At 41.9% G+C, this 119,544-nt stretch overlaps 3 protein-coding genes across 5 annotated transcripts; 1 reads left to right on the top strand and 2 right to left on the bottom strand.

Moving 5' to 3' along the window:
• Positions 1–8,200: 8,200 nt before the first annotated feature.
• KDM7A (lysine demethylase 7A) lies at positions 8,201–64,473 on the bottom strand. Of its 2 annotated transcripts, none has more exons than XM_014869944.2 (20): positions 64,310–64,473; positions 38,784–38,869; positions 32,950–33,067; positions 31,983–32,143; positions 30,167–30,308; positions 29,722–29,908; positions 28,686–28,848; positions 25,881–25,968; positions 25,032–25,138; positions 22,347–22,438; positions 19,328–19,417; positions 18,260–18,469; positions 17,550–17,674; positions 16,888–17,045; positions 13,664–13,761; positions 11,256–11,404; positions 10,908–11,116; positions 10,479–10,564; positions 9,122–9,398; positions 8,201–8,502 (listed from the first exon to the last, which is right to left on the bottom strand). In XM_014869944.2, exons 1-20 carry the CDS (start codon positions 64,423–64,425, stop codon positions 8,408–8,410), a joined length of 2,757 nt encoding a protein of 918 aa, XP_014725430.1. In that variant the 5' UTR covers positions 64,426–64,473; the 3' UTR covers positions 8,201–8,407. The 2 variants fall into 2 exon arrangements, with proteins under 2 accessions (XP_014725430.1, XP_014725431.1); XM_014869945.2 differs by having other exon boundaries at positions 8,237–8,502; positions 11,256–11,401; positions 64,310–64,472.
• Positions 64,474–91,444: 26,971 nt separating this feature from the next.
• Positions 91,445–113,706, bottom strand: SLC37A3 (solute carrier family 37 member 3). 2 transcript variants are annotated; one of them, XM_088164680.1, is made up of 15 exons: positions 113,652–113,706; positions 110,216–110,390; positions 109,995–110,109; positions 107,882–107,974; positions 107,356–107,439; positions 106,053–106,198; positions 105,325–105,421; positions 104,208–104,292; positions 102,967–103,151; positions 100,520–100,661; positions 99,225–99,326; positions 97,591–97,638; positions 96,600–96,751; positions 94,855–94,920; positions 91,445–94,037 (listed from the first exon to the last, which is right to left on the bottom strand). In XM_088164680.1, the coding sequence occupies exons 2-15, from the start codon at positions 110,314–110,316 to the stop codon at positions 93,945–93,947; spliced, it is 1,509 nt and encodes a 502-aa protein (XP_088020806.1). In that variant the 5' UTR covers positions 110,317–110,390; positions 113,652–113,706; the 3' UTR covers positions 91,445–93,944. The 2 variants fall into 2 exon arrangements, with proteins under 2 accessions (XP_088020806.1, XP_088020807.1); XM_088164681.1 differs by lacking the exon at positions 113,652–113,706 and adding an exon at positions 113,314–113,433.
• Positions 113,707–113,830: 124 nt separating this feature from the next.
• Positions 113,831–119,032, top strand: RAB19 (RAB19, member RAS oncogene family). Its single transcript, XM_014869967.2, has 3 exons — positions 113,831–114,173; positions 115,012–115,195; positions 117,261–119,032. Exons 1-3 carry the CDS (start codon positions 113,979–113,981, stop codon positions 117,524–117,526), a joined length of 645 nt encoding a protein of 214 aa, XP_014725453.1. The 5' UTR covers positions 113,831–113,978; the 3' UTR covers positions 117,527–119,032.
• Positions 119,033–119,544: the final 512 nt, after the last annotated feature.

The raw sequence follows: 119,544 nt of genomic DNA, 5'->3' as shown, positions 1-119,544 counted from the left end.
TCCCAAGGCTACAGTTCAGCATCACTTGTGGTGCCTAACGACAGGCACAGCTGTCCAGTCTTTGCCACACCATCAACTCAATTTGCAGTAGTGCACTGCACAGCTCACAGATTTTTTCTTCTCCCCACTCCCAGCAGATCTGGGCTGAATATGAACAGACTTGGAAGCAAAACGGTTCCTCTCAAGGAGGAACCTCATCTGAACAATCAGTTCTGACACCACTTTTAGGATGTGGCAAATACACTTTGACTGCTCTCCTTCAAGAGGTGCAATGCTTTAACACATGAGAACAGCTCTGTTCAGTAACCATATCATGAGGGAATTTAAAACCCTTTCTACAAGGGCTGGTTGAGCACAGGAAAATTTTTACTGGGCCAGAACTGCAAGAGAGCAATTCAAAGACCTTTTGTAAAAAAGTAAAAACAATCCTCTGTAACTAGAAGTCAACTTATCAATGAAGCACAAGACTTAGTATCTTCTTCAAATTAATACTCGGCTGAAAGTGCTGCCAAATTAAACCAAAACCTCCACAGCCCACATCCTTCTTGAGGAGACCAGAGGAGCAGTTCCTAAAGTCCTGCTGGCTTTTAGCTTAACCAGAACAAAAAGCCAACTTTTATGTTTATGACTTACCACCAAAGTATATGATTTATGGGCAAATGTTTCTTCCAGAGAGCTATCACATGCTCCAAGTATGGACAGGAACTTTACTCACACTCATCGCAGCAAAAATTTCTTACAAGGAATAAACTTTGGGGCAAAGCATCACAAACAAGCAGACTCTTTGTACACTGTTTTTTTTTTTTAGTTGACTTATATGTTCCAAAGTAGAGTATTTTTTCCAAGACCAAAGCAAATACAGCAGAAAGCAGTACAGATAAGTAGATCTATTAAGCCAAACACAATTCTTTGAAAATTTGCAGTAGTTATTCTAAAGAGTGGATATAATTGGATTTTGAGAAATCAGACCTTAGTCTAGACAAAGCAAACTGTGCTATTAGCCAGCTGTTAGGTGGAATACTATGAGCTCTGGCAATGACAGATTTTATTCACTGTCTTGATCACCAGCTGTTTTTTCTGCAGGTAAAAATTTCAGTCACTACCACTGTAGAAACCAAGGTGTTTAACAATCCTGGCTGTATCAGGAGAAACAGTAACATTCTGCTTTTACAGTTTCAGTCTTCATTAACTTTTGGCTTGAGACAGCTAACATTACTTACCAGCACTAAAAGTGTCATTTCAAGGGCTCCCAGGACAAATATTTCTGTACAAAGAAAAAAACTAAGTTTCTGTAGAAACGAGCACTCAGCATGATTGACTTCACCATGTTCATGCTATTAGTCAAGTTTCCATCATCAATACAAAGTTCCACCTAAACAAAACGAACTAGAAAAGGTTTGGTTGAACGTGTTAACTAATGAGCTGCCACCACAAAAGCTTCACAACTTAAGCAGGTCAGGACAAACCCTCTGGAGAGAGCTGAACTTCACTAAACTTACAGCAATTAAAAGCTGGTCTGTAGGCACTTTGCAAGTGGGTACTTTACCTCAAACACAGCAGAATACTGTTGATTAAAAACCAAAATCAGTAACTTTAGTCTTCAGGTACCAATAAAGGTATCATGTTCATTCCCTGACTTTAGAAATTCAAATATTTTGCTGGATTTGGTAGCCTTGAAATCTTTAAAATCCATCTGTCCCTTAGGAAAGAACAATCCGGGTAAGTATTTCTCCATCCTCTGCAAATAGAACAGCAGAAGACCAGAAACTCTGACTTTTAATGAAAATATGGCTCCAGCTGCAGAAGGCTATCCAGTAGCATTTAAAGCAGCACTTGAGATATGTCACGTTTTCCACTGTATTATCTTGTTATCCACTAAATAGATGAGACAAAAAAAATCTCTGAAGTGTAACTGGCAAAAAAAAAAAAAAAAAAAAAAAGCAAATACTGAAGTTGCTTATGTAGGTTTTTATACGGGTATGAAACTGGTATTTGTGGCTCACTGAGGAGCTCTCTTAAGTCAATCATTATAAGACCAAAACATTACTATGAGCAGTGAGTTGAGTGTGACAAATCCAGATGAGTGTTTGATGGAAATGCATAGGTTGTAGCATTGCTCTTCAATCACAGTGATTAAGACCTTTTCAAAATATGTAGTTTGCTCTGACAGACAAACTGCTCTTTCAGATCTTTGGCAAATCTTGGGCTAATCAAATTGAAAATCAGCTTTAACACATTAATTGAAAAGATGTAAAGGCATGTCATAATACCAAAGGAACAGATATCTGGACATGGAAATATTTCATCAACCCCTGTATTTGACTCATGATTTTTCCCTCCACTCAAATGACATTTGTTTTTGAAACAGCCTAGAAGTTTCTGCCTCCTAAATCTGCAACACTATCATGTTTTAAACTTTAGGCTACAAAACTTCCCAGTTGTCAAGGGTTTTTAACTGTTCCATTAAACAGGACATGGTTTGATGAGGTCAGCATTGCTGTTTTTTTCTGTAAAGCACCTGGACAATGAAGTCAATGACCAGATCTCCTCATCATTACAGTCAACCAGAAATTTTCTGTAAACCAGAAGCCAGGCTTAGAAGCAAACCCGAGCAGCTGAGCAGGGTGCTGGTATCAAACCCTTTGTGCCACCTGATTGTTCCAGTGCCACTGGTGCAGCGTGGATCTGAGGCTGCCAGGAATGACCCTGGGCACCTGCAGCAGGTCAGGGGGCACAGGAGGTTTCACACCAAGCTGCAGCGGGGACAGCCAGGCTGCCATCACCCCCAGCAAAGCACCCACATGCAAACACTGCACTGCCACAGCAGACAAAACAGCCAGCACTGGCAGCTGCAAAACAGATGATGATGATGATGATGATGTCTGGAGGGAAAAATCAGCAGGAAATCCTCCAGGACAAAAGCAAATATGGCTAAGCATATGTAAGTGTGAAAGGGAAAGCTCTTCTTCCAGAAACTGCACACGCTTCAAGGAAAAAGAAAAAAAAAACAAAACAAGCAATAAATCAAGAGCTGAGTCAGGCATCAGCAACATGAGACAAACCTGAACAAAAATCAAGAGCAAGAATACAAAAATACCATTTGACAGCCTTCTTACAGATCTACATCTGATAATATGATGAATCACAAACACTTCCATCTCCTTTTTATATTAGGATTCAAAAAGAATATACACATCTTCACAAAATGCATTTAGTTGCCATATAATATACTTGGATTGAAATGAAATTTGCACTTGAAAAAAAATTTAAAAAGAAGTATGAGAATATTCCCTCACATTTCTCCACAAAATTTCTTCTTTAAAATGTAACAAAGGGCACAGAGACTGGACCTAGAAAAACATTTTTCTCCTGAAGATATTCTGTACATTTTACTGTATTTACACTGAAGCAAACGAGCAGAAGTCTGAAGAAATTAAACGCTTTCGAGTGCTAAAATCAAAACATAAGCATACAATTTTTTAATTTCAGTATTTTGAAGTACAGAAAGTGGAAACTATGAATATCAAATACAAATTTAAACAAAGCCACTTGTCCTCCCCTAGAATAATCAATGTGAACTACTTATAGAAACTTACAAATTTAAAGTAAAATCAAAACAAAATAAATACTGTACATACACTTTCCCTGCCTGCAGGCAAAAGAGGATGGGAAATACTGTTATGAATTGAAAAAAATGCTCTTAAAGCTGCAGCATCCCATTTCCCAGCCAAATACTTAACACAGTAGTGCGTTTCTGTAAAAAGGAAGACACACATACACCGACCCCCTACTGAGCAGACAAGCTAATATTTTCAGAAACATTAAGAAGGAAAGATAGAAATTAGACTATGAGAGTAGAAAAAGGAGAAAAAGACAAATGGGCCAGCAAAACATTACTACAAAACTAGTAAATATAGCCAAGAACTAGCCCTGTTTTTTTTTCTTTTTCAAATTCCATGTTTGTTTTTTTTAAAAAAAAAAAAAAAAAAGATTCACCAAAGCATTGGCAGCAATAGACATTTCCCAGCAGAAGTGACAATACATATCAATATAATCTCTTAAAGTGATCCCTTTCATTCCCTTCCCACAGCATGAAACTCTTATGGCTTAATTTATATTAAAAGTAGAAAAAGTCCTTTTTTTCCAAACAGAAATGCAGCCTATGAAGAACATGCATCTCCTTATCAGTGCTACTTTCATTTCCCATCCACTGCATGACTATCATTCATACTCTCCCACAAAGAGGGTTACCAGGGTGGGTTGTTTTTTTTTTTTTTTTTGTTGGGTTAATTTTTTTGGAAAAATGGATGTTGCAGCTTTTCATCTTGTTTAACAATAAACAGTAAGGCCCTTGGTTCCATTTGTATTTCTTCTGTCAAAGAGTAGCACTGGGCTCACTGAGCCCCAGAACTACCAACAGCTTTTAATGGTCTGGAAGTTATGATGTGAATGACACTGTGGAAAGGCTTGGGGGGTGGTGGCAGTGTGAAGGGACAGGTGGGCATGTGGAGCCCAAAGAGGGCACACTAGTCACTGGGTCATCCTACTTTCAGTTCTGCTTAGTCTCCACAGCTACCAAAAAGGGGGTAGAGGCAAGATTCTCACCAGCTCTGGCTTTCAAATCCTGCAAAAATTTTCAACACTTGCAACTTTATGGTCTTGTGAGTGAAGGTAGCTTAAGCCTTAGAGCAAAGCCCAGGGAAAGCTGAAGCTGAAAATGTGGTCATGACACTGTGCTCTCTTACATCTCTACCAAAGGTAACACAAGCACTTCAACCACCAAAAGTTTTTAAAAAATAAAATCAAAACCCCCAAACCCCCCGTGTGATCAGAAAACAACAATTTTAACTCTCAACATCTAACCCTTCCCAAATTCTATTTAAGAATGAATTCATGTAGAATATTATAGGTTGCATAGGTAATCTACCTCAGAGGTCAACAAAGGCTACCCTGTAGCCAGGGTTTATTAGCAAGTACAGTAGGAGAAGAAAAGGGAAAGTTGCTGGAAGAGTCTTTGATATAGTTTCTAGGTGGTCTTTCCATTTTCATGTTTGTTTCTTATTTTTGCAATTGTAGGAACGTGAGAACTTGAGAGTGGGAAAACCCCTACAATATTTCATTTCCTATTGTTCTGCCTACAAAAAAAAATTTTTTAAAAATGAGTTTTATGCCAAATGCGAGTTCTCTGACTTTTCAGAAAAGATTATCCTTGAAAACAAGTTACCATAGCAGGCATAATTCGCTGTTATCCAGCCAGTGTTCCCTACTCTCTCCCTCTTCCACCCCAAGTGAGACAGCAAGGAAAAAAATTGGGCTTTTTCTCTCCACTACAACAACACAAGGTTCAGTCCATCTACAGAAAGATTGGTGCAGAAGTGATTTCAGCTAGAACACAACAAATATATCTCTACATACAAGTACACAAAACAAGTGAGGTCACCACATCCTCTTCATGAGCAACCAGGAGTTTTCTTTTTTCCACTTTGTTGTTTTTCTTTTTTTTTTTTTTTTAATACTGCTCAACATGGCAATTTCTTTTGAATTACTTGTTCTGAGTTGGAACATCAAATTTCTAACTTCTGCTGGAAGCATGGTTTTTTGAAGAAAATGGGAATGAACCTCTGCCTGTTGACAGCCTGTGAGGAGACTATTACATAAATTCATGACAGTGGAGAGCCACTTGGGAAAAAAGGTAGAAAATTAGAGTAAAAGAAAGGATAAAACCAAGAAGAAATAATATATATGGGTCCAGCCACATCTATGTTTCAACAGTAAGATACAGATAAATAGCATGGATGAAAAGAGACTTTGTATAAACCAATCACATGTACAAGAAAGCATACTCTGTATTTTAAAATTCCTTACTCCAGATTCTATTCTGGCATACTTTTACTTCAGACAAAAATCTGTCTTTAAGGAGAGAGACTCATTCTTTATTCTGCTCTGAATCTGACTGCTGCCCTAAACTGGAATTTTCTATCATTAGAAATTTTACAGCCAGCAGGAAGGAAACAGTTTGGTTCAATATGCTAAAGCTAAAACAGCTTCCAAAGCCTGGCAGGCATTAAAACATTTGCTCAAGTTTAAACGAAGAGAAAAATGTATATGGGTATATAATTTTAACTACTATTGACAACATAGTTTATTTCTTTCACTTACTTTGGTGAGAACATATTAGAACATAGTTAAAATATTCTCTTTTAACTATTTCCATCTAGAAAACATAGCACCTGAGAACAGCAAGTCCTTATAATTATTTTCAGCACCTGTAGAATACTTCTTAGCTTATCTTCTGCTTTTTAGAAATCCTTGACTACCTCCATTCCCAATATTCTAAAAGTTGATAACCCATGTTAAATTAAAAAAAACTTAAGAAGACTAAAACTTGGTTTCATGAAACGTTAATTAGCAAACAACAACAAAAAATATTTTAAAAATTGGCCCATACAAGACACAGAACAAGTTAAGTCATCATAATTTAAAAGTGGGGCTGCAAAAATAATTCCTAAACTGTAATTTTCAAGTTCTAGATAAAGTAAAGCTATGAAAGCTACCCGACTTTTCTGCAGTGGCATTAGATTTTGATGTTTCTCCATTTAGAAACAGGATAACATAGTGCTAACTGGTTCTGACTCTGCAGCAATTAAGAACATCAGAACTATTTCCACAAACTTCTAAAGGCATTCATAATCTAGCCTAAATAAAATTAACTCTGCACAAATATTCTAGAAAATAAAACTGACTTTGTTTTTAAACCATAAGCGAAAATTATTCCAGTATAGGATATGGAGGAAGGAAAAATTGGTGTCGAAAATTGAAATCAATTTGATGACTTGGACAGCTATGCAGGAGTATTCTACTCTTACCCATCAAAAAAAACCCCAAAACCCCAACCAACCAATAATATTGTTGTCACTAGCATATTAATGTTTACATTTTGGCTGGACCCTGCAAAATGCCCTTTTTCCAGAATCAAGTAAAAGTATTCCCCTTTCCGCCTTCATCCCCGTCCCTCTAAAGTTAAATATTTAATTTTATATTACAGAAAAATACAAATTTTAAATCAAAATTATTTACAATAATTCAGAATTGGCATTTGCTATCAGCTCTGTATGAAGCTTGACACAAATGATCATTCTGATACCAGTAAGCTACTTAAATGTTTATAATATATGGACCAGTTAAGACTTTTCATTTGCTGTCTCGCCCAGCTCTGAAAGCAGCTCACGTTCTCCTGCTTCCATGACTCTTCAGTAAAATGTGTTTAACATACAATAACAACACTTTAATGCTTCTTCCATGCTACATTAAGTAAAATGCCAAATCTTATGACTGCAATGTGTATCTTATGAGTTATTTGAGAGTAACTCTTCTGAAGAAATATTTATCTTAACTGATGTCCTCGTTCCTCCAAAAGATCTATTGGGTCTTCCTCCTTTGTACCCACTCTTGACTAACTTGTGGAAATACAATTTCAGGGAGTCTTTTTACAGAAGAAAATCAACACAGACAGATCATCAGGAGGAAAATATGTACTCAGATTTGGAGGAAAGAGGTGCAGTTTGAAACAAGTTAGCTACTGGACTGACATAAGAAAATTCTTCTGTCTTAAGGAGTCTCTTCTAGTCCATTAAATAAATAAATCTGATATTAAAAAGGACAGGTCAAAAAATAATCAAGCTGGCAGAGAATATGCAACTTGCAAGTCAACAGAAGCCCAGCCAATAGCTTACAAAAAGCAGGAAAAAAAAATAAGATTCCTTATGCCTTAATTTAAAAAATAATTAATAATGCATCTCACCCCTATTAAGACTATAACCTGAATATCAAATTTAGGAGTCCAGACTAATCACAATAAATGTGGCTCTCCACTGCACCAAACACACATTATCAAAACAATTTAAAACTTTCACATTATTAAATCTAAATTAATAACCCCCCCACAGAAAAAGTCTTCCAAATAAATAGTTTCTTAAATGAATTTTAAAGTTGTGAAAAATCTATCAGAAATAAATTATTGATAAACCACCTTCATCATCTTCCCCTCATTAATTTAGGTCAGAAACTACCAGCAACAAATGATATTCAAGCCCTGATGAGAGACTATTTCTCACAGTCCTTGTCTCTCTGAAGATTTCCCCGTTCCCATATGGTTATTGCTGAGCAGGTGTGGCACAGTGAAAATGCAGCATTGGGTTGGTTTTTTTTGTGTGTTTTTGCTTTTTTTTTTTCCTTTCTTTTGCTTTTTTTTTTTTTCTTTTTCTTTCTTTCTTTTGTTCATCAGGCAGTGTTTTCTATGGTACATGCAAGTCTGCTTCAAGCAGAGGAATAACAGCAGCTCCAGGCTCTGTTGCCCTCAATACTGGTCTGTGTAGGAAAGACAGCAGTAGTAGAAGTAGCAGCTACATTAAACAAAGAAGCGTGCATGGCCATTCCGGTTCAGCTTCAGGATCTTCCCAAGGCGCTGTTTTGCAGTTGCCATTCCTTTCTTTGGACGTTTGCCTGAAAAACACAAGCAAGGACTTCAGGCAGGAATTTCAGAATGAATTTTCATCATTGTAGAACAATGGTGAAACCTGGCTTTCAAGCAGAAGCAGGCAAAAGTTTTCACCGGAATCAAAAAAGTTTTCACTGTTTGTAAAACAAATAGGGAACCAGAGTAGTTTAAAAAACACACCCAGGAACTCTCTTCCCTAAACTCTAATTAGAATTATCATAAATAAAATAAGTATATTATTTATAAGTACTTCCAGTCTAAGAAGGGTAGTGGGTGTAGTAGGGAGAACTTGAACTAAGCTTCTTGAATTTTACTGAAGTTATTCCCTTGAGTAAATTACAGAAAATAAACCAGAAATTAAAACCTACATAGTATGCTCATCAGACTATTTCTGAAGTGCTGGAGTTTCTAAACCTTCATTTCAATACGCAAATCTGATTCAGGCCAGTTAGATCTCTCTTAATTCCACCTCCCCATATTCTGTGCCAAAATCTGAGTGCCCACAGCACGCTCACTTGGGATTTTTCCTCAAGGTCTAATCCTGTCCTTCACTCAGTTTCTGCATTGAGTGTTTTCCTCCCCTCCCCTGGCGTGCTTTGGCAAGGGGATGGAGGTAAGCATTACCTTTTGTTGCCTGGTTGCTGATAGGGGGTGGATTGGATGCTGGCCTCTTTGTGGGGTGCAGTGGTACAGACAGGGATGTTTCACCGTAGGGCCTGTCAGGGCTGAGGCTGCCATCACTCAGCTGACATTCTGCTTGCATCAGGCTGGAGTCTCGTGTGTATTTGCCATGCTGAAAACTCAAGCTGTTGCTGTGGACTATGCTTCTGTTTTCCTGAACCTTAAGACTGGCTTCTGATGCACCCTCCTTCTTGATATATTTTTGAGTTTTATTTGCATCCTAGTATGGAAATGAGAAGAAAAGATGTACAAGTTAGTAGCTTCTGACTACAGGTTCACTCCAATTTTTCCAATTATACTGCTGTATACAAGTATTTCAGTTCCACCAGTATCTGGCCATTTTATGAGTCCATCATTTCTTTTAGATTAGATACCTCTTAAAGATAACATACAACTTAGTCTCTGTGCAAGCTTTTCCATATGCACTTCAGGGCAATGCTATAGTTCAAGTACACATACTAATGTACTCAATTCTTCTACACAATTGTTCTTGATTAAACCAGCCACTGTAACAAGCCATACCATCATCACTGACTACTTTACTAGGTAATTTGTTTTCAATATTCAGCTGATGAAAGAATAAATGCTAAATTGGGAATCACAAACTAAAGGAGTACCATTGGTCAGATATTCTTAGAAAGCAAACACTATAAATCATGCAGTTATAAACAGTGCTACTTAGTAGCTAGAATTTTTGCAACTTTAGTTGTTCTAGCAATTTTTCTAATACAGACAAGTTTGGAAATACTAAAGAAGTATAGTATCACAGTAAAGTATAATTTTCACAGTATAGAAAAGCTCAGAGTATAAGACACAAAAGTTTTCATTCCTTGCTGGAGTCCATCTGGACATCAGAAAACAAAAATCTTCCTACCTGCTAGGCATTGAAAGCTATCAGTTAAGCAGTACCAATTTCCTAAGCAAGTATCTTTACTATATATACTATCAACATATTCCACTGTTCTGATGTTCTGGTTGGGAATAACAATGAATAAACAACAAAGGCTTCCTCAAATAGAATGGGGGATTAGAATTTTTAATGCAGCACTTTTTATTTTTCAAGATATTGACCTGAAAATCTTAACATTAGGCACTATGAGAAAAAAGAATTTGAAAGGAAAAAACCCAAAACAACAGCAGTGAAAAAAATGCATGACAAAACCAACCCAGTTACCAGAATCAGAAGTATCTGTCAGATACACAGTGTGTAAAGACCTGTTCACCATGCCTTCTGTACTTAAAATTTCATGATCTCTCCTCCTATTAAAGTGTGTTTAATGTGTTCTAAGTATTGCTTTACCTGAGGGGCAATCCTCGAAGCTTCATTCAGGTGTCTAGTCCATGCTGAAGTTCCCAAGTCTCCTTCCTCCTCCTTCACAGACCTACCTGAAGAGAAGTTCAACAAGTTTAAATTTTAATACTTTCAATCTAGCCACAACTTTCCCATTCTTTGTAAGAATGCCACAAAACTTTTAGATGGAAATATTCAGAAAGAGTATTCTAATGACAATCTAAATTTGCCCCAGTTTTCAGAAGCAATATTTACTTCTTATAGGAAAAAAACCAACAGCAAAACAAAACCACAGAATACACCTTTTTAAATGTCAGTCTGATTTATTTAAAAGCTACTAACCTAATAACTACAAATCTAAAAATGTGACTTGAAGTGACTATTCTGACACTGTGTCCAAAGGCAGGGAGCAGCAGTGTCCTTAGCTCAGGTACCTACCACATTCTATGGTTCTGTGGCTCTGAGATGGCTGTCTGTCTTTATGCCGACTCCTGGGGTAGCTTCTGTGTTCCTGAAGAGAGGTTCTTTTATTTGTGCAGTCTGTGCTTTGAGTATGACCTGGTAAACATGTAGTATAGTGCAATCCTGCCATAGAAAGCATGCCCTGAATAGCTTCTTCTTCTGTACTTGTCGAGGTAGGACATTCCCTAGGAAAATCAAGAGAGTAGTAAGCAGTTGAGAACAGAACACTTTGAAGGACTGATTTTTACATTGCTATAAAGTAGAACCCTAAATACATGCTAGAAGGTCTAACAGTTTATAAGAAAATGTCCAGAATGTGCTTACTTTTTACTGGGAGTTTCATTTCTGGATGGCTTCTGGGTATTTTGACAAAGGTCTCTTGTGACCTTAGATTCCTCTTTGAAATTTGATGTTACTTCCTGCTTCTCTTCATCACCTGAGCTTTCTGACTCCTCTGTGGAGGAATCCTTCTGCTGAAACAAGAGGACACAGAATGCAGAATGGTCACCAGACTTGCTAAGTGGAGACTCTAACTTAATTTATGCTAAGTGAAGAATTCAAAAGCTTTAAAGTCCAACCTTTTTTATACATATAGTATTCAGAATGCAGTTAATCTGAGTATAGCAGCTGAGATGCTCTACATTCAAATTTTGTAATACTGATAAGTACACATTCCACAATACAGAAAGCATTTCCAAAATCCATTTTTTACAAAGCATCACACATATTACACCATACCCATATCACTGCATCCTCTTTAATGAGAGCATTCATTATTCTTAACTTCAATATTCAAAGTACAGGGAAAAAATACACAAGTATGGTTTCAAGCAGCAGACAGAAATGATGCCTATTATATATAACAGGACACATTCTGCCCCAGAAAACTGCTTCTGGTTCTTGCTCTCACAAAACACAACTTTCAACAGCACCATCTCTGATGAATGACAGATGCTCTCAGGTAAATCCAGAAGACAGCAGGAACAGAGACACAGCAGCTGTTGCCTCTCTTACAGAGGCACAGTCTCATTTCATGAATGAAAGAGCTTTTCAGCTCCTGCTGAGAGTACAGCTTGCATGGGCAGGAGCTTCTCAAAGGTGGAGCAACCATATGTGACTCAATATGCCTTTACAGGAAGCAAGGGCTACAGCACATATGTTCCATCTTGGTAATTCAGACTAATCTATTTTCAACAAGTACAGAGAACATCACAATTATTTTTTTTCAAGACAAGGAATATATGTGACACTCAGCAAAGGTTTTGAAAACAGCAGATCAGAACATGGAGGAGTCAAAGACTGACACCATTATTCCCACCATCAAAAACACAACTGAAAGGAATGAAGTGCATTTGAACACCAAGAGGTATTTTTATACAGTAGTTTCATTCACATGAGCGGCTTCATAATCTTTGGCCCTTAGAAAGTGACACAACTGGACAAGATTCAGTGTTAGTAATAAAGGTATTATTTTGTTAAGATCCTCTTCAGTACAATATAAAAGCATTTAAAGGATTTACAGGTGCTAGTGAGACAGTTAATTTTGGATATGTCATTGCAAAAGACAAATTTCAACCTGCAGAAAAGTTATTCCATTAGATTCTATTAGAAATTAAAAAGCAGGAGAATATGTAAAGAACTAAGAAAGTAAGTACAGCATAAATATAAAACATTCACTCATTTACAAAGTCATACAAAACTGTCTATATTCTCCTGTGAAGATCAAATATATCACTTCTGAGCAACTACTGATTCTGTGTCTTAGGAAAGGAAACCTTCTGAGCCAAAGCTGCTGGCAGTGCAGTTTAGGAAACCAGAAGAAACCACACCATGAAGGTTCCTATTCATTTACTCCAACATCTAGATTAGGTAATGATGAAAGACAAAGTATAAAAAAAAAAAAAAATCCTGACCACCATGGAGAAAGTAGGAATTTAAAGACTGCTTGTAAAGTCATGTAATAGGCTGACAGCTGAAAGGAAGACCAAGGCATCAGCCTTCCAGAAGCATGAAACAAAAGTGTGAGGTAATCACTTCACCTTACTGCTAACCAATAAAAATTTAAATTACTAGGTACAAACTCAATTTGCAAACGAAAAAAACAGTTGAAGTATTTAAAGATGCATACACACATTTCTAAATTCTAGAAGTTGTCTTAAAAATATGTTTTTAAATATTTATACATATGTGTGCATTCATACTTCATTTAATTCTGAAGAAAACACAACAACCAAGACCCTCAAATGGAGGATGCCCACCTATTTCCAATAGTCTAAAATCTCTGAATAGGATTTAGCCATTTCAGGTTGTTTATAAAACTGAGTATCTGTAAGATTGTTTCCTATTAATCATGCTCTAAAATGAAACTGTGTGCTAGACAGTCATAATTCAAATCATGACATTTAGACTTGTTATTAAAGAAATAAATAAAGCAACTAGGATCTGACTTTTCTCAGACTTTGCTTGCTACAGAGCAGGGCTCATCCTCTGCCAGCCCCACCTCAGTGACAAAGAAGATAAAATTTGGCAAGATAGCATATCTTATCTTTTTTCTCAACACTAGAATAAATGAAGAATGAAGCAGCACATTGTTAGAGATATTAATCTAGACAAGAATGGAATACTTTGTCATTGCTGCTTTAACACAAACTTTGACCAGATAAATCTGAAGTATGTGAGCAAAATTATATTTAATTGCTTCATTAATTTCTGAGATTTTTTTCTAGCTGTACCTGTGTAGTGCAATCAGGCTCAGATTCTTCTGAATCAGAAATATCAGAGTACTCTGAGGATCCATTCCTGAGTTCTGATTTCACACTTTCGAAGAACACTGCAGAGAGAAGAATTGAAATGTAAGACACAACATTTACTACCTTAATACTTAATTATTTTTGAAGCAAAACCCAAGAAACTCACATTTTGTTTTTAACAGTCTGTAAACAAAGGCAAATGCACACACTGCTCTGGTTCAAAGTTTGCTTAGGACAACACTGAGCTGTCTACTGCTGACCAAGAGACCCCTCAAGTAATTGAGAGAAATCAGGGGCAGCAGGAGTTTGTACTTCTTCCTTCCCACAGAGCACCCACTCCAGAGATGGCACCTTGGGCAGTTTCTGCTTTTTTGTACAGGCTGGAGTCAGAGCAGTTCTCACCCTTAAAAGACTGCATTTGTCCCAGAGAACCACAAGCAGGAAACACATTTCTAAGTGTTTGGATTCCAAGGCTCAAGGTCTGAGCTGTAGGTAGATTTGTGTCAAGGCTACTGGCAAAAACCTTGATTAAGTATAAATTCGTTAAAGATGAGGATGTGAAGTTCAGGTAGCACACGTTTTTTAGAGAAAATCAAAATAGGGTAAAAAAATTATGACTGTGTGTCAAGAAAATAGGGTCTAAAGAAAGAAACATCACTTTAAAAGTATTTAGTTTCATGCAAAACAATGCTGAAAGCAAAGCTGCACAGATCAGAAATTATCTCTCGAATGAAGACAAGTAAAACTGAAATGCTGGTTTGTTTTCAGCAGAGTTTTATATGAAACCACATAAAAGAACACAATTCTTCCTAACTATAACTATGCAAGAATAAAGGATGTACCTGTAATTATGTATACACTGCAATTCTAGTTGAGGTTTGCTCCTACTGAGGACTGTGGCAACGATCACAATTAGACATCAAATATATTTCAAGGGATATTTTTGTTTTCTAAACACTGCACAGTGACAATTACTTTTAGAGTCAGAAAAAAGCTGACATGAGACTTATCACCAGAAAGTGAGTAAATTGAACAGCTGGGACCAAAAGCTAGAGAAGACTAACTAAACTTAAGATAGTATTAGAAAGAACCACAAGGAATATCCAAGCACACTAAACGAGCAACACCACTGCTTAGGAAATTAAGTTACATAAAGTAATGTTCAACATATAACAATAAAATTAAAATTTTTAATTAGTGCAGCTCAAAACAACCCAAGGGATTTCTGACAATAACTCATGTCTTTGGCTCATTTCAAACAAGCAAATAAGATTCTAGGATAAGCAACAGTATGAACAATACAGAAAACAACCTTAGAGATGAAAAGAATTTTCCTTTAGACTACTATCTTTTCCAAGAAAATATATGGCTCTGTATGCCTCCAGAGACAAGGAGAAATATTCCCAAAATAGAGTGAATGATATTGGTCATTATCTGTGAGAGCAGGCTAAGACACTGTGAATTAAGAAAAATTTCAAACCACCTTCCCTTCATCCACATAAAGCATCTTGCAAAATTAAGGACAGCACTTGATCTTTGTGCCTCTGCCAACACTGGGTCACCATTTAAAACCAGGATCTTGGCATGACACACAAAGCTAGATGGAGCTTGATGTGTTTAAAGGCATCTGGGGCATCTGTGGGCATCCCTCTTGGCCTCAGTCCCAGGGAGCACAATGGAAGTTGGCAGCTGGTCTAGGAACAGGTAGTCCCTCTTCTGGAATTCTCTGTGGACAATGCCTTCCCCTCTCTCTCTAGAGCCTCAGTTAAGGTAAAATAATCACACATTGGTAACAGGGAAGTCTGAAGACACTCAACATTCAATTAAAAATACCAGCACTAGTCCTGAGCACTCCATTTTTGGAACAATCTCAACATTCACTTCTAAGTACATTTAATACATTGAGATAGTCACTGTCATATTCATTCTGTATCAAATAAGAACAGTAATTTTGAAGAAAAGTTACAGCTTCTCTGTATTCAAGTACAAAATTTAATTTACTTAGTTTAATTTTGGAAGTGGAAAACCACTACAGTAAGCCTTCCCTCAATAAGGTGTTTGCCCTGTTTCAAGAATACCCAAGAGAGACTTTCTTTCATGTGCAGGTTTTTTAATATTGTCCTCTGTGACATCTGGAAGCACAGTCAACAGGGATTATAGTTTGCTTTGTTAATGAAAATAATTAAATATTTTATTCAGGCTGACAGCAGAGTCAAATGCTATGGACTGTTGTGCAGCAAACTCAGGGAACTGTAAGTCTCCAAAGAAGTCTTTTCATCTTTTAAGTGCTGACTTCAGTTTCCTAGGACACACCTCCTGAGCTCTTTTAAGCTTACTGTGAAAGGATGTGACAGAATTAATCAGACAGCTCAACAGCTCTATCAAGGATCAATTCTATCTGCACACAGATAGTGCTATTAAAACTAGGCATTGGCAACAGGCATTCAATATTGATACTTTACTAACACTGTGTGATCATCACTGCTGAACACTGGGCAGGAGGGCTTGAGGCTACCAAAGGTCCAAAAAAGATTAGCTCCTGGTGAAGGGTGGTTTAAAGCATTATAAAGTGGAGTTAAGGTGTTTTACAGATTACCTAGGTTCTTTCCTTACCTGGAAGATTACAAAGGTTGAATATGTAAGATTTTATTAAAGTTAAATTATGTCTTATCATTTGTATGGAATAAAGCAATTAATTAGTAAAATGTACAAAACTGCATGATCAACTATGAAATTGCCAAATTGAACAGGAAAAATAAAATAGAAGACAGGCTTAAAATTAGCTATGTATTAAAATCTTTCATTCTCTACAGTGAAATGATGTGATGAACTTTTCACAGCGAGGTATATTCTGGCTTTAAAAACAAAATCAAATCAGCATTCTTACATTATGAAGCAGACCTAGAGTAATAAATACTCATCAAGAACATAAATTAAATCTCCACTGTGAAAAATGCTGTCCATAGCATTCAAGACAGCACTAATATAAAAAGGTGAGTTTTACTTTTCATCTCTATCCTGTTAGCTTCTTCAGCACACAGATAATATTTAAGAAATGCTTTGTTTAAATTCCAATACTGCTCCTCTGATTTATTTCTTTATCCTCTTTCTACTTCGTTAGTCTGAATGAAATATTACAAACAGTAGTTAGACCCTAATTGAGACAATCAAAATGTTCAATTGATAGGATTTGGAGACAATCTTACTGTTCAGTGGTTTCTGGGCATCTGCATTCCCTTCTCCTTCAAATCCTGAGGGCTGGTCTTCTACCTTAACAGCTGTCTTTTTCGACCTTGTCCTGTCATCTTCATCTTCACTGTCTGCTGTGTAAAGACTTCGATCTGTAAATGGACGTCTCTCATCTCTTCTCAAAAGAAAAAAAATAAAACAAGTCAGTTTCTACTCTTAAAAACCTGAAGCAACTGTTTTCCTTTTGTTATTCACAACCCACTCCCAAGATATAACATTAATATTCTCTTATACTCATCTCTTCATTCTGAATTGTAGGTATTTATACAACTGTCATTTCCATAAAGATATGAAGTTTAACACCAGAGTACTTTTAATGAGAAGCACTCTTACAGAGGGATACAAACCAACTTTTTCTACTTTGAAGCATTCCCATCAGCACAGACCCCACTGAGCAAGTGAATGAAAGGCTGTAACAAAGAACATGCAAAGAATCCCTTCCTCTTCACTCCCGAACTGTGGCTCCACTAGGGGACAGCAGACACAGACATTCCTTCTGTATTCCTAACCTGACTCTTACTGGGAAGAACTTAAGAGCTCTACAAATAGAAATATTAGCAATTAGCATACTCCAGACCATAATGACCAGGAAAAGGTATCCACAAGCAATCTTTTATACCTAATTATTCTTCCATTTGACAGCAGAAGGCGAAGATCATTGTCTTTTGTTCTCCATTCAGGTACTGTAGAAGAGGGCTGAAAGGGCTTGTTAAACCTCCCGTTCAATTTTGAGCTTGTGATATCCTAAAGAAGCAAAAACAGTTTTGCTTATTATTTATTCCTACGAATTCAATTGGTTTTTATGCACTCCATAAAAGATGAAATTCACTACTAGGATGGTTACCACCTGAATAACCAACTGAAAAAAGCTCAGACAAAACATGTTTGGATGTAAAGTTCAGGAGACAACTGCGCTTTTTCCTTCCTTGAATCATCTATATTCTCCTCAAGCACCTGAAATAAACACAACTTTCCTATAACACTCCTTTTATATTTCCTTTGGAAAAATACCAATAGACTCAGGCAAGCCATAAGCTGGGCTTGGAACTGCTACAACAACTCCTGGATTTGGTATTATTATTCTGATATTAGTATCTCAGAATTGATTTAAAGGACAGCAAAACATCAATAATGGAAAATAACCTGCCTTAAGAAGAACTTCCTTAGCTTAAAGCAATTTATATTTGACATATACTCTGAAACAACCTATCCATATCTCATATGACAAAGAGTTCTAGTCTGTATTCTTATGCATCTTAAAACCATTTTCTTTTCAACAGATATTAGAAAACTACTCTGGCTTTTTTTTGCACATAGCTTAATACTTACCTCTTCCCATGGTGACATCTCCAGCCTTTTCAGTACCTCCCTAGTGTGGAGTTCCAGGATGTCCAGGTTAGAAGGAGTTTTGGTTGCATGGTCTCGCAGCTTCCTCACCCTTCTTCTGGAGTGGTGAGGGGAAGCTGTTTCATGTGAAGATCGTGAAGTTGGAGACACACCAAGAATTCCCTGAGTTTTAACTAATTTGCTGTTTTCCTCCTGTAATTAAAAGCACTTTTCAGAATACTCTCAGAGGAATAAATCCACGTATTTAAGTGCTGCTTCTTACTCATCTAATTAAATGTAAATTATGTACAGAAAATTGTTAAGACTTTTAAGAGAAATAACTACATGTTTCATATGGATCTGATGTACAAAGTTGAGTTCTACTGCACCTATTCCTCATTTAAGGCTTTTATGCTATTCCACAAGAGTAGTGCTGCATGGTTTTATTCAGGAAGGCAGCACAGGGTAGACATGTATTGTACACAACAGATCACATCCCCTCAGATCCATTCTCTTCACATAGAAATGTGAGAATTTTTCAAGAATCAATAATCACTGAAGAATAAACGAGCAAAACACTGGTATGGAAAGCAAAAATAACAAAAAAATAACAAAACAAAAAAAAATCCCCTCCCCTACTGACTATATAACACACAGCCACAAAATAGAAGAGTGAGCAAAAGAGATGACAACTGGACCAGAACTAACAAGTAGATAGGAGAATGGAATATGTGCAGAATACCAAATTAAAGTCTTTAACAACACATTAACAATAATTATTTTAAGTAGTTATAATTAACTACAGTTCAGAAATACTAACCTACAAATAATTTCACCATTAAAATCTAAAAATTAACAAAAAATACATAAAGCACTCACTATCCATTTTCTTTATCTGAAATACCCATAGCTTAGTATTCCAAACAGTTTTTCTCTTGATGTTCTATTATTAAATGAATGGTAAATAAATAAAAAGGTGAATATGGTCAATCAGAAGCATAACTTCGATGGAGTTCCCTGATGTAAAGATTTATTTTCTGAATGTTTACACAGGGTTGCCTCTGTTCTTACCTCTACAGAACGAATCACTTTAGAGAGCTCTTTGATGAGATGCCCAGGCCTAATGTTGTCTGGAATTTCAAAGGCATGTTCTGTTACAAGCTGTGTGCAAAGGGAAAAGAAAAGATACTTAGTTCTTTTTTTTTTTCCAGATAAAAGCATAAATAATATGAAATAAACAAAACTACAAGGGAAAAAAATAAAAGAAAAACCAGTTTAATGTCTGTAATAAAGACCACAAACTGCCAGGACTGATACACAAACAGGAGCTTCTGTCTAAGTTTTAGCAGTCAGTAGATATCCCTCAATGTCTCCAAGAATCCAAAGCAGAAATAACACAAAGTCATACTGACAACCACTTTATTTCTTTTAACCCTCAGTACAGTAATCATCTTTTTCCCTTTACCATGGCCAGTATAAAGCAATACTTCCAACATTCATTAAAGTCATGACTTTAAAAACACCTTAAGACTAAGAGAATTTCACCCTGACAAAAATTTAATCTCAAGAGCAAATCAAGAATAATCATGAGTAACCAAGATGCAGATTTTTAGACATCTTCCTCACATCCAATTCTTAAAAATTACCTTCTTAGCTTATTTAAAAACTAGCAGGTTGGAAAATACAATTCAGAAAAAAAACCCTATTCCTTAAAAAAAATATGCAGAAAGTCATAAAAGTTTATGTTCACTTTAATCCTCTGAAACCGTATCAGAGACAGATTTCATATATAAACACACAACAGAAGTCCAAACTCTACAGTTAGACCTTGCAAAAAATATTTTGTATGTAGCTTAAATGCCCCCCAGAACCCTTTTAGTTAGAATTAAACAGATAAAACATCACTTAACACACAGGCTAGAATGACTGACATGAATTCCTGTAATCAACTATTGAAATGGAAAAGCATCCCAAACACTTTCAGCTACCCACATTTCAAAAATGAGATTCAGCAGCAAAGTGATTGCTAGAAGCAATTCAATACTGAATGTGCATTTCATTGAACCTGGCTTCCTCTCACTCATTAAAACAAATTTTTTCTCCCCTTCCCAAAAAAACCCAACACCAACATATAATCATGATATGATTATTCAATTCAGTGCCCCTAACTCTACAGGGAAGATGAAATCAGCTGCTATTATTCACCATTGTTCATTCTTTGAATGTATCACACCTCTACACATCCCCCCTGGAGAAAACAGCAGCTCTGTCACTAAACTGTAACATTTTTCCATCAAGTTATTGGTCATTTCAGGACCATTCAGTCCTACTTCCCTCTCTCAAAAGAAGCTGACTTTGAAGTTCTCTAGAAAAGGCTCAAAACAACCTTCTAAGATAATTCACCAGTGCTGAAAAGATGCTCTATGACACAAATGTGGAAGCCCATGAGAGGGGTTCTCATTTGAGGAGCGTGCATTTGCCATTTTTCAGGAGCTGTCTGAAATCCTCAGCATGTGCAGACCAAGCAGCAACGTACAAAGCTCCTCCTGCAACTCCAAACCTACAACACACGTGGCCTGCAGCACAGCAAGACTGCTCCAGGATGAAGCAGCAGCCAGAACAGATGGATGCAAGGTATGAAACATGATAGCTGGTGGACAGCAGACCACACTGTGCCTAAATCACTGATGCTCTGCACTTCCCTCACAATGGGTGTGTCTGCTCATCCAGTGGTTTGGGAATACTCACAAGTCTCATTAATAAGCATTCAGAATGCAGCAAGTGCAATTGATTTTTCTTCCACAGAGAAGTAGAAAACGTATCACATTGCACATGAATCAAAATACTTAATGGCCAACTAGACAGTATACAAATGCTACAATAGTACATCACAGCAATCTAGAAAAAAGGAATTTGAATCCAATTTCAAAATAAGGATTTATTTAGGCTATGTTTGATCTCAGCTCAGTAGCCTGATCACTTGGCTTGCTTATTATGCATGCCACAGATGCAGAGATGGCTGGGATTCACATGTGGTTTAACAGCTTAGGCCCTGTAAACACAACAACATTGCTAACAAGCTTTTATCCAGACAAGCAGAGACCAAGAGACACTGGGCAACCAACTCAGAGGGCCAGCAGAGCTTCATCTGGGATCAGTAATGCTACACAGACTGGTCCCCAGCACATTTCACACATAAGAACCACTTCTGCATTTGCACCTCATATTCACTTCCAGGGAGCTCATACTGTTGGATGCAGCATTGTGCAATTATCATACATGTTGCATAGTAAGTTCTCTTACAAGTACAATTTGTGGACAGAAAGAGCAGAGAGATCTCAGAGAGACAATTCAAGTCTGGCTTGCAACAAGGCAGCAACAAACTAGAATTAATAGCCTCAGTCAGAACCAAATTGCCTGTCAGTGACCAGCACTTCCCAGGAGCATCAGTTCCAAGAGGGCTTATTAGCACAGGCACATGAAAAAACACACGGAGTCAGACCAGACCCAGCTCTGTGCCAAAACAAACAAGCTTTCCTGGAGAGAAGAGCACCAGCAAGGCCAGCACTGATGGCATACTTATGATTTCACAAGGGTCAATCAATGTTGAGCAAGGACAGTATTCAACTGAAGTTAATATTCCTCAGTCTGAATCTAAAGCAACTCCTCAGCAGGTACAGCTGAAATGTGCTTCCCACACCACTGACATGAACGGAAAATGCTAAGCACCATGGCATTCCACCACTCCACTCCTCAGACTAGGATTAACTGATTATATAAACCCTAGAAAAAGCCCCACCTTATCCTCTGGCATTCTTATCCTATCCAAAGGTAAAGCAAGATTCTATTTCAATCAGCTACAATACTTGAGTTTATTAAATGGTCTAATAGACTTCATTAGCTTCATGGAATATAAAATTGTCATGATGATTCTTCCCCAAATCAGCATTTGTATATACTCTCAATAGACTTTTTCAGTATTCATTAACAGATAAAAATAATCTTAAACTTTAAAGGGGTATAGACCTTCACTTAGTTTTAAATTAGAACAGAGCTCACCAAAATAGCAAACAAAATCACTTATACTTACTTCTTTTTTCATCCATAATTTTAAAGCAGTAAGTAAAGCCTTCACTCCTTGCACTAAATAGCCTGGAGGCTGGAAACCATCTTCCCTCAGTTCTAAAAAGGATACAGAAACCAATTTAGAAACACATCAAGAGAGAAAACAATAGAATGATACCTACCCTTCAACCAATAAAGCTGCCATTATGCAACAGCACAGTAAAGGAAAAATTGTGCAAGCAAATGAAACATGCATTCTGCATTTATGTGCACACTTAACAACAAGAATGACCACAAGAAAACAAATCCAAACCTAAAGTGATTCTACACAAAACCACCTTTTTTAAACTTACTCTTGTATGAATTAGGGTTAGTTTACAACATACTAAAGGTTATTTAGGGACAAAGATCCCAGATCTAAAATATAAAACAAAAAATAACATATTTGAAGAAAGAAATCACTTTTATTTCATTGAGAAATATTTTAGTCAAAGGGGACAGCAGGATGTGGGATGTATCTCTAAATCAGAATTTGCATTGCTTATCCCCATACATATGCAAATGGCTCACACTAGCACACTTCCACTTCCCAAACATTTTTTGTCACCCTTCCAATTATCACAGTTCTCCCTCATATGGTTTACATCATTTTTACTCCCAAAATCGAAGGGACAAGGGGTGGAAATCACTCTGCTTCAGAAGCTTCTCTTCTTAGGGAAGTTGGTGTTCCCAATTGATTGCAATTCCTTTTCATTCTCTCTTTTGCTTCATGGGGGTAAAAAAAGAAGGGAAAAGACAAATCCTCCATAAACAGCCAAAAGTAGGTTAAAATCTCTCTCATGTTCCTGACAAATATTTCCATTTGTCAATAGCAAATGGATCAACACTAGAACTGTTTGGCTCATTTTATAATAAAACACCATTCTTATGGGTAATGTATTAGGAAGCTGGCAGAAAAAGGAAGGTTCTGTGAGTAAACAACTGTTGTTCTTCCAAAGAAGAGTTGTTCCTACTTGCTAAAGGGTATGAGAGGTACTGGCAGCAGCAATCTTCCTGCCCATTAGCTGACTCAGTTGATAAAATTTTAAGAATACAATGGAGTACCACAGGCTGAATTTTTTAGATGCAATAAAAACAACTGCATCAACTAAAGTAATTGTAATTAATGACTAGAGCATGCATTAACAACAGCACACATTGCCTATTTTGAAACCTGAAGAACTAAGAAAAATATTTTAGTGAATACAATAACACTTATGAAACACTTTGTGCCAACAAAAAGTCAAAATCAAAATGATTGTGACCCTGTTACCATTTTATAAAGAGAAGCAGAAGGACATGCTGTGTTGATTTTGCTTGCTGACCTGAATTTCATAAAAAGTACTGCTAACAGTTGGACATCACCATTACACCACAAAACTGAACTGGCATCATCCTTTATTCATTGAACAATGGATTCTGACTAGAAAACACCTAATTCACATGAGTCTTGATGCCAAAATCCAATAAAAACTTCACCCTAGCCATAGAAACATCAATTTTTATTTTTTATGATGTTTGTAGGTCATAGCATTGTTCAGTGACAAAACATCTGCTAAACCAAAGACCAAACACAACATGAGAATAAGCTCCACAGCACTTCCCTAAGACACAGCCACAGGAGGCTCCTAACCTATGGACTCAAGGAGTCAGGGGATAAAAAGGGGAAAGGGAAGAGTGGGGTGAACAGCCACAGCTTACAGTTAGCTAGATCTTACAGAAACATGTTCCACTGCTTTTCCAGCAGGAACACAGTTCCTATGGCTTCTGACGAGTTTGTAAACATTAAATATGCATGAATGAGACAAACCAAAGCAAGCTTTCAAGATAAAAATACTCTTTCTGGAAGGAAAAATTTTCTCCAAGTCTGTTCTGTTTGGTAAGATTTCTGAGTTCCTCTAGGGACACCCTGAGACTTTAAATGCTCATTTAGGAAACAAGGGCTGTTCAATGCTCTGATTTGCTGAAAGGAGAAGAGATGATTTTTAATAACTTGTAACTGCTTCCACAATAGAAAAAGTGGCATGGGACTCTGATCTCTTCCACAACAGAAGTTGAATTCAGCAGCCTCCTCTGAAGGTTGACTTCTGTCCTTTGAAATACATTATATTATTAAGATTAAACAGAGCAGGCAGAGGGCAAGATACTTGAGGAAAAGAAGGTGAAGTCAGATAGGCACTCTCTCAAACACAAATATACAGAGGTACAAATATAGCAATTCAGGAATGGATGAGGAAGTTTGGAGAACAGCAACTGTTAAGAACTGGAGGTTGTTGAGACACCTCTTGGATGAGCACTGATATAAGTGATTTAACACAGCTCATATGAAAGATACATCAGCTCCTATAAAAGCCATCACAGACATCTTTCACAACCAGGAGCAGAGGACAGACACTGTGACTGGAAAGGTAAAAAAAAAAATTGCAGAAATACAAGAAAATGTCTTTGTTTAGCTGTGAAGCCACCAACTAGAAACCCAGAGATATAAGTTGGTGGGGTGATTCCACTGAACTATTTGTTCAAAGGAAAGGCTATCAAAGGATATTCAAAGATCTTAAATGATATGAAAGAAGCCTGGGAGAAAAAACTGATGCCATGGTCCATTATCACTTAAGAGAAAAAATTATAAAAGCAGATACACGTGCATCTCTTAAAACACAACAAGCAATACCTTTCAATGTTTCCAGTAAGTTTTTGGCCACAAACCAACAGATGGCTTCAAAGAATGGAAATTTGAAAAGATCCGGGGTTTTTAGTCTCTTCTCCATTTCATAACACCTGAATAAATGCAAATATTACAAAACATGAATGTTTTAATTACCAAATTAATCATTCAACTATGTAATCATTCAACTTGACACAATGTCCAAAATAAAATGAAATAAAATAACCATGGGCATGATAAATAAAAGAAGTCAAGTACCACATAGTTAAACCCCAACAAGACCACAGACAAGATTGAACTCTGGTCTCATTCAGGCTCTGACCTTATCAAGTTTGACTGCGGCACTTCTAAGAATAAAGTTGGACTTCATAAAACTAGGATACAAACCCAATGTGTGATCTTTTAACAGATGGAATTTTATCGGGATTCCACTGTAATAAATAAAAACAATATGTTTAGAAGACAGCTCTACATCTTGGACAAAAACTAAATACAGCTGCCCTTAGAGCAATGCTGACTTGAGGATGCTCATTTCAACTCAGTGTCGCACACCTGGGCTTGCTTAGTTTTGTTTTATTCACTTATGCTAATCTCCAAAGGAGAAATTTTTCTTTTTTTCCTTTGTCCTCCTTTCAGTCACTTAAATCCTTGCACAGCCTTCATTTTGCTTTTGAAACAAACTTTGCAGAAGTAAAATAAGAGAACGTGCTTGATACATTCTAACTGCAAATGCCACTATTGTCTGTTAGTTAGAGCCTGTTCCAATTTGATCCTGGTTAAGTGCATGAAGAAAAATCTCTTTGAAAAGAATATCCTACTTACTGGGGAACAAGTACAGCAAGAGCTGAGACTAACCTGAGCTGCATGCCAATGTTGAGGTTGTGCAAAAAATTTCCTCCAAAAGCCATACAATCCTGAGATGTGAGCACAGCGTGAATCCAGCCTGAAATGACACATTGTGAAACTTAATATGTACGTATGAATTATTCTGTTTTTAAATACACATATAAGTACAAATGCTGCTCCTGAAAGGAAATGAGCAAACAGATTTGTATTCAGTGCTGGGAACAAGTAATCTAAATGTTAACAACATGTAAACTGCAGTTTTTCAGAAAGCTAGTGGAACTGTAGTTTTCTGAAATAATTAAGCTTAAAACATTTATCACTGGGAGTGGGCAATAAGTATGCAAAGCCAACTTTTCAAGTAAAAATTCCAAAAGTTTTCACTCCAATCCACAAATATAAACAACTCCAGAGGGGGAAAAATATACTGAATAAAAGCTCAAGTCATTAAAATAAAACAAAATGTTATGTCTTTCAATATTTACATGTTGCTTACAGTAAATGGGTTGTTTGCACAACATAAAGTCATTTAGCAAAACTGAAGTTTCTCAAATAGGAATTCAAAAGTGGTCCCATAAATTATTCTAAATACAGTCATTCTAAGTCAAGTGAAATTATGATCAGTTTAAAACCCAGTCTAGACACACTATAAAGTTCGTCACATAATTGAAATATTGTCCTTATGAAATCCACTATTCAACATAGTAAAGCATGGCCAACATTATGCTATATATCTAGTTAATTACTACTGGATAATTTCAACTAAGTACACAAAAGAACACATTACATGAGCTTCCTGATAAAAAATAGTTATTTGTGAAATTTATCCTGTGGAGCTTTAATGTAAGGAAACTAGAGGCAGACTTTCTCTGTCAAGATATTTTTTCTGATTTTGCATGCCTACAGATGATCTTTGACACAAGATTAGTTGGCCACACATTTGCAGACTACGTGATGGTTTTACTGAGTGTAGGCAAGATGGACAAACACAGGAAGCTTCTCAATTTGAGGGAAGATCAGAACAAATCACAAACAATGACATATTACAAACTAGCATTAAATCCGTCCCCTAATTCAGCTAATAATGAGCAGTTTTATGGCACACCTACATCAACTTAAGATTTTAATTTTTTTACATTCCAGTTTGCTCTTTTTATGCTGTACTTTTGGCCAAGGTCTACATAACAAGGAATGAAAATGTGGTGCAAACCACACTGAATATCTTGAATAATATTTAAATAACTCTAAAGAGCCTCCCAGTAGATGCTATTCACCTACATGCAAGATTAATTTTGGATCAGAAAACTACTCTGAACACATTTCCAAGATTATAAAATAATTATGACACCCACTAGCATCAGTACAAGCAGAAAGCAAGTGGTTTTCACCAGAGATCAGGGGTTTGCTTTTTTTGAAAGTCCTTATTCAGTCTTACAGAATTTCCCATTTTTTAAACACCTGTCTTGAAACCTAATCTAATTTATAGGTTCTTCTGCTGTATTCCATCATATGTATATGAATAAGTATGCATGTATACACATACATGCACATATGTAGACAAATTTGTATTTGAAAGTATCTTTTTATGTGCATACACATTGAAATACATGTACACATGAGAAATTATCACCTGATGATACTCTCCTTCATGGCCACATTACAGTGATAGCTCAGATTCAGCTCATTACTCAGAAAGCAGGAACTATTTTCTGTGAGTCACAATGAAGTTCTACATTCTGTAATTCTGCTTTCTCTGTTCATAGATCTATGAATTTACATACATGGACAATTAATTAAATCTCTTGCCAGAAATACATGGTTTTAAAAGCTCTGGCTGTTCAGGAATGCCAAGAGCACATAGAGGGCCTCATCAGGTAGTCCTTACTCTGCACAAGCTGTGAACTACAACAGTAAACACTGAACCTCACAGGTACAGAACTGAGCTATGAGAAAAATGAAGCAGGGTAGAAAGTGAAGGATGGAATAAATTATCACAATCTTCAAGGCTTCTTCCAGAAGCAGAATTGTAAACCATTTTCCTGCTCCATGTATTTAAAGCTTTCTTTCCATCCAAAAAAGAGAAGAGAGCACCCAGTCTTTTATTTTTAATAATAAAAAGCATTTATAGGGATAGGTTGGATAAGCAAAAATACCAAAACCTGGCAGTCACTTCATCAGCAAAATATGGTTTGATTTATTAAAGACTTCTAAGCTTATGGTATTTGAGAGTTTGGCTAGGGTGAGGTATTTTGTTTGAAGCATTTTTCTGTGCTCTCTCCTTTTATTAAAGAAGTTGAATTGTGTTGGCATTTCTCACAACAAAACCCAACCAAAAAACCCAACCAGCTTGTATTCTTAATACTCTAGTCTACAGCATAAGTAGTTTGTGTGATGTTTCTGTAATAATTAGGTCTAGTAGGCCTTGCAATACTGAAATCTGTAAAAATAGGATTGTATTACAAAATTAGGGTAAAAAATCAGTCTGGATACTTATCAAATAGTGAACAATCTGTGCTCTATTAATTGGAACTACTTCCCATTAGAACTACTCATTTGAATAATCAAATTCAACTTTAATTTGCTGTCTTCTAATTGGGTAACAAATACCCTTTCATTCCTTGGTAATTGTTATGATTGTCAGCCAATCTTAAAAGCTAATTACTTGTTTTGAAAATCTAAATTTCTGGGTTTTTTTATTATTCTCTCTTATCCATGATTTTAGAGAATACCAAATGTTCATAATGCAATTATTTTACAATATTCGTAATTCCTGGTGATTAAAAATGCTAAGTCCTAACAGCAAGAGTAAAACCTTACCTGTTGGAACAAATAAAGTGTGTCCTTGCTTCACAACACACTTGTAACACTTGTCAACCTTGTCCCCAAAATACACTTCACTCTGGGTGACAGATGAACTCCAGGACTCATAGAGAGCCAAATTTTCATCAGTGGGCTTGATCAAATAGAATATCTTCTCACCCTGTTAGACAAATATACCAAGTAAATAAATTAATATTTTCCTAGAGGTACACTACAGCCTCTGACTCACTCCTGATGAAGTAACAGATTGACCTAAATGTAAAGAACTCCATCTTCCCACTATGGCATGTTCAGGCTTCCTAACCCAGTGTCTCACAAATGCAATCCACCAAGAGCTGAGATATAGCATATTAACCAGGTGGTGTCCTGTGATTTAAGGGAAGCAAACCAACCAACCAGAAATTTTCACTGGAGTACAAAAAAAAATCCAGTTTTTATAAATAATTCATGGATAAGCACACACCTACCAAAGGAGAAAAGGAAGATGAAACTACTTTGCCTCTTCTATGACATACACATAGTCAAATTTGTGAGAATAAAAAATTGAGTATGCCAATGATTTTCATTCAATTGGTTTTTTTCCTACTAAAACATCATTGTATCACCCACAAGTCCACCAAAGTAATTAGTCAACCAATTACAGTCTACAAGTTGCCAACAGCATGCTAAAATAAAAGCATAAAAATGCAACACCAGAGATCAGCAATTCACTTTCAAGCTCCTCCCTTAGTGCTGCAAGCACAAGATTTCATGCAGGTGATAATGGCACACCAGAAGGCTGCACACTGAGCAAATTTTGTTTCACACAGTCATAGACACCCAGGGGCTGGTCAGACACTGGAACAGCTGCCCAGGGCAGCGGTCACAGCACCAAGCCTGGCAGAGCTCAGGACGCGTTTGGACAACGCTCTCAGGCACACGGGGTGACTCTGGGGGTGTCCTGGGCAGGACCAGGAGCTGGACTCCATGATCCTGATGGGTCCTTTCCAACAGAGCATGCTCTGTGATTCTGTGAGTCAAGAAGCATTCATACCCAGAGAACGTGGTACCAAACTGATGTTCCTCCAAAATCAATATGAAAATCGGTGTAGCTGTCCTGGACACCCATCAAGCAATACTTCTGAACAAAAGGCTTGGGGAAGACAGAATCATCTGGCCAATAATTTTCCACCCACGAAAGCTTTCTGGCAATGTCTGGTACTTCCACTAATTCAGACATCCTTTAAAAAACAAACAAACAAAAAAGAACTGTTAACATAAACAGTAGTAAGCACATCTCTTTTTAAATGACAGCTTCCTACAAAGGCATTACTTATGAACTAATAAATATGTTTTATACCCACAGTACATGACAGAGGCTGTCTACATAAAATACACCTCCTCCTGTCTTTCCCACTACAGGCATTATATTCCTACACATACTGTTCAGCTTAGTGAAAACCACTTCCTACATTCAAGGAATTGAAGTCAATACTCACTTTGTGTCCGAGAATTCCAGGCTGATCACATTCAATACTTTGGGTCGGTCAGGATTTGTGAAGTACTTAATGTAATTATGGAGCTTCATTTTACTGTCTGCTTGTCTTGCTACATCTATGACATCTATCACTTTGTCACCACCTGTAAAAAACAGGATGACTTCCTTAAGGCTATCACAGCTAGAAGACAGTTCAGGTATTTAAGAGAAAATTAACTTTTTTCCAGTCTATCAAAACATTTCTGCAGAAAAATTCCACTACTGTCATTATTCTCTTGGAAGAGAGACAGATCAGTATAAATCAACTTTTTATTAGGTTTAACTTTAATTACTATAATCAGCTAAGGACAGAACTGAAAACATTCTATAAATAAATCCTTTCCTGTGGTTAACCAAACAGAAAGAGTAGTATAAGCATGGCAGCATCTGTTTAAAAAAAACAAACAATTGGGTTTATGGCTGCAATTGCAAAGAGTAGCATGGAGAAAGTTATCAAGGCAGGTCTCTTACTCACTTTTCCTATCAACCATCACCAAACCCCCACCTTCCTTACACACATGCACAACTTGCAAGCACACAGTAATTTCACTGAACCATTATCATGGGTGTGTTTCATTTCTTATGACAATAAAGAGGAGATTACACACCATGTGTTCTGAAGTGATACATTTAGAGAACTAGACAAGCCAAGAGAAAGTACTAACATCACCACTATAATACCAATTGGTTTATGTCCTTTTAGTTACACAATGGCCTAATTTGACACTTAATTCTGGAATGCTGGAAACATGCCTAGATGTACATTATAAACACATTCACTTTAAAACTGTAGGTTTGTATCATCTTGATAAATTCCAGCTGAAATAGTACTTATTCCATTTTCTTATTTTAAATTTCAGTACTAGGAAGGCAAATCTGTGGCATTCCAACTTTTGCCCTGAACTGGAAAACTTGGCAGGTCAAAATGTATGTACAAGGATGAGACAAGCAGGTTTCTGTCTGAATCCAAGGAGGCAGTAATCCAGAAGAAAAGATTCAGAAATATCACCACGATAAGTAATCTTTAAGGCAGAACACACATTACTATTGATCATCACAATGGTGACAACACTGCATATTCTGGTGCCTCTGTAAAATATTGATGGACAGAAAACCTACTTTCAGCACACATCATTACCTTAGGTGATCATGAGAACACACTCAGACTTCTCAGCTGCACCGTGTGCTACAGCAAATGTCCTGCTGCAATTGGCTCAGTCTCTGTGCTGCACACTTACATGAGGCTGGCACAATTACAGACTGGGAACAGATCTGATAAGAAAAAAGTGCTCCTTGGGAAGCCTCTCCTGGCAAAGGATGCCAAGGTAGGAAACTTTTCAGGAAGATTGAATTCAGAAAACCCAATTTACTAAGTCCAAAACATTAAGTTTTGTCATAGCCTAACCAATAGTTAAACTTATTAATCCCAAGAGTGATTCATTTAATTCCCATTATCCTGGCTTTATATGTAGCAGAAAAAAAACGCAGCATTCCACAGATAGCTTGCACTGAAATTAACAGGTTTGAAAGTTGAGAAATAAGGCTGTAGTCCTATCACAAATCTACCAAACAGACATAGACACACATACAAAAAAAAAGAAAAAAAAAAAAAAAGGAGAGGAAGAAAAAACCACTCCAAACGATAGCTTTGATTTTATTCTGTTAGTCTTGAATTTAGAATAAATATTTAGCACTCTGAAAGCTCTTATAATCATACAAATATTTATTTTAATTTACAGACAGGATCATTTTAATAAGTACTCCAAAGTGACCCTTACCTACATAGCGTTCCACATCTAAAACGGAGAAAGTCGGTGGAGGAAGTCTGAGTCCCAGACCATCTAATTTAGGAACCATAATGGGAACATCAAACCCATGTTTCTCCAGATATCTTTGTGTTAACTGGCTTCCATGCATTTTCAAAATTACTTCATCAGCACTGGTAGAAAGAAAGGATGGAGTATTAGCAGAAAAGCATCCTCCAAGCACTACTGAAATAAAAAATGTCTCAGTTTGGGGGAGGACAGGAATGGCTACATCTGAATCTGTTTTATTACCCATTTAACTAAAAGAACAAGAAACCAGTCTCAAAAAGCAAAGACATTTCTACTGTAATGCAATATCTGGAAACTCACAATCGTTCTGTATTACTGAAGAGAGTAACTTAAAAGGATGTGAGAAAAGGAATTCTCAGAGAAGGTATTAAAGTACATTCTGCTAACAACAACCACCAGCTGCTCTAAAGAATTTTAAGTCATTATGTTTCTATGAGATAGCCAACCAAGCTCAGGATCAAAGTATAATCATGTTTCTCCACATTCTTCTAAAGCATGCAAGAATGGGTAGACTACCAGCTCGTGTGAATGTTCTGTGTTACTTGGAATGAAACTGAGAACTATTCCTGAACTAAAGGAATAGATAGACAATACTCTGACAGTAAGAGCACAAACACCAAACAAACAAAACCAAAACCCCACCCCAAAACTCAAAACCTCTCAGATCACCCTGCAGCATCCCAACAGACAACCCATCCCCAGTGCAAAACTGAACAGGGGAAGCTACTGCATGAAAAGGCAAATGTATCCATCTGAAACAGGGATGTGCTGGGAAGAATTCTGAAGAAGGAGGAAGTCATCCTCAACCTCACTGTGTGAAGCAGAGAAGTGTCAGTCACTTCCTCTAAGACACACTCAGGTGACTTTGCACTGCGTTTTCCCACCAGAACACCTAAGGAAGGTCGGGTACCTTGGGAAAGAGCGAGCCCGCAGCTGTTTAACAAAGGTCCGTGTTCCAGCCTGCACTGGTTTGGAGCCATCATCTGGCTCTGTGTAGTCATGTCTGTGCCAGTTTCTCCTCTTCTTCACTGTAAGTTTCAGAAGGATTAAACATTGAATTAGTTCAGACAGCTCAGATTAGTACTCATCCCATCAGTGAGACAGACATTCCTCAATCACATTACTGCGATTAACAGACATTTTTTTATTAGGTGACACTCTACCTATTCTCAACAAATGAAATCTGCAAGACACAGTATCCCTCTGTACTTCTATAGCTCCTTCTATATGAAAATCTCATTGTACATTATACACAATTTAAGACTCCATATCCAGTCCAACACAAGTAAAAAGGTGCAGCCTGAAAGCTGCACAAACCCAAAAAGTCAGCTACAAAACTAATAATCGAACTTTAATTTCTTAAAGCTCAGACTTTTTTAATAAACAAAAGAATCACACCTCTTGAATAGCCAGAGACTTCATTTTACATATTCACACAAGGTTAACAGGACTTAATATCACTGTGCTATCACACTCCATAAGCCCATACCCAGTCTGATAATATTACTGCTATTCACTACCATTTCTACTGCTTATTTCTCCATTACAGTTTTGTGTGCAAACTGTTTTGGCCAGCTGTGAACTTTCCAATGCATGTTAACAAAAGCACTGCACTCCAAAACATACAACTTCTTAACAATTTGAAGCTTTAATGCACTGGAATAGCATATTAATTTAAAAAAAAAGGATAAATTAAAGTTCTATTACAATTCTGGGAATCTGAAACTGATATTTCAATAGTAGTAAAATTGCTTTTCTAATCGGTCCTTATACTTAAAGGGCCAAGGATATTGAAACACTGGACATTCTCATAAAAACTTGCTGTGGTGATCACCCTATTACACATGACAGATAACCAAATTTTAAAAAGAGCAAGTGTAAAAAAAGTGTATGTACTTTCACAGAACTGCAGAATGCTTTGGGTGGAAGGGACATTAAAGATCATCTACTTACAACATCCTGGCATGAACAGGGACACCTTCCACTCTCCCAAATTGCTCAAACCCCATTTGACCTGGCCTTGAACACTTCCAAGATGAGACATCCACCACTTCTCTGGGCAACTGGGCCAGTGTTTCACCAGTCTCACAATAAAGAATTTCTTCTTTAATCTAAATCTACTCTTTCAGTTTAAAGCCATCATCCATTGTCCTATCACTAAAGACCTGTAAAAGGTCTTATAAGCCTTATAAACCCCCTTTATATATTGGAAAGTTGCTCTGTAAAACACTGTAAGCTGTATGTAGCCTCCCCACTTGAATTTTTTGACCTTGGGTGAAGGAGAGGACAAAGTGACTTATGATGCTGTGGTTAACTTAACTGCCTGTCTTCAAATTTTCATAATTTCACAACAAATCATTTCATAATGGATATTTCATTGATTCTGCTTCCTCAACCACTCATTTTTCATCTTCCTTTATGAAGAACACAAGCTCACAGCCTCGAATGGAAGCCCTTGGTTGTATCATCTGTTTGTTAGTAAACTGCTCTTTGGAGCACTTCCCCTTTACAGAAATAAACCTGCATTTCTCATCCTCAAACTCTCAACAGGCTGAGAAGCTCTATTAAATCATCAAGAGGTGACTCTGAATGGGATCACCATCTCACCACTTGGGAATAAACTCCAAGAGTGCTGAACTTCCCACCTTTATCATTACTGTGTACTAAGAAACACATTAAGGGTCCAGTAATTTTAAGGCTGCATTTCAGTTTTTCCTTAAAAAGTCAAACTCTGCTCCATAGCTAGACAGCTGCTACTGGAAGACTGCCCCAAGAAGATTTACTGACACAAGATTTATAATTCAATCACTAATATTAAACAAAAATTTAGTTGCATATGCTGAGGAAATTCAGAAGAGGAAAAAGCTAAGGTTATTTGTCAATACAAATAGTGTTTTATAGTTCTCTGCCAAACATCCTGAAATACAACATCCAGCAAAACCACTGCATTACTACAAATTTTAACTTCATGGAAGAGCTCATTCCTGAATTCACCTAAGTCATGACACACCCCAAATGCAAAAAAGCACTAGCAATACTGAAAACACAGCTCACTGTAATAGGAAGCTGAGGATGTATCAGGAGGGGGAAAGTAGTTCCTAAAAAAGAAAAAAAAAATTGCTGCTTCTCCAGAAAAAGCAGTTGGTTTTACAGGAATAAGGGACCTCTTATAGTCATTACACATAAGAGGGAATAATTCCTATGGATGTGCTGTTTCCACAGACATGACAACATGGACCCTTCAGAAGACTTTTAAGAAAATAAACTGACATTTATAGAGCTTTGCTAACCTGAAAACCAGCGCTGCTTAATGAGCCAACTATCCAAATACTGTAAAACTTCATGAATAATGAAGACAGGTTTATTAAGTTTTCAAAGCTATTTTCTCAGTCATAAATAATAATACAAGAAATTAGTGGCTAATACTAATTTTCAACAGAGTAGTTTCCCATAAATTCACTGCTGTTACAACAGCTCATTAAAATTGTAAGATGATACAGCTGCTTAAGAGATTTTATAGCACAGACACACTTTTTAAAGTCTGTCTTTCCAACACTTACAAATCAGAAAATAAAATCATTCTTTTGCTTGTACTTAGGAATGTACATCACCCTTTCATAACAGAACACTGGAGGAAACAGTAATGAAAACTTTCTCTGCTGACATATCCCTTAATTCTAAGAGTTTTTTAAACCCCTTAAGACATTGCAGAAACAATTGCAAAAAAAAAAAACCCCAAACAAACATTTTAACTGAACGGATCCTAATGCTCAAATTAGGGAAGGAAACAGTGTTCACCCTTGATGTTTCTTAAAATTGAGGTAAAACCTGCTGTGACACTAAGAGCTACACAAGACAGTTGCAGGGAGGGTGAGAAAAAGAAGAGTGTGCTGGAAGTTTTCATGATTTTTTTTTTTTTTTTAAATTACATTTCTCCTACACTCAAAACAATGAGCCAATAACTGTCTCTATTTAGGCAAACACTCTTGCCTGCCTTCCCCCACTACTGGGACCACTGGGACCTCAGAGACCACCAAGTCTTGGAAGAGGTGCTGGAGATTCCCAGTGACCAAAAAGGCAACAGAACTGTTGGGACAGGAAGACTGCAAAAATGTAAGTAAATCACAGAATACCCTGCTAAGGCCTGGTAAAACATCTCATTCTCAGCTCAGACCAAGCACAGGGATTAACACCTCAAACAAAAAGATACTGGCTGGAAGGTAGTTACAGAATTGAGAAGGGAAAACCAAATAAAGTAATGTCCTGACAAGTGCAGTCTTATTAGCATTTATTGAATGTTGTGCTTTCTCAGAGCTCTGGACACCAGAGGCTGGTGACACATCTGACTCACAGCATTCATGCAAATAGAGCATTTTTAGACTTAATGATCACCGAGAAAACTTTGACACTATCAAAATTAATATGAATACTCTAAATCAAATAATCTAAAATAAATTTTAAAACCCTCCATAATATATTACTGTTTATTAAATTGTTCTCTTTTTAAATTACTTACGATTTTAAGATTCGTTATTTAGCATTTTATACACATGACTGCTTACTAAAGGTCTTCTAAAATTATTCTTTCAAATCATGACGAGGATTTTTTTAAAACATGAAGAAACTGATTTGCTAATTTCATCTTTCCATCTAACTATGGAGTAGCTTTCTTTTCATTATTGTAACTTTTACACAATTAATTTTGTAGGATACTGAAAGCAATCACCCATTTGTACTGTTAAGTACGAATTGCATATTTCAAGTAATTTTTTTGCACTCATTTGATTACATATTCTGTCGAAACCACAGATACACTTGCCCTCTTCAAGAGCTGAATTTTTGTCTCTGAAAAGTCTTAAAGTGATTTTAGAATATGAAGCTGTAAATTAAAATGATTTTTTTAACTTACATACATAATTTCGTATGACTGAAATACTCTGCAACATTCCTGCAATACCTGAAGTCATGAGACATTATCAGTGTCTTTAAAAACTGAAGGAAGTAGGGCCCAAACCACAAACCACCACGGATTTGATTCTGACAGCTGAGAACAATTAATGAAATTTAATGTGATTACGTATTTAATTATATCACCTCTCTTTGGGTTGGTAACTGATTTGTCTGAAGTTTCTACTAAATCTAGATGATCTACACACTTAAGGCAATATGAAATAACAAGGATAATTTTTACCACAGATTCTTGTCTTTTTGAAAAGACTTCCAAAACAAAAATCCCTCTTATCTCACTGTCTAATTGCTGCAGGTGAGACAGCAATTACATTACAAGACAGGTTATTTACAGGCATCAGGGTGAAGCAGACTACTGCTCACTAAAAAAGAGAAAAGAAGTTTCAAATTTCCTAGTCTATTATTTTGACAAGTCTGATATGATCTCTCGTCTACTCTTCTTCCTAGTCCCTCTATTCCACAGGTAAAAAAGAGGCAAAATTAAGGAAAAATGGATGTTTGTATTCTGATTTGTAAGACAAACAAACAGATTTTTAACTGAAAACGACCACTGGAGTACTAAAAACTACATGTACATAAACCAGCATTTATCTTACCTTTTTCAGCTGACAGACCATGAACTCACATATTACAGAAGCTACATATCATGCAACGTATTAAATAAATCATTAATTGATACTTAATAATTTTGTTCATCCTTCATAAGACTATCACTGAAGGTGGTTTTAAATTTATTTCTAAATGTAAAGTAAATTCAGATTTGAAAATATTTAGGTCAGCATTGACTATAAAACATTATTGGTGTCTTCAAAGGAAAAAATTCAAAAAACAAGAAACAAAAACATAACCAACAAAATCAACAAAACCCACTGTATTAAAAAATACAAATGACCATGGCTCAGTGCTTGGAGAGTAAAGACATTCCTTAAAAATACTTTTCAGGTCTGAATGTAGAAATTTGATTCATGGTTGGAAAAGTGAAATTTATTTCTGGATTTTTTTCTAGGGAGTTGGATAAAGCAATATCCTTTCAGTGGTTACTGAAAGAAAGTAAGTATCTCAGTTTTTCACTGCAGATCTCTAGAGCAATTTTATCTACTGGAAGGAGAAGCAAAGAGATGTCTTCTTGTTGCTCTGTTTCAGACTCTCTTGAAAACTCATTTTGACCTTGGTGAAGCCTTGTTTATAAATGAGAAACCTGAGATTTGGAACCGTGTAACCTTCAAAGACATAAAGGTGGGGGAGATCAACAAAAAAAGCACAAACAAACACCACTCACAGGATGTTTGTATTCTGCTGTCACTGTTGAAAAGTTGTTTGACTACTGTGGCATGTAACCTACAACCATCATGAAAGGACAGACACCTAACTTGTACATTTTTTCCAAGTTGCCTTCCTAGGTATTTATCAGAACTTTGATAATTTAAATACAGGAACCTTGAAACTTTCTTTTTTTTTAAGTGATGATTCCCTAATTTTCACTCTCCCACTCTGCCAAGCCCAGATTGTTTTCTCCTAACTCTGTGCACTTTGATTTCTCCAATCTATAGCTATGCCTTACATTTTATTCCATCTCCATCTCCACATCAGGGAACCTTTCAAGATGGTTTGTTTGTTTTGCAGGTTTTTAATCAGCTCAGAGTTAGTCATGCAGAACCAGTACCTTCTAAATAATCAAACTCATCTTGAATATTCTTCTGAACAGTCCTTTGCAGCTGTACATGGGGAGAGAACAGTCCAAATGTGTAAGATGAAATTTGAATAACCCATACTCACTTAGAGAAGGTCCATGGAGAATTGCACAGTTGGGACAATGGTACAGATCAATGTCAACAGCATGGTGCTCCTCTACCCCAACGCAGCTGGAATAATATTTTTTACATGTTAATGAGAATGCACACAGGGTTTACTTCTCAAGCTAAAAAATAATTAAATCTTAGGTTTTTATTAAAACGTGCTTACTGTACAAAATTATAATGACATACCAGATCACGTCAACTACTGGGCTGCCACATAAATTTTGAGTAATAATTTATCACTGAACACAGAATGCCATTAAAAAAAAAAAAATCATAAACAGGAAACAAGAATCAAATTCCTTTAAAAACGAGCAAATGCAAAATATATACACCATTTCCCCCCAAAACCTTGATCCCAATTACAGGAAATAGTTTATACAAAATCATGCAAGCAATTTTCCTCACAGAAGCTATGAGTTAAAAAACAATCTGAGTTTTATGTGCTGGTAATTTATAGAAGATATAATGGATATTTTCCTTGATATTTTTCTTTTTCTTTCTGCAAAAAGCACGTAACTGACTCCTACCCCCCAAGACACATTAATGAAGAATACTTTCATGTTATTCCTGAAATCTTTAGAATAGAACTGGCTTTGTAAGCTACACAAGTGACCACACAAGTAACTCAGTAGAACTGTTTTTGGTTTAAAGTAGCAACAAGTATTTTAAAGAGCACTTGAGAGAAATAATGTTTCCTCAGTGCTTATTTTTTTTTCCAGATAAAACCAAACAAAAATGTGATTAAAAGCAAAATCTTTACAATAGTCAGGACAAAGAATCTGCTCTGTTGATACCTAAACAGCACAAATCTGAAGTCAATGAAGTACATTTTCTTAGAAGCTGAAACGCTAGAGGTTAATTGGAGAACATGTGCTTTTGCACAAAGTTCTTAAGGAAAAAAAACAAGTAATCCCTGCTTGCTGCTCTGAATCCTGGCAGAGCTCTTCGTTCTCTGAAAAGTTCACTGACACTTACAAAATTGCTGACTTTACAGTTAATACAGAAAACAAGAGTACAACCCTGAACATTTACACCAGAATTAGGTATGTACACTCCATGCATTCTATAGTAACCCAAGAACTGGAACAGCACCCCAGTCACGTAACCCATTCCATATCAAGTGCAATGAGTGCTTAAACACTGAAGCTTTGAAATGATCCAGCTACACCAAGTCTTTTCCTCAGCAGCCTTGTGCCAAAACTGCTGACACGCTCCAGCAAGTGTCAGTACATGCTGCCAAAACAATACAAGAAACAGTCTAGCACTGAAAGCACAATGAGCAAATCCAAGCTGAAACTGAAGAGCATCTCCCACATAACTATCAACTGGAAGTGCATTCTGAGCTCCCTCTAAACATTCAGCTACTTCTGCTTCCCCATTCCCTACATAGCACATGAAATCCAGAAATTATTTAGCTTTCTTTATATGCATGCTATTTTAAAATCTAAACACAAAACTCAGCTGCCATAGTTCATCACAATTTTTGTAATATTTAGCATCTGCTTTAAGACCACAGCTACAAGAATCATTATTACATGAAAATCCAGCTGACATGTAAACAAAAAGGAAGAAGCACTCTTTCAAAATGCATGTCCCATTTCCTTCTGCTTGTGTTCTCTTTCTTTTTATAGAATAGATGAATGACTCATAATCCTATGCATAATAAGAAAATTGTTTTAAAATGTACACTCTAAAAGCCCCAAATCAGAAGGCTGGTTTTATACATCTTTAGGAATCTCATTATTTTAGCTAAATTTCTAATTTTTGAACAGCTAAAGATATTTATGCTGAACTGTATCTTGATCAAGTTTGCTCTTCATTTGTTCCATTTTTCTTGGTGTTTATCTGATACATTCATCAACATTCCAAACAGATTATCTTGCTAACAGTAAGAACTTTGCATAAAAACATAGTAAAAATAGCTTTGACAACTATTTGTCCTATTCTGTTTCAGAATATTAATTCCATTGTCTCTTATTGAATGCTACAGATAAGAGAATTTCTGCTTTATTTTCAGGCTTAGTACTAACAATTAACTCCATAACCTTTCAAGAAGACACATGGGATTTTGTGTACAGAGAGTGGAATGGGATTATAATGTCTGGAATAGCCATTCAATAAGGGAAGCAAACATTTTCAGTCTAGTATTTATCCTGTAAACTCAGCACTGGAAACACAAAACACTAACTGGAGATCATGGAAGCAAATCCAGCAGCAGATGCCTGACTGAAGCAAAGGGCAAATGAGGTGCCAGCACCTACAAGAACAAGCATTGCCAAGGATGCCACAGAGCACATCAATCACACACAGCACCACTGCAAGTCACCTCCCTGCATCCCCTTCTCCAACACACACAGATGAATCTGACATTAATCACTCTGCCTACTAGCAAGCAATCAATTATTGTGGGAAATGCAACTTCAGACCTCAAGCATCAAAACAAGGTCACCAAGAGGTAGCAGCGAGCCTGAAAACATTAACATACTCTAACACTGCAACACTCCCAATCCACTGATGTTTTCCTGCATGAAATATTATTACCCTTCACCTTGCAATCAACCCAATCCATTTGGGCTGAAATGTCTTGAGTATATATTACCTGGTTTCTGAATTGCTCATCTCCTATAGGGAGGTCACAGACCAATCCTCAAGAACAGTGGAAAGCTTACAGTATTAAAACAATAAAATACAATAATACTAATTAAGAAAAAAAAAAAAAAAACAGTACAAGATTATGCAAAAGTACACCTTGAATTCTGTTCATGAAGATGGAAAGGCTAACCAGGCCAAATTTCACTTGCAATGCTCTAGAAGGCATAGCAAGGTAGAAAAGGGTTAGTTAAAAATAGATTCCATTACATCAGTCTTGGAGTTGTCAGACACTCAAACTTTGTAAGGTATGTAGCATCGAGGGAAGGTCAACAAGAGGTAGCAAAAGAATAGGGAAGTAGTAAGTAAGTTTTTTCACACACAAGAACATGCCCATCCCTGGCACCTGAAGAAATCCTTTGCTATTTTAAGTTTGAGGAAGCCATTCTCCCAACTTAAATCTCACTAGAAGGTGCATGTGCATGTTTCTGATTTAGTCTCAGCTTTCCATTTGATCGTTACATTTGTAGCTATGTAAAAGCAGCAAGTGTAAATCAAAAACACTCAGAAGAGGACTCCAACATCTGACAAGTACCAGTACACCTCTGCTTTTTGGTAAAGGGCAAATAAAGCTTCTTTCACAGCAGAGGCTGTTCTCTTCTTCAGTACTGTTATTAATTTAGATTTTAAGAGATAAGTACTGATAATTCAGAATGACACATTAAACAAGTATTTCACAATTATGCTGGAATGTCTTGTACAAGGAGTTTGTAGCAGTCCAGGACAGTTACAGGAAATATCCCCAGAGACTGCATGGTTGTACATTGTAAGCCACCCAAGGCACCTGGCACATCTCTCCTAGAGCAGCACAGTGTGAATAAATATTGGATCCATGTCAGTCACCACACAAGCTGCTGCACCTTCTGCATCTAATACCTGCTTGCTTTCAATCCAGCCTGGCTTTTTTTCTTCCCTGCTTCTGATATTATCAAGCACAACCACAACATTTTAGAGATTGCTTAACTGCCTTTGCTGGTATGACTGAAAGAATCCTGGTTTAAGAAAAAAATCCAAAACATTCTTGATCAAAGGCCTTATTTTCAGTGTTCTTAAGGGTATACAACTAGTTTAAAAACTAACTTATTAAAACAAGTGCTATATATGTACCCTACCATTATACAAAATTTCCAATGTAAAAGGGAATGCTTACACAAAAAAGCACCATAAAAGTCAAGAAATTAGCAAAGTGTGGATGCCCATTTTCCTAGTTCAATCCCTAGATTAAACCAGGAAGATGTTCCTACTAGGAAAGTTCTGACATTTCCTGCATACGAGGCAAACCGAGAATAAAATCTTGAAAATTGAGAGATGTAAGCAATTCTGAACGATCTAACAAAAGGACAGCAGAGAACAGACGAATGACCACCACCAAGGAAAAGAGCTCATTTGTCAAGAAGGTTGCACATGGGACATCATCCTCTTGGATTCCCCCTCTTCTGCTCATTCCTCCTACTGCTTCAATTCCATAAAGACCTTTCCCACCTCTTCCAGTAGCATGTGCAAAACAATTTAACAGGCTCATCTTTGCAGATGCACACGGATTTTTTAGGAAGTCTCCTAAACAGCTTCCACTCCTCCCCACACCAGCAGGACACTTTGCACCTACTCAGGACAGGTCATCACAGGCACGTCTACTACTTCTACAACAGATATTGCTGGATAGATATTATTTTACAATTAGATGTTGATTTACAGCTCAAAACTAAGCCAGTTTTTTTTTAAGTTTCTTATTTCTTATTGAGACACATGAAGTTGAGGCCCCAAGATCCTTTGGTTTTCCAGTGTCTCACCTGAACAGCCTGACTTTTTTTTGGTCACTGTGCAACAAAAATGCAGGTTAGGGGTTCTTGCTAGTATGTTTAGTTAAGCAAAAAACCTTGCATCTTTTCCAAGCTATAAAATTACTAAAAATTCTATTTTGCAAGATCCCTTTATATTCTTACTGAATGAAAACTGTGGATAAGTTTCTTCTTTCTCTACCATTCTGTTTCTGAGCAAGAACTCATCACATCCTCTTCATGTCCACCCTTACCCTTCATCCGTAAAAGGAGGAAAAAAAGCAAAGGTCTTGACGTCCAGTAGAAAACAAAAAAAGAAATGAACAAAAATCTTGGACGAGTGGAAAATACTAGGGGTATTAAAGCATGTTCCCCATTACCAAGAATGCAGGGCTATAGACAATTGCTAGGGGTACAGGCATGTTTCCTATTATCTGACAGAGCAAATGGCCAAAATCCTTTTTCAGTTTCCAGTCATGCACAGAACAGCCAAGATACATCGACAGAGTCTCTGCTGAGTCTCTGCAGTGATGAGGACAGGAACAAGGCAATGCTATCAATGAAAAGATTCATTAGTAACAGGACAGCCTTAATTATCCCAAAACTGAAGGCACTACTGCAGGGTACAGTTTCTCACAGCATTAAACTGAACATAGCTGTTGCTGCTGAAAAATAGTCCCACCCTTCTTCCTCCAACTGCCTGACCATGGGCTTTCATTGTTTCTCTCACCAGATCTAAACCATCAGGCAGCCACATGACAAATCAGTTCAATAAACTGATCCAAAAGAAAAAAACTGCCACTCAACTCACTTTTTCAGATAGCTTTTAGAAACCTTAACAGTAAGATTCCATAAATAAAAAATAAAATGGTACACACTACACTTATATGCAGTCACTTAACAAATGTTATTTTCAAGAAGACAGATGAAAGAAAATATTCTGTTGCTTTACCTCTACTTTGTCTTTCTAAAAACGATTGCTAAACAACAAGATGACTGTTTAGCAATCTTAGGCTGATAATATACCTTTTACTATCAAGTCTAATATTGAATTTCAAATCACCAAGGATGAGAGCTATTTCCATTAATAAATAGTAGGCAAGCATTATACCAAACTTTTCATTTTACCTGTAACAAGGTCTGCAGTTGCTACTTTCAGTCCTAATCTGTTTGAGCATAACAACCCCCAAAAAACTATTGTAATTATTGCCAAAATTAGTTAGTGACCTTGCAAGTTATACAAAGAATAGCTTCTCCTACTCCATCCCAAGAATGCAAATGAAAGTACGATAGGAAGTCTGTCTGGCAGATTTTAAGGAATTCTGGTTAGTCATTTAATTTAAGCCTATGCTTTCCAAGTGGGAAAAGGATACCAAGCAGGCAAATTTTACAGGTTAAAACAATGGAAGTACTAAAAATGTCACTGCCACAACCAAACAGCCACATCTGCCACTTGTTACAGGACATTATTAAAATGCTTAATTAGGAATAGACAAAGTCAGTATGACAATACTACTGACAGACTCCTTACCCTCCCGTAGCACAAGAAGACAATTTTAAAACTTAAAATAAATGTGAGCTTTTAAAACCTTGACCCCAAGCTAGACAGATTTCCTTTCCAGCCCCACTCTTCAAAATGCATGCAGTTACACCAAAGAAAACAAAACAGACCAAAAGAAACCACAAAGCAACATGAGAAAGCTGGTGTTTCCTTCCACTATCTCTTCATCTTACCATGATAAGCATGGTAAGAGTTTTGGAATCACAATAAACTTAAAAGAATTTACTTTAGAAATGAAATAATTTTTGAAAAGTGACTAACTTCTTTCTGTGCACTAGATACTGAATTGCTGCCTTAAATTACAAAAAAAATACTAAGCATAAAATATTTGAGGTTTTGCTTTTGCCATAGTCACTTTGCAGAACAAAATACCTTTAAAAAGGGAGCAACTGATATAAACACAACCCAAAAACATGCATAATTGCACTTTTAAAATATATTTTAAATAGCAGTTATTCTATTTCTCTATCTGTAGCAAGCTTTCCCCTCCCTCAAAGTTATCAATTTTCTCCAGAAAAGAAACCAAAACAAAAACACTAACCAAGCAAACAAAAAACCCCAATGCTTTTAAGATATGTATAGAATATATGTATGTTGGCCCAACAGCTTACCTAGTTTTTGTACACATTCACTCACTTAAATATAAAATATATAAATACCTAAAAAATATACTAACTTACTAAATATTGCATCATCCTTCAACAAAGATAAGAATCCCAAGAACAACAATGCTGCATGCCATAATATACATAAAACTCTGACCTTTGATTGCTCAGACACATCTGTTCTGGTACTTTCAAAGTCCTAAGAGGCCTTGGTCCACTTATGATTAATCATCAAATTGCACATTAAAAATGTTAATGCTCATTACATAGGTTTAGACTTCCCTAATGTAATTCAACCCTACTGCTTTTAAATTATGTAATATTTCTCTGAAGTGAGGTATTGCAGTAACACAAACATGCAGACAGGTATATGATATATGATCTATTTTGAATTCTAAAGGACTTTCCAAATGCTCAGACTTCTGAAATAAAATTTAAAGTTTGATAGTGATGCTAGTGCTGTCCTTTCAGAAAACACTTTTAATGGCAATACTCTTGCACATTTTTCCATCAAGAATTTAAATCAGTATACATAATTTCTTCTCAAGTAACAGTGCTTTTTGCTCCCTCAAAGCAGAGAGGTTAAAATCAATAAAATCAGTATATGACATCTTGTCAACAAAAGCTTAATTCTAAAGAATGGATTCTGAAATGTAGAAACTTAATAGGAAAATTATGGTCAATGGAACAAAGCTATCAAGTTACATAATGAAATAGATTCAGTTACAAATACAACAAACCTTCCACCTGCATTGAGAAAGTAGCCATATAGTCAACATAATCATCATGTTACCTCAAATCTTGGGGAAAAAGCAGTGATGTATGTTATTTGTAAACTGATTCTTCCATTCCACAGTTCCAGTCTGAAAACAAACTGGTATGGTTTTGAAACTCAGCATATTTTTTCCAAGATCTGATTTTTTAAGTACAGTAAGGTCAATTTATTGAAATTGCTAGAATGAAGGTAAGAGACAATCATTACTTTTAGAAAATACTTTGACAACTGAATATTTGGCATAATCAACATGTTCTTATTTCTAATCATTGGTGAAAAGACTGTGTGGAAAGCTGATTTCCTATACAAGCATTTCATGTAACTACTAGCAATTTAAGCAAAATGAAGTCAAATGACTGTTCAAACTGAAGTCAGGTAATTACATACTCAGAAAATCCAAACAGCTTTATGTGCAAAAATATACACTGAGGTCAAACAACCTTTTCACTACGATGTGTGACTTCTAAGAAGAGACACAGAGTCCAGGTTAAGCCATAATGACAGCCACCATCGTGTATTATGTGTAACAGCTTTATGAGGAGTTATTTTCCTAATGACAATTTCCTGATAGAGCCAAGTTAACATCACTGAAGTACTTTTGATGTACTCCTTCTGTTTAGTATCATCTACTAAGCATATAGCAAATTCTTCATCCTTCCTATGCCAAATCAGATTTCTACTTATTCTTCCCAAGCAGACTGAATGCATCAAGCTGCTTTAAAACAGTATTTACAATTAATTCTGTTCAGGTCCTTTTAAAAACACTGTTTTACAGAAATGAAGGTCTCAAGGAACCTGAATCTTCTAGTGTAGATTTTGGCAAAATAAGCTGCCCCGAGACAATCAAAGAAATAACATTTAAGAAAACTACAGCAGACCTCAAAACTAAACAACTTGTCAGTGAGAGCTGAGAAAAAAAAAGGCATTTTAAAAGCAGCTGTGATAGCTGAAGGCCTTATTTCAGTGTGAAACTATTGAGAGAAACACAGATGATACCAGCAAGTGAATCATGACACAAGATTCGTAGGAAAGAAAGAAAAAATACATATTGAGCTGACATGAAAAAATTCTTTTTAGTGCTTTAAACCAGTAATCTGTGTAACTTTACACATCCAAAGCAAAGCACACAGCTCAGGAATTCAGAAAGATTCTCTGTAGCATTTCAGACTCCTCTTTCTCCATTTGTTTTCCCAGCATGGCCAGACTGACACACCAAAGAGAAGAAGGAACAATAATCCAATCTGACTTCAGGCACTGTGTCTTAGTGAAGTTGCAACTGCTTGAAGCCTGTTGAAATAAATGAGAACTATCCTGTCCTTCCCACAACTGATGCAGGAAAAAGGATTAACATTGGATTTCAATTAATTCTAGGAACACTGGAGTCTCAATTTATGTGACCACAGCCAGCATGAATTTCAGTTCCGGTTATAATGCAGAGTCTGTGACAGCACTATTAGCTACTAAGGGCTCTAAACACACAGAAGAAAACACAGATTAGTTACCTGGCTTAGAGAGAGAGAGAGAGCACTGAAAGGGAGAAACAAAAAGGAAGAATAACTGCTTCTGTATACACTAAAGACAAAGGTTTTACAGGTGATTAAGAAAGTTCCTCAATTATGTATTTTTATCTCCTCCTCAAGACTCCAAGTCAACAGTTTGCCTCTTCCTCCCTAAGATAAAACAGAACCTAGTAAACCTCCCTGAGACTTAACCACATCTTATTTAGGTAATTTGCCTTATTTCAATTCCCAGACAGGGTTATTCTACTTGTGCTATTAAAGAAAAAGAAAAATCCTAAACTCACAATAAGCAAAATAGAAATACTTCAAAATAATACCTTCGAATCAGAGGGTTTAAAGGCAGAAATAACACTCATCTCAATTCTATAAAAGAAAAAATCGACCACACTACAAAATCTTCAACCACTTAAAGCAGCCTCCATACCCATCTTGAAACAGAAATCTTAACTGAGTGCCTCTGCGTGGATGTATTCTACCAAAGAACAAACTGCTACCCAAAATTGCTACCTTTATTTCCCCAGTAGAAACAAGGAAGAACTATCCTAAGCTCTACATAGATAACAAAAGGGTGGAAAAGGGAAATCAGGATACAAGTTAATTAAACATTCACTCATTCAGGAACAAAGCAACTATGACAATTTTAATAGAGCAAATTAAAGCTGCTTATTACACATCCCTAATTATATGTGTGTGTATATATATATATATATATATATGTATGTAAAATGAAATCACCATCTCTTAATGTTCAAAAAAACCGGATGTGGCACTTGGGAACATGGATTAGTGGTGAGCATGACAGTGGCAGTTTAATGGTTAGACTCAAATGATCTTACAAGGTCTTTTCTGACCTTAACAATTCTAGGATATACAGTCTACATTCATTTGCCTGTCTCAACTTTTAGATTCTTAGTTTTTTGTCCTCATCTTCCTCAGCTCTAACTCGCACACAGATTCCTGTCAATTCTCACTAGCCACCACAATGAAATATGCATATTATATGGTTTTAAGATCTACTTGCATCCCAACCAAGTCTTTTGACTTAATCAAATTTTTCAGAATTTCAGTTCCGTTTCCAGTGCAGTTCCCTATCAGGTAGAGCAAGGGCCTTTGATACACAGAACAGACACATGAGTTACTTGTTTCAGAGAGAGAAGGCACTGGAAGGGAAGGAAAAAAGACAGAAATTAACAGAATTATAAAAACACACCCTATGAAGAGAAATTGAGGTTCAATCCAAAATGATAAACAAATCTTTGGAAGCAATTACATGACACAGCTTGCACTGTTTCAATGGCTTGCAGCCACTGCAAGAGGCAGGTTACCCATTCCCTTCCAAGCAAGCATTCCCACTCCCACTTCCCTGCAATGGCCCTGATACCTGCCTGGCTACAAAGCAACCTGGTTTTGTTCACTAGTCTGACAGAAACTAACCTAGCAAGTCTTTTGCCTGTTTATCAAGTCAGATTACAGCACAGTTGGGCAAGAGGGACATGGGGGGCAGGACTGCTCCTGTCAGTAGTAGAAGTCACTAGACCTGGCCAAGCCTACTGTTGGGACTTCGTTATTTACTAAGACTCAGAACTACTGTGGCCTAACAGATAAACTGGCAATATCTTACCAATCAGATTGCAGGGAACACCTCTGCCTACACCTGAAAAAACTCTACTCATACACCCTGCACAACATCAAGAGGCATTATCCAGTCCAAGACACACATGCACTGGCACTAGATGTCATATGTGGACCAAGGTTTTCTCAGCACAGCATTAAGATGGTCTTAGTCTGGCTTGTTTTAGGCATCCCAGTCCTTCTCTGATGAATGTCTAATCAGTTCCTTGAGACCAGTTATCTGTAGCTCCAGCTACAGGAGTAGCTGAGACAAGTACCCAGCAGGTGTATGACATCATGCCACTACCAATATATTATTTGCCTACAAAACACTCTTTCCAGTAATGCACTGAAGTACAATAGGAACTATAAAACGAGTAATCCAAAAGTTTGGAAGCTATATTTCTAAACCACATCAAACATATTTTTCTGTAAAGCAGGAGATGATCAAAAGGACAAACCTTCAGCTAAATTCCTACCTTCTAGTTTGAGAGACACATGAGGACCACTCTGAAGTGGGAAGATACCTGTGTTTTTTAGAGACTAATCAAAACAAAATCTCCCTAATGGTTCTTGCATACTCACTGACTTGCATACTCTCAACAGTTTCTAAATTCCATAATTATCTACATCAAAGTCTCACCAAAAAAATCCATTTATTATATCATTTGTATGTAACAAGTGTCTCTTATATTAGTTCAACCACCTCTTTTAGGCAATCTGCACTCTAAGCATTTTTTTAATCCATTTGGGAATTTTTTGGTATGTCTTCAGCAGCTCCATCTCCTTCTCAACAGCTAGAAGTGTTGAATGTTCCTCATCTACAAAGTGCAGGGACTGCAGACTCCTACAGAGACAGTGCAAGCTGGTTATTCCGGTTGTCTAATAAAGATGAGTTGTTTAGAAAGATCATGTTGCCTAATAAAGATGAGCTGTTTAAAAAGATTGTGAAGCCTGACAAGTACTATCAGCACTGTTATTTTATGCAATACACAGTCTGCAAAGCTTACGACATCCTGAGTAACACTGTCAGCAGACACCATCAGATCTGTCTTATTCTCAAGTATCTCAAGCGATAAAAAAAGATTTGGAGTCGAACAACAACAAACCCACAATAACTTCCTGGCCTGAGGGGATTGATTAGGACACTAATGATTCTTTTAAAACTGTGCCACTTCAATTGAAAAATGATGTCAGGAAGGATTTGAAAATAGGACTTTTTGCTAATATTAAGAGGTACATTTTTCTGTCTCCCACATTTTAACACCGGCTACCAGTATTAGCACAACCTTAAAACTCCATTCCTGCAAATCCCTTATTCTTGGGGTACTGTGTGTCTGTTTGCTTCTTTTACAGACTGCAGCAACAGCAAACTTGGCTTCAGCCTGCTTTACACACCTTTAAATTGGTTCCTTACCCCAGAAACACTTTACCACCCAACTGGGTTAAAAATTTCTTACCCAGATTGGTTTTAAAGACCTCCTGGAGCTGTCTACTAAGTAACTCAACACTCACAGTAGCATTCAGAGACTCTACAGCTGTACCTGAAATAAAGCTTCTTCTGCCTTCAAAATTCAACTCATTGAACAGTTCATCTTTAAGAAAAATAAAAAATAAAAATCAAGTATATTTTTCAATTCATCTTCTTCTCAACTGAGTCCTTCTTCCTCTAGCCTACAATATTTTTCAGACAATATTTCAGAATTTTTTTTTTTGCTAGGAACTTTTAGCAAGCTTTTTATTAAGCTGAATAATTTCTGCATCTTCTAATCACAGAACAAAAAATTACACAATGGCTTGTATAGCTTTGAAATACCTTCCTTGCATAAGGCAAATAGATTTGCAGTCAATAGCAAGTAGAGACAGATGCTTCATTTCTGAAGAAATCTGAGAGCAAACTGGCTCATCTCTAGCTCACCATGCTCGTTTCAAAAGCAGATGGAGTATCTGATTACATTAACTTCTATTTAAGCTATGATACAAGCAAACTGTTTCAGATACACAGATAATGAGTCTAAATATCAGATGTTACATTGGCTGGCTGGCAGAGCAGTAAGTAGAAAAAGCTCCTTCAATCAACTAGATAATGCCTATAATTTAGAGATCCTTATTGGATTCTCAGCTGCTTATAGAGGTCCAGAGGGCCATGCTGGTCAAAGCTGCACCCATGCAGTCCATAACATATCAAGAAGTTACTTTTACACATTATTCTAGCTATAGAAAACTAACTGTTCAATCCTCTTCAGATGGAATTAATGAAGCACAGTAATTTCCAGACCATGTGGAAACATCAAATAGCAAAGAACAAAGCTAAAAAAGAGTTTGGGAGTTGAGTTACAAAAGCACTGAATTCTATCTACATCCATTATTTTTATTCTGCATATAATTTGACATACTGATTTTAATCTAAAATTCCTATGAGTTCAGATCCAGGTTACCCAAACCATTTTTGCTCTATCATATGCTATTTACAGTAATCTAAAGTATTTGCAAAAGCACAAATCCACATGTTTTAATCTAAATTTTACACACTTTTAGAGGTAACCTTGACTTCACAGTCTGTGCTACTCAGCTCCAGTGCTTTTATATGGGGAAAAAAGAAGATTTTTATCCATATATCAGCATATGTATAGTGCATATGTATAGTATGCATATATTATCTCTTAAAATACCTTCTTCTTCAGAGTGGACAAAATTCCTATGACTCCAACAGCAATGTTCAAAGAAATGCACAGGAAAAATATGAAGCATGAAGCAGAGGGCCTATTGCACAAGGTCCCCTGGAGATGAATATTGATTTACTACTCCTGTAAAAATTACAGGAGACACTTATGGTTCATTTATTGTGAAAAGCACAAAATTAATTCTTTGGGAGAAAATTTCCAACCTTACCAATATATGCAAATATTAATGTTTGAAAATTGCCCTGATGGAAGGGGAAAGGTAACAGACATTACTCAGCAATGCCCAATGACAGGACAAATGCTGATGGCCACAGATTAAAGTACATGAAATCCATCTAAACAGGAGGGGAAAACAAATTGCAAGAACACAGAAGAAATTACTCATCTACATATGGCTATTCAGGCAATATCCACTTAAAGATGCTGGTCCCTAAAGCCTACTTAAATTCAGAAGAAAGTTAACCTCAAAAGTACATACACTCAGCTAGCACCTCACCACTTGACCCAAAAATTCCAGATCACTCCTATTGCTCACCCTGTGCTCCCTGGTGTCTAAGCCATACTGTCAAAGTGCTGGGCACTAAAAACTTGTTATGAAGGGAGAAATTTTGTTTTTCTGACTGAGATGGCAGCAGTGCTTTTTCAGGTTATGAGAGTTCAAGCCCACACATCTCAGGGCAATGTTCACCTCCAGCTCACTTTTTATGTGAAGATATCCTTTATCTCCCCCACTTAGGACCTCTTACTCCACAGAAAAGTATCCAAGAATTAGGGGCCCTGAACAGAATGTAACATGACCTGAGCACAAGGGTCTGGTTAAAACCCTCAGACACTGACAAGATTATCTTAAGTTCTGGTCCCTGCGCCTGACATTTGTGAATAAATAGATAAAGTGAGCATGAATTACAACATTTTTCCAAGTCTTAAGACACACTAATACTTTTTTTTTAGTCTTCAGATTTAATAGCACTTCCTACAGAAATATAGTAGTCTACATTATATATGTATATATATATTATATATATTCATAGTCCAGACTATATATACACTCACATATATATATATATACACACACATACATACATATATATATACACACACACACATATAGATATAAAGTCTGGACTGTGAATGCACCTGTTTTCCTTTTAAAAAAGGCAGAGCTGTCCATTTCCTCTAAATATTTCAGGAACTGGCAAGGACTTTAAATTTGCCTAAGACCTGCCTCATACCTCCCGGGGTTTTTGGAGTATAAGTAACATTTAATAGGTGTTGCTTTTCTGCCTTGAAAGTGATAATGATGTTTTGCTTTTCTTTACAGCCTCCACTAACATAATGTGAAAGTGACAAAGAGATTCTTCTTTGATAATTAGCAAAAAAGTAGTAAATACTTGACAGAAGAATAATCTTTTACCAGAAGTGTTTCCTAGATAAAGATTTAGAGGTCAATGATCTCTAAAGAGCCTTTAATGAGTTTGACATATCACTGAATGTGAACTATGAAGCTATTTTCTTACAATTCAGTTACAGAAGAAAAGTTTATTTATCAGTTTCTTTACATTACATAGCACTGGCTTTGAAACTAATTGAAACTGAAAATACTCAAAAGAAAAAAAAAGCTGTTTGAAGATCGAAAATTTCGCAACCTTACAATGTAATTTGTAGTACATCAATTTAAATACACCCAGAATCAGCTTTCTTTAAAAAGACATCGTTTTCCTTTGGCAATTCAAGACATAGAGTTACACAAGACAACCTCAAACTATCTATTTATCTTCGGAAAATGCAGCAATTAAAACTGGACTTCGTGCAGCTGATTCAGGTTAGATTTCATTCAGAAAAAAAAAATGAAAGTTACATTTTTAATTTAAATTAATGTTGATCATCACTCCTTATGTTCTGCACACCATAAAGTAGTTTCCATCCAATCAAAAACTAAACCATGCATTTGCATCAAGTATCACCAAGCTGCTTTAGAATTTGTATCTTCCTCACATCACTTCAGAGTGGCTGGTCACTGCACCAGACATTTTAGCACAGAGGCTTTTTTCAGTCACAAATTAATGTTCAAATTTACAACTTCACACTCTTGCAGTACAAGTTAATATTCTCCACGTATTCCTTGTTTTGATAAGTTTTCTTCTGCATTGTCTTTCCTTTCCTGATCTCTCTCCATCCAGCTTTTCACCTACAAGATTCTCCTACACAAGGCTGCTTACCCCTTTGTAGATACCCCACGTGAACAGAAAAATCTTCTGATCTCAGTTCCAAATTTTTCAGACACCTGAAAACCATAAGTTCCATTCAATTATTTTGTGTCTGGTACAGTTTTGAAAAGGAAGTATCTACTTTACTCCCATCCTCTTGGCATATAGTCAGTATGTTTCCAACAAAGATCATTTAGAGATTTACAGTTTTTCTTCTAAACACATGGCAAGCATATTAAGGGGATAGAGCACATTTCCTAACAAAAAACTTGTTCCAAAACATCATGGTGCATAAGCTTCACAGAAAGATGATGAATTTCTCAGGGGCTCAGAGCAATGCATATGTTCAGACTAGAAAGATGCTTGTCCAGCTTCCTCAGGTTAGCATAAGAAACAGAATTTTACTTTACTTGGCCAACCAACAAGTCTATGTAAAACATTTATCTGCTACTTCTATCTCCAAATTCCCTATTAGTGATACAAGAATAAAGGGAAGAAAAAAAAAAAACCACTCCAGAAAAATAGGCTATTCAAAGCATTTAATAATGTGTCATGAAAATCATGTTAGAATTGACTATTGTTGCCCGGGAATGGAGTGGAAAACTGCAAATAGAGGCTTTACTGCTTCAAGCTGCTCTGTGGTCCACTAGCAACTCCCTGGGAATTTTCCATGTAGCTTGTACTGAGAACTGCCATCACACACTGCATTCACTTCCCTTCTCAGCACACGTGTATCAAAAGCAGTAAGGAATGCACTGCAGCTCACTCTTAATCACATAATGTAAATGTACCCGTGCCTGTTTCATGTAAGTTTAGTCCAGACAAAAAAGATGTCTGCTCCAAATCGTATCACTAATCACAATGAAAGGCTAAAGCTTTATTTTCCCATGTTTTACCACTTTTTCATGATATTGGCTCATTTCCTTGTCCCAGGCCCCACATACCATCACTGTTTCAGACATCAACGAAAAAAAGAGAATTAGATACAGTGCAGCCCTATGAAAAACAAAGATCCAGCCATCTAGACACAGGCACTGACATTCATATGCTGGGGGAAGAAAAAAGGCACAAGAGCACTAATGTGCAATAAGCAAAGAGGGTTGTAAAGAAATGTCAGATCTCTTCCTTATTATAAGGAACTACCTTCAGGAAAAGACCACTTGTATGCAAGGCATCTTCACAAGAAGCTAGTAACAGCACCTGACATTGAAAGGCTGAACACTGGTACCAGCAATATTTTCCTTTCACTAATATACAAGATTTTGTTCCCTCTTATAGTGATAGATCTACTCAGTATCAGAACTAACTAGGAGTAAAAAGGTTTATTCTTCTCTAGAGTGGACAGTGTGTGTTTTTTCATTAGACAATAACTTTATTTCCACAGTCAAATAAGGACCAGGAAATAGAATGCACAGTATATTCTCATGGGTGATGCTAGTTGAGCCATCAATTCCAAAAACTGAAGGGAAATTGGAACCTGTCCTTACTGGTAAAACAGAAAAGTCAGGAGGTAACATTTGCAGAAGGTTCTGAGAGCTGCACCTTTGCTTCTGCCATTGCTGATCCACTCAAACGATACTCCAAACCCTAGTTCATACCTAAATCCTTCAGCTGCATGATGCTTCAAGCACAAGCCAGCTGACCATGCTGGAAGGGTAAGGTACAGCCAAGGCATCTGCTTCCACTCAGTTCTAAAGTGCTCAATAAGCATTTTCAGCAGGGACATCAGCCCAATCACTCCATACTACAGCTGTCCCATTCGTTCTTAGTGACAATAAGAGCAACATTCTCAACTACTTCTGTGATACTCACTCCATCAGGGCAGCACACTTTACTGCAGTTTTAGGAGATGCAAAGGGATGCCCCGAGATGTCCTAGCTGGTCACACAGGAGAGCACAGCATCAGAGGCAGCACGCTGCTGCTCACCTTGGCCTCACACTGATGTGCCCTCTGGGCACACAGATACTGTAGTCAGAATGTAGCTTGAGATTTAAGAGACTGTATGTGCACACCAGTTCTCGTGACATGATTTCGGTCCTCTGTTACATAAGCAATAAAAGCACAGAGAAATACCTAGGAGAGAGTGGGCTTGAGGCTGTGATATGGCAACACTGCACACCTTGATGAAATAAGGGATAACACTATGCTGAGGGGGCAGACTTTTCATGTTTTCCTGAGCACAGTGCCCCATTAGCACAGCTCCCTTGCTTTTGGTACTGTCCCTTCACTGCAGCTCAGATGTGCCCAGCAGTACCCCCAAAAGCCCTGTGTTGACTCATTTCTCTTGTTCTGCTTGTTCTTAACACCAAGTTTTGCAAGTAAACAGCATGATGTAATCCTTCAGTGAAAAGATCCAAATATTCTTGTTATTGAAACAAAACTAAAAATCTGTATGTTGAGCAAGACAACCAGAGGTTTTACAAGCACTATTGGGTAATAAGACACAGCAATTTCTTTGGCTGCTCTTCATTTATCTGATTTGGATTTTGTTTATTGGCAAACATCAATATTTCAAAAGAAAAATGTCTCTCCCTTTAGAAAATACTGCCTGATAAGCAGCAAGAATGACAGATCACAGCAATCACATATCTTCAATATCAAAGATTCCATTTCTCAGAGAGTCACCTTTCCTTGCACTCATTTTCATGAAGAGTGCTTTAAGAGCCTTTAAGTGAATAAAGTATTCATGTAAATGGAACAAACACAATTAAATTTAAGAAATTAATTTTCCAGCCAAGCTACAATGTCAGGTGACAGTTTCAGATGAAAATAAATAGACTTCAGACCACATTATATTAAAAAATCTACAACAATCATACTTATTCCAATTGGCTTTTAAAACAGAATAATGTGGGAGGGTTTAAAAAAAAAAAGCTTTCTTGTTTTTGTGGTGAACAGCATTTATGCCTGCCCGAGCAACAACGAACTCAGTACTTTCAAAAAGAAACACCAGTTTTGAAGTCTACTTTAGTTAATGCTGAAGTAATGGAGAAAACAGTATTAAATATTAATTCCATTCAAAAGCAGAATTGACCTGAGGAGGGTTACCAACCACATAAATCCATATTACCACCACATAGCAGACATCTCAAGACGATTCATACTCCATAGATTGTTAGTTCTGTATATTCATGAGCTAATGTTATAATACATTAGAAAGGACTGACAAAATAAAAAATAACTGAGCTTTTTAAAAAGCTATATATTTCACTAAAATACCTCTCACATGTTGATAATAAAGCAATAGCAATGCTGTTAATTGAATTTTCATACTTGAGCATATTTATGGTTTCAAGTATGTGCACTGTACCTACAGAAATCTTTACTGATTACTCAGAGTTGTTTTGAGACAATGGTATTTTATTTTACAATGATGTAAAATAAAAGTACAAATAGTTGCATGAAGACTATTAGTTCATGTTCAACTCTTGCAAACTGCCATGTGAACAGAATGGAAACACTGTATTACTGCATGATCTTGCAAAAGACACAGGAAGTACACAGAAATTGCACTGATCATAAAAAAAAAAATCGCTAATGAATATGAAAACTATCCACAAAAAGAAAAGCTAGAAACCACAAATGAAGAATGAAAACAAAATTAATGTGATTTCACCCACTGGCAGTTAACAGAGTGATATCCCACTGTAAGGTTTAAGCCATTTTACTGCCAATGTGTTGCTCTAAGAGGACTCGTCATTACCAACAGATCAAGACAAGTTTAAATAAAAAGAATGTATTTCATATTCTGCACTGCAGCACCTAGTAGGTATATACAGAAATTAGATGTACCAAGCAGCAGTCCCCCAACCAGACTCCTCCCACCCCTCTAGTTTTTAGATACAGACGTCATAAAACAGAGCCTTCTGAAAACATCTGAATTCCTCAAATCATTTATGTATTAAACATAACAAAGGGAAAGGAAGATACCAAAGTGCTTCATGAGCATCAACAAATGACATTTTGGAATACAAAATCATCATAAATTAACTAGCTAATAAAAAATTCACAGTTAAACTACACAAATACTTACACCGCCTTCATTTGCACAGTCAAGAATGGCCAAAACAAAAACAATTATACCAAAAATATAGGTCAACAATAATATTACAGAAAATTAGAGGTAGTGTTTAAATGACTAAATCTGAACCTCTATCTTTTAACTAACACTGAAAAGGTAATAATGAATTTGTGCTTTAGAAATTATAACTATTACCATTTAATAGCTGTTTAGAAACTCATTAGAATCTTGTTGGACTCTAATCTAAAAAGCTGAACTGCATACCATTCAGTTCTCTTGCAGATTTTATTGGACAATATGTTTTTTCCTTGTCCTAGTTACTTTATCAGAAGGCATATCAGAAGCTAAAACATCTATTATGTTTTATTCCAGAACAAATGAAAAAAAATTACAAAATTAGAGATCTCAAGGAAAGGAGTGTTAACTTTCAAAGCACACCTACTTCCAATAAAGCCAGTTCTTCAAGAAAGCTATAAAGAGAAAAACTTGTACACAATTCTACATGTTATTACACAGTTTCAAAAATTGAAGCAATTTGAATACTTGCAACTCTTCAGTGCTTATTATGGTAGAACACATCTAACTTTAATATATATTAATAAGTCTTCCCACTTCACAGATGGGAACCATGAGGAAAAAAATTGTTTGTCCAAAGGAAGAATATAAAAGGATTGGAAACAGACACCCAGTTACACAAGTGCTTGTCTAGCATCCTCATTAGAACTAGTTTCTTTTCAGTTTAACCAAAACTTTTTCAGCTTTTGTATTGTTAGAAGAGCTTGAAGTCACTTCAAGTTACTTAATTCTTTGGCAGAGGGTACACAGCTCATTGGACTGAGGTTGAGACTTCCATCTTACTTCTGAGGAAGCATGGCTAAGCCAAAGAAAAGTAAGATTAAACACATTAGCTTTCTTTTGAGGTCGAAAGCACTTCCCTAAGATCCACCAAATTGCCACATGAAGGTTCTAAGGCTTATACATCACAAGAGCCAGAAAGTCGGCTTGAAAGTTCTCTGGTGCCAGACCAAAGCTCTGTTAACCAGACAAGGATTTGTTGATGCAGTTCAGATCCCTGAATGTTTCCAACTAAAAGGCCTTAATTTTCTATAAAGAGGTCTGCACCAGAAAACATTTGTAACAGTATCTTTGCAATCTCCATGTTCCCTGACCTGAGCATCACCATGCCACGTCCTCCAAGGCAGATACAAGAACTTCACCTACCCTTGCAAACAGATCATGTTCTGGGGTTGTGCTCCTGCAGCTGCACTGGAAATGCCTCCACTCCCTTGGACCCCACTAGATGAGCAACTGGGTCAGGACAGAATCACACATAGCGACTGAGACACAAAAACAAGGCTGGGTGAGCTATCAAGCCCAAAGTGGGCAGTGAGGAAGAAAAATGAGCAACTCCACTTGGAGTATTATCTCCATCAACACATTCCTTCAATTCCTTTTGGGACTCATCGTAGCCTTTTGAGGAACCCACTCAGCTCAGTAGCCCAACAAAAAGCTAACCCAGCAAGAGAATGGGTTCTGTCAGTTTTCTGAGCAGAGTTGATTTACCAATCAGGCACGCACTGAACCAGCAAAAGAGGAATTATAGTAGCATGCAGCCAGGAGCAGGACAGCCTCTTTCAGCAGCAAAGGGTTGGCAAAGCCCATCGTGCAGAACCTCATGTATAAAGCTCCAAAACAAAGAAGCAATTCAGGAAAAGTAGTCACTATAGCACATGCATTTCCTTCTTTTCTAAAGGAGAAAGATTGCCTTCAGAGTACAAATCGGTGCCTTCAGACAGACCTGTACCACTTAACCTTACAGCTGGGAGACAGAAACCTTGATCTTACATTGAGATCATATTAAGGAGTGGATGAGAAGTTCTGTGTTTCTTCAGAGACCAAACAAAGACATGTTCAAATCTATACAACATCAGAAAAAATATGTTCTACATGAACTTCGCTCAGATGTGACTTTGGCACTGAATTTTTCCTCCACATGAGGAAAAAAGCCCTCAAGGCATCTGCAGTTTAAATTACAATCTTCAAACAGTACACGAATCACCTTTCTTTTCAAATTATGACATTAAATGTTTTCTAGTAATGACAAAGCTGTAAAAAGCAAACACCTAATGGCAAAATACCACCAATGAACTGCTGTAGGAAAGGGCAAAGTTAATTCTTTCAAAACTATACAAAATACAGAATTAATCCTGAGAGCAAGAGCTATCAATTTAAAAACAATTCCATATAAATTTAATCAATTTGACTTTGCTTTGCAACAGAAGTGTGTACATACGTACACTACATACAGATTAGTGCTGTATTTCCCTGACTGCCCTCTAAGCTGCTCAAATTAAATATTTATTTCTGTAAACATAAAAAATGTTATTCTTGAGGGGGAAGACACCAAAGTTGACACCACCACGAAATTTTCAGGTAAACTGCTAATTTTCAACAACAACAAATAGGATGTTTTCCCTTTCTTATGCCCCATTAACTTTGAAGAATAAAACATATCCCTTGCTTAATTTAAAAAAAAAAACCAAAAACATCTTTCTGTAACGTAAAAAATACATTAGAAAGGTCGCAGGCATTTCAAAAGGCAGAGACCAGTAACTGACATGCACACATTTGACAATTTCTTAGCCTATTCATCATTGAGACACGTTAGAAGTTCACTGTATGTTTGTTGAGAAACAAAACATCCCCGGAGAAGTGCAACGCACAAGACTTCACAGGGCCACCAGCATTTTTAATTCTCAGTTTACCTGACTGACTTCTCCACACTCATTTACAACTAGTACAGTACCAGTGCAGCTTTACAAAGCCAACCTCCTCAAAAGGCCAATTCTACAATACTTTACTCCTGAAATATCACAGACAGCATTACACTGTACAGACAAAAACTGAATTATATGCTTAAACTTCAGTTTGTTCTGACCTGAGATCTAGTCCACAGGAATAAGTCACATCTACACAATGCATATAAATCTAGTAGAGTGCATGTATTATGGACAGAAAAAAGGACAAAAATTTCAACAGGATTTCTGCAAACTTCACAAACATGCTTCAAGAACAGAGCTGACTGCAAAATCAGTTTAAAAAAAGATATGTAGCCTAATCACAGAGTATATCACAGCAAAAAACAAACAAGAAAAGATGACAGCACATCGTTAACCTAATAACTGAGGCAAAGTATCAAAAAACTAAGGCAGGCAGAGACAGCACAAAAAGTATCATAGAATGATACATATAATTTGAAGGTGAAACCAAGAAATTAAAGAGGTTTCAAGAGCTATGGAACAGATCCAAGAAAAAGTTGAACACATAGAGCAGCATAAAGGACTTTTTATGCTACATTCATAGCTGGAGCATATTCTAGACAAGTCAGAAAGCGGGAATCAGCTTAATGTCACACTTTGGTTTAAAGCAGATAAGATGGGGAAAACACAAAAATTGTCTAAAATATAAACGGATTTGCCCATCTGAGAGCTTTGACAGTTTGTCACATCTACAGCTCTGTAGTCTCTGCACTCTTGCAAGCCATTCAGGAAGGCGACGAAGCCTCAAACAGCGCAGGCACCCGCGTTACACTCTTTTGTTCACAAGGGGTAATTACACCAGACTGTGGCTGGGTGTTGGGCCCACTCAGAGAGTAACTGAAACCCACAATGCCGGTTCACTGCCTTGCCAGGCACAACAAAACATTTCCTTTAACGCAAATATTTGCCAAAAGCAATAAAACGCACATTTCATAGTACTCATATATTGATAACAGCAAACCAAAGTACAAATCATTTGAAGACAGAGAGTGCAAGAAGAACACACAGGGAAAAACCAATCGCATAAAAATTTAAAGGGACTAAGTAACAATCTGTCAGAACAGACTTTGTATGGCCTCCAGTGTACTGTTCAGGCACTCTCCTGACTATACACAGGAAGGCAGCAAAGAGTCTGTAATCCAATCATACGTGCTAGGTATCATGCTAGCACACCACAGCCTGGGTTTATATGTTTCTTAAGATAGAACACACATCAGTGCTATTCCACAGGCCAGGGGAAATAAAAAAAAGGACAAAAAAATAAAATCAAGAAAACATGAAACTAAGAAGTTTACCAGAAACTTCAATATTTGAGAGTGTGTGTTTTCTTTCACAAGCTATGTAACAGTCTTCAGACACTCTTAAGGCAAGGGGAAAGGCACTCCCAGAGCAGACCACAGCTGGCAGGGGGTAACATATCTCCCAAAAACCTGTCCCTTAGTCATGAGACTGGGTGAGCATGCAACTAAATCCCAAAGCAGCGTGGCTGCTGCCAGCTCTTGCTGGCCTGGTGGCTTATTTTCCACCCTTAGGGTTTCAGACTATCAAGGCAGTTCAGTGCTAACAGGCTTTTTCTACCCATTACATGGCAGAATTCAATCACAGGAACCTGTGTGAAGCTTTTTGCACATCAGGATACAAGAAAGCTACCAAGAGGTTTGTCCCACCTTTGGATCAGGCAGCGCTCTCCTCCTCATAACAATTCCAGAAATTCAGCTCACCCATACCCCAGCAATACTGACACACAAGGCTGGCATTTAAGTTAAGCCTGCATGGAACCTGAGCAATTGCCAGGACATTCTGAAAGAGCAACTACACAAATGCAGAAAAAGACTTGGAAGAGAAAGAACCTGTAACCGTACAAACACTTCAGGCGATGCCTGCACCTTTACTGCAGGCAGTGACCGAGTTCTGACAAACTTGTATTAAGCTGCTGTAACCCAAAAGAGCTGTTGTGTGTCTCGCTCTAAACACAGTACTGGCAAGAGCAGTAGCAGGCTAGTTAAAAATATTAATGAGAGGTTGTTTTCAAGGTACAACAATCCTGCTTTGCCAGTTTTATGGTTTACAAAGCCCTTTTCACACTTTCTGTTATACTGCAGTTCGAGCCGAGAGAAGCTCATGTACAAAGAACAAACCACCTCGACGTACACACAAGTAAACATCTGCGAGCCTTCCTTTCCTCCTAAAACGTGGCAAGAAAACACCCGTGTGTAACAATCACTGCTAAGCAGCACCTATAGATACGCAACCTACTTTCTGTCGGCGTTTGCGGGGAAGAAACGCCAAAACAAAAAAGGGGAAAACAAACCCAAACAACTGCGAGCCCGCACACGGCCCCCGCCGCTGCGCTGCGAGCGCCGGGCCCGGCGGGCAGGGTCGGGGGGCGGCGGTGCGGGCCCTGGCCGGCAGGGGGCGCGGCGCGGGCGGCCGGCGCTGTTGTTGTTGCCGCTCGGGGTATTTAAACGCCGGGCTGTCAATCACGGGCGCCGCGCGCTCCCCGGCGCTCCCCGCACGGCGGGGGCGGCACCGAGCGGCCCCGCAGCCCCGGCCCGGCCGAGCCGCCGCCGCCACCGCCGCGGGCCCCCAACTTGCTCCTTTGTTTAACTGCCCGTGAATCCCCACCGCCGCCGCCGCTTCCTGCCGCTCGCAGCGGCTGCCGACGGGCCTTTTATTATTCACACGCTCGGCTCGCAAAACACACGCGCGGCGGCGGCGGCCGCTCGGGACCGGGCTGGAAACGTCAAAGCGGCGAGAGGCGCGGGGCGACCCTCTTTCTCCTCCTCCGCCGCCCCCCGAACAAAACGCACGGGCAGCCCGGAGCTCGCACCCGGCCGGGGACAGCCCCGGCGCCCGCACTTCTCCGCCGGGAGACCGCCGTGTCCCGGGAGAGACCCCCCGGGGGCGCGGGGGGACACGCGACGCCTCTGCACAGTCGGCACAACTTCGGGGTGGCCCCGACCCCGCCGGCCCCGCATCTGTTGCTCTTTCGTAAGCAGCCCCCCCACCCCGCCTGGCCCGGCCCGTCCGCCCCCTCACAGCCGCGGACCCATGTGCCCGGGGACGGCCGCCGGCACTGTCCCCGCGGCGGTGAGGCGGGGGGGGGAGAGCCGGACCGGGCGAGCGCCCGCCGCTCCCCCCGTGCTGCCGCCGCGCAGCCATTGTCCCCCCCGGGGGGAGGGGGGAAGGCGACTGCCACCGCCTGTGCCCGGTGCCGCCCGGCGGCTGCCCCGCCGCGCCGCCCGGCCCCGGCGCGGCTCCCCGCGCCTTACCTGCCGTGGAACCAGTCCTTGCAGATGTCGCACTCGATCATGAAGCGGCTCACGTCGTAGGGTTCGCGGCACACGCAGTACACGGGGGTCGCGGCGGCGGCCGTCGCTCCGGCCATCTTTAAAGAACTCCCTGACTGAGCCGCCCGCCCCGCTCCGCTCCTCCCCGTCCCGTCCCGTTGCCCCCCCCGCCCCGCTCGCTCCGCCGCGGCCGCGGCGGCGCCGCCAATAACAACAGCGCGCGTGCCGGCCCCGCACGCCGCGCGCGCCCCCCGCCGCCGGCTGGCACGCGCACGGGGCGGGCGGCGCGGGAGCGAGCGGACAACAGCGCGCGGGGGCGCGCGCACGTGCGTCACCCGGCCCCCGTGGAGGCGGGAGGAGGAGGAGGATGGGGACGGCGATGGGAGGGGGCGCGGGGGGGAAGCACCGCCCCGCCCCGCCCCGCCCGGCCCGGCGACCGTCCCCGCCGCGCCTGCGCCCCGCGGAGCGGCCCGGAGCGGCGGGGACTGCGCGTGCGCGGGCGGGCCGGCAGGGCGGGGAGCGCCTTTCCCCCGTGGAGCGCGCGGGGCGGGGCGGGGCGCGCACGTGCCGCCCCTCCCGGGAGGCGGGGCCGCGGGGAGGCACGCGCTGCGCCCCCTCCCCTTCCCCCCCCCCCGCGCGGTGTCACGCGGGGAGGGGCGGGGCGGGGGTGCCGCGAGGACACGGAGGAGGAGGAGGAGGAGGAGGAGGAGGCGGGCGCGGGACGCGGCCCCCCCTCACCCCTCAGCCCCCGTTATGTAACGAGCGCCGCGGCGGCGCTCGGAGCGCCCTGGCCTGGCATGTGCTGCCCTGTCCCGTCCGGACACCCCTCTGAGGAGCCGGCGGAGCTCCCTCTGAGCCAAGGGTTCGTGCAGCTGCCGCCTCTCGCCCCCCACCCCGGGCCTCAGCGCTCATGCAGGTGTCGCCTCGCCCATGCAGGTGTCCTCCTTCGGTTCCCGCTGAACTCTCCTGATGTGGTTCAGCACCTGAAGACCCTGCCACGGGGGCACAGGCAGCCGATGATGTAGCATTCGTTTGCTGCAGTTTGTGAAAAATGTTTTCACGAAGCGGGTTCCATACACGGGAGGCTAGGGGACGGGCAGTGGTGCTTTCTCCCGGAGGGACCTCGGGGCACAGGCACATCTGATTTTAGGAAGCCGGGACAGTGCTTCCATGCTGCCCAGCTGGGGGTTGCAATGGTTTATTTCTTGTCAAGCTCCCTGCCTACGTGTGCATCACTGTTCGTTCCATGCCATCACCCTTTTTTTCAGAACACAAAAGTAGCACTGATGCTTTCATTATGTGTCATCGCGAACAAAAAAAGTAGATTTTAAAACAGATTTTTTTTTTCCTGCAGCCTTTCAAAGACTTACGGAGATTATATTGTATGAGGGAATGGAGAGCTGTATCTTCCAAACTGAATGTACCAATTTAAACACGAAACAATAAATATGTTGAAGTGCGTGTTACAGTGATCGTAACTGTAATAGACACTGCCTACAGCGTTATAATTTTACAACCCATGGCCTTAACCACCAGTAGCCACAAAAAAGCAAATGCTGTAGGTTTGTTTGGCAGAGGGAAGCTCAGAAGTAAATGTTTCCTTTCCAGACTGTTATTGTGAAGCTTGCTAATGTCAACATTTATATAAGACAAGCAACATGAGATGATGATTTGGCAGCAAAATGGACAGCAAAGAAATGTAAAACAAATAAATCCAGCACGCAGGCTCTGTGACTGAATGGAGAATGAGACAGAGAAATAAAGGAAGTGTAAAGGATATCTTCAAGAAATACCAGATTCTCAAACCAAACCTTGACCTATTTAGAAAGTGAACCAGGTTCTGACCTGCAGGATGTTGTTTGTGGATGTTTCAATACTCCTTAGTTTTCCAAAGTTGCTCAGTATTTCTGCAACTCAAAATGGGGCCACAGACACATCAGTCTTCTAAAAAGCTGATGTAAAATTTATTAGGGGCAAGAAACACCAGTAAGGCAACAAATTACAATTTCAGAGTTTCAGGAAATAATACAAACCAAGAGGGTCTGTCATTAAAAATATTGTTTCTCTTTATTCCTCTGATTCTAAGACACACGTAGGAAGTTGCTTCCTAATGGTAGGGCCTGCAAACTCTTCCAGAATCAATTACAGATAACGTAAGGACTACCAAGAGAACTGTTCCAGTTAGAATTGTTATTCTGTACTTGTGCAACAAAATTCTGTGTTTGTTGATATATGTAGCCACTCTGGAGTCTGAAAATGGACAATTCCTTGCTCCTTAGTTGGGTGTTTCTTACACTGTCACGGGGTCAGTCTTATCTGGAAGCTGCAGTTACCAGCTGGAGTGATGTCTTTATCCAAACTGGCCATAAAAATGCACACATGTTGTGTATCAGGAAGTGTCTGCAAACAACAAACCTGCTGAACACCTTGGTAAGGCACATGGGAATAGGGTGGATATTCCCAGGAGAGAAGGGGTGAGGCTGCCTGGTGTAGGGAGGAGACCTGGCCGGGCTCAGGGCGAGTCCAGCACTACTGGGTTGGGTGAGGAAGTTTTCACTTGACACAGAAAAAAGCAACCCATCCGTGAGAGTGAAAAGAATGAGGAAGCAGGCTGGTCTCCACACCCTGTGGGGACCTGCCTTTCACTGGCCTTGATTATGGAAAATAAAGTTTGTTTGTTTGTTTGTTTGTTTGTAAGATAGTAGTCGTAATCTTAAGCATGCAAAGTAATGCTTGCTATTTAATAAGCACTTTGCCTACTGCCACAAGCAATGTCGTTTTGCCACTGTGATTTATGTCAGAGCAAGGTGTGTTAGTGATTCAGTCTGCTGCACCTTAACCAGGTGGGGAATACCAACTTCATCTGTTGCAAAAAAAGTGGCATAAACCAGCTCCACCTCTCTCAGTCTGACCTATTGTCAGCTTTTCTCTTTCCAAGCTTTCTTTCAAACAACACTAGACTATACTTGAATGTAGCACAACAAAAGATAAGGAAAGCTGAGGACCACACATCATAACAATTACAAAACCCCTTTTAATAAGTGTTCTTTCCAGAACCTTGGAGAGCTTTTCTATGACAATCTTACTAAACACAATTCAGAAACAAAAAATGCAATACCTACCTTCAATGTAAATAATCAAGTGAAGCAAGTTTAAAGGCCAATCCCAAAAATGAAGCAAGCTCATTTGTCATGGCTACACAATGGTATCAGAAGACACCTGAGGCTGTAGCAGTCTCCATCCTTGTTTCCCAACCAGCAAGACACACCAATGTGAAATACAGCATGCAGATTACCTTCTAATAGGCAACAGAGGTTCATATGCTTGGCCTCTGGCTGAGCTCTGACTACCAAAACAGGCAAGGCAGCAATGACAGAGGGCTGGGGAGGGCCAAGGAACCAGCTCTAGAGCAGCTGGTAGCTCTGGAAATCCAAGGGCTGGAGGGAAAAGGCTGGAGACAATGATGAAGAACTAGTGGAAGGGCAGTGAGAATTAAGAAGATGGGAACAATGAAGCTTGTTTTAGGAAAGGAGAGTGATCAGTGCCACAGACCATGACTCCCTGCTCGCTCACTGATGTTCAGACACTCTCTCACTCCCCCATGCCCCATCTTGTACCCAGCCTACCATCCCCTCAGCAGCTGAGCAAGCCAGTTGGTTCTTGAAGCCATACCCAAATTTAGTCTTTCCACCCTAAAATCCACCAAAGCACACTCTGCTCCATCAAACCCAACCTCTGAAAAATACATCTTACAGCTTGTACACCAACCAAGTCCCCGTGGCTGCCTCCATCTCCGTGCCTGTATTCCAGCAAAAACACAGTTAGAAGCACTGTAACGTGGGCTGGGGCTGGCAGGGGTGAGTGGATCTGGCACTCAGAGGTACAGGACTGTAAGTAACCAGCACTGGATCTTCAGACACTAAAGTCAGAGTTAGAGATTGGGGCACCAAAGACTAAAGAACACCACCTCTTTGCTTGCTCTTCAGGGCAAGCCTGGGTGCTGGTACTCAGTAAGGCACAATGCTTCTGCTTGTGATTGAAGGAATGCTGGCTGATAGTTTATCCTTAAGGCTGGAATCAGGCTGTGGGGTAAAAGGGCTTAAAGTGTAGGATTCTTCCTGATAATGTGAGGACTGTAGAGAAATTATAAGGCCTGCTACCTGTTTCTTATCATTATGAGATAAACCTGCAAAGGCATTTGAGTCAACCACATCAAGTGGCTTCCAATGAGGTCTGTAGGGATGATGGACACGCTCAGGCTTAAGTTTAGGGTGATATATTGCCGTGGGTGGACAGTGGAAGGTAGAGAAAATGCCAGCAATAGAAAGAAGCTCTTAGGACTGAGGAACTAGAATGACAGGAAGATGATACAGTTGCCTAGTACTGTAATACGTGCTTGTGCATATCTGGGTCAGGTACAGCTCAGTGTTGTATGGGCCAGTATGGAATCAGGATCATAGTGGGGTTTGGGTCATTGGGCTAAGTATAGATCACATTAGACCATTGCTAGGGATTGAGTGTGGGAATTCTGCTGTGGTTGAAGTCAGCAATCAAATAAGCAGAGTGTATGGAATTCATTACACTCTGCAGGCTCTACAGTATGAATCTACAGGCCCATCATCTTCACAGACCTTTGCTGTGGAACACCCTTCATCCACTAGTGTGTTATTATCTAGTCATTCACAGACCTCCAGCAAGGTCCACAGGGCTGAGGGCTGCTATCAGCAGGGAAAAATGGTTTATTGGTAGCTCTAGAATGCTGACTTATGACTACAGGTGAGTGTCTTAGCAAGAAACCTATTCTTATCAAAGACATAACCACCAGCACACTGCACATTAGTAGAGAAGAGGGTATGGGAGAAGAGGACACTCACTGTTGCACAATAAAAGCATCCAAAGCCCATGCCTGGCTTTGTGTACCTCCCAGAGCACATGCCATACACTGTACATGGCATAAAGGGAGGATAAAGAAAGCACAGCAGGGCAGGAAGGTTGCCAGAAGGGAGAAAGGGGAAGTTTTTGGTACTTCTGGCTGAACCACACACAGGTACCCACAACTATGCCTACTTGTCTCTTAGGAGGAGGGGAGAACTCACAACCATCAGTCACAGGGCGGTGGCTGTCACCCAGCAGGACATGGACAGGCAAATAAACATCAGAGATGATATCCAGCAGACAAAGAGACGGCCCAGCAGCAACTCAGACTAGGGAGTATCAGAAAGAAAAATCAGACACTGTTAGCCATGAAAAAATCAGATAAACTGTTGGAAAAACACGGGGGTAGAGGGACTTTCCCCATGTTTGGTCATTTCTTCAGTGTATTCATGACATTTTGGCAAAACATTCACTTTTAAAATCACTTATTTTCACATCAATAGGCTTAAGGCTGCCGAAAAGCAAAGCTTTGGACTGAAAAAAGTGTTCCAGTTCTCCGTAGGAAACTGTCTGAAATATACCCAGAATTGGCAGTATGATCTTTGCATCTGCAGAGAAAATACTGAGTCATGTTGTCAGCCCACACACATTTAACAAAAATAAAAGCAGACCAACGATTCAAAATTCTCCCACTCATCATTTAAAGAAAACAGAAGTCATTCAGTCATGCCTCATGCTTCAGAGACCTTTAGAAAACACCCAGTGCAGGGAACATTCGCCCACGTCGTGCCCACGCACCGTTTCAAACCGGCGATGTCATTTGCAACTTGTTCACTCACAGGTCTGGGCACTGTTTGCTTCAGCATCCTCAGAGGAAGTCGCCGAGACTTAAAAGGTTTCTGCTGAAAACGTGACTCCAGAGCTGGAGCCTCAGCCCTTGAGTGAGCAATGCTGAAATGATGTAAGACAGCGTGCCTGGCTCGAATCCCTGGAGGAGGCAGGAAAGTGCCGTGCACTTCACAGAAACACAAACTTTAGCTGTAGTTTGAATAAGAGACTACTGTGCTCTTCCTTCAGGGGTTAATCTTGTACTGAAGCATCTCCTGTGCTGAGCTCCCCAGTCATTCATTCAAAAGGGAAGTGTTTGCACAAACATCAAGATTGGGGGAATTACCTAGGAAATCCTCCTCCTTTTAACCCTTCCCACATAGTCCTCTGGCAAGGAAAAGCTGGTTTCACCCAGCTGCTGGCAACATCTCTTCCTCCTTCAGTTCTAAAAGCTGCTTGAAGTATTAGCAGCTGAACCTGGGTGAGTGGCAGCCAGCCCAGCTCATGACGGAGGGGGAGACGTCACCACACAGAGCACGCACAGATGGAGTTACACAATCTCTGTGGTGTTGAAAGCGGCGCTGGAAACTTGTCAGGAGCCCAAAGGCCAGAGCTAATTTGTATTTCCTATTGCACAGCGTGATTTTAATCAGAGCGAAAAGCGCCCAGTTGTGTTTTATGTAGCGAGTGTTCTAAGCAGAGACAAGTTAACAGAGGAAATAGGAGCAGGACATGCTCTGAAGGACAGCAGAGAGGAACATTAGATGGGGAATATACCCAATTTATCAGCATTTCCTTTATTCTTCAGGATGGCCATGGGCTATGAAGCAAGAGAATAAGAGGCAACTTTTATTACAATTCTGTGATTGCCCAATTCTCTTTACAAGAAAAAAGTATAAAAGACACCTGCAAAAACCTTAAAGACAAGTTTTTTTAAAAACCTCTTTCCAAAAGTTCTGCATGTGTCACCAAGTAAAATACAGCATTCAGGAAACCCATCTCACTTGCAGCCAGTATTTGACAGCAGTCAAGTCTAGGTGATCTCTAACAGAAGCTGCTTTGGCTTCAGCTGCAGATAACTGTGTGCGAGTTCCTCGTTACAATTAAATTTCTGCCTCGTTGAGAGCAGACAGCACAAAGGACTGGCACAGCCCCCAAGCACCACTGTTCCCAGAACAGGCTCACCTCCAGCATCCCCTTTCTGTGCTGTGATGGCTGGAGAGCAGGAGTCAGGAGCCATTTGGTCACCTTGCCCCAGCTGGGCTCACAGCCATGCTCCCTCCCCAGCACACAGCACTGGGACGTACCTTTGTGTGCTGCCAGCGTGTGCCAGAGAGGGAATGGGGCACCAGGTTAATAGGACAGTAAATACGCCTTGACGTTTCTTCATTGGTTTGCTTTGTACTCCCAACAGATTTACTGGAAATTCAGAGGTGGGGTTTACTGCTCATTGGAGAAAATCCTTCATTTCAGCCTTTCTCTCTTTACCCCTGGGAATAAATGCTCCTTTCCCTCTCAGTTCAGCTTTATTCCTTGACAGCTGAGAAAAAGGAAGAAAGGGGGGAAAAAAAGAAATCAGACCTTGGACCTTTATTTTGCTCTGGAAAGCCAATGTCTAGTTCAAAGTGGGATAAACTACATGTCAGGGATATAAAAGGAAGCCTGTCAGACAAGCTTATCTGTAGCTTCCTATATCCAGTCGGATAAACCCTATCCCCAGAGCATTTTCCCCACCAGCCAGGCCCTTTCTATTGTAGCCCCTGAAATCAGCACCCTCTCTGCTCTCATTCCTCCTCCACATGCTCCTTACTTCCCTCCCCCATACACATTTGTCCCCCCAACTCAAACAGCTCCCCAAGGAGCTCAGGCACCACCTATGTTCAGGGATGGGGAAAAGAGCGAGTCAGCTGAATATGCAAACAATCCTATTTGCACCCCAGCATGTACAATTCAGCTCTTTGTCAGCATGATGGAGTGCACTCCGTCCAGTTTGTTTTCTTCTCTGGGATTATCATCCACACCCTTCCCACACGTGAGCATTGTACCTGAATCAGCCTTTTCAAGACAGGCTAGCTGCTGCCTGGTTAATACCTGTCCACCAGCTGCCTATTTGCTTTGTTTAAAAATTAGAGCCAGTCATAAAATGTGATGCGACATCTATAGCGGCCATTTAAAAAAAAAAAAAAAAAAAAAAAAAAAAAAAAAAGAAGCGCATTTTGCTGGTGTCACTAAGGCACTGGACAGAAGCGTTTTTAGCTGGACAAGCCCTCCGTGGATGATGCAGCCCTGGCTGGACACCTTGCACTCCGAGGTGTTTGGGGACACGCGTGGGATGCGGGTACCAGCCAGCCCCAGCACTGGGCCCGGACAGACGGACAGACACCCCGGGCGGGAAGGACAGCAGGGCAAAGGTGCCAAGCGCTGCTGGGGCTGTGGAGCAGCACCGGCAGGGAGGGCCCCAGGCCTGGCAGACAATAGCTGTCTCCCTGCTCGCTCTCCCTGCCGGCCGCATCCCACGGAGGAGCCTCATGAATCAAGGCGAACATCCAGCGACAGGCTGGATGAAATGCATTAATATGCGGGCGCCGCCGCACGCCGCCAGCCCCCTGCCTGGCGCGGCGCTCACCTGCCTGTCTCACCCCTGGCAGGCAGCGAGCGAACAAAGGAGCGGCCGCAGCGCCTGCCCCCGCCGCCGAGCCAGGCCGCGCCTGCACACAAAGCCCGCTCGCCCGCCGCCATGGGTGTGAGGAATGCTCCCGCTCGCCCCATTGTCTGCGCTCCTTTGTGCTCCTCCAGACCCCGCTCCCCAACCGCACAGGCAGGGCTGGAGGGAGCGGGACAGACACGGCTTTGTTGAAGGGAGCCCTCGAATGAGGAAAGGCTCCTGCCGTACGTGCCCGTCTGGCGCACGGGCCCGCGCTGCTCCTGCCCCTCAGCGCAGGTGGGGAGCAGGCGGTGCCGAGCGGTGCAGGCAGACGGACGGACGGGGCGCGGGTGTTTCTCCCCGCACACGGGCCCCCCTTGAGCACCTTTTTCACCCTCCAGACTGACTCTGTGATGGTTTTGGGAGGTGGGGAATGGTCACCAGGTCGCGCAGAAGGGAGTGTGAGGGCTGGCCTAATTCCCCGTCCCTGATCACGGGCTGGTGCAGCTGACTGGAGAGGGCAGTGAGGGAGCAGATCTGGGAGCACGCACCACCCATCACAGCACGTGTATCCCCCCGGCCTTAGAATCAGCACAGACACCTCTGCCAAACCTCCACTGCTTTGTCATACAGTAGTTGTGGCACCCACTGTGCCAGCCACGTCTGCGGCTGCAGCATTGCAACCCCCGGGTCCTGCAGGGCTGGTGGCAGGATCCACATTGCCTTGTCTCAGGGCAGAGCTGTCATTGCCAAGCGCTCCCGAGGGGTCAGTCCCCAGCTGCAGAGCACTGTTAGCTCTCCTCCCACTGCACACTGGCATTGGAATGACCAGGACAGGGAGAAGGGGAAAGCCAGGTCTCTCCAGTGCAGGGAGCAGGGTGTCCCCACCATGCCCAAAGGACAAAGCATTCCCTGGTCCCACGGCAGCTGTGGTGCGTGGATCAGCTCCAGCCCCATAGAGCTGTGGCTCACCTGGACTCAGCACTCTGCCTTGTGCAGTCCTTGCCCTGGCCACCCTCAGCTGTCTCGCTCCTCTCCACTGGCACTGCTCACACAGCCAATCTTAGCCACGCACAGAAATACCTGCAATCATCTGGGTGTTATTCGAACAATATGGCCAATAGAACATAAACAAAGAAAGAGAGAAAAGGCCCAAACCTGAGGGAAAAAGTTGTTCCTGAGGGACAGCACCTAGGACCACAAATGAGCCCAGCACACTCCTGCTCCGCTGTTGAGGCAGCAGTGCTGAGAGCTCTGGCACTGAGAACACAGTGCAGGAACAAGAACCAAGATACTCACTGCAGGGATGCTGCTAGTGGAGTCTGAGAGTGTCCACAAGGGACAGGGACGGTGAGGAGGCAACATACAACTAAACTAAACAACTAAAATAACCATTTCCCGGTCTTGTTCTGGGAAAACAGTCTCTGATATTTTCTGGTTCTAAGGAGTGCCATTAAAGAGGAAGGCTCTACTCAAAGTGCAGTTTCTCTTCCTATTTTTTCATTATATTTGGTATATTTAAAATAAATTCTAAATAAATTTTTGCAAAAAAATTCTATGGCCACCAACAGGGAGGTCTCCAGACAAGATTTGTTCAGGAATACATTTTTCCTAAAGAAAACTCTAAAAGGCATACTTTTTTAAAAAAGGCAGAAACATTGTTTCTAAACAGCATCACTTCCCTCTTTGAGTTTTTCTGCTTCACAGCGAAGCCTCAGCAGATCTTGTAAAGTATATTTGTGCTTTATAAGCAAGAATCAGAGTTAGATGGACAAGAGATTCTCAGCAACATCTAAGTTGCAGAAGCAAGGCAGTCATTCCCAAAGCCACCAAATAAGAAAAGACTGTGAGAGCAGATAAAGCAAAAAGCCAGATAGAAGCAAAAGGCCTTCATCTTCAAAAAGTCAGAGAAATGGCAAAGACAGGGGAAAAGGGGAAAGACCTGCTGGGCAGCAGGTTGGTGGCAGAGCTCCTGGCCTCTCTCCATGCCTCCTCCATGACTCCTTGCTCTTTCCCCAGGCAAAAAGAGACACAGCAGCTCTTTCCCCAAGCCAGCACCAAGCTGGTGCTCCTGCAGACTTGCATTTCAGCAGCTGGAGAACTGGCTGCATCAGCCCAGAGCTGAACTAATACAAGAGTCATTTTGAAATCCGATCTTGGAGGGGCTGCCTGTATTAATGAAGCTGATGGGATTGGGATGAGGTGTAACAAGGTGCCTGTTACTGAAAAGCAGAGAACTTCCCCCAGGCTGCCTTTGGCTCCTGCAAAGCATCCAGGTCAGTTTGTAACTTATTAACACCAACAGTCACAGGATCAAAGTTCAGCACGTGTTTAGTTGCTCTTCTGGAACAGCAAACTTGAAAAGCACATTGTGCAGGTTTCCTAGGAATAAGAGAGATATGCAGAGAAAGCATCCACTGCCCATCTGCTCAGAGACAGCCACTGCACCACTTTGGGTCGGGAGGCAGGCTCCCTTCACCACCTCGTGCCTGAAGAGCTAGCTCTGCTCAACTACTGCACCCCTCTCCATCAAGGTCCTTCCTCCTCTTGAGACAAAACAGTTTTGCACCCAAGTGATGCTCAAAAGTGTCCCCAGGTTTAGGAGGCAATCCTCTGTCAAGAAGATTACACTGCACGTTTTAAATATCTCCCCTGCAGCTGGTGTGGTACCTTAATCTAATTACACCTCCAGTGCCCCAACTGAAAGTGGTCAATATATGAACACTTGGAAAATTAATTACTTTGCCACTGGACAAGCAAAGTGGGTAGTGGAGTCAGTGTGGCAGTGCAGAGTCAGATGACAGCAGCAGGGCTGTATTTCCCAGCACTGGGAGCTGTGTGCAGGGGGACTGCTGTGGTTCCCTAGACCAGCCTCTTGTCAGGCCATTAAGACCATACAAGACAGCTCACCTCCAAAAAAATTCAGAGTTCCCAGGGCTGGTTTTCTGTCTGCTGTTCCTGAGAGAGAAAAGTGACCGTGGCAGATGTGGAACATGGTCACCCCACTGGATGCAGTGAGGGTACACACAGAGGACCTGCAGGAAGGACACAATGAAAGGAAGGTGAGAGCTCATTGCTGATCAAACTTGGGAGAGAAGCACTCATGAATGGAGCTGAGTGCAGTCTTTCAAAGGTATTACTGGGCAGGATGGTGCTAGAAACAAAACCAAATCAAGAGTTTCTGAGCAGGTGGCATGCTTTGAATCCTGCCTGGGCTGGGATCACCACTCCTTACCCTGGTGTACATCTGTTGCAGTGATCAAGTTACCCAGTAAGAAGAGGTTACACAGCAATTACAAGTCCCTCCCCACCAGCAGAGCAACCAAAGATCTCTGCTAGCCTCAGCTTCCCTGCAGGCTCACAAGTGAAAGAGCTAAACAGGTTTCATTTGCTGTGCAGCTACTGCCCAAACCAGTGTGGGTAACAGCATGGGGCTGATTGTCAACAGACAAGGCTACATGGAATTGCAAGATGATGCATAGGTGTGCTTGCTTGCTTATCCAAACTTGCAGATGTCCAGAGAGCATATAGTTTGGTTGTTTAAATAGAGTTTATGTCCATACTTTATAATGATCAATATCTATGGATTATTCTTTGTAAATATCTGTGCTCTGTGAAGGTCAGAGTTACAAACACCCAAATAAAGTGCCTGGAAGCATTATTCATTTTTAATCATTTTGTCTGAGCAATCAGTGATTTATCAACCACCTCTGGCATCAGTTGAGAATACTCTGCTATTGCTGACTGTGACCCATGAAGGGCCACTATTTCAGCCCTATTAGAAGTGAGATGTTCACTGCTGTTCACATGGTACCAGTGCCTATGCCAAACCTGCACAGAGACATTACCTGTCTCTCTAATCAAAGGCAGGGTCTGGTGGGAAGGACGTTCAGACATGATTCCTTTCTGTGTGCTATTACAAGGCATCACTGAACACTCACCACACTTACAAATGGACTTTTTGTCTGGTAGGAGGAATCATCCCTTCTCTCTTATGTTTGCAGAAACAAGTACAATTGGAGAAAGGAACAAAGTTCCACTTCTGCAGCCACTTACCAGAATAAATGATGTGTTTTAGCCATCAGGATCCTCTGTTTTCGCTGCAAAGACGTATTAACAAGGTCCTTGCTTCTCAGTGACTAAGGAGGAGGGAAGAGAAACCTTGACCACAAAGAGGAACTCAGTCTCTGGGAAACAGGCAAAGAGGATGCTGTTAAACATTTCAGGAAACACTAGGGGAAAGATGGGGGCAGCCAGAAGGTTTGAAAGTTTTGATTTCCCCAAGAAAATAAACTAGAGAAGAAATGGCTTGTGAGCCTTCTCCCCTGGAGAAGTTTCTCCTACAGTACTCAATACTGTAAAGGGCTGCAGAGGAGGGACCACTCTTGACTGGAATAACTTACAAGGTAAAAGTGACTTTTTTTTCCCCAGGGAGAGTTAAACTAGACTCATGCCCTTGATGAAGAGTGTTTGAAACCTTCCTGCTTGCACGAAGAGCACAGGAGCTCCTGCCACTGGAGCACAGACATTGCTTAGCCCAGGACCACCCCAGAACTGCCTGAGTGGCATCTTTGTGGGGGGAAGTTAAATACTTCAGATTCCCTTTTCAACCAGGCTACTTATGCTTTGGATCTGTTTTTGTTAAAGCCTTCTTATTTTAATTAAGGAATTACTTGTTGAAAAAGCAGTACCCTGCCCCTTTGGTTACCATTAACATGTGTCTGCTGAGACCGCCAGCAAGCCTTTGAGATGCAGCAAAGCTGAACTCAGTAGTTCTCAAGGAGTTATAAAAACCTTTTAAATGTAGCCTGGGAGAATGATCCTACTCTCAGCAAACTGAGGATACAAAACAACCCTGAGAAATTCAGTTTTTGGGTCAACAGCAGCTTCATGATGCACAGAAATGGGACTGCAAAGCTCTGCCCTGGGGAGGAGTAACAACAGGCATCCACATGGGCTGGGAACAAACTGGCCAAGTAATTGCCCAGTGAAAAAGGAGCTGGGAGTTACAGGCTTGCCAAACAGTGTACGAGTTAGCAGTGTGCTCTCATTGCAAACCCAAACTGCACAGCAGGCAGTGTCAGGGGCAGCATGGCCAGCAGGCCATGGGGAGAGCATAATTCAACCCTGCTAAGGCTGCATCTGGAACAGAGCTGGAATAGCAGGCTTCATGAATGTTGTGAATCTCAGAAAAGACTTTGTAGAATTCCTAGAATATCTGTTCATTTTTATTATTAGAGAAAAAAAATTAAGGAAAAACCCATAAGTTACTATTTCCTCCCAGTTCCTATGTCTCTATAAGTGGCCCTACATCACTAAGTTTAAGATGTGTATCTGAGAAAGAAAGGTTTTCTTTCAGAGGAGAGTTTCTTGTAGGAAGAAGAGCTGAGAAAGGCTTCTAAGGTCTGTGTTGTCCAGGACACAAGAGAGTGATGCCAGCAGCTTTCCTGCCAGCAGAGCATAAGGAAAGGACAGAAGGGAAAAAGAGAAAAATAAAAACCATGGTTGACAACCTCCCTGCCCTCCTGCAACTCTACCAGCATCATAGCAAGAGTCTTTTGAGATGGCAATGTACTAATAGGTGGTTTTGACAGGGTAAGGTGGAGAAGATCAGATAGGAGAAAATACGTCTGCACTGAAATGGCCTTGCAATCCTTGATCTCCTTTGAAGAAATGCATTGCTTTTAACCACCAGGTGCCTGTCCCCAGTGCAGGCCAGTAGGTAAACAGACACAGACACTGTTTGTAGCAGGAAGCCAAGCCAGAAAGGAATTTTATCCACCCAGAACAGGCCCCTGCCTGCGGCAGCTGGGAGACCTCTCTAGCAGTCAAACACTGACACCAGTGAAGGTCTCACCTGCTCACATTCCTGCTGCTTCTCTGCCCTTACTGGCAGAGGGCTGATTTTCACCTCTGGAGATCGAAACACTCATCTGCATTGACCAAAAATCAGTGTTCAACAGTGTTCAACAACAATTATTAAAGGCTGCCCAAGCAGCACCAACAAGCATTTGGCTGGCCATGCTGACAATACTGCAGATAATGTAGATGAGCCCTCCTGCCCAGTCCAAGGGGAACAGCCCTCAGCTCACCTCTTGGAGACTTGCCCATAGCCTGTAAATCTCAGTTGTTTGACTGCTGCTCATGGATTATTATTCTGCCCTCCCCTCTTGCCTCTCATCCCTCCAAGAGCCCATTGTCCTTCCAACACGGGACAGATATTTTTCTGGAGAACATCAGCACTTCTCCATAAGACCTCCCATGCACTGGAGGTGATGGACAGCAAGACAGCAGAGCCTAATCCCCACATGTTATGTGGTTTTTTTCATCCCATTGCCTTCCTTTTACAGCCTAAGTGTGAGAGACTCAGGCCAGAACTCAGCCTCCATCTGCAGCCTGGGATTATGATCTGAAGCATAATATTTCTTTATGAGCAAATTATCACCAAGACTTCAATGCGCTGTTGGCCTTTTAAAAATCTAAGTGTTTAGTATTTTTATTTCTTTCTGCTCTGCAGTTTATGGCTCCCATAAATCAGATGACAGGCTGTGGCACAGAGGGCTGATCTGATCTGTGGGAACAGGGAAAGGCAGGAGAAGGGAGCACTGACAGAGCTGTTAACCAAGGGGAACCTCTGCACCCTGCTGTAAGCATCCCCTAGGGGAAGGCAGGATGCTGCCCACCTGGGGCAGTGCTCACAGCCATGCCCACTGCTTCTCTGACACCGAGTTTAAAAGCCTCATTTCTTCTATGCCACACCACCTCCTTGTAAAAACAGAAAACCCAGTTCTGTCTCTCACAGGAGCAGTGCTAGATCCACTAGGATTCACAAACCGTTCCATCACTACAGACATTAGAGCTACAGGGACACACACAAGCAAAGTGCTGACCCACTACACTGGTAAACCAACCCACACACCTGAAACAATCCAGTCTGACCCCGTGTATTGCTGATCTAGAAACCTTACCTTGTAGCGAATTAAGGATGCTGCCGTGGTTAAAAGTCCGTTTCAGAGTTGGAAAGTTGGTGCTGAAGTCCCAGGTCTCACAAGTAAAAGACCAAATCCCTAAAGACATTTATTCACTCAGAGATGCACCAAAGGTCATGCAATGAAGCATTCCAGCAAGCAGCATTCAGGGAATCCTCCTCCCCACATCTCTGTGCTTCCAAATACTGTTAAAATCTGAACTATAATCAGCCTATGCCCTCTCAGGGAAATGGGATCCACAGCCCTTCCTTTCTCCTGCCCCTGCCTCAATGACTTGGACTCTCCTTCAGGACTGACACTTTCCTACATGCACATATGTGAATGCCTAACTCTGCTGAGCAGGCCGTCATCTTCACAAAGACCTCACAAGACAAATAATAGATAATATTGCAAGGACTTTGTTGGATTGGGGCTTGCAGGGTTCTTCAGTGACCCTGGGTTAATTGCTAGCTGTACTGCTTTGCTCATTGATAAGAACTGTTTTCTTCCTCCATGCTCAACTCTGCTTTGCTAGGGCAGACTTTGGTACAGGGACTTTATCCTCTTGCCAGTACTATGCTTATGGCTGCACTTGATGATCTTAAAGGTCTTTTCCAACCTAAACAATTCTATGATTCTAAGAGAAAGGGAACACAGGCAGCTAAATGCTGCTTAAGTGAAGGTCTGTGGCAGGTAAGAGGACTTCTGCAAGGACAAGCCCTTCCACTGGCTCACATAAGACCAGAAGGTGATGTAACTTCATGTGGCAATACTCCCAAAATGCCAATCCTTCCTTTGGTATTTCCAAAGCAGTAGAAACCTCCACCAGGAATTTGAAGTCCCATGGATTTTTGCCTACTGAAGCAAAAATGGTGCTCATTGTTCCCCTCCCTGTAATCCAGTCTCTACCACTGCTGTGCCTTGACCAGTAAGATTTTACCTGCTATAAAAGGCTGGATAAGAGGCAGGTATTTCTGCCATGCTCAGCAGAGATCCACCCTCTCAATGAGTGCTGGCAGCTCTGGGCTGTGCATCCATCCATCCATCCATCCCACTGTCTGGGTGCCCACAGTCATCCACACAGCACTCACTGTGACAAATGGAGCCAGAGTGTGACAGGAAGGACTCCCAGTCAGAGAACACAGGCAACTCAGGGCCCTGCCAGTGGCTCACCCCCATGGCTGGGGCTGTCACTGGAAGTAACAGGATTAGCAGAGAGAAGAGAAAACTTCCAGGCCAGGAAGAAATAGACAAAGTGAATAAGGAGTTCAGGCCATGCTTTTAAGCAAGTTTTGAGCATTAGAGAATCTTTTTAATAATAATGAAACTCGAGTATTTTTTTAAAAGGGAGGAAAAAGAGTAGCAAGAACCTGCTCTCTACCAGAAAACCATGTTGCTGCACAGAGCAATTCCCAAACACAGACAGCAGTCTGGTCCTCCCAAAACCTGGTTGTAAAGCTAACAACTGCTGTGCTATTAAAGTGCCAGATAAGCCAGGCGACAGCACCAGCCAGGCTCCTGGAGCTTCAGTACTCCAGGATCACTCGGACACATCAGCTTTTATCCTGAAAGTATTGGAATCTAGGAGTGTTAAGACCAGGGTAAACATTATCAGTTGTTGTTCTGCCCTCCCGCAGGGACTACAGCTGATCTGTTTGGACAGAAGGACTGGCAGGAAGAAGCAGCACCAGTTTGAGAAAGCTACCTGTTCTTTCCCTGAAAGAGCTTGGGGGAAATGCAAAATTCACAGTGTGCCTCTGAAAGCCATGCAACTGCTTTCAGTGCTGAAAATGTGCATCCTGTTCCCAGTGCAATGTTTTTGTTTTGTTTTTTTTTTTCACTCTTCATGGCTGCTCCTCCATGGTGCTGGACATCTTGGCTCCAGGTGGGCGCTGGCAGCTTGGAGCCCCTCTCCACCCTAGACCACTTCCCCTTGCCACGGAGTGGAGAGCCACATTAGGACAGGGGGGGAGAAAAAGAAGTGAACTAAAGCCAATTAAAAGCACAGGAAAAATGCAGGAAGGCAGGTTGTCATTACCAGAGCTGGAATTTGGCCTGGGTGCCATGGAGATGAAACCTGGCAGATGGTTAAGGTGTACACGAGAAGCACGCGTGCAGCACCTGACTCTAGATTTATGACCAATTAATCCAACAAAAGAGAAATCTTGACAAGGAAGCCAGAGACCTACAAAACGAGTAAGTGAACCATGAAAAGGGGAGGCTCTCCCATCCAAAAAAAAAAAAAAAAAAAAAAAAAAAAGCAGCTGAGTGTACAATACCTACAGAGCCGTGAATAAACTGAAGTTGGAACAGATGGAGAGAGAAACAAACCACGGTGTGTATTAGTTGGCTCCCAAGTAAAAGAGCCAGCATGGGGAAAGAGCTTCCCCACAATTCAAGGAGAGAACAATAGGCTCCAGTTCTGCAGCAGCCCCTTCCCCAGGTGCTCAGTGTTCTTCCCACTGCTTAATTTAAGGCTCACAAGCTGCAGCACTCTCAGATACAAGATCCTAACAAACAACCAGCAAAGCATATTTTTTTAAATAATGAACCATGTGTCTCCAATTAAAAGAGCCCAGGCACAAGGCAGCAGAGACAGGAGCCTTCTCTGGCAGCCCATCACACAGACACAGACCCCAACTACACGGCCTTGTCTCAGACTGCATCTGAAACAGGATCAGGGATAACAAACAAAGGTTTTCCCATGGATGGCGGCTGCCCTGAAGTGGTTGCAGTCTGATGGGCAAACACTTGGTAAACCCCAGCACGTTTGGAGGCACAGAAGTGACCTTTGCCTTTGCAGGTGAGAGTGGCTTCACACACAAACATTTCCATTGAATTTTGTCTGCCACCTGTAAACTAAAGCCCTGGCCAGGTCAGAGATGAGAAAACAAGCAAGGAGGAGATGAGCCCAACCACTCTGGGAATGGGAGCAGGCAGAGGTTAGTGTGGTGCAATTAAGCACAAGGAGAGAAGCCCCTTGCTACAAGCCTATTAAAAATCCCAACCGCGAAGAAAAGGAGGGATGCAAACTGTGTTTCTGTGGAGCACCAGGCACTGCTGCCCCACAGACACCCTGGCCCCGACCCGAGGGCAGCAGCAGGCACTGTAGGAAGGCTGAGCCCCCTCCTCGGGATGAGCACTCAGCTTTCCCTCCAGGTCTGCAAACACGGGGCTGCCCCGCCACGGCTCTATCTGGGATGTAAATCCCAAAGATAACAAGCCCGGCTCTACAGACAACATTTATCACCCTCTTTAAAGACAGGCAGCTTGGGACTAAGCCCTTGAGGGGCACTCTCCCTCCATGGCAAACTCAACTTGGAAGAAACATGTTTTAAGTCCTGCCTTGAAGGTAGTGGGCCAAAACTTAACTGGCTTCACAGTGAGAAGTTTTTTGCAGAGCCATGTGCTCCCTGGAATCCCTGTCCCCAAAAGCCCCTCCTTTTGCCCATGCTCCTGACAGACCTTGGATTCTCAGGCATCAGCTGGTTCACTTCTTATAGTGCTGAGGGGACACCAGCATATTTCCCCCCCACTACAGCTGAGTTTATGAAAGAATACTGTCTGAGAGGTAGCTCCTGTAATGAGCCCAAGCACAGGCACAAGATATAAAAACCGCCCCCCATCTCTACCCCCACCTGATTCCCTCTGTGGCTTTAAGCAAATCACAGAACTTTTCCTCTTTCATTTCTGCACCTGGGAGAGGGTAATATTTACCTATCCCAGAAGGGTGTTGAAGGGATTAGTTAATGTTTGCCCAGCATTTTAAAGGATAAAATATTCTGTATTAATTCCCAGCTGCTCAAAAGAACTGACATGTGCGACTCTCATTAACTCCAATGGAAGATTTTTACTCGAGTTGGGCTTTACCCTTTCAGAAAAGTAGAAGCAAGATGATGTGACATTAACATTTCAGAAGGTGCCTGCAGCACGGGCTGTAAAACCCTCTTCTCTTCTGACTGCCACCAGGTTCCTGCTGCCCCACTGCCTGTTCTGCACAGGTGCACTGTTAAACATTAAAGCAGTCCCAGCCCAGCACAGCTCCGGGTCCCCCCCAGGTGGGGATCCCTTTGCAGGGAGCTGCCCTCACCTGTGAGGTGGCCTCTTAAGGGTTAAACACAGCCTCTGAAGGGACTGCCCTTCTGCTCAGATTTGCCAGTGTTGCTCAGCTCTTGTTTGGAAGCCAGGTTTGCTCGCTGTGACAGCTGCAGGCTGCAGGTGGGATGTGCAGCACCACATCTGTTGGTGGGTGTGCCAAGGGAACACGCCAGGTGGGTGGGCATCCCCTCTGCTGCTGTGCCACCACTCTGGCTGTGTCCCCTGCCACCTGGGACTGGGCAGAAAGAAAAAGCATTAGATAAGAACTGGGCTCCAGCAGCACCCAGCTGTCTCAGCAGGCTTTACAACCCAGGACACCCAAAGTGCATGGGAAAATACAGCACTGCACATCCTTCAAATCAGACCACCCACTGCTCAGGCCCTTTACATTCCCCATGTGGCACCAGCAGTGCCACAACATTGTTGTTCCCTCCCTGAGCACCACATTTTGCAGGGTGAGGACAATGAGATGCCACCCTGGGTTCCTTTTCCTTGTCTGTTTCTCACTGCACTTTGCCTCAGTGCTGGTGTCCCATCTGTGATGGGGTCTCCACTCACAGCAAGTGGAAATGCCAGCAGCCTTCATGTGCTCCTGGCACAGAACAAGGGCAGGGCTTTGTCCCTTGGTGTCCGCATGGCTCTGGGCACAGCAGCCAGCAAGGTCCCACCTGCAGCAAGCCCTGAGGCCGTGCTGGATGCACCTCTGTAGGGCTGTCCTCAAAAGCAGCACAGCAGGGCTGAGCCCAGGCAGTGGGGAGGGGGAACAGGGGGCTCAGGCGCCCGCCAGAAAGGGATTTGGGTTTAACTGCTGCTTTACTGCCTGCCAGCAGAAGTGTATGGCTGCACAGTAAGGAAAGGCTGCAGGAACGTGTTTGAAAACCAAGCTAACCCACTTCGGACTCATGAAAGGAAAACACCACCACCAAAGCAGCCCCCCACCGGCCCCGCGGTTTCAGGGAGGGGAAGCTGCTTTGAAGCCTGAGAACAATGGAACAACCTTCCCTGCCTTTCTTCTGGCAAAGGTGACCTTGTGGAGGTGACCACACCGGGGAAAGCACTGAACAAGAAGCCCCATGCCAATAAAGCATCCCTGCACTTCCCAACCTCCATCATTGCTGTCTGCTGGCAGCAGCAGGAATTTTTCCCCCTTGCTGTGCAAATCCCTGAGCAGGGGCATTGGCACAGCCGTGCTGGCATGGAGTGAGGTTTGCCAGCGCTGCTCTGTGCTCTCCCCACACGTGGGGCACATCAGGGGGCTCAGTTTTCCTTTCCAGAGGCCTCCCTTTGTCCCCATCACTCCTTGCCTCTCCTGCCTTGCCCAATGCCCAGGACAGCAGGCAGAGACCAAGGCACTGCAGACAACTGCTGAGCAAAATCAGAGGCACAGACTGAAACATGACTAATTTCTAACACATCACAGCCTACGAGTCATTCTGTTTGTGAGCCTCAACTGCTCTCTGCTGCTTCCATACCAGCTCGTTTCAAGGGTGAGTAAGCAGACAGTGGCAGACATGACTTTTATTATTCCCAGAGCTTTGAAGCTGTACCATTTCCCTGTGGTTAGCTGGCTGCATCAGCTGTCTGTAGTGGCACATTTTGAAGAACTCAGCAATGAGACATAGGTAGCCAGACCAAGCTGAGCTGGAGCTCAGCAAGCTCCATTGGCAGTATTTCATGGTGACTCAGTAGTTGCCCACCCTCTATTATTCATTGTTTTTATCCCAATTTTATTGCAATATTCTTGACTACTTCCAAAAAAGCCCTTTCACAAGCAGAGGTCAAAGGCAACAAAAACAGTTTCAAATTTTAAGTGAAGCTCATTTCGGTTAAAGTGAATTTTGGGATGAATATCCTCAGAGAGTAAGCAACACCATATGAAGACAGAAAAAATATAGAAAAATTGAGCTACAACAGTGTGAGCATTTCATGTATTTATACATGTATATGTACTCATACATATGCAAAAGAATAAATACAGAATCATGCATCTCTTAGACTAGAAAGTGAAACTTCCTGCATTTTTGAACAACATCCTTAAGCCAGCTTATTACACAGTTTTTTTCTTAATATATGTATTTAAAAACATAGCACTTGCACACACTTTGGAGAAAACTGTAAGTTTCCTTTCCATCCCTGATTAAACTCCTATGGTATTCTCGTGCTGCTATGGAACTTCCATAGCTTTTATCTATATTTCTGCATTTAACCACTTCTAGTTTGAATGGCTGAACATTGAAAAGCATCTCCGTATAGCAGTAAGCAGCACAAACATCAAAGTCTAAGCAAAAGCACTGGATTGTGATCATGGGATTTTTTTGCACAGACTAGTTCAAATTCTACTTTTAATTCCGCTGCCCAAAGTTCAGAGCTTGAGCTAAATCCCTCCTTCCCCTTGAAAGAGGCTGATTGTATTTATGGCTCGTTTCAGAGTCCCCCAGATGAAAGGCTGGGACAGAGCAGGGTGATGCCCCACATCCAGTGCCACATAAGAAGAGGGTGAGGGCTCTGGCAGCAGTGAGAGGAACTTCCAGATGTAGTTCCCAGCAGTGCTCAGCCCCTTTGGGTAACCTCAGATGTGTCATTTACCCTTCCTCTGACTCAGTTCCTCAGTACTGGGGAAATAACACCACCACTGTATCACGTAGGAGTTTTGGGCACATAGACACCTTCTCAATGAGTATTGGAATCCACACTAGAAGTGTAACTAAAATAGAGATCAGTTGCAATTCTAGAGAAATGACACAAGCGTGGGCTGGGAAGAAGGGATGAGATGTACAAATGGTACAAATAGAGGGAGCTCCCTGCCACACTCAAAAGGGCTTGATCATGAACTGAAGCACAGGAAAGGTGCTGGGTTAGGAGCCCAGTTGGGTCCTGCTGTGTGGCAAACCCTCAGTGGCTCTGCAGAGCCTTCACCTCCTGGTTGTGAAAGAAGCAGCAGCTGCATCCCTGTTGGGGCTACTCAGTCACCCAGCAAGGGAAACAAAACACAGTAGCTTTCCTACAAATCTGCTACACCTCTGTCTATACCCTACAACTCCCCCAAAGGCAGGTGACCCCAGCTGAGTCCCCGTGTTTGAATCTGTGGGCCATGCCAGGCTTTTTGAACCAATGTCATGTTTTGGCACGTCAGACATGACCCAGATTCTTCTACCTAACCATGGAATGGATGCAAGGGCAGGTCCCAACCCTGTTCCTCTGGCAAGGTGTGATAGCATCTGACACCCAGGGCTGGTGGAGCAGGGCCACCTGGGCCCGTGTGCCTCACCTGGTGCTCTGCATCCCCACCCCACAGGTGTGGCAGCCACCGCAGAGGGACCTGCAGGGCTGGTGACAGCTCACACAAAGTGACCTCGCAGCTGTCCCCAGCTCTGAGCTTTTCTCTGTGGCTGGCCACAACCCCCCCCCACCTCAGCCTCAGCACATTTTGGTGGGCAAGCCAGGGGAGGTAACAATACTCCTCTTTTTTTTTCCACAGAAGACAAAGCTGTGGAAGACACCGATTCCCATGGCAACAAAGGCAAAGAAGTGTCCCAAGACGTGATTTGCTGTCACCATACCCACCTCGTGGCAGATAAGGACAAGTGATAGCTCTGAAAGGAGCTGTTTCCATGGGACCCTCCCCAGCGAGCCCCCACAATGACAGCCAAGCATCAGCTTTCAGCATCAAACAGGTCTGACTGGAAGGGAGCAACGCTGCTTCCCCAGCAAGCACTGCCCAAATCTTGTCCTCTTGTGAGGGACAGGGCTCTGCTGGCTCCTCAGAGCCTGCCTAACCCTGAGCAAGGCACACTGCTGCTCGCTAATCCACTTACCCAGGCAATTACACTGGGAGAGCAGCCTGCAGGGAGCCATGCTCAACTTCTCAGCTAAACATCCTCCTGGGTTTTTTAACCACTGAGTGGTACCTAAAGCAATGGTGAGAGCTGCTCACAGAGCATCCATTTGTTCTTAGGCAGCGTGGCCTATGCAAGTGCATTTCCTTCCAACACTCTCATTTATCATAGTTCTCCCCTCCCAGTCCTGCCCCTTCAGTTCCCTGGGGAAAGTCAGTGAATTTATGAAGAAGCAAAGTCACCTTGAGCCTTAATCCACACCCTAGCAGAAGAAATACATCTGTCGGCAGTCACATCCACTCACTCTGCAACAGTGTTATAACAATGCTCACTTTGTTAGCACAGAAAATACTGTCTGCTTCTCTGCTTCTGGAGACAAGCTACCACAAAGGCTGGAGCAAAGAAAAGACTGGGGACAGAAAAAATAGCCCTGTACATCTGAGGTCAAACAGGTAAACTGAGGTGAAACAGTGGAATTAGGAAGAGCAAAGAAAAGAGTCAACAAACCTAGTCCTTGCCTTAAGATAATCCCTCCAAAACAACTCCCTGCTCCCTTTCTGTGTAAAAAGTAAAGGCACTTGAGAAAACTGTGCTCAATAAAGTTGGAGAAGACAGGCAGAGTTCCTCATCCAACTGAGAGCAAAACAGCGACCAAAGCAGGTGACAAAGTGCAGTGGAACCAGGGGCATAAGGCAGTTGGGATTTTGCCATCTGGGAGCAAAGGACAGATTCCCTCATAACCAGCCTGGCACCCAGCTTGCTTGGTTCTCCTTCCTCCTTCCCTCAAGGAAACCAGCCCTGATGCCATCTGAGCACACGGGACTAAAACAGGGTTTAAAAATGGGCCTGGGATCTTCAGAGATCCAGGCAGAGACAAAGCTCCCTCCAGCAGAGGCTGTCCCAGCCCTGCACAGGCACTGCCCGGATGTTTTGGGGGTGTGGGCTGGTTCCCAAGTCGCTGATGCTGACACAGGACTGCTCTCACAGGTAGAGCTCCCACCTTTGTGTCCATCCCCATGGAACAGCTCCTTTGCATTCGACAGGAACAAGTGCAGCTGCTTGTTGCTGTCTGCCCTACTTGTTGCCATGACTTGATTATCACTCCTGGGATGAACCTGTTACTGACTGGGATGACTGAAACCTTACTATTCCCAGAAGATGCAGGAGTTACAGCACAGAGCAAGGAGGCTGAAGAAGAGCTAAATGGAGCCAGTCCCAATGAAACTGCCACCCTTCAAACACTCCCATCCTGCTGGCTGGATAGTGCACTGGGCTGAAACCCAATTGCTTTGTCATCTTTGGCACCTGCTGCAGGCAAGCACCAACTTTTGTCAGCCCAACATCCTTTTCTCTGCCATGCACCCCAGAGCAGATGAGTGAGTTTCTACAAAGGGTCCCACCTGACAAACAGGTAAAACAGTGAGGACACAGGTGTCCTGGTGTAGGAGTTCTCTGAGCTAGTGTTGGAATCCAGCAGCCCAAAGATATCAACCCATCCTAAATCCCCAATACTTTGCTAACTGCATTATAAAGGAAGAAGATTTAATTAGCATATGTAAGTAATCTCCTCCTTAACAGTGTCATTCCATTGGCACACTCTGAATTCTATTGCTGCTTATGCCCTCAAGGACAAGAGGTGGTGCTGTATGAGTTTCCTTTGCTTCACTATTGGGGAAGAACACCAAAACGACAGAGACTTCACCAAGTCACTTAGAAATCCACCAACTGCCACCTGCCACTTCAAAATCTATTCCCAAACAATAGATTGTCCCCTAATAACTTACCTGGACTTCTCTATTCTCATCAGCAGTCTTTCTCTTCCTGGCAGTACTCTTAAACTTTTCAAGAGAGTAACAAAACTTGCCCTCTGCTCCAGGAGTAGATTTCAACTTGCCTGTTGCACCTGCATGCTGTCGCAGCCTTGGTCAAAGGACATATTCCAAGAGAAATTCCCAGGATCCAAATGTACAGAAACATCATCATCAGTGCAGGAGAACCAAAAGAAACGCCCCAGTAATTGCCTAAATTCATCTTTGTACTAAATACTCTTCTAAGCAACTCTCATTTAGAGAGGTTTTAATACAATCACAGAATGGTTTGAGTTAGAAAGGACCTTAATGCTCATCTAGTTCCAACCTCCCCTTCTGTAAGCAGGGACACTTCCCACTAGACCAGGTTGCTCAGAGCCCATCCAGCCTGGGCTTAAATACTTCCAGGGATGGGGGATGCTTTCATGGGTGTGTAAATAGCAGAGGGAGCCCCAGCCCAGCCTCACACAGCGTCCTAAGAGCTTGTATTTACAGGCTCCTGCGAGCTGAAAGCTGTTTACTAAAAGGATTAGATAAGGCTTGACAAAGATGCAGGAAGGTGGGCATGCTGTGCCTTAGAAAACTTTTGCAATACAGAACCCAAAACATCCCTGTAGGCAATTCCAGTTAGAAAAGGAGAAGGAGGGAGAAATTTCAAACAGGTTTGGCAGAGCACTTTGGCCACAGCAGGCTACAGAGGGGGTTAAATGACAGGAGAGTAACCAGAGCTGTGTGTCTGAGCCATCCCTGAGCAGCCACTGCTGGTACAGTGAAGTCTGTGGGACTATCTCAAAATACCTTCTCCTTCAATCTCTGAGAGAAAACAAGCCCTAAAGCACGCTGCTGCTTCTCCTCCCACTCTCCTGCAGAAGGGAAAGCTGCTCTCCTGGGTTAGGTGAGGACAAGCAGCTCTCATGCTCTGTAAGGCTGCCCAGCACAGCACTTAGAGCAGCAGCTCAGTTCTCCCTGCTTTGGAGAGCACAGTGGTACCTACTAGGCAGACATCCATACCTTTTGGATTCCAGACCTCCAAGAGAACCAGGATAGAGCAGCATTGCTTGTAGGGCATCTATTGCAAGGCCCTTCCTTGATACAGACAAGGGCCGTGGGGCTGAAGCACACTCTTCTTTCGGTATCAGTTTGGTCAGTCTGTCACATCCTGGCGCTCAGTCTGAAACAGAGATCAGTTCCTTATGCATTTCCTTTGCACTTCTGAAGTTAAGCAATTCCTACTCTTTTTCTTGCCCACACATTCCACTCTGGAGATGGCAGCCACAGTGGTGGTGATGGGGTTTGCTACTGTCAGCATTTTCAGATACTCAAGCAAAGCTCTGCTCATTCCTCAGAGCACTTCCCGAGTAAGCTGGAAAGTTCCTGATGAGTAGGTGCGAAAAACATTGACAGAAAAGGGGCAAAACCATGAACTGTTCGTTTCCTTGAGGAACAGCATGATAGCACCACCAAACTACTTGGGGTTGAGAGACCAGACATGCAGGCACAGGAGTTTCTCCAGTGGTCTGGTATTGTGCTCGACTTGGAATTTATTATAAACTATAAAACACAAACACAATTACCATGTTCCCCACTGTGTCCATTTAAACACAGCTAAGCAAAGACGTGGGTTCATGGTTAATGGAACAAGCCACAAGAGAGAAGGCACAGCAGGGCCCTCGGCCACATGGCACATTTAATTCCAAGGGAAGAACACCTGACTTCTACATGCAGATCAACAAAGAAATAAATTAATAAAACCAAGTATACAGTCTGGTTCCTTTATTTAAGGCCATTAATTACATCATTATGGGCATCTCTGTTAGGGGACTCTCACAAAACTTCTGTGAGCCTGATCAGGAAGAGTGCCAAACTGCAGCCCTGGGAACACGGTCCCCTTTTAGGTTGGGATGAGGGTTTGGTTTCAGCAAGTCAGGGCTCAGATCTTCACAACAGCTGAGTGGAAAGCAGCTGCTAGAGCCAGACCTGTGAAAAGGAGGAAGAGGAGGATGCCCAGCAGAACCAGACCGGGGAGAGTGGAATAAAACACACAGAAGAACTAGCCCAGATCAAGTCAAAGTATGTTTATTCACATGAGGTCAGTTCAGACATGACCAGATTGCAAACCTTTCTCTCTCAGAGCACCCTGGAGAAATACACAGAACTGAGACCCCAGGACAAGCAGGAGGGCAGCAATCCCAAGCCTCAGGCACAACTCACTAACCAGGGGTGGCCCCGAAGCGCCGCGCGCTCGGATGCAGCGGCCCAGGCTCGGCGCTCCATCACTTCTGACACTTCTCAAGAGGGGACAGAACTGTTTACAGGAAACCATTTGTTACAGGGGCCAGCCTCTCCTCCCCTCCCCGACCCCAGCAACGTCCCTTCCCCACCCCACCTTTCATCAGAAGCTTATCTGCTGCCCGGAGAGGTGGCCAAAAAGTTCATCCAGGTTGGAATTTGAAACCAGAGATTCTCAGACACTGGGGCAACCATCAATTTTAGAACTAAATTTCAGGGAGTTTTCATTCTATTTGTATGGGGGCTAATGAGTAGCTTGGGATGTGAACACTAACCCCAGGGCATAATTCTGAGAGCAGGATGATAGATTCTCAGTCTCCTGCTCTAATTATACAGACAAAAATTGGAATGGAAATGAGAAGAGTCAGAAACAGGACTCACATCCCATATCAGCTTAACGGCATCATTTTCCCAAGCACTGAAATATTTTGAGTTAACAAAAAGATGCAACAATCACCTCCACCCAGAGAAAAAGACTCAAAAAAACTATAAAATGGGGTGAACTGGGTTCCACATTAAGCAAAGCTGTGCATGGAGACATAACTACAGAGGCAGAAATCATCAAGCAACTGGTCAAAGCTGCAAAACCGTAAGGCACTAATGATGTTCCACTCCTTACAATCAACACATGACTAAAAATTGACATTCATAATTAAAAAATAAAATCAATGTACATTTTGAAAAGGCAACGGTTCTCATTTAAAAAGTTTCAAATTCTCAGCTCCAACACTTTTGAAGCCCCCCATCTCCATCCAGGCACTGCTGACTAGCTAGACAGAGCGTTTGCTTACAAGTTCTGCATGTTAACACAGACCTGCTACAATGAAACATGTCAAGGCATAAAGACAAGACAAGGTTGTGAGAAGTTACTCAGTGATCCCATTATGATCACCAACAAATGTTAGAGATGTCAGTTGGTCACCCCACTTAGCACAAAGCACTCCAACACCACCACACCAAGCACAGCCACTTGTTTTTAGTGCTTGCAGGTAGACTTGCATCTACCTTTCCCTTCAAGGTACAACTCAAGCTTCCAAACCCTGGAGCTTGAGGTCCCCCATGCAGCCATAGCCACAGGAGCATGAGGGGAGACAGCAGAAGTTGCTCATTAATGCTACTCCACAAGTATGCTTCAGTCCCTATCTAGAAGCCCCCGTCTGAGAGCAGCCAGGTCCCTTAAATTCCTTTAATTCCATTCTGATCCTTCTTTGCCAGAGATGAGCAATTGCCCAAGGAGTATGAAGTCAGTGACACCAATTTCCTTCAGAAGGTCACCTCATACTCATTTTGGTCAGTATTGGTCAGGTTCAATAAAAAAGTAGTGAAAGTATTTGTACCCCATTACTGATCCCTGAAGCCATTCAAGGCTCCTTTATACACAAAGGACCTATTAAGGCTTATTTCAGAGATTTCAGTAAAGTATTGCACACTATTTATCTGCTTCAATAGTTAAAAAAATGAAATCTCATTTCTCAGAGATTAGTAACAATAAAAAATGTTAAAAACAAATACAGAGGTAACTTCTTCGTGTGACTCTACGGGAATATTTAACAGTTAATAGATAGGGGATAGCAGAGGTCTATCTGTGCAGAGATTTAGCAACAGCAGTTTTTAAACAACTGGACAGTATAAATCCCAAATAATTATTTTTGCCCTTTCTAAAAGCTAAAGTGATCTGAAATTTAGGACTATCCACAAACTGCACTGTATGATTTCACCAGCACAAAAGAGCATCAAGATTCATTGCAAGACAGCCTCCCAAAAACCGTCAGTTTCAAACAGCTGACTTTGGTCAGCACATCCAGAAATAAATAAGAAAAGGTACAGGAATGAGACACTCAACAGAAGACCCTGGCATGACTGCTGGAAGAGTCTGGGAGAGTGGGACAATCCGTCAGTCCCACGGATTGTCTGGCTTAGGTGAGAAGCTCCATGACACAGGTGGTCTCAGGACAGGTATTTGGTGCTTCATGACTGAGCTCGCCTGAGGTGACTCAATCAAGTCTTGTGGAGTGGTTTTGAATCAGTCCAGACGTGGAGGATGGAACAAACATCGAGGGTTTTGGTGAGTGTCCCAGCTGTCAGTTGCACGGAGCAGTTTTGGCGAGTGTCCCAGCTGCCAGTTGCACAGGGCAGTTTTGGTGAGTGTCCCAGCTGTCAGTTGCACAGGGCAGTTTTGGTGAGTGTCCCAGCTGCCAGTTGCACAGGGCAGTTTTGGTGAGTGTCCCAGCTGTCAGTTGCACAGGGCAGCCCTCGCAGGGGGAGCAGGAGTCACTCTGCCAGCATTCGCAGGCGCCGCTCGTGCAGCAGCATCCTCATCTCCCTCACTATCAACGGTGAAATGAACAGGATTGTTGAACTCGTCTGTGGAAAGAAGCAAATCCAGGACAATCAGCACAGAGCAACCAGAGCTGCAGCCATCCCCCGCTCCAATGTGCATGCACTGCCATCCCAGGAAGACACAGAGAAGCCGTGACAGACAGAGTGGCACAGCAGAGGAAGGACTGAGCTTGCAGGAAGGCTCATACCATTTCAGCTGTCATGATCAGCTTTTCATCAAGACGAGCTCTCCAGCTCCTCAGTGACCTTCCACCTTGCCACCTCTGCTGGTTACCAAAGTGGCCTTCTCCCTTGTCAGCACAGATGCAAAGACATCTCCTGGTTCTTCCAGCAGGGAAGACCAAATAAGTTGTGCAGTGTTCACCAGTGTGGTGATGCTGAGGACACCAGGGCCTCAACAGCTCTCTGCCCCAGCAGCAAAACAGGGCCAAGGCATTTTCAGTTTAGTTTCAATACCCTTATCACTCTTTCCATTCATCTTCAAGACCTAATAAAAAGGAACCTAACTTCAACTCTCTGAAAACATTAGAAACTACATATCTCAGAGATGAAGGAGGGAGAAATCCTGCCTTGAAAGTCAGGTGTTGTGAGCTTTAGGAAATGCATACAGGTATTTTTGGGCAAGTGTTTTTGTCTCTCTGCTAAAACTTCAGCTCCTGTTGGGTAACATGACTTTAAAGGATCCAAAATTAACCCATTTGACTTGGACAACCTAAGTCAAAGTCACACCATAGGCCACTTCGAGAATGGTATCAGCAGTCACAATTCTCAGGTTCCCATAAAAACATCCTATGGCAAATTGAGCTTTGACAAAGAATTTTTTAAAAAGGTGATTTCTTACCATTAGAATGAAGAAATAGAAAACCCACATCCATCCCAGGTTCTCCTGGATCAAGGACACTAGATACTAAACAAAAAATGTAAAAAGTATTATTCAAACTGGGAAGATAAGCATGACATTTCAGACATTTCATTTTCTAGACTTTGTGGGCTGTTGGCACTCCACACAGAGCTGATCACAAAATCTTCCAAGTGATCTTTTCCTGTCAGAAGAGATGACTCAGGACAGCAGCCTTTTTCTGTATGAAACCCACAGTTTCAGCAAAGCAGAGACACCATCCTGAAGCTTTACAGTAACTCAGAACAGCACAAAGACAGAACTGAACTACAGTTTCAAAGGGTGACAAATTGACTCTGCTGAATACGAGGTTTTTTGCACAGAACACTGGGACATAAGTGGATGTAAGTACTCTCAGAAGAACTAAAAGCTCTAGAATGGCTTATAAATTACACAGGACACATTTTCAAGGGCTGTGCAACCAGTAACTACTTAACCCTTCATCTAGGCAAGACACTTGAGACTACATTCTGTTCTGGGCTGCACCCTGGCTCAATTGGGCAGCCCAGGCCACACAAGAAAATGCATCCCTTATGAGCAGATTTATATTCAGATGCTGCACAAGGGCCTCCCTTCTTCACCACTGGGTGTATCAAAAGAGGATCTGAATTTCTAACATGCCCATTGTGTGCTCGCTGTTGCTCACACACCCCCGGAATGACGTGGTGCTGTCTCTGCTGGAATAAATGCAGTGCTGGGAGGGAGGCAGGTGGAATCTCTCAGAACCAAAGACCCACTTTTTATGATGACGTGAGTTTGGGTGGTATGTGTGTGGGAAGACAAAAACGATGCCAGAAGAACACTGAGTGTAACAGTGCACTGAGATTTGTCCTCAAAGCACTTGTAATTTTCCATGTTCAGAGGAGATGAGCAGCATCTATCCTACAAAACAGTGACTGAATGGTTGTATTTATCAGGCAGTCAATGGCAAGCACAAACCCAAATCTCTTTCTAGAAAAGCAACTCACGCACCTTGCCTGCATCATTGGTATTTTACCACCACTGGAGTAGAACTGGCTCTGATCTCTCTACTAAATCCTCCCCAAAGCACCACTGTGCTCTTTGACGTAGCTAACACTTGTATTTGAGAAGAAAACATCCCCTGTGGGCTGTCAGCTTCCTCCTCTGCAACCCTACTACTCAGACCTCTGGCAGCATACTGTAAGGACTACTGAAGCAAGTGGGGCTGGATTTACAAGGTGCAAAAGACATCCACAGATAAACAGAGAAAGCACAAATAAGAGCAAATTTTAAATCACTTCATAAACATTGTAACATTCATAATAGGTATTCCAATTTTAGTCAGTTATAGAGATACACTTTTCTGTAAGAGAAGGTTTTCCTATCACCTCAAAACTAAAAAACTCAAACTTCAAAATATTTTTGCACTCTTTGCAAAGCTTTTTGAAGTTCAGGATATCCAAGTCTGTAAAATTCACTTGAATTACCAAAGTGCCTTCATATTAGCATAACGAATACTTAGTTTAGTTCTTTATTACACTGTTTCCCCTGGAAACTTTATTAAAACAGACAGGTTCTCTTGGTCGGTTCAAAAGTAATTTTGCAAAAACCCCCAACCCGCTTTTTCCCCCCACACAACTCTGGATTGAGGAATGCAGTAACATCTGTAACCACAACAGACACTTTTCTTCCTCCCCCAGACCTCTCTTTTCCTTTGGCAGCCTCACCTGGCCCACAGCAGCACCAATACTGCCTGTTCCATCCACAATTCCTGTGACTGTAGCCAGAGCCTCACTGCTGCCTTTCACCACATCCTGACGCCCCAGGTCAGCAGAAATTGCAGAACTGATCATGTTAGAAGGGCCTCCGATGAAAAATCCTGAAAGGGACAAGAAAACAGCTTTGGTGAAAAACAAATACTCAGAAAGATTCTCAACAAAAACACTTTCAAAACACAGATTTTCTACCATGAAAGCTCAGGACAAGAATTAAGACTAAGGACAATGCTCAGAGACTAACTGCAGGTAGAGGGGTACCTGAAATAGTCATAGAACACCCTAAATATCTGGAGCAGTCACACAGAAATAGCCAACAAGAACATTTTAATTAGTTTGGAGTAGCATACACCCATCTACAGCCTCAGTCTCCAAGGGTTCATGGAGGAGATGGAAGACAAAAAAAAAAAAAAAAAAAAAAAAAAGACGACCCATAACAACAGGACAGAGAGTTCTGAAATAAGAGTGTTTGGAAAGAAAGGCTCTATTCATGCAGGCTTAATTCCATAACACAGCACAGTATGTGTGGTAGCACAAAAAGCTTGTGACCTCTCACAGCACACAGGGTACTTGGGATTCTGACAAACACCCTCAAATTTGAGCTGCAGCTCATGACTGCCATATATCCACTTCCCCAGATACCAGATCACTGCTAGGTATTTTAGCATAAATTCACCTCCATCATACTGAGCCAGGGCAGATCCCCTCAGCTCCAGGCCATTATTCTATACATTCATTATTCTATACCTCCCTCTGTAAGGCAGTTTTCCTACAGCTGTTTTCCAAAGGTAAAAGAAACTGGGGCCCAGTTTTCACTCTTTCTGCAAAACCAGCAGAGATGGCAGCACACACAAACACCTTACCACTACCTAGCTGGTGTTCCTGATTGTTCTGCAATGGATTTAGATGCCTACCAGCATAATAGTGGATTTTGAGAACTTACCTGTAATTGCCATGATCACAGCATTGATAGGTTTGCTGTTTGGGGAACCTGCAAGAGAAAGACCAGGTGAGTGTAAATAAAACTTGAATAGTAAGAGGATCTTGCATCTATCTGGAGAAGTCAGACACAGCTCAAACTCTCTCATCATAAAGTATTCAGCACTTGAATCAACCTTTTCACTCTTTCTCCGTTTTCCAAAACATTTTTTAAAGTAGAGAGATTGGACCTGGAGGTAGCAACCCAGCAACTTCCCAAACAATGCTGTGAAATAAAGCAAAAACATGCAAACCCCCATAACCTAATTCCTCCTCACAAAGCCACGTCTGAATATCTACAGGCTTCCCTTGCCTTGTGTGTACATGCAGCTGGTTTTCCATCCCAGTCCCTCAGTGCCTTTCAGACATGCTTCCCTGGTGTCTCACTTGCAGGCATCACCTGAATTCCTCACTCTCATCCACTCAGGGCCCACACGTGGTGAGTTACTGCACAAGGCAAGGTGCACTCTCTTCACTTATTCTCAGCCATTACTACTCTCATGTGCAACACACTGTGGGCACAGTAAGGTTTCCTGTTTTGGCTGATGGAAGCTGAATTATCACAGTGCAGGAACTCTGGATCACTTGAGGTTTCTGTATCTGCCTGGACTGCAGCACATTTTGAGTTAAGCACAAGGCACCTGGGGCTCTGAATTTCTGCTACCTAGTCACAAACTTCAAACCTCGTCAGCAATAATTTCATGTTTACTTCCAATTCATGTTTTAAAGCAATGAGTTAGCACAAGAGCCTACAGAAACTTTACCAAACCCAATCCTTGCTGTTCAATAATAACTTATTGATCTTACTTTGAGACCATCTGAGTAAGCCTGCATGCTTCCAAAAGCCACACTTTTCATGTGCAGATCCAGCAGAGATTTCTACCCACAGATCTCAAAGTGCTGCATAAAAGTCTGTCTGGACCACCACCCCATTTTGGAGGAACACAAAGAGAAGTGAAATGGCATCCCAGTGAGTTAAAGCACTTTGTACCACAGGACATTGTGTGAAGACACAAACCTGTCACCCCTAGAAGTGCTTCATAGATGTTTCTCAGAAATTACATCTTCCCATTTCCTTACAATCTGTTTTCCTGAGATACCTTTCAAAAGCAGGACACCAAGTACTACATCTATCATAAAAGAGGCAGAAACTCTCCAATTACACCATTTTTAGAAGAGTAAGTAGTGAAGTCTAAGAAGCCTCTGAGTAGTGTATATAAACTCCAGGACAGATCTGGAGTCCACAGATTCTCTTTCCTCATAATATATGGAAGCACCCAAAATTTCTTGCTCTGCCAATTATGATGTTGACACAATGACAATGCCAAAAAATCTCACTGACACTGAAGAAGGATCAGTGCCATAACTCAACAGTATAGGGAAATCCAGTCACTCAGAGAATTCATTTCCACCTCATTAACCAGAGAACAGATTTCTTTCTGTGCAGTGCCACACTTGAGCAAAACAAACCAAAAGGCACCATTCTGATCCAGAAGCAGTTTCAAGACCAGGAAAGATAATGAGAACAGGCTGTGCTCTGGTTCTCTCCGGGAGGAACTGAATGAGCCTCTTCTCCCTGTGTGGCCCACGTGTACTCACGGCTGTATCCAAAGAGAGAGCCCACAGCAAAGAGCAGGCTCACTGCCAGCACAGGGGCTCTCTTCTGCAGCACATCAGAAATCAAGCCCTGGATAGTCCCACCTGTTAAAAAAGAAATATCACTGTCAGGCTCAGGATGCTGATGCCTTGAACAAAGCTGATTTCACTGAGTGCAGTGGCCTCTGGCCTCCTCATCAATACACATTCCCTCTAAAATCCTGAGAGCCAAGCCTCCTACCCTTACTGCTCTGGACACAGAGATAACAGTAAATTTAAGTGTCTCAAGTAAAGCAGAGAAAACTACTCATACTGCTTTACTGGGATTTTTTTTTTCTGGCATGCCACTAGCCAGTGCTCCTACTTTTTTTTCTCTTCCCCTACAGGTCCATCACAGCTCTAAAACTACCACGACCCTGGACTAAGCAATCTGAACACTGGAGCCGGTTTTTTAAACTGAAAGTGCAAGAAAAGGCAGCTCTTTCTCACAGGGAAAACATTGTAACACAGGGGCCTCACATTCCCTGCTGTCTCCCCTACTTAGTGCAGGTGCAACTGAATGCAACAAATGCCAAAGGCCCATAAAAATCACCTTATGTACCATTGCTATCTCTGCAGGAACTGCTCTGCTGGTAAAAGCCAGAATGGTGAGAAAGCCTAATGCAGAAAAGGCCACAGAGGCAAAACCAGACCCTGAATGGAGCCAAACAAGGATGTCTATTTTAGGAAAGCTAACTGGACAAGGGAATAAAGCTAGAACCTGAGCACAGCAGAGGGGAAGCCTAAACACCTATACAATATATTCTTTATTCTGGAGGAACCAGGTCAGGTTATGCAGACAGCAGAAATAAGAGTAATTATGTTTAATTTCTGAACATAACACAGTTGGTGCCTGCTCTGCTGAGATCTGCAATGAGTCTCTCCTTAGAAACACTGCACAGACAGGAGAGTACAGAACTCACCAAGTCCAGATCTAAATCTTCCCCAAGGGTACCTGTCAGAAAGGAAGTAGCAAGCAGGGGCTCCATTTTGTACACAGAATTTTTCAGGAAGCCCTAGTCAGTGAAGAAAAATGCCAGCTGGGGGTAACTTTCAAGAGTAGGACAGTGCCTTGCAGTTATAGGTTAACTCTTTAGGGTGTCAAATACTTTGTGTTTAAGAAAAAAAAAGCCAAGCAGCCACATACAAACCTAGACTTTTCCCACATTCAGTGAACAGCTAGATCCCACTGAACACAAGTGCTCTTTCAAACACTATGGAGGCAGCTGCATGAAGATGTCATTCCCCTGCTCACTCACCTATGATTCCTCCCACATCATACCAGATGGAGAGCTGGTCAGCTTCTGCTTCTTTCCATCCAAAGTTGTTGCTGAGGTAGAAGGGCAGCCAGAAGAAGAATGAGTAATTGACCAACTTCAAGCAGGCATAGGCCAAGGAGTACTGGAACAAAGAGAGGGCCAGTGAGCAGTTAGCACTTGAGAAATGCAAACAGCATTTCTGCTTATTCCCATAAAGCTCTGGATCCAGCTAAAGCTTTCAGGGGAAAGCATTTCTGAATTTCATGTAAGAAGGCAGCATCATGAAAGTTTAATGCTGAACATCAAAGGGAACCCAGGAATACAAAAACCACTGTCAAGAAGGATTTTTTTTTATCACTGAATGCAATGGGTTAAAACACTTTCAGTGTAATCTTGAGAGGAAGTGACACCAGGCTTCAAAAAAGGAAGAAAATTTAATTCACCTTCTGAAGGGAGCCAGCCATGTGACATGAAACTGCTTGAGATTTAGTCATCTGTGCATCAAGCTGAGAAAAGTTATGTGAAGTAGTTCCTCTGTGCTATCTTGTGCTGCTCAGAAGGCTCATCTGCTTACAGCACCAGAAGAGAAAGCTTTACTCATATCCCCAGGCAGGTATTCCAGGACATGGGATGAAAGATTTGACCAAAGCTGAGCACAGGCTTCCCAATCCAACAGCTGAGACAACCTTCTTTGGGCTGCTGGGCTCAATTAGTCCTTGGCTAGCAGATCTCCTCCTTCAGAACTTTCATGTGTGTGGCAAAGATTAGTTCTCAGGGACTGCTGGCCCAGCATGCTGAGGGACAGGTCACCCTACCTCAGTAAAGGCAGCAGTTCAAGGAACCCATTGGAAGAGGCAAACAAGGATGAAGGTGTTAAAGCAGAGCCTTTGAGTCTCTGTGCAAATGTGCATATGGATACTTGACTCCGAATTTCAAAAAGCAGATCTTTTTATATATTAAACTCCACAAAATCATCTCTTCTGAACTTATATTATTTTAATAGATACAGACTTCTTAGCTGTATTATTCATGCTTTTTCACTCTTACAGGACACAAACTGATTTCCAAAATACATGGAAGACATTGGGATGTTTGGTAGGACTCTCCTGCCTCTGGGTGTGAAAAGTGCACTGTACAAAGTGCAAAGTGATATTTATTACAACACACTAAGAAACTGTCTACCAGATTGTCTGAGTGATTAAACATTGAATTCCTAGAGGCTCAGGGGAAAGCTGTCTGTACTAAAACTCTTCCACTGTATCACTCAGCAGGAGATGAGAGGAGCTACAGAAAAAACATGTCAAATAAATTCTTTGTAGAATCTTGACAAGGCTTTGGAGATTCTCTCAGTATTTGGTCTCTCACCAATCTGACATGGCATCCCTGTTTGGCTGAGCTCTAAGCTGACATCAGATAAAACTCAGACACAGAGGTGTTCAGGTTGCTGGATTAGGGTATGGAACATGTCCCCAACACCCAAATTTCAAAGCCAGCAACCTCAGTTGCTGCCATCTCCTTTTGCTCAGTGAAAAAAGTCACACATCAACTGAGGCACACACCATCACTAACCTTTCGTGTGAGGCATTTAGCCAGAGTAGGAAAGAACTCAAGATGAGCTTGCTTTCTTTTGCTATCCCTCAACTAAGGCCTTAACAACAGGACTGTGGTTGTCCTGTACACTGACAATGCACCCATCCCTTCTAGATTTTCTGCTGCCTTAATCACAACAGCCAACTGCTTTGCTCGTTAAGGGTACCTGACAACACTGCCCATTCAGTAGTTCTCCTCCATGACAAACCCAGGCAGTTCCCACTGTTCTGCTGAGCAGCCATTCTGCCCCCTTTCTTGTACTGGTTCTAGTGTTCAGGGGGCACACAGCCCACTGATGCAGAAGGTTAACATTGTTTTTTAATGACAGGTTAACTTTTCAGCTGAACATCCACTGGGCAATACTGCTGGTACAGAAGCACAAGTTTTCAAGGGACAGGAAAAGGATATGTGGAAACTGCATCACCAGGCCTTGTTTCCTGCTCTTCATAAAACACCCTGCACACTTTGCCACGTTACATCATGCTGATTGAGGCTTTTCAGGCCAACTTTCTGCTTTAAGATAACTAAAAAACTCCAAATCAGTGCCACAGTACCAACCGTTGCTCATGGCCTCCCTTGCAAATTCACAGCAGGAAGGGCAGCACCTCTGCTGCCCTTCACTGGCTCATTAAATGCACTCCATGAAGCAGGATGGGAAGAGCAACACACACCACACACCCAGACAGCATCATCCATGCACACAAGGATAACAGGCCCAGCCCCAACATTTTAACAGCATGAGACACCAGATACCAACCACTACAACATATGGTCAACATATCAACAATGATGTGAACAAATCCTGACAACACAAAAAGCCAGCTTTATGCTCAACAGCTAAGAATTTGTGTCCTCACCAGTACTACACCAGGAAGGCAACAAGCCTGGAAAAAGCCAATGGCCTTGGGTTCTTCGTCATTGTCAGCTGCTTGAATGGAGTAATTCCTGTCATCATCATCTACATCATCACTGCCCATCAGGGGTCTGTTGGCATCTTCTTCCACACTGACTTCGTCTTCATCTGCTCCAAGCTCAGGGAGGCCTAAGTTTTACAAGGAATAAGCAACAGGAAAAACAGACCAGAGCCTGTTCACCCTCTCCCCACTCTAAAGCTATGCTCGCTTCTTTTAAGCAATTCTACCTTCTAGCAATTCCCTTCTCTCCCATACCTCCATCCTCCTTTGGCTTAGAAACTCTTCTAGATGGTGTTCTGCAGTGCCGCCAGTTTCTACCCTTTGTCTTCTAGGGCTCTTGAAAGTATTGTGTGATCCTGGCGTCGCCTTTGTCTGTTCTGAGTGTCTGGCCATTAGTTGGAAGACACAACAAATTAGTGCATTTCCCCCCTCACTGAGGGGTTGGGATCCTCAGCCCTGGCTCCTGGGTGCCACGTCCCTAGAGTGTGGAGGCTGAGAGCAGCAGCAGGGACTCAGACACCTGCTGCCTGTTATTGCCTCTGCTGGAATGGAAGGCCTGGGAACTGCATTGTGCTTCCTGGGATGCAGAGCACTCTTATGAGCACGCTTTATGGCAGCTTTAGAGCTCCCAACTTTACAGCCTTTACAGGCACCTGGGAAACCTCCTCCACGGCCCTGTCAAAGCCCCATAGTTCTTTTGTTTTCCTGCTGCACTCTGACTTGCCTGCCACCTTCTCAGAGAAGAAACACGTGCAACCCAAGAGTTACTTATCTGGCTGTGGGAGACCTGCAGACCAAAACTACTTTCCCTTCCCACTGCACACTTAAGGCTTACTATAGTTTTCCCCTACAATAGCTAGTTATCGGTTTGCCTGGTGTTTCCTTAACAGATACTCATGTTCCAAGTGAAGAAAAACTGATAATTAGGCATATCCTAGTGGAGATGTTATAACCAGGCTGTTTTATTTTGCTTTAAAAAATATCCAGACCCTATTCACGTGATGCGTGGCAGCATTTAGTGTGATCTTGGCAAGTAAAGCATTTACTCCATTAAATGCACTAAGATGCAGCACCATTTGATAAGAGCCCTGAGGATAAATGCTGTCAGAATGAATAGTACTACATGGAAAGCTGCAGGTCTGCTTTTCATGAAGGGACTGAAATAGCACAGCTCTTCCACTCACCCACTTCCTTTGGCGACGTCAGGAGCCCGAAGAACACAATGACTCCACCAGCAAACTGCACTGAGGCAGTCACCAAGAAAGCATACTGAGGAGAAATAAATAAAACATTCTTTTTTAAAGCACTTTCAGTCACATACACCTCCTTCTCTAATGAGGGTTTCTTTACACTCCAACCCCGCGAGAGAGCAAACACAGCTACAGCCCAGACTGCATCCATGACATTTGGAAACAAGTGATCTCTGCATCTCCTGAACACACTTGGTCCTAGCTAGGCCCATCTGCACTGAGCAAGGAGCTGGGCCAACACAAGCAGAGATCCAGCCAGCTCCATTGGAAGACACTGCTCAAAGAAGAGTCAAACACCAAATTTAGACAAGGTTGCTCAGAGCTTTGGTCAATCAGATTCTTGAAATCCTCCAAAGACAGATCCTCCAGGCTCTGTCCCCTTGCTCCACTGCTTTACATCATAGGAAAATGGTCTTCCAAACATCCAAATGGAACCATCCTTGCTTCACTTTATACCTACTGCTTTTTTTTCCTCTCACAACGCATTCTGGACAAAGTCTGGCTCTGATTTCTCAGCAATCTTCTCCCAGGCTTTGGAAGGCTGTTCTTGGTACTCTAAGCCTTCTCACGTCCAGAGTGACCAGCTCAGCTCTGCCAGCCTGTCCTCAGAGGCCCCATGCTACGAGATGTGCTGGGTCACTCCCATTCCCTATGCTCAGGTGTCCACTGCCACATGACAGCCTGGCCTCTTCCCAGTCACAGCAGCTATGCCTCCATGCCCTTCCACCTCCAAGGACTCCAGTCAACTCAGAACCTGTGCTGGATGACTCTGAAGGGCACTTTAAGCCACTCAAATCAGAAGAAGGTACAATGTGACGCCAGAGCTCCTCAATAACATCAGTCCCTTTTACAGAGGACTCATTTCTGCCAGCCTGAAAGAGTCAAGAAAGGAGCAGCCTTTCTATTCTGCCTACTGCTTACCTCCACAGAATTCAGGGAGATGAAATTAGACACATGAGGTTGTTATCTCTCAAGGACAGGATAAGAGACCAGTGTCTCATAACCCACTCAGACATGCAGGTGTAGCCAGAAGCCAGGCAGCAATACCTACCTCATAGCCATATTTGAGAACACAGGAGGCAAGGAATGCCCCAAGGATATTTCCCACAGATGCACAGGCACTCCAGAGTCCAAAGACAAAACCCCTCCTGCAGAAGAGGAAAAAGATTTGAAGCAGGCAGTGCAAGGACAGATGACATTAAAAACAAGACAAAAACAAAACATTCAAGTGAACTTTAACTTATGAATAAAGTTACACCATTTTCCCTGACCACTTTAAAGAGACTCAAAGGTCATTTAAAACAAAACACACCATAACTTGGAAGTGCCAAACAGGTAAGCCAGGAACCCTGAAACATCTGTGTTAAAGGAGAGTGAGCTGGCAACAAGGTTACAAACTATGACTAGAGCTCATCTGCATACCCCAAATTGAGAGTAGAGCCTAGGATGACTCAGTTACCATTTGCTCTCTTTATGGCTAAGTAGATAGAAACAAGTTTTTCAGTGGTATGAAAATAATACTTCAGTCCACTGTACACTATGGGATTTTTGAAATTTGAACCTGTGCTTTTAACACACACAGTTGTGTTCACACCAGGCTGTTCTGTAGCTCCAGAAAAAAGTGAAAGAGTGAGAGAGGGAATGTAACAAGTAAGGCATATTCCATTCTACCTAATTTTAATTGTGATCTAACAGTTGACCTTTCTGGTTTGAGAATTTCAGCTCAATCTTTTACTCAGCAGGTCAGATAAGTGAGTCACTGAAGAAAACTTAACTTACCCAGCTTTTCCAAACCAATTTCCCATGACAGCAACCACACAGGGCCAGCCAGTGGACTGCAGCAAGCCATTCACAACCCAGAGACAGCAATAGAACCACTTGTTGTAGAAATGCAACCACTCTGTGAGTGTGCCAAAGGAGAATTCCTAGAGGAGAGCAGGGGGAAAACAGAGAAGACACCCTGAGGCTACTGCTGAAAGACAGGCAGGAGTGGGGTGCTAAAAAAAGGAACAAGCTTTCAGGGAGCTATGCAGGGGCCAGGGCAGAGGCCAGGCTGGCATTGTTTGAGACACAGCACAGGGCTCACAGCACCCTCTGCTGAGCCAGCACAGCTCTGACTCCAGAGACAAACCTGCTGTCATGGCACTTCCTCTCCAAAACACTTTTGTCTCCCCAAACAGCCCAGTTATAACAGGAGATGAGAAGGAAGACACAAATAGTTTCAATGACAACACTAAAAATACAGTAGCCTCTTGATCTGCCCTTGTACTGACATCCCAATTCGTGAGGCTCTCTGCAAACACAGAACCCTCACAGGTCATGTATCTTCACCAAATTCAACACAAATACTACAGCCAGGTCTCAAATTACTAAGTGCTCTAACCCAAAAAACACATACTGTAGCACAGGATGCTTGATGCACACTTGTAGTCATGTGTCTGCAGAGCCCAACAGACCACAGTGGGGTTTGTAGCCACTGGCAAATCAAATACACTCCCCACATTTCACTGCTACTTTAATAACCAGAAAACCACGAGATAAAACTGATTTACACTTCTCTGAAGTGGCTTGAACTTGAACACAAAACACCTTTTGTTTTAAGCAGACATTCTTTATTGACACATAGCCCCCTAGCAATTACATAAAATAAGTAAATGAGTGCCTGGTATTGTTAGGATGTCCTTCAAAGAACAAAGCAAAGACTGTGTTTGGAAGCAAAAGCCTCCATAACAACATACATGGTCTAAGAGATTAAGTTATACAACAAAACAGTCCCCAAAAGCCCAAATACACCAATCTTGAACAAACACTGTTCAAGTCTCTAGACAGTGTTTCAAACTTAAGAATTTCCTTCTAACACAGTGTCCACAGCTAGACATTCCAGGAAGGGGAGAGTCATCTATGCTCAGTGCAGCACATGCATCCAGCACAAGTTACACCTGCAGGCTTTGAGACCACTGAGGTACAGCTACAGCTCATGAGCAGATCCACACAAAAACAGAGCCTCTTCTCCCCTACAGCAAAATCCTACCCAGAAACCCTCAGGCAGACTTTTAAATCCCACTATTATGTTCCAACTTACCACCAGAGCAGAGGAACACATGCCAAAAGACAAAACCCAGCGCAAATTGAGGCGGTCCCCAACTATGCCACTGACAAAGAGACCCTGAGAACAAAACACAGCATTAAATCAAGCCAGAGGATTTGCACCTTACAGCTGTAAGAATTAAAACTACATAGAAAGGCCATACTAATCCAAACACTGCTGTTATACCAACTTACAGTTTGATTCTAAACACTTCTCCTGCCACCAAAGAAACCCTGCCTTGTAACTGCTCATTACATTTCTTGTTTAAAAGAACTCAGCTGATAACTCTTGGAGAGACAGAACTAGTCCTCCTCAGTGACAGGGGTGTAAGAAATTCTGAATTGATAATATTTCCCTTGTGTTTGTTAACAAGCATCTTCACATGGGTGACAGGCATGGGCAGAACTAACAGAAACTGAAAGAGACAAGGTTTGCCTCTGAACTAAGCTTTTTATTGTGGGTGTGATCTTCCCACTAAGAGTCAACCAAAGCTTAGCAGCTTGGGGTTAATTTTACTCACCACAGCATAGGAAAACAAAAATATGGTGTCCAATGTCCCCAGGAAGAGAGTTGCTTCTTCTGCACTTGGAAATAAATGGCTGCTGTTCCAGAGCTACAGAGGGAAAATTATGACAGGTAAACAGGGAGAGGCACAGCTCATTCTACTCTTTTTCAATGGAAACCCCAGCTCCAAAGTAGAACAGTATCTGGCCCAAGCAAGCTCCTATTTCTCCAACACTTCAGTTATCAAATCAGGAACAATTTGGCATTATCTTCTGGCAGAAAATGCCCATTGACACTTTGCTTCACTTCTAAAATGCAAGCTGGCAAACTAGAAGTGAGAAATGCTCCTTTCACCTAGATCCAGAGAAATGAGTGGCAAAACAAAGCCTAATTCAAACAAGCATGCAACTGCTAGACAGCTTCTTACTCTGAAACACTGATGAGCATTTTAATGAATAATACAATAAAGGCATATTCTGTTTTATGTGCAGCATTTCTTCTGTACTTCCCTTGCTGTCTTCACTAAATGAATAATTCCCTTAAAGTATTTGTGGCAGCAGCCAAAATAAAAAATGACAGAAAACAAACAAAAAAGAAAGAGCACAAAAGAAACAAGAGGAAGAAATAGACTGCTTGGAAACTATTTACAACAAACCCCAGTCACTAATGTTGGGTTTTGTGTTTACCCTGAGTTTCACTTTGGTTTCAATATGATCAAAAAAAAAGGAAAAAGTCTCACTTGTCCCCAGAGAAAGACTAGTGATATCAGGTAAAAAAATAGCAAGCTTTGAGGAAAACCTGAAGAATGAATAAAGTTAATCAACAAAATCTTTTTCCCTTCCCACCATGCCTCCATTAGAGAACAAACAAACCCAACCCAAGCCCAACCTACAGATGTGCCTAACTCAAATATCATCCGTTTCAGCTTGATTCTATCTCTTCAGGAAAACATCCTGTACAGACAACACTAATCATACATCCAGTTAGTTTAACAGATGTAACCTAAATTGATACCTAAAGGACCAGTTTGACCATTTTTCTTGATCAGACACATGCATCTCAATATCCACCAAACACCAAATTATCTATATTTAAAAAAAAAGTCAAACCAGCTTCCAAAATATATTAGTTGTTTGAATGTTAGTTAAAGAACTAAATAGAAACACCTTGCATTTCATTTTAACATCCCTGAGATGCTCACTACTTTTGGCCGTACTGTAAAATCCTGAATACATTACAAGCCAAATTTACTGGTTTTACTTATCACAAGAAGTCTACACTTATCATCATTCTACTCCTTTTGTCAAACATTCTAATAATCAATGATTTCTAATGCAGGCAACGCTCCAGCAGCTGACTTGGAGCTCCCAGCTCTAATAAGATCTCATGGCCTGTGACCAAGCTTTTAATGTGAGATTTCTTCCAGCTCTCAAAAGCATCAGGACAAAGCATTACAAAAAACAAGCCCTAAAATCCCCATGGTAGGAAGCAGGAGATAGGTCTTGCATTCCCATTTGTGAGAACCAAGCAGTTTAAAACATTCTTTCCTGCAAGCAAGCACTGCCAAAACACCCACTGCTTTAACTGAAAACCAGGATTTTATAGACAGGGGGTACTGGATGTTCAGCATGGAAATCAGGCCTTTTAAATGCAAGATAAAATGTCATTCTTCACTATCAATTTAGGATAAACAGCTAGCACTGTTAGACAGCTCTCTTCTTTCCTAGTTTGACTATGCTTTTAAGAGGGTGGCAGCAGCACCACTGCCACAGAGAAAGCACAGCCAGGATTTCACAGAACTCTCTGTATGCCCATTAACTGCTTTAGTTTATTGCCTCCAACACTTCAGAGGGACAGTCCCTCTTCCCCCTCTCTGTGCTACTGGCAGACTCTTCTGGGCTCCCATTTCCATTGCAACACTAGTTTCTTGAGATGTTTCTCTCTGGGCACCACTAGGGAAGATTTCAGCATGGCCTGGTGATCCATAAAACTACAGTGCCAACACCTGAAGTTTCCACTAGCACTCTGAGAAGTGAGGGACACCTAAAGGGGCCTCTTCAGTCCCACAGGCTCAGCCCACTGGCAGCTGGCCACCTTTCCTGGCACTTCCTTGTCCCTTGTGTCCTTACCTCATATGGCTGGAGCTCGGGGGCCGTGCTGTTTAGGCAGGAGGGAGTCCATTGGCTGGAAATGCTGACTTTGACATTACTGAATGTCTTTCTGGAGGCATGGAGCAGGGAATAACTGCCAGAAAACACACAGACACAGGCTGGCCCAATCTCCTCTGGAGGTCAAGGGGGAAAGGGTGGAAATACAAATCTCTGAGCAGAGAGAGGTACACTCAACCTACCTGAAGAAGGTCAGCAGGAACACAACAATATGATGGTGTGTGCAGTGGGACACAAGGCCTCTGTTGGCAGGCTGCCTCCGTAAGCTTCCAGGCACAGCCATGCTCCTGGCAGCCCTACCCCTGCTCCTGCCTTGGCCACGAGGGCTGGATGGTGATTAAGTCATTTTTCTTCTCACTTAAACAGAAGAAGGTGGGAAGGGAGGAGAAGAGAAAACCAATTTGAATTAAAACACGTGTGTGAAGCACAGCTCTGCTTCCCAAACAGCTCGAATCCAGACAGGACAAGTCTGTGCCGTGCCTTTCCAACTTGTTTCACACCACTGCCGATCTCATCACTTGTACATTCCTCAGTAACTTCTACAGCTTAAGGTGTCTTGTTATTCCCATTCTCACAGTACCCTCGTGGCACTTCTTTTTTGTTTCTCTCCTAGAAGATGCCTCTTCAGTGCCCAGGACCAAAGGAGTACCCCCTGGATCTACCAATTTCCAGAATTCTCCCATTAAAGACCACTGTGAACCATTTACACACATGGTGCACTACAGAGTCCATAAACAAGAGCTTTCCACTGGCTCTACCTGGCTGGACAGACAGGTGATGAAGCCACAAGAGCAGCATTTGGCTATGGGTGGAGAAGGGTTTGGGATCCAACTGCCTCATTAATATGCTGTAGGAATACACCCAAGAGTGGACTTGCATAGAAGGAAAGAGAGAAGTAACTGTGGATAGTGCTGAAATCCTTGCCTCTTTATTCTCAAGCCTGACATCACAGCTCCATCTGTCCCTAACTCATTAGCACAGCACACAAGTCACACCTTCCTGTAGGACATGGGTGATACCTGCCTCAACCTGGAGACCACCAGAAACTCTCAGTACTGAGGGAAGGCTATGATAGACCTCAGTTAGACCTCAACTAGACCACACTTTCCTCATGCTGCTCCATGTCACACCACTCCAACCCCCGAGCTGTGCTGGCATGGCCAAGGGATGATGACTGCTAACAGATTTTGGGAAACAGCCCCACTGGGCAGTGAGGGGGACATTTCAGAAGACATGCCAACACCACAAACATTCTGCATGCTGAGAAGAGGTAAAATAAAGCACCACTCCTGTTCCCCCAAAGGATCAGCACTGAAATAAGACAGAATATAATGCCTTTGTGTCCTTTTGTATCCACAGGCACTGTTTGTAATTATTTGCATATCTGACAGAAGACTTCTCAAGTTCAGCTTCATAACCTCACTTGGAAAAAGTAGAAGTCATTGCCCAGACAGTCTCTCATCCAAATTTCTGCTGCTGAAAACCCTTTATTTCACACACACTTTCTATTCCCCGTTTTAAAGGTTTCACCAAGACACCTTTCCCTGCAGGCAGTCTCCCTTCCCTGTTCTCTCAGTGATGACACGCCTGACCAACAGCAATATCCAGCTCCTGCTGGGTATGTGAACCATCGTGGAAACTGACATCACACCTGACCTCCAAAACAGAGCGTGGCATGGAGATCCTCTGAGTAACAGGGACCCAGCTACGACAGCTCTGAGACACTGGAGTCACATTTATCCTACACCACACCTGAGCACCTCCATTCTCATCCAGGACAAATGCAAGCTCTGTACAAGACCTGACACCATCTGTCTCTACACAGCCCAGGGGCTCTTGAGCCACAGTGCCACTGCTCCAGCTGGCACACAGCACCAGGGACACGTGTCTAGACTGCTTGACTTCACACAGAGGGGAAAAAAGTGCCTACAACTGGAGCTGTGAGAAGGCAAGACTAGCCCTGGAAGGGGCAACTTTGCGAGTAGTCTTGATACTCCCTTCACCTGAGGACCCAGAGCATTGCTCAGCACCAGTGAATGAACTCAGCACCCACACAAGGATCACACAGTGCTGCTCCCTTTCAGGCAGCAGTAACCCTACGGCTCAGGGCTGTCCCCACACAAGCCAGGTGGAGAAGCCAAGCCAAGGCACTCCAGTTTCCCAGTTCCATGGTCCTCACAGGCCTGTGAGCCACACGGTGTGCTGGTCAAACACAACAGCTTCCTTGACTCGCTGTCCCCTCCCACCAGGCAGATAACAGAGCTGTCCTGAGGAAAGCAAAACACTGTGAGTTGTGCAACGCTGTGGGGAAAAGTTCCTTCCTTGGGTAATCAGTTTGCAGCCCAAAGCACAAGATTTACTACTTGCTTCATGTCAACACGTGCAAATATAGATCTTATTTGTCCAAGATACTGAGTCCTTTTAAAACTAAGGCCTGGTTTGACCTTAAAGTCACCTATTTTTTTTTTTCAACAGCATTTACTACTGAAACAATCTGTTCCTCAGAGCTTCCCAATCTCAGCTGGCTTTCTACAAGACTTTCTGGCACAGGACACTTTCACAATGTAGAGATAACCACGATTTTGTTTTCCCCTCCTTCCTCATCCTGCCCTTTCTATATTCAAAACTGGCATTCTTCCTTGGCTAGAAAAGTCTGCAACCAGTTTCTTCTTTAAAATTAGTCTTCTAATTATTGTGAGAACACCACAACAACTTGGTGGTGGAAGAGGAGCAAAAGCTCGGCAGCAGGATGATCCACAGAACTCAAGACAGTGAAGCACATGCCTTTAAGAAAGGAAGAGGAGTGCTTTTAGAGTGTTAGACTGCCTTGGTCAACTATTTAGCACTATTTACCTTCAGCCAGCCGGTATTTTGAATAAGCTTTTGATAGGCTTTCACCCTTATTTGTTAAGCTTTCCTCGGTGTTATACCTTGTCCTTTCACTTAAAGTCAAAATAAGACACCTTAAGTTCAAAACAAACACCCTTAATGCTACCCTACTGCCCTCCAAAGCCGGTAGGATAAGCGCAGCCTTAACATTCCAAAGTGCAAAACAAACGAAGGGATTTTTTTTCTTCAAAATAACAAGAAATAAAAAAAAAAAAACAAAAACAACAACCAAAAAAAAAAAAAGCCCAAGGAAAACCCAATTAAAACCCAAACCGACAAACCCCCAGGCTCCTAGGTGATTTTCCCAATATGAAAATTGAAATTTTCCCAATAAGAACAGGGGCACAACCCCGAGCCCACCCAGGGCCCCCCGCAGCCAGCCCCAGCAGACCGTGTGTCACCGCGGATGCCCGGCCGGCTGCTGTCCGGATAGGAGGACAAGGGGCTGTCCGAGCACCCCAATGCTCCGGCAACGATCCGGGCTGCCGGGGGAGCCCGAGCACGGCCGCCCAGCCCAGCCCGGCCCGGCCCGAGGAGGGGGCGAGGAGGAGGACGTGGCCCCAGCGCCGGGAGGGAGCCGCGTCCTGGGCGGGGAGGGGAGCGGAACCGAGCGGGCAGGGCAGGGCAGGGCAGGGCAGGGCCTGGCCCAGCTCCGGCACCGCCGCCCCGGCCCCGCGCCTCAGCCCCCTCAGCCCGGGGAGCCCCAGCCCCGGCCCCGGCCCCGCGTACCGTGCAGGCGCCCAGCGCGGCCGGAGGAAATCGGCGGGCGGGGCGGCTCTTCCGGGCGGCCCCGCGGAACGCTGGGAGCTGTAGTCCAGCCGGGGCCCTGCCCGCCCTCTGTGCGGGGCGGGAACGAGCGGCTGAACGGCCGAGCCCGGGGCGGGGCGGCGGTGAAGGGAGGGGAAGGGGCGGACTACAGCTCCCGGCGGCCCCGCGGCTCCGAGCGGCGCTACCTGAAGCGGCAGGGGCGGCAGGTGAGCGCCTGGCACGGGGCTCCTTCCTCGGGCCTGCGGCTCCTCATCCCCCGCCTCGCCGCGGGCCCGCCCGGCAGCCGCGATGCCGTTCCCCGGCTCCGGCGCGGACGATGCCTTCGACTACCTCTTCAAGATCATCCTGATCGGCGACTCCAACGTGGGGAAGACGTGCGTGGTGCACCGCTTCAAGACGGGGCAGTACAACGAGAAGCAGCAGAACACCATCGGCGTGGACTTCACCGTGCGCTCCATGGACATCGACGGCAAGAAAGTGAAGGTCGGTGTCGGGAGCGAGCCCGAGCAGCACCTTGGCCGTGCCATCCTCATCCTGCCCGTGCAGGTGCCGGGATGCGCAGCTCCTCCTGCTCGGCCCTGCTGAGCAAAAGCTCAAAATTCGGCAGGAAGCTGACTGCCTTTCTTAGCAGGGGTGTTTCCCAGTGCAGCTTTCTCTCAGGAAGATGCCCTGGGGGAAGCAGTCACCCTAATTTGGGTGCGTACTTGCCGTCGTGACTTCTCTGCACCTGCTTGAGGAGAGGGCCTGTGCTTTGCTTGCAGGAACTTCTTGGGAAGGCGGCTGTAGTTTGGAGGGGATGTCTCTTCCCTCCAGAGATATGGGAGTTTGAGCTGGGACACCAAGGAGGTGTCTCCCAAGTTTGCAAAGGCTCCGCTTTGATTTGTGCTTAATTTGAGGGAAGAAGACTTCCAAGATAAACACCAGAAGAAATTATCAGCTAGAACTTCCCTCTGTGTGCAGATGAAAGATAGGATGACTGGCCTTTATATATAGATTTATTCTGCCCAATCGTTTATTAGGGTTCTTTGCTCTTCTTTTGCTATCAATACAATGTTCTATATCTTTTACTACAGTTGTTGAAAATGGGTTTCTTGGCCTCTTTACAAAGCAGGGTTTACCCTTGGAGCTTTCTCTTTGGTCTGTGTAGATTGACTCTACAGACTTGTAAATGGCTTTTCAGATCTAGAGAGGGCAAAGCCACACTAGAGTGAGCTGGGACAGGTCTGGTTGCCTTCTAGACAGAGGGCCTCAAATGCTGAGAATAAGCACCTAGGAAAATGATATTCACTGCTCTTTCCAACTTCTGTCCTTTCTCTTACAGATCCAAGTGTGGGACACAGCCGGTCAAGAACGCTTCCGGACAATAACCCAGTCTTATTACAGGAGTGCCCATGGGGCCATCCTTGCCTATGACCTTACTAGGAGGTCCACATTTGAATCCATTCCTCATTGGATTCATGAAATTGAAAAGTATGGTGCTGCAAACTTGGTCATGATGTTAATTGGTAGGATTTTAGTTTTAAATATTGTGTTATGTGGATTTTTGATATGAACATAAAATCTCCCTCATTTCCTACCACTACTTGAAGCATCTATACACTATGCATTAAGGAAAGATTCAGTTCTAATTAAAATAGATCACAAAGTGTGTCAATTCAGCCTAAGCTTAAAAAAATGAGGAAAGTCATAGCCTGGTCCTGACAGGACCAAACTCATTGCAGACAGGAAACCTTTTTTCAGTTGTTCCTTTCTTGTTGGAATACCACAACAAGCTTTGTTGCCAGGCTGGAGGCAGGGATCACCTTGTTGAGGTTAGAATTGCAGTAAGCCTGACCCCTCCACTCCCGATGCACAGGAATGTAGCAGCTCAATAATTCAAGCCGAAGGGGAATGCACAGACTCCTGGTTCTCATCTTTCCTCTCTGTTCTCTTGATATGCATGCGCATTGCTCTGTAATGGGATTCCGAGCAGGTAAGACAATAGATGGGGAGGTGGCTTTTGCAGAGCGTGGAATGTTCTGCTTGCATTCCACTAGCACTCAGGAAACTGCCTCTTTGAGGAAAGCAATGTCTGGGAATTGTCGGGAATGGAGCTGGTAGGAAGCCGCGGTTCCTTTCCCTTGGGTTTCATGGTTATTATTGCTCTTCCTTCCCCCAAGGAAGAAGCTGCAAATGAGAGCAGTGGTGTGCTGAAACACACCACGGGTCTGGCGTGGCCAGAGCCTTTATTGCCCTTATTTCCATTTCCGTGGCCGAGCCTGTTGCAGTGTGCTGAGAGCAGCTCAGCAGCCGGGGCTGGGGCAGCGCTGAGCCCCAGCAGGGCCCCTGAGCTGCTGCCTCTGCTCCCAGCACCCTCCGTGCTTGTGCTGCAAAGGTTTCTCCTGTCCTTCCTCTGCAAGAAGCACAAGATAAATTCTGACCTGCATCTAATGCAGTGCTTGCAATTAGGGGCGGGGATGTGTAAATCACTGCACTTCGCCCGGGTTTTTCTAAATTCTGCCATGAATCTAAAGAAAGAAACTCTGTGTGGTAGTGGTTGTTGTTTTGGTTTTTTTTTTTTAGAGAGATAAGTTCTGAAATTAGTAAAACTAAAGCTTTTGTTAAGGATCCAGCTTGGTGCTTTCTTCCAAAGCTGGTGCTGTTTACTTTACTTACATTGGCAGAAGTCGTTGTACATTTAATTACGCTTAGTCACGTTATACACCTTTCTAGCAGGAGGTTAAGGTTAAGAAACCTAACTTTCCTATCTGGAATTGAAGGAGGAAAAGGTGGTTGGGTTCCTTTTTAAGAAGGCAAATAACCCTCAAGCTGGGGGGGTTTTGGCCCTTTTTTTTTTCTTTTTTTTTTCTTTTTTTTTCTTTTTTTTTTCTGTGAGGTAGGTTGGTTTTGTGGTTTTTTTTTTTTCTTTTAGAAATACTATGAGGGACTTTATAGGAGGGTAGTTAATTTATATATATTCAAGATATGAATTTGATGGTTTGTCTTGAAACTACGAATGTAGACTTAAGCCAGCAACTAGAACTGATAAATCCACATGTGCTGCAACTGCCTAAACATACAAAGGCATTTTATCTGAGGTGTTTTGTGATAGATTTTGACTAAAGTGCTGCACGTAAAAGTTTAATCTATACATACAGAAACAACTGAAGAATATATTTTTAAGAATATATTTTAGGCATTAAGGTAGCTGATCTGAATTCTTGTCTGTTTTTACATCACCCTGAAAAATTTTTTTTAAAAAAATATTCAGTTTAAACGCTACTTAACATTTAAAAGCACTAGGGAACAGGACCAAGTTTCTTCCAAATAATCCTTTACCCCCTAAGTTATTAGATCTAAGTTATTAGATGAACACGGGTTTTTAGTTTTTTCTTAGATTTCATCTCATTTGCTGCAGTTTTAAACCACAGTCTATATTTGTGGCTCTGATGTACTCACGTCTCGTTCTCTCCAGTACTCTTACTCCTAACATAAATCTACTGTTTAACGAAATTGAATTCGTGCACTGCATTTAAAAATAAATTTTTGAAAGACTTAAGTGATTGAAGTATCTCTCTGCCTTTTTTTAAGGGAACAAATCAGATGCGCTGGACAAGCGCCAGGTGCTGTTTGAAGATGCCTGCACCCTGGCAGAGAAGCACGGGCTCTTAGCTGTGCTGGAAACATCAGCAAAAGAAGCTCAAAACATAGAAGAGGTGTTCATATTAATGGCTAAGGAGCTGATAGCCCGAAATACCTTACAGCTTCATGGGGAGAACCCTCCAAACAGCTTCAGTCTTGACTCCAGACCAGTGATTGCCAGTCCAAGTGTGGAGAAGACCCAGTGCTCCTGTTGAAGAGAGAATTCAGGGAGAGCTTGGAGACTGCCATTCTTCTGAGGCTGTTTCAGTTTTGTTCAGTTGATGAAAGTGTTCTATGTGGCCTCAAGCCATCTCTCTTGCTATTTCTACCTTGCAGTTTGGCTTGTGAGTATTTTCAGAGATCATTGTTGCTGTTAGTAGCACAGGTTGCTTTGAACATAGCAATGTGAACTTCTGAGATGAGAGGACTCAGGAAGCTGCCAGCCCGTGCCTTAACCAGAGAGAACTATAATAATTATTGCCTTTAATTATTTCCTTACATGTCTTTCTGGCTGTGTCAGAAGACAAATTTGCACCAGAGTTCTGCACTGACCCTTCTAAGCTGTGTTGCTGGTTTTAAGTACAAGCACTTTCCTCTCTGCCCGTAGCTGTAAAAAGTCTGACACATGCTTGGACAGCACTAACCCGCTCCTGCCTGAACTTTAATTTAGGAACTCTCCTGACGTCAGGCAGGTAGCCACCCATTCCAAGGAGATTAATAACATTTGTGAAAGAGTACAGGATTTCACATCTGCCCTGAGTTCCTTACCAGAGAAACCTGGAGACATCTCTGCGGTGGCATAGCAGGCAGAACACGATACACTTCTTCCTGGGGTGAGAAAAGTTGCCTTTCACTTTGGTTTGTGATAGTCAGGATTGTTTCCAGTACTGATCTCCATCTTGCTACACGGACTTGCTGGGAGCAGCAAAGTTTCCAGTGAAAGGACCTTTTTTTCATTCCTCCCTGCTAACCTCCTCTTGCTTTTGATGTGCTGATTTTAACCAAAAGCCTTCTGTAGCTTGTGTGATGGGCTAATGGCAGCTTGAGAGTATCCCTGTAGATTTTCAAGGGACTGTGAAGGATGGATGCAAGCTCCTGTAAAACTCAGCAAGGGGTGAGATGGGTTAAATTAGGTAAAAAATTAAAAATTTAAATTATGTTAGAGCAGTAAGGCAATGGTATGGGGTGCACCAGAGAGCTGCTCTAGGTGAGTATATCTGCTGCTGCTGTGGAGATTGAACATGGTGGTAGCAATGGAAGGTTTTGGCTTGCTCCTCCCGAGTGCAAGCTCTGCTACTTGGGGCTCATTTTTCTGTATACCTGAACTGAATGAAGGATTTGGGCTGAGGTTTTTTTGGTGAGGGTTTTGAGGGGCTTTTTTTTTCTGTTCTTAGCAAGTTTTTTTCCCAGTAGATAGAAACAGGGAAGGAGGAAGAAGAAAGAAATATCAGAGGAAGTTTTTTTGACTGCAGTCCACACGTACCAAAGTGTATCACTTAGTTACTGTTAGGCTGTGAACTGCAACTCAAACTCTGTAATGATAAAACAGTTTGTGTTACATGCAAAGCAGCCTTGGGGAGGTTGGGGTGTTGCCAGTTTACCCAATGGCTGCCTGCCCCTGTTTCCTAAGTCCTTGAAAAATAGGGAAAAACATGTAACAAGTATTGCTGGAAAATCTTGTCTTAGAAGCACAAAAAAATAAAAGAGAATGAAACATTGAATAACAGTCTTGGAAATATTTCTAATATTCTTAATACTTTCTCTGGCCAGGTTCTTTGCTGTTACATGCAGAGCAGGGGTTAATTCAGCTCTGTGTAAGCTGAGGGAGGAATCTTCCATACTACCCTCTTGCTATAGCCTGCTGTGGACAAAGCTTCATCTTCAGGCATCCTCCTTCTCATGTTTATACTTTTTATGCCTTCTTCATTTTAGTAGTTGCATTTCAGTTTGCACATTTCAGCAACAGTAAATACCAGTCTTTCAAAGTGGCAAGCCAGCTTCCAAACAACTAATTTCTACAGCTCGTCACTACAAAAGCAGTCAAATGTAAGCTTAATGTTTCTATTCCTGGTAATAGTTTGTAATCCATCATTTTTATTTTTTTTTTGTAGTATCTTCCAGAAGACTGCAATAGAAAAAGTATTGCTTTCATCTCCAGTTACAATCTTTCATTGGTCAAGAATTAGAGGAAGGATGGTACCAGCAGAGTGTTAGCTTTGCATGGTTCATTGGG

The sequence above is a fragment of the Sturnus vulgaris genome, chromosome 5 (genome assembly GCF_052056855.1).
Source record: "Sturnus vulgaris isolate bStuVul1 chromosome 5, bStuVul1.hap1, whole genome shotgun sequence".
In the NCBI taxonomy this organism is placed as follows: domain Eukaryota; kingdom Metazoa; phylum Chordata; class Aves; order Passeriformes; family Sturnidae; genus Sturnus; species Sturnus vulgaris.
This window is presented reverse-complemented; position numbering and strand designations above follow the sequence as displayed.

Bases quoted from the DNA above. Each gene is read 5' to 3' on its own strand.
- KDM7A (XM_014869944.2), bottom strand. From the start codon at position 64,425: ATGGCCGGAGCGACGGCCGCCGCCGCGACCCCCGTGTACTGCGTGTGC. The intron at 18,470-19,327 runs GTAAGAACAGAG...TTTTAATTACAG, and splicing joins AAGTGATTCGTTCTGTAGAG to GAGGAAAACAGCAAATTAGT. The intron at 11,405-13,663 runs GTACAGCTAGAA...CTCTTGTTTCAG, and splicing joins AGCCTGATTGCACTACACAG to CAGAAGGATTCCTCCACAGA.
- SLC37A3 (XM_088164680.1), bottom strand. From the start codon at position 110,316: ATGGCTGTGCCTGGAAGCTTACGGAGGCAGCCTGCCAACAGAGGCCTT. The intron at 107,975-109,994 runs GTAAGGACACAA...TTCCCTCTGTAG, and splicing joins CCGAGCTCCAGCCATATGAG to CTCTGGAACAGCAGCCATTT. The intron at 94,921-96,599 runs GTGAGGCTGCCA...TTTTTTGTTTAG, and splicing joins TTGGTGCTGCTGTGGGCCAG to TATCTAGTGTCCTTGATCCA.
- RAB19 (XM_014869967.2), top strand. From the start codon at position 113,979: ATGCCGTTCCCCGGCTCCGGCGCGGACGATGCCTTCGACTACCTCTTC. The intron at 114,174-115,011 runs GTCGGTGTCGGG...TTTCTCTTACAG, and splicing joins TCGACGGCAAGAAAGTGAAG to ATCCAAGTGTGGGACACAGC. The intron at 115,196-117,260 runs GTAGGATTTTAG...CCTTTTTTTAAG, and splicing joins CTTGGTCATGATGTTAATTG to GGAACAAATCAGATGCGCTG.